General features: G+C 37.1%; 7 protein-coding genes and 2 long non-coding RNA genes across 13 annotated transcripts; 6 read left to right on the top strand and 3 right to left on the bottom strand.

Moving 5' to 3' along the window:
* Nucleotides 1–1,263: 1,263 nt before the first annotated feature.
* Nucleotides 1,264–20,400, top strand: ppp1r1b (protein phosphatase 1, regulatory (inhibitor) subunit 1B). Its single transcript, XM_082186335.1, has 5 exons — nt 1,264–1,399; nt 13,305–13,388; nt 15,315–15,390; nt 16,396–16,515; nt 18,599–20,400. The coding sequence occupies exons 1-5, from the start codon at nt 1,286–1,288 to the stop codon at nt 18,757–18,759; spliced, it is 555 nt and encodes a 184-aa protein (XP_082042461.1). The 5' UTR covers nt 1,264–1,285; the 3' UTR covers nt 18,760–20,400.
* Nucleotides 20,401–21,152: 752 nt separating this feature from the next.
* stard3 (StAR related lipid transfer domain containing 3) lies at nt 21,153–30,114 on the top strand. Of its 2 annotated transcripts, none has more exons than XM_082185665.1 (15): nt 21,153–21,258; nt 22,607–22,854; nt 23,298–23,375; nt 23,952–24,029; nt 24,812–24,865; nt 25,057–25,174; nt 25,645–25,746; nt 25,833–25,888; nt 26,649–26,741; nt 26,822–26,884; nt 26,978–27,073; nt 27,616–27,695; nt 27,865–27,969; nt 28,071–28,164; nt 28,552–30,114. In XM_082185665.1, the coding sequence occupies exons 2-15, from the start codon at nt 22,633–22,635 to the stop codon at nt 28,657–28,659; spliced, it is 1,347 nt and encodes a 448-aa protein (XP_082041791.1). In that variant the 5' UTR covers nt 21,153–21,258; nt 22,607–22,632; the 3' UTR covers nt 28,660–30,114. The 2 variants fall into 2 exon arrangements, with proteins under 2 accessions (XP_082041791.1, XP_082041792.1); XM_082185666.1 differs by having other exon boundaries at nt 21,248–21,357.
* Nucleotides 30,115–37,049: 6,935 nt separating this feature from the next.
* LOC309510584 (melanoregulin) lies at nt 37,050–42,219 on the top strand. Its single transcript, XM_082185423.1, has 7 exons — nt 37,050–37,188; nt 37,439–37,548; nt 37,948–38,110; nt 39,585–39,675; nt 39,760–39,923; nt 41,190–41,774; nt 41,984–42,219. The coding sequence occupies exons 2-6, from the start codon at nt 37,454–37,456 to the stop codon at nt 41,379–41,381; spliced, it is 705 nt and encodes a 234-aa protein (XP_082041549.1). The 5' UTR covers nt 37,050–37,188; nt 37,439–37,453; the 3' UTR covers nt 41,382–41,774; nt 41,984–42,219.
* A 1,597-nt stretch (nt 42,220–43,816) lies between these two features.
* On the bottom strand, nt 43,817–73,195 carry chd4a (chromodomain helicase DNA binding protein 4a). Of its 2 annotated transcripts, none has more exons than XM_082185401.1 (41): nt 72,943–73,195; nt 72,411–72,536; nt 70,652–70,773; nt 68,350–68,574; nt 68,141–68,259; nt 66,450–66,700; nt 65,536–65,660; nt 65,170–65,305; nt 64,598–64,767; nt 64,251–64,484; nt 63,629–63,832; nt 63,053–63,264; nt 62,837–62,968; nt 62,029–62,128; nt 61,725–61,916; nt 60,973–61,173; nt 60,750–60,887; nt 60,482–60,603; nt 59,147–59,320; nt 58,922–59,063; nt 58,664–58,795; nt 56,799–56,916; nt 56,553–56,677; nt 55,480–55,572; nt 55,249–55,387; nt 54,976–55,145; nt 53,958–54,144; nt 53,717–53,803; nt 53,518–53,609; nt 53,300–53,433; nt 52,824–52,968; nt 52,515–52,677; nt 51,839–51,939; nt 51,492–51,720; nt 51,305–51,367; nt 51,030–51,212; nt 50,573–50,681; nt 50,329–50,461; nt 49,241–49,436; nt 48,976–49,139; nt 43,817–44,073 (listed from the first exon to the last, which is right to left on the bottom strand). In XM_082185401.1, exons 2-41 carry the CDS (start codon nt 72,463–72,465, stop codon nt 44,062–44,064), a joined length of 5,829 nt encoding a protein of 1,942 aa, XP_082041527.1. In that variant the 5' UTR covers nt 72,466–72,536; nt 72,943–73,195; the 3' UTR covers nt 43,817–44,061. The 2 variants fall into 2 exon arrangements, with proteins under 2 accessions (XP_082041527.1, XP_082041528.1); XM_082185402.1 differs by having other exon boundaries at nt 53,967–54,144.
* A 5,991-nt stretch (nt 73,196–79,186) lies between these two features.
* On the top strand, nt 79,187–89,538 carry eno2 (enolase 2). 2 transcript variants are annotated; one of them, XM_082186271.1, is made up of 12 exons: nt 79,187–79,332; nt 81,432–81,517; nt 81,867–81,962; nt 83,144–83,202; nt 84,090–84,159; nt 85,168–85,301; nt 85,431–85,653; nt 85,763–85,960; nt 86,589–86,790; nt 86,871–86,979; nt 87,115–87,173; nt 88,588–89,538. In XM_082186271.1, the coding sequence occupies exons 2-12, from the start codon at nt 81,433–81,435 to the stop codon at nt 88,655–88,657; spliced, it is 1,305 nt and encodes a 434-aa protein (XP_082042397.1). In that variant the 5' UTR covers nt 79,187–79,332; nt 81,432; the 3' UTR covers nt 88,658–89,538. The 2 variants fall into 2 exon arrangements, with proteins under 2 accessions (XP_082042397.1, XP_082042396.1); XM_082186270.1 differs by lacking the exons at nt 79,187–79,332; nt 81,432–81,517; nt 81,867–81,962; nt 83,144–83,202 and adding an exon at nt 83,587–83,824.
* Nucleotides 89,539–91,570: 2,032 nt separating this feature from the next.
* tpi1a (triosephosphate isomerase 1a) lies at nt 91,571–97,855 on the bottom strand. The gene is made up of 7 exons (XM_082186321.1): nt 97,626–97,855; nt 96,783–96,906; nt 96,591–96,675; nt 96,302–96,434; nt 96,028–96,113; nt 94,386–94,473; nt 91,571–92,104 (listed from the first exon to the last, which is right to left on the bottom strand). Exons 1-7 carry the CDS (start codon nt 97,735–97,737, stop codon nt 91,986–91,988), a joined length of 747 nt encoding a protein of 248 aa, XP_082042447.1. The 5' UTR covers nt 97,738–97,855; the 3' UTR covers nt 91,571–91,985.
* LOC309511224 lies at nt 97,787–103,824 on the top strand. Its single transcript, XR_014210534.1, has 5 exons — nt 97,787–97,910; nt 98,804–98,984; nt 101,027–101,175; nt 103,328–103,533; nt 103,688–103,824. It is a non-coding gene; the product is annotated as an uncharacterized lncRNA (long non-coding RNA).
* On the bottom strand, nt 101,004–109,618 carry gnb3b (guanine nucleotide binding protein (G protein), beta polypeptide 3b). 2 transcript variants are annotated; one of them, XM_082186276.1, is made up of 9 exons: nt 108,608–108,628; nt 107,639–107,729; nt 107,406–107,551; nt 106,792–106,855; nt 105,589–105,745; nt 105,437–105,503; nt 103,715–103,916; nt 103,309–103,525; nt 101,004–101,141 (listed from the first exon to the last, which is right to left on the bottom strand). In XM_082186276.1, the coding sequence occupies exons 2-9, from the start codon at nt 107,693–107,695 to the stop codon at nt 101,035–101,037; spliced, it is 1,017 nt and encodes a 338-aa protein (XP_082042402.1). In that variant the 5' UTR covers nt 107,696–107,729; nt 108,608–108,628; the 3' UTR covers nt 101,004–101,034. The 2 variants fall into 2 exon arrangements, with proteins under 2 accessions (XP_082042402.1, XP_082042401.1); XM_082186275.1 differs by having other exon boundaries at nt 107,639–109,618.
* On the top strand, nt 106,127–111,085 carry LOC309511233. Its single transcript, XR_014210543.1, has 3 exons — nt 106,127–107,570; nt 109,706–109,850; nt 110,714–111,085. It is a non-coding gene; the product is annotated as an uncharacterized lncRNA (long non-coding RNA).
* The last annotated feature ends 446 nt before the right edge of the window (nt 111,086–111,531 follow it).

Raw genomic sequence — 111,531 nt, 5'->3', positions numbered from 1 at the left:
AAAAAAATCATAAAATGTATAAAAGCTTGATTGGGGATTGAAAAGTTTGGAAAGTTTCAAATGTATTTGATCAGTGTCTGAGCACTAAATAAGGTTAGGTTTATGTTTCATAATTTTTTCCATCTATAGTTGTACTCTAAAGTAAACCGTGTTTTTTTCCCACTAGGTGTCGCTAGTGAGTTTCTGTGCGGTGTACCTGTTTGTCATTGCAGTGTGAGTCTGTGAGAAGATCATCTTCTGCAGGACGGTTTGTAGAACTTTTGGACATACAGTATGACTTGCAAAGGGGTTTTTTAAGCTTAAGATTTATATTTTATTTCAGCAAGCAATAACAATTTTTTTTAGTTGACAATAACACTGAATGTCCCCTGATCTTTGACTTAAAACTGCTAGCAGTGTGCCATTGTATGTTTTACATTTTTACAGCAATATTTGAGAACCATTATTCACTCACAACAGGCCATATTATTTATATTGTGTTTTAGATATATTTTATACATACCGTGGCCCCAAAAAGTAAGACAAAAAAAAAAAATCTGATTGGCATCATATTAGATACAATTATCAAACCAATTTATCTTCTTGAAGAAAGAAAGAAAGTCATACAGGTTTGGAACGACATGAGGGTGAGTAAATAATGACAGGATTTTTATTTCTCTTTAAGTTGGGGTCACTGTAGTTGTGTTTGATGTTTTACTAAGCTTCAAATGAGTGTCACTCCTGATTATGTTCAACATCAACACAGCTATTCAGATGTGGAAAACTGAAGTATGCATTGAAATTGGTAGCTGACATTAATTATTTACCCTCTCTATATATTTCTCTTTCTCTCTAGTAATCTCCTATTCACAAATAGAGGCCAAAAGAGGCTCAGCCAGCTGGATGAGATTATCTTATTTTTTTTCTGATTAGAAATCAACGTCAGCACACCCCCTAAAACACGCAAGTGTACCATCCTCTCTCTGAGCTCCGCCTCTCTCTCTCTCCTTCCCTACGGCTGATATAAGGACGCCCACACCGACTCCAAACACTCTGAGAGGGAGAAAACCAGAGGTCACTGATAAGAGAAGGCAAAAAACAGGCCACCGGCATATCTGAGAGGCTCAGCAGAGAGACAAATCAGAGAAGACTACTATCAGTCAAGGAGAGAGGAGACAACACCACGAGCATTGAAGAAAGCTGTCTGGAGGACGCCACGTGTGTGTGTGTGTGCATATGTATGTTGAGACAGGCATAGGTAGATTCCAGGGATATTTGTGAGACTGACAGAGGACGCAAGCAGATCATGGATCCCTCGAGTCCCTCAGAGGGCCCCGTGGAACCCAAAGAAAGAAGGAAAATTCAGTTCGCCGTCCAAGCAACAGAACCGACCCAGCTGGACCCTCGGCAGGTTGAGATGGTACGACTTTCACACACACACACACACACACACACACACACACACACACACACACACACACACACACACACACACACACACACACACACAGATGCTGACTGGTAGCAAAGACCCTTCTGAGCTACTTTATCCTAATGAAGCTGTTTAAAGTGACTTTAAAGTGTTAGTTTGTGTGATGGAGACTTTTGAAAATTATTATTGAATTATTATTATTATTATCTTGAACCTGTCAACAACATGTCTGGGTCATTTTTCAAGCCAAAATCAGATGAAAAATAAGAAAATAGGTTAAAAAAAAAAAAAAAAAAAAAAAAAGAAGCTTATTTTTGGTCTATTTAAGTTTTTATTGATGCATTGTGACGTTAGTTTTCTTGCTCTCATGACGTTAATGCAAAAATGTTTACTGCTGTGATGTGAAAGAAATGATATATTATTTAATTAAGTGAAAATAGTGATAGATTCTATTTACCCTATGTAAAAATAGCAGTGTTTTCTTTGCAATAAGTGAAAAATGTAGTTATTACTATTTATACTTATAAGTAGTGGCAGATACTATTTGCTCCCCAGTGTTGTTGTACATAATGGTATGCAATAATATTTATATTTATTGAAATCATTAAATGGATGCTGGAAAATAAAGCCCTCTCTACCTAACCCTAACCCTACCTGATAAATACTAAATTATTAAACACTAGTTAGAAACTTTATTTCCACTTTCCAATTATTTTCTTCATTTTTATTGAAAATAAATCCCTTTCCGATCTGATATGTGATGGGGGAAAAGAAGTAGAGCGAGTTCGGCAAAAGACGGATTCGAACTCGGGACGATTTGCATCAAAACTTTCTGCCAAGTGCCTTACCTCTACACTACTTCTACTGTTCACAATCCAGCGTCTTCTGTAATTTTGTCTGGCCCAACCAGACGTCAGTGGGCGGAGTTAGTGTAAACAGCCTCTGCTAACAAGGCTGATCACAAGGCAATTACATTTTAGAAGAGTTTTAAAATTATTTAATTTGAAATATATTTAGTTTTTCAGTGTTTTTTATTTATTTATGCCATTTAAATAAAAAAAAAGCAACAAAAAAATTTGAAAAGTAAAAATTTTAAACATTGTATGATGATAAAATACTTTTTAAAAACAAATTAAAATGAATAAAAAAGTTTTGAAGTAATGAGAATCTTATGAGAATAATGGAAATTACAAAAAATGTACACAAATACAGAAGCCAGAAAGTCAAATTTGTTTGGAATAGTCTGTTACTTATTTTACTTTTAAAGTAAAATGATAAATAGAAAAATCTTATTTTACAGGAATGAGAAGCTGATTATATGGAAATTTGCTTGTCCAGATGTCCAGATGCAAACCAATCATAATGGTCCAAAAAATAGGCTTCATTTTCTTTATGTAAAATTTTAATTTTGCGGTCAAATGTGACCTGGAGACATGTTTGCTCTACACACTTCACTGAAGCACGCTCATTAAATGTGAAGTTTTAAGGCTATAAATTTGTCCTGGAAATGGTAAACAGTGTGTGACCTGGACTGGGGTGAGTGGATGTTCTGGATACCATGACGTGGTTTTATTGCCTCTGCATGCACTGGGTAAATTGCACTGTGGTCATGTGCATGTTTCTAAGTCCGCTATTGATTTTAGCCTTCAGTTGTGTTGCACATACATTTTTGAGATAAAGAGGTGAAACGATGGCTGTGAATTCGTCTTTTTCTGGATCTCTGATAGTGCAGATGCACCGTGTGTGTGTGTGTCGTCCTGGACCAGTTCCCCGTCCTGTTGGTGTTGTAATTTTAGTCTTAACAAAGTGGGTCGAGGAGCTGTTCTGTACTGCGCCGCAGCAGAGATAGGCCAGCGATTCTTCCTCAGGAGACACGAGTTAAAAAAAGTGAGAGTGAGGAAGAGAAAGACTGTGCTTCATAGCTGTTCACAAACATTTATGAACATGTTTAGATGGCAAAGGTATCGATTGTACAAAAATGAAGATTCCTTCATCATTCACTCACCCTCACTGCGATTATTCCAAACAAATTTGACTTTCTGTGAAACACAAGAAGTTTAAAAAAAAATGTCCTGGCCACTTCAATCTTCAATCCACTCCGACTGCTAAAAATGACTGCTGTGCTTTATTCTTTCAGCAAAACAGATGAGAAGTTGTCATTAAAACCATATGAATGTTCTGAGTCTGTTGTTCATCTTCACATAATTGGCCTGAATGATTTGTTTACAAACTGGACTGTTCACATTTTTGCAGACTCGTTCAGTAATTCTTTCTTTAATAGACAATAACTCTTGATACTTTGCAGACCTTTTATATTGGGATATTGGGAAAAGGATAATAGGGGCACTTTAACTGGACTAGCATGTGTTGTGCCTGTTGGTGTTAGATTGAATGGATGGGTTATATTTGGTTCTAGTCCTGGCAGGATATATAGATCCATCTGATCCATTTTGTCTTCTTCATTTTTAATCATATTTTGTAGTGAATGGAAACAGCCCAGCAGCGTCTGTGGAACAGCTTTTTGTTCTGGCTCTCTTCTAACTGAATCTTCTGGCAATGTTTCAAATATATCATTCATAGTTAATCAGATGTTCTCTATATTTTCTGTTTTGATCAAAAGTGATTCCATGTCAAACAATAGTGACAGTTAAGACAAAACAATCACTTTCAAATAAATGCTGTTCTTTTGAACTTTTGAAGAATCTTGAAAAAATACATCATGGTTTCCACAGAAATATGAAGCAGCACAACTGTTTTCAACATTAATAATAATAAATGTTTCTTTAATAGCAAATCAGCATATTAGAATGATTTCTGAAGGATCATGTGACACGGAGTAATGATGCTGAAAATTCAGCTTTGCATCACAGGAATAAATTACAATTAAAAATATATTAAAATAGAATATGGTTATTTTAAATTGTATACAGTTTTTACTGTATTTTGATCAAATGCTGCCTTGGTGAGACTTTTTTCAAAACACACACACTCACACACACACACACACACACACACACACACACACACACACACACACACACACACATATATATATACAGACACACACAGTCTATAAACAGTCTATAAACTTTAAAAACTTAATTCAAGATATATTCTCTGAAAATAAGGTTTCTCATGTTTCACATTTTTGCTTCCAAATTAATTTGATCTTTTTAAAATGTTTTTAATAATGATTAAAAACTAGAAGAATACTTCACGTGATTGTATTTCCATGGCATATGAAACCATATTTCTGAAACTATATTCCATATGGCTGCATTTACACTGCAGGTCTTGATGCCCAATTCCGATTTGTTTGTTTTTTTTGTTTCTGACGACCAGTCATATTCTTTTAAAAGTGACTCATATCCTATATCTGCATTTACACTATACACTTGGCAAAACAACCCAAGGTAGACGTACTGACCCTGAAAAATGTAGGCCAAAAAGGAAGTAAAAACGGCGTGATTTGCAATGGACCCAGACGAAATGATAATAGAAGCTTTAAAGATCAGCAAAACATTGGGCTGAGCCTTCGTCCTCCATTGCGCCATTAAAAAGAGTCATGTGATCGTGGTTGGTGTCCACTGTCGCTTTCTCAATGACGTACGACTCACATTGATGGGAATATCTGATCTGTCCGCTTACATGGCAGATGCAAATGCACTTACACATTAGTGGGTCAAATTGGAGGAAAAAATCTGAATTGGGTCACTTGAACCATGTAATGTAAATGCGGCCTATGAGGACACCACAAAGGACTTGGGCAGGGTTACGTGCCACTTCTTATCTTCGTATATCAACAGAAATCAGGGTTGCTACTTCACCGTCCTAGTTCTAATAATTGCCTTCGAACCGTATGCTACTTTTGTAATGGGACCTCTAAAGAACAGAGATCATTGAAGACATCAAGATGTGAACTAGTGACCCGCTTCAGTACTTTATAAACACCCGCAGATACATCTAACTTTATCTTTACCAAGATACACATTAGATGAAGTAGGCCTGATGCTGATCCAAACTATGTCCTCTTTACACGGGAGCACAGTTTAACTTTAGACGTCCCAAAGGGGATAAAACACCCAGGGATCTTCATCAGCCTAGATCTGAAGTTCATTATGAGGCTGAAATGAACCTCTGTTACTCAAAATGAAAAAAGAAAATGGATAAATGGAAAAATTGATACCTAGTTTAGAGACTAAATACAGGTCTAAAACGTTTTGAGCTTGTCCACTTTCGAACACTTCCAGAGGTAGTTGAAAACCCATTCGCCATCCTTTTCTGTCCATTAGATCAAAAGATCTGAAAAAAGCCCATACATTCATAACCACTGTCCACGTAAACGACCACAGATATATATATATATATATATATATATATATATATATATATATATATATATATATATATATGAAATAAAGGAGGGGCCCACCAACTATTAACTTAACGCTGCTAACTCCTATCTAAGTATATTTCCCAGTGTGTTGTCACAAACAATAAAGACCAGAATGAAATGTTTATATATTTATATAAATTGTTTGTTTTCGGGAGATCAGAAATCATAAACCGAACAAAGCATGAATATGAAAATGAAAATAAACCAGTACAGTAAGTCAAAGTAATATAGCAAATCTGCTAAGTAAATCTTAAGACAAAAAGTAATGAAATGACAAAAAATAAAGAAGCTTATATGATCAGTTCAGTTCAAAAATAAATATAAATGTAAATTATTATTATTATAAGTCCCACTGTGATGAAAATCAAGTTTTTAATGTTGTTTATAATATGTCTATGTGGTGTTTGAAATGCGCTTCAAAACAAACAATATGCAAATTCATAAGACAACACCATTGCTGAGTATTTTCTCCTTAAAAGTCCAGTGAACCAAAGACTCCAAAATGCGAATTTGACGGTGTTTCTTACGTCACAAACTACCTTGTAACCAATCACGTCAACGTGCCGGCGGGCTTTGGCATATCATCTACGCTGTAACAAAGAAGTCTCTTCTGCTCACCAAGGCTGCATTTATTTGATCAAAAACACAGTAAAAACTGTAATATTGTGAAATTTCTATTCATTCTATACATTTCTATTTTAATGTATTCCTGTGATGAAAATCTGAATTTTCAGCATCATTACTCCAGTCTTCAGTGTCACATGATCCTTCAGAAATCATTCTATTATGTTGATGTGGTGCAGAAACATTTCTTATTATCATCAATGATGAGGCAGTCGTGCTGCTTAACTTTTTTTTTTTTTTTTTTTGGAATACCGTAATGTCATATAATAATAATAATAATAATAATAATAATAATATTTTTAAGCCAAGGATTCTGGAAAGAATGACCACAAGATTATTGTTTCTCTTGTGATTAATCTCTCCAAAGGTAAATATCACTATCTCATTGTGTGATAAAGACAGGCTGCTCTCTAATCCTGTGCTTCAAAATAAAGAGATGTAGTGTACAGTAGACACTTGCATCATGGGATGCATCTGTGATGGATTTAGTGTATGATACACTATTGTCATTTCCCTCAGTAGAGGCATTATAGATTGCTGTCAGACATTCATCTGATTGAGAATTGTTTTGCTCACAGGAGAAGGGTATTTATAATGACCTACTTATATGTGAACATTAGGGACATTTTGAGATTTATTGATCACTGGCTCTTTACCTATGACCTGACATCACCAGAGCCACTAGACAAGCTTGTAGATTTGAAAGACACCGAGGTATTGATCGAGGAACGTTCTGGATTCAGTACAACTCAAGCTTAGTTGACAGAATCTGTGGCATGTTGAGTTCCACAAGCAGACATTTCATTTTTAGACGGTTGCACGCATGTGGATGCATTTTAATATTTGTGACAATAAATTTTTGTTAGTTTTGAGTTTGTTGGTTTGATCTCTGTAAGAACAAACCCTTGACCTCAGGTCACTTCAGGGGGATTGTCCCTATAATAAGTGGAATGCAAGTAAGCATCTGCAAATTGAGTAAACGTCTCAGAGAAAACGGCTTGTTCCCGCAAAATACACAAGACTTGTGGATTGTTTGTTGATAAAAAAAATACATAATTCAGTTTTATTTTATAATAAACTGGATGTAGATTTTATTTTATAGGCGGAATTGTATTTTAGATTGTATAATAGATCATAATATATTATTATAGGAATTTATAATACAATGAATGAAGAATTAAATGCAGTTTTGACAATGTATATTTTATATTGTTTTATTTTATGATAGATTAGATGTAGATTTGAGAGAGAATGTAGATTTTTAGATTTTATAATACATTATAATATATCATCTTAATTTATAATAGAACAAAGATTTTAATGTAGTTTTGACTATTTTATTTTCTTAATTTATAGTAGAATTGATGCAGATTTTGTTTAATAATAGACAATGTAGATCATTTTTTTTAGATTGTATTATAAATTATCATATATTTTATATATACAATTATTTATCTTAATTTATAATAGATCAAAGATTTTAAAGTAGTTTTTTATTATTTTAATATTTTATTTTCTTAATTTATAGTAGAATTTGTCGATTTTTTTATATTAGACTGAATGTTGATTTTATTTTAGATTGTATAATAGATTATTTTCTTAATTTATAGTAGAATGGATGTAAATTTTATTATTAATTTTTTTAATAATAGATTGGATGTAGGTTTTATTTTATAATAGAATGAATGTAGATTTTACTGGATATACATTTTTATATATAAGTTTTTAAAGCATAATATCATAACCATAAAATCATAATTTATAATATCAGCATAACAATATGAGTAAAATGTTGACATAAATACAATTTGAATTTGAAAAATATGAATTTGAGATTGTCTTGGTACTTGGCGTGACTCATTTTGCATTAATGACAGCAGCAATGGAGTACAAAAGGATTTGAGAATGATTTGACAAAAAGATCATATTAGTGACCTAGAAATAGTTCAGACATATTATTTATCCATTTTATAACTTACCTCCAGTAACCTTCAGTTACTTCCGGATTTAAATGTTATTTTAAATCTCAGATTTCCAGCATGGTCTCAGACCCTAAATACAGTTTGAAGCTAAAAGCGAAAGGGCACATTATATATTACATAAGAAGACATGGCGAGCGCTTGTATTATAAAGAGGTGATGACAGCGTCAGAGATTGAGATTATGTAATTTGAGCTGCACGAAACAGTCATTGAACTCTCACAATGGTCAAGCTACGCTTCAGAGCCACTGACTGGAAATCTGCTGAAGTATTCCAGAAAAATATGGCCTTCTGGGACACGGGTGTAAAACGCTGCGTAAAAAGTTGCAAGACTCTGGATTTTTACAGTTAATCCGCTATCTACACACAGAGACTCATTGACGTCGCAAGGTGACCTTTGGTGTGGTGTATGTTTGTGGGTAAACAGAAATGGACAAAGACTGTGATTTTTATACTCGCAGTTCATACACACCATCAGATTCACTGCTGAATTCAGGCTGAAGTGCATGTCCAGGTTCATTTAGCAGACCCCTGCAAAAACATACTATGGTGCTATCGTGGTACTTTGCTACAGCTTATATAATTCATGCCATGGTAATCAATTATTAGCATGTTTTGTTTGTGATTTGTGAAGAACTAAAGGGGAACTTTATGAGAGCAATTTAATAAAACCTAGCTGACTTTTTTTTTAGGACTTTTCTAACCTCGATATGATATCTTGAAAAATATTGATATTCAACACCATTTTTGATACCATGGAGGAAACTGCCATATATACCGAACAAATAAACAAATTGCATATACAATAGAATAGAGACAAAATAAATAAACATGGCTTTAAGTTTTACAGGTGGGTCTAACAGTAGTATTCAGGTAAGAAATACTAAAGAAATTAAATAAAGTAATCAAGTAAAAATTGTCAAATTAAAATTTGTCTTTTGTTCTTTGATTAACATGACAAACAGCATCAGGTTTATTAGGCTGCTGTCACTTTAAGAGCTAATGCACTAATCCAATATACTGTTACACAACATGCAATTTATTTTTCAACCATTTACCTTCCAAAACTGACTGTATTTACCCGAATACTCGGCAAGATGGGCATTTTGACAACATTTTGTATGTATTTGACCATTTAAGTGCAATAAGCCACAAATTTTATAAGAGTGGCACCTATATAGATCAGCACGCTTTTGGTGTGAGTGTGAAACCTGCGGGAAGGACAAAAATTTTGGGCAATACAAGCACTATTCAACCAAATGAGATGAGTGAGAGGAAGCGGGTGTGTGTCACTAAGCTGTCGGAGAGAAGAGAGAGCGAGTGTGTAGTTTGGTATCGGCGTATCAATACTGCAGAAAAGAACAAAGGAAAACAGTTTCAGATATTTCAGTATCGATACATATCGAAATATCAATGTTTTTGACAACTACTTTATAGTTGCAGTAAATTGAGCCACAAAATCTATTTTTGTTTAAATAAATGTGTGGCTTAATTTACTGTAATCATAATGTACATCATGAGCAGCTAGGTTGTTGCTTGCTTTTGGTTTCTTAAAATCAGCCTACAAACCATGAGTGTTTCTAGTCTGCAATGCTCAAAATGTTGGAACTGTTTATGTAAAACATAAAACACAAATTTTAACAGAACCTGAGGGAAAGAGAGACTCGTAATATCATAAAAACAAGTACATCTGGGAAACAGGACTTCAGAAAACAGAAAAGTACTTGAGTTCTTTTATGTGTACAAATATGTGATCGATATTGTCCTCTGGGGTATTTTTGGTCTTTTCCTTAGTATAATGATGTCTTGTGACTTTACAAATAATACTTTTTTATTTTTTTTGATTAAATGACTGCATCAACCCCAAAACAACTGTTAAGTTTACAGACAAAACATCAACTGTCAGCCATCAAACTGCCAGACAAAACATCAGGAGTTCAAAGAATGAAATGAACTAGATGTTTGGTGTGAATGGTTGCCTCTGTGTTACTATGCAGTCACTACATTCTGTGTGGTTTTTACTGTTGCTAGGTGTTTGCTAAGGCATTGCTTACTGACCTTATTCTGCTAGTAGTTGCATTTTTCAGAGGACTCATGACAAAAGCTGATGCACATTAGGTTCTTACAAAAAACCCAAACAAAAATCATGAATATCTTTTACTTGCTTGCCTTAAATAAAACTTTGTCAAATACACAGTGATTATTTCCTCCTCCAAAGAGCTTGTTTTATCAACCCAGGACCTTATAAATATGACCTTGTCTCCAGGCAAACTGATACTCTTGGAATTTATGTAAAGTCACCCGGCCTGATTAGAATTTAGTCTGTAATATGCAATAGAGAGTCAATGAACAGACAGACTGTGGACTGTCATCTGAGGCTGAGACTAGGAACTATTGAATAGTGCAGCAGGGACACACGCATGCCAGTTTTGTTATGAGAACATAATACCGACACAGCCAATTAGGTCAAATGCAAATGAACATCCACCAATGAAAAAGGCTGGAGATGGAAAAGTTTACAAATTGCACAACTTATTTTTCAGTGTGAAATGGGAGACAATCTTTTATGTTGGTTGGCAACAGTGTTGGGGAAAGTTACTTTTAAAAGTAATGCGTATACAATAACTCTCTAACTTTCTAAAAAAAAAAAAGTTACTTTTTATGGAAAGTAATGCGTTACATTACTTTGGTGTTGCTTTTTCTTAGAATGCTTGAATTGAATCAATGTAGAACAGCAGCAAAGATATTGGTTAATAAAGTGATATTAAATACATAAAGTATATTTGTGTAATTTTACACATTTATTGCAGGTTTGCGTAATATTCTAAGTCAGCATTTCACTGTTTTTATTCATTTTGAGGAATACTGCAAGTGAGATAAATAAATGCATGCTCACATTTAGTCTAAAACTACAATAACCATCATCTTTATACACAGCGCACACAACGCCTCTGCACTTACTTTGAGTTCTCCCAACATGGGAACAGGAGCGCTGTCAGTCAATAAATGGAAGAACAAAGTAACTTGCGTTACTTATTTGAAAAAGAAACTCAGAAATTTTCTTGTAAATTTAAAAGTAATGCATTACTTCACTAGTGACTTGAAAAAAGTAATCTGATTACGTAACTCACATTACTTGAAATGCATTTCCCCAACACTGGTTGGCAATTATATATGTATATATATATATATATGGGATATGTAATGGGAAAACATGGTGAAAAAAAGTGCTATGATGTAAAATATTCATGTAACTTTACCTAGACTGCATACAGTTCTGAGAAAAACTTTAATAAGACATTATCTGGATTTCTGCATGACTGGAGCCAATATTGTGCTTTCCATCAAAGTTGGTTGTAGCAAACAACACAAAAGACGTTTGATAGTGTTTCTGTTTCACCCCTACAGTGTGCCACACTTCACTGAACAAATGTTCATTTTTGCGAAGGCCGTCAAGCTTCAAGTTGCAGAGGAAGATTTGCCACAGAACACTTTGTTTTCTCCAGAGCACTGTGAACTCCGCTCTAGTACATCCAGGTAGTCTTTTGGAAAGTTCAAATGGACGGCTTTCTTGTCCTTTATTTGGAGAGCTTGTTGGCAACATTCAAAACTTAACTCTTATTCAGAGTTTTTCATTATGTAGTCTCATTAACATATACTGGTATGTAGTGCAAAATAAGCCAGTAGAACTTTAGATGTTTCTACACTCTTAAAAATAAAGGTTCCAATTAGAACTAAGAATAAAGGCCAAATTCTACTGGAGAACCTTTTTTAAGGTCTACAAAGAACATTTTGTTCTTTAGTTCATCAGAAACCATTATGTTATGCAAATTCTTTAAAAAAAATAAAGACATATTGACGTAGGTGGTTCCAAGAAGATCCGTGGAGCCTTTCCATTGAACAAAGAGGTTCTTTATAGTGGAAAAGGTTCACTAGATTTTTTAAGTTTTCTTTACATTAAGAAAAATGGTTCTTCACTGAAAGTTTTTTGGGGAATCCAGAATGGTTCTATTCTGTGGCATCGCTGTGACCCAAGACATTGTCAAGAATTTGTTTTGATCTTCATAGAACCATTTTCATTTAACAAACCACTGAATAATCTCTATTTTTTAGGGTGAAAGTTTGCACTCTCCTGTTCTCTTTTGGTGAACTATTTTATTGGTAGGTTTTAGTCAAGATTTTGCCATAATGTGGGTTGTTTTCCTGGCAGAGTTCCTAGAAGACTGATAGATTAGTCGAGGAAGAGTTCTTTTCTTGAGATCATTATTCAGTCAGTTCTGTGTGTATTTTTGAGCTTTGTTGTACTGTAGACTCACTTTTTCCATTTGTGTCCTGCACTATTTGGCAGATTTGTATGAATGTTCTTCGTTCATGGAGTGTTGAGTAGAGGAAATCGAAAGGGTTTGAGTGGAGGGAGGCAGCAGATGCAGTTCTCCGAATCTCTTTTTTTTTGGCCAAGATGTCACACATGCAATGACACATATTCAAAGTGTCCTCATTAAAACTGAAAACGGGTTCAATCTAGAACAGGGTTTCCCAAATGGGGATATTGCTGGGGGGTTGTAATAGGTTGTGAAATGGAAATGAATTACAAATAAATGCAAATAAAATACAATAAATAGTAATGCAACGTGTATTATCTTAAAAATAAATCAATGCAAAAAGGTTCATTTAATAGTAACAAGATTAGACAAATAGCAAAAAATAATCATCACAAGCTAATATGAATCGATGTTGAGAAATGAATTATAATGTAGCAGGGAGGCTGGCCCTGTTATAATTTTACTGTTAATCACTGTGGATAAAACTGACTACTCACTCATACTTGTACAAAATGTGATTTCGTTTTATTTTCTATTTCTCATTAACATTTCTCTGCTGCTTGTCTTTCAGATTCGCCGAAGAAGACCCACACCCGCCACGTTGTTCAAAGTAGCAGACCAAACATCTCCTGAGGATGACATCTCCAGCCATCAGGTACCACAGTGCCACCTCAGTTCTGGAGGTTAAACTGCATTCATACATTGAATGAAAAATGCTGAATCTAGCTTTGTTGTATGCATAATATTTTCGCCAATAACTTCCCATACAAAATACTGTAAGTGATGATATTATAGTAATACAGTGGTATCTCCAGTTTACATGATAAATAATACCATTGTAAAATATGGAGCCCCTAAAAGCACAGTGATGGAAAAATTATATAGTTCTTGCTGCATTATTCTTGCTGTTGTTTATGCATTTACAATATTTTCAATAAAAATGTAAATGTTCATCTTCAGTTTAATAATAATTAACCATAATTTAATTTAAATGATTAATTATTATAGCAAATATTAATTATAAAACTATTATATACACACAGTATAATCATTTAATAATAAAACAATAATAATTATCTCTTTTTTTTATGATTTTGCATCTTGTTTGACCTACAATTGTAATCTAAATTATTCAACCCCCATTGCAAATCAGGTTTATTGGCAAAATGTAAAGACTTTCAGCTGTTTGCAATAAATCTTTAGTACTTAGTAGACCACCCTTTTGCTGTTATGACCTGCAGCAAACGAGATGTATAACCAGACACCAGCTTCTGGCAGCGTTTCAGAGGAACCTTAGCTCATTCCTCCTGAGCAATGGCCTTCAGTTCAGTAATATTCTTGGGTTTGCGTGCTGCAACCGCCGCCTTCAAATCCCACCAGAGATTTTCTACGATGTTCAAGTCAGGTGACTGTGATGGCCACTGAAGAATCTTCCAGGACTACTTCTGCAACCAAGCCTTGTTGGAATTTGAGGTATGCTTGGGATCATTGTCCTGTTGGAAATTCCAATGACGCCCAAGATTCAGCTTCCTCACTGACGGCATGAAGTTTTCTCCTAGGATTTCCTGATTTTTCAATGAATCCATCTTGCCTTCCACACGCTGCCGGTTTCCAGTGCCAGAGGATGCAAAGCAGCCCCAGAGCCTCACCGAGCCCCACCACGCTTAACTGTTGAGCAGAGTGTTCTTTTCAGAATATGCTTCATTCTTCCTCCAGACATACCGCTGATCCATAGGGCTGAAAAGTTCCAGTTTTGTTTGCTTACTCCACAGAACACAATCCCAAAACTTCTTTGGCTTATTTATATGATTTTGAGCACTTTTCTTGTGCTTTTGGGTCAGTAGTGGGGGGTTCTAGCATGTGTACGCGCCTTACTGTGCAAGCTGAAACCTGTTGAGAAACTGGTGCATGTTGCCACCAAGTCTTGCTACAGTCACTCGAGGGTTTTTCTGCCTTCTAAAAAATCAGGTTGCAGCCGTTGACAGCTTCCTTTTTCTCTCCCGTCCAGGTGGTGTAACCACTGTTCCTTTAACATTGAACTTGTGAACTATGCTTCCAACGGTGTCTCTAGGAACATTTAGTGCCTTCACTATCTTTTTGTATCCTGTTCCTTGTTTGTGAAGGGCGATGATATCTTCTCTTAACCTTTTGGGCAATTCTTTTGACTTAGCCCTATTTCTAACATGCAGCCAAACGTGACACTCAACAAACCTAACCAGTTCAGATATTTCATGTTCTAGCTGAAGCACACCTGGTGCAACTAATGAAGCCCTTGAGTAGTTGCATCAGGGGTGTTCGAGACAACACATGTTTTGCAGATTTGTGCTGTTGTGAGGGATTCTGTTCAGGAGGTTGAATGATTTTGAGACTGCGAAAGTCATTAAAAGTAGCATTTTCAGTTAAATTTGGGTAAACCACTTTTGTTGTTTTGAGACGTTACTTTTGTTTGTGTTCATTGGAAACAGCTGAAAGTCTGTATATTTTGCCAATTAACTTTATTTGCAATAGGAGTTGAATTATTTAGATTACAACTACTGTATGTGTTGATGCAGTAATTTATTGACATTGAAACTATCTTCAGTGGGTTGTAGGAGAGAATGGAGTCCTCAAGCCAAAACGAATCAACCCAAATATCTACCAGCCACCATCATTAAAAGGTAAAAGCCTGTAGTTTTGCTTGTGATCTGTTCCTACTGTATTGTGTATATTCCGTAGATATATATATATATATTGTTCCAAAGACTTTCCTGCACTGTTCCGGATCTGGGTTTAAAAACTCTCCCAAGCTGCAAGTCTGTTTTTCCCATTTTACCGTGTGTGTGTGTGTGTAAGATTAGAGATGGTGACAGCTGTGATGGGTGTGAGTCTGTGCTGCTCTGGATCATCCTGGATTACAGCAGATAGCATACAGCTGCAAACACACACACACACACAGTTTTAGAGGACAGACGTCCATCAGAAACATTTGCCATCAGATCAGTGCACTACAAAGATTGTGACCCACTGAGGACAATCTCGATTACTAGATTATGTCAACATAACGGTGCTGCTGTTTTCGTCTTTGGCTTAGTTTAGAACTATTTTCATTGACGGAGCAAAAATAAAATAACTGCGTATTTTGTCTAAATTGTCAGTTAGTGATATGAACTCACTGTTTATAGCAAAATCCATTTGAAATTCAAGGCAATATTAAGTTTGACAGCACTCCTTGTCTAATATTGCTTAATTGTCTCATTTGATCCAATATTTTTCACTTTTTTTTCACAAAGTTTTAAAATGTAACAAATGTAAACATTCTGCAAAAAAATTAAAAATAAAAATCTCATGATGAAATGAGTTTGTTGTATTGAAAAAAAGGGAAGCAAAGATAGCAATGCATTACTGTAATATTGTCTCTGAATGTGCGTTTTGTCTGTTTTGTGAAACGTCTGTTTGCAGAAAGACAGGCAGGTGGCTTATCCCTGTCCATACATGTCCTGTCATTGCAGCATAAATAAAACCCTTTCCAGTCGGCATGGTGCAGAAGTCTTGTTAAAATAATAGAGACCCTGCCCTTTTTGCCTGTGTGTGTTTTTGCATGTGCCTGCATTTTCCCATTGTGATTTGGTGGTCCCTGATTTGTGTTTCCCCCTGTATGTGTGTTTGTGGTCGTGTGTTTATAGCCGTGCAGCAGATGGCTGAAGCTCAAATGCTGAAATTAGGTGTGTATCCTCATGTAGAGGAGGAAGGGGAGGAGCCTATTCAGAGAGAGAGGGAGGAGCTATCCTCATCCTGCACACCTGGTAATCTTAATATCACATCACAGAGGAACCTTCTACATGTGCATGTGGTCTGTGCTAAGGTCATTATCATCAGGATATATAGGCCATCCTCATGCAACAGTGACATTTATATGATATGATATATATATATATATATATATATATATATATATATATATATATATACACACACACACACAATCATGGTCAGAATTATTGTCACCCTTGTTAAATATGAACAGAGAAGCCTGTAATTATAAATCTGCATTGTTTATCCTTTTGATCTTTAATTTAAAAATATCCAACCTTTCATTGAAGTAAAAAAATGTGGGCAAAATCTTTTTTATGGAATAAATGAAGAGTTCAGATGCAAAAACCTCTAAATGCCATCTGAAATTTTCTTCTAGAATGATCATTTTTATCAAGCTCATTTATTTAAGTTCAGTAATTTCACCTAAATGGCAATTAATAGGTAATTTTCATTGCCATTTAAGTGAAATTACTGAACTTAAATAAATTAGCTTAATAAAAATTATCATTCTAGAAGAAAATTTCAGATGGCATTTAGAGGTTTTTGCATCTGAACTCTTCAAATGTTTTTCTCCAATACATGTTGGCCACAATTAATGGCATCCTTTTATTCAATACTTTTTGCGACGTCCTTTTCCCAAGATAACAGCTTTGAGTTTTCTCCTAAAATGCCTGATGAGTTTGGAGAACACCTGACAAGAGATCAGAGACCATTTCAGTTCCAGTTCACCCCACTCATTTTCAATAGGGTTCAGGTCAGGGAACTGGGATTGTCATGGTTTCGTTTTGTGCTCAGTGACACAATTTTGTTGATTTTGATGTTTGTTTTGGATTATTGTCCTGATGGAAGATCCAACTATGGCCCATTATAAGATTTCCATAAGATTTTCCGGCAGAAAAATAGGCCCACAACATTAAAGATCCAGTTGTATATTTAACAGTGGGCATAGGGTACTTTTTTTTTTATCCTTTTTTAGTTTCATCTGACCACAGAAGCAGGTCCTTTTTGAAGTTCCAGTCGTGTCTGACAACTGAATATGCTGGAGTTTGTTTTTGGATGAGAGCAGAGGATTTTTCTTGACACCTTCCCAAACAACATGTGGTGATGTAGGGGTTGTTTGAATTTTTATTTTTACTAGGCTGAACCCAAGACTCAACTAATCTCTGCAATTCTCCATCTGTGATCCTTGAAGAGTCTTTGGTCACTCTAACTTTCCTCCTCACTGTGCATTAAGACAATAGAGACACACGTCCTCTTCCTGGCAGATTCGTAACATCTTTAGTTGATTGGAACTTCTTAATTATTACCCTGATGGTGGAAATGGGAATTTTCAATTCTTTAGTTATTTTCTTAGCCACTTTCTATTTTGTAAAGCTCAACAATCTTTTGCTGCACATATTTTGTATTTAACTATAACTATATTCTATTAGAATGTATTCTATAACTATATACATATTAACTATATTCTTTGGTTTTACTCATTGTGATGGATGATTAAGGGAATTTGGCCTTTGATTTTCTTCATATTTAAAACATTTATTTCATAATGTGATTTCCCCCCAATTTCAATCGTTTTACTTCAGTGAAAGTTTAGACATTTGTGATGTTTTTTAATGAAAGATCAAAGGGATAAACAATGCATATTTATATTCACAGCAATATTTTATCATATTTACCAAGGGTGGCAATAATTCTGACCATGTATGTATGCATGTGTGTGTGTGTGTATGTATGTATATACACTACAGGTCAAAAGTTTTAGATCAGTAAGATTTTTAATGATTTTAAAAGAAGTATCTTCTGCTCACCAAGGCTGATGTATCTTTTGCAACCAAGGCAAAACATCATTGTTTCCTTATGTTATACTACTCTTGTATCAGTACTAAAATATTTCAGGAAAAAAAATCCAGATTAGAAAGTCAACAAACATGGTCACATTTGCATGTCTCTCTTCTTGCATTCAGAGATGAGATTATCTGTCGACTATATATATATTTTATATATATATATACTATATATAATTTATTTATTTTTTTACTTTTACTTGATTTTAAATAAATACTCCTTTTTAAGATTCACAGGAGCAAAGGGGCGTGGCAGAACACCAGTCTGGCATAAGAAAGTCAGGAGCCACAGCACCTACTGAGGAGGAAGAAGAGGAAGAGGAGGAGGAGGAGGAGGACGTAGAAGCAGCAGACAATATGGCAGTGGAGGAGAGCAGAAATGTGGACTGATAGAGCAAAAGTTTGAGGAACTTTAGAGATTTTTTTTCATAATGCAGAATTTTATTTTGAAATCAGAATTGTTTATTGTCAATGATTCCATCATTTGATAACAGCTGTCTGTTTGTATTTTGAGAGAAAACCAGACTTAAACTCTGAAAGACTGACATTTCGGAGTGGTCAAACAACCTGAAAAGATTCATTCTCCCTGACATTGCAATGAAATAGAGATGCAGTTGTGCTCTAACGTTTACATAGCCCTTGCAGAATCTGGAAAATGTTCATTATTTGAACAAAATAAGAGGTATCATACAAAATGCATGCTAATCAAGGGTACATAAACTTTTGAATGGGGTCATTTTAATAAATTCAGCTATTTTTTGTCTTGTGAACTACATATAAACATCTTTTATGTAAAATATCTTATTCAGGACAGTACTAAATAAAAAAATAACATGCATTCAAAATAAAATGACCCCATTCAAAAGTTTATGTACCCTTGATTAGCATGCATTTTGTATGATCCTTCTTATTTTGTTAAAAATAATTAACATTTTGTGGATTCTGCAAGGGGTATGTAAACTTTTGAGCACGCCTGTATAAGGTAAAATCAATCAGCGGTCACATATTATATCATCCCAGCATATGCATTTCATACATTCAAACAAACAGGTAAAGTACAAATATTTAGATCTATGAGCAGCATGGTATGAATGTAAAGTATCGAGATATGTCAGTGTTCATTTCATGTCATGTTTTATGGTCCGTTCATTATGTGTGTGTTTGAGTTGCAGTGTGTTTTGCGATTGGTGAATTTCTGTGGACATACAATGCCATCTAGTGTACAGACAATTGTTATACTGAATCCCATAACATCATTTGTCAAGAACAATAACCCTGGAGCACATGGAAAGGCTCACTAAGTATTTAGCAGCATTTTTGTTTAGCATTATTTGTTAAACCACTACAATCATCCTGGCGGCCGGGCTGCATATGCAGTAACAAAACAGCCGAATCTGTTAGTTGGCTTTATCTCAGTAACTTCACTGATGTGGGGGAAATTAATCATGGCTGACTGTGAATAATGCATTCCTACAGTGTTGTCTTTGTGATTCATTTGTGGTTTGTCAATGACATTGTGATCAAAGCTGCTATAAACATCATATTTGCGTACTGAATAGAATTAGCATCTCTTGATATGACTATTTGGTCACACATAACAAAAACTCCAAATTCAGTGCCTCGGCTCAGTGCTCATGTGCATCAGAAATATGCAAATCATTTCATTTTATTCGTTTACTGTAGTTAACAATTTGCATTATATTAGCTGGGTAACTTATAACTTTTTTTTTTTTTTTATAGCAAAGTCTTTTAAGGGAAAACTGTTGAACTATTTTTAAAAATTAATAATGATTTAAAATGATGAACCAAAAGCCACTTATTGCTTTTTTTAAGAAATTACACTGCTTTATATTGAATATAATCATATTTGTATGCATATATAATCCTCCAAATCTCATGCAGGTACATGTTGTTGATTTTGATTAACATAGTGAATCTGAGAAAATGTACCAAATAAGTAAATGCATCCATATACGAACTATGGAAATGTTTTAGGTTAAAGTCTGTATCAATAAATATATTTGCACTGAATTAGTGTTATAGAATCTTTTTTTCATATTTTGAGATTGTAACTGGCTAACTATATATTATTTCTTGACATTTGACCTGTGTCAAAGTGCTGTTACTTTACATTTGGAAATAAAGATTTTTATTACTCATAACATAACCAATGAAAATGATAAATAAATAAATTCATCAAACAGGCATATTTTCAGTTTGATGTCACTGAGACCGCTATCTGTGTTTTATGGTAAGTTATGAGAGCATGATGTGGCAGAGGAAATGAAACCCAGTGGTATTATGCTCTGCCACTGCAACTAACTGTGGGAAATTCTAAAACTAGATCAGACCAATAACATATTTCAGAAAGAAACGACACAGTTTACAGACACCGCCTCGTGTTGTTGTGGGAAATGAGGACATCCATTCAGCAGAAATCATAACCGAGAGAAATGAAACTGAAAGTACAAAAGTCCTTCACTTTTTATACAACACAGTTTCTTATTCATGATCATTTATTTAAAAGTATGTATTAAATCTCATATATATATATAGAATAAAAAAATTTGAAAAAGGTAATTGCGACTTTTAGGTAATCCCCCCCTGGCCCCCTCCCCTCTGATTCTGATGTTTATTATCAGGTTGCGAGTTTAAATCTCGCATGACTTTATAACACGCAATTTGGAAGCAATATGTATATAAAATATGATGTATATATAATAAATGTGCATATACAAAATACTGCATCACTCGGGTTTCACTCTTCAAGCACGTACCCTATGGCACGTACCAGAGTGGCAATCAGCTGGCGGATGTGACGTTCTCTCACATCCGGTTGTAATCGCGGAAGAGCAGCAGGCTGATAATGAGAGTGATGCGCTGATTTTGGTGAGTTTCGCCTTCGCTCTGTCGCGGTGTTGGTGCTTATAAATGACTTAGACAAACTTTTTTTCAACTGTTAACTAAACGCCGAGTTGCATTAGAGAGGTCAGTAAGTTAAGTATTTAAGTTTAGAGCTACAAGCTTGTTTATGCTCCGCTATTCGTGCTAGACACTATACGTGTGAATATACTCATGAATATTAATTACGTCTTTTCTGAATATCGAGTATTTGTTTACGAATGGTTGTTTATTATGGACAGATTTTTACAGTGAAATATGTTTTAAAGCTTGTTTATTTACATTGGCACAAACGGGGGTGGACTGCATTCATGTTGGCAGTGCAGAATCAATAACTGTATGATGATATGATGCTTTTGCTTCCCAGATACCCGTTTATGGCTTAATATATTTATTCAATCTTTAGACAAACAGGGAAGATAGTGCTATCTAGTGCTGAAAGTTAACAAGTCTCTGTTTAATCACCTTACCTGCAGTCCTATTGTAAATTATGTAAGTATAAAATAGGTATCAAAAGTATGGCAGAGAGATCAGGTTAGATTGTAATGAGCTATAATTATCTTTAGAGTTTACCACAAATGTAATATTTTTAGTATGTTTAAACCATTTTATATAAAAAATGTAACATAAACATACAATTTGATTAAGGGATACACGATATATCGGTATTCATTTTTAATGTTTTCGTTATCGGCCCAATAAGAAAATGTGGCCGATATATATTAAAGCCGATAAATAATGGATTATTTATATATTTCCTTCAGCTGAGACACTTCAGATACGCACTGTTTGCCATGATGGTTTTGAATTGCTTGAAATATGATCGAAATCCCTTCAAAAAAGAAAATACAGTTCAGTGCAACATGTGCAGCGCCAGTCTGTCAAATACACTACATAAAATTATAATCAGATGATCATTATAATTTTGTGCTTTGGACATGGATTTATTATTTTTGTAAACAGGCTCTCAAAAATTTGGATTTAGATTTATCGGCCAATATATCGGTTATCGGCATTCAAATAGAAAGAGTTTTCGGTATCGGCCAAAATTTCCATATCGGTGCATCCTTAATTTGATTGACACAGAAATACAAAATGTAAGCATGTATGTACGTTTACAGACTTACAAATTGTCCTTTGTGGTATTTTTTGCTAGGCCATGACTTTAGACCAGCTCTAAAAGTGGTCAAAGGCTGCTTGATTAGATCATGTATTCCTGCGTGTTGTTTGATCACTGTTCTTTCAGTTTGAGTATAATGGCAGTATGTTGCATGAAAGCCAGATAAGGCATGTCTCTTTGTTGGACTGTTCGGTTATCTTTTCTTCTCTGGTTCAGGTGATGCGCTCCAACTGCATGTAGGTATGCGGAGCGGCGTAGGCTACAGCGAGTTGGAGGGAAGTCTTCCAGCCATTGCTTCTTTGAACGCCTCGTATTCCCAGGCGTCCCTCTCCCTTCCCTCCCCTTACTACCCCCCGCTGCCCCCGGGAGAGAGGAAAGCCTTCTCAGACGTCCGCCGAACCTTCTGCCTCTTTGTTACGTTTGACCTCCTCTTCATCACTCTGCTCTGGATCATTGAATTAAATGTAAATTTTTATTTTGTGCTTCAAAATTGTCTTCTTGCCCAGTGCTAATCGTTTTTCCCTGTCATGCAGTTTGTACTTCCTTTTTTTACTTTGTCTCTTATAATTTGGGTTCATATTTACGGTTGATTGTACGTGCCTGTTTCACTTCCTCTGATGATAAGAGTCTTGCACAATTTGCATATTATTTTTAACCATATTTAGTTAAGTAAATAGAGATGTGTGTGTATATGTGTATTCATTTATATAACATATATGAAAATATTTATTTCAATATTTTAGGAAATAAAACCTTGTATATATTAAAATGTTTTTTTACTAATTTTAAATGTATCTTTAGCGTGTGATATATAAAATAGTACATCATTTGCAGTTTAAAGTTTTTTTTGTTGTTGTTTTTTTTGAACATGGTAAGTTAGATCTGTTTTTCTGCCTGTGTCTCTCAGATCAGTAAGAGTATATGGACCAGTCTTGAGAATGAGGTCGTTCACTACAACTTCAAGTCATCTTTCTTTGATATATTTGTAAGTATGAGTCCCATTGCTTTGTTACCTAGTGAACCATAATAAAATGTGGTATATTTTTGTATTGGCTTTAAACTGAGTTCTCTTCACTGTTGATCTGATATATCTCTCTTTCATGCTATTCAGTTCAGTCTAACATAAACACACAAACAAGCAGTGAACTGTACAAACTGTGTCAATCATTAAAATGTTCCAGTTTTATTATTATTATTATTTTAAAATGTTAGTCAGTTTACTTAAAGCTTGTAGAGCTGGAGGTGTGAGAAACTGAAATTCCTACAGTTGCTTTCTTGCTACTGTCACTTTCTATAGCATGTGACATCAATAGATTGTACTTTAAAAAGTGCTCGTCCCTTATAGCATGTACAAAGGCCTTTTTATGCATTGAAGCTGTTCTCTTATCTGCAAAAAAAATTATCTGCAAAAAAGTGATGGCTTTCTAGAAAAATGTCAAAACTCTGATATTTACTACCTTTCTAAAGGATCAGCACTGAACAGTCACTGTTAAATCCTTAGTTATATTACTTTATATAGGAATAATCTCTTTCTTTTTCTCCTTTGCTTGGTCCCGCTCAGCTTTTAGCTTTGTTTAGATTTCTGTGTTTGCAGCTTGGATATGCTGCATTTCAGTTGAGACACTGGTGGGTCATTGCGGTAAGAAAGACCAACATCAGCCTATAAACATCTCAGTATTTGCACTTTTTATGTAATATAATGTATTTATTATATATATTTGTAATGTATATAATTACACACATATCTATAAATATTTTCTACATTATAAAATAATTATAAATAAATATAAATGGGTGTGTATATACATTTATTTTGTGTAATTATGACTAAGTCTTAGATATGGTGATTATAATGTTAGCATATGAGTCAAAACTCAACTTGAGAGTGTGTATATACAGTACAGGTCAAAAGTTTGGATACATTACTTTTTTGAATGTTTTTGAAAGAAGTCTCTTCTGCTCATCAAACCTGCAGTTATTTGATCAAAATACAGGAAACACAATAATATTGTGAAATAGTATTACAATTTAAAATAATGATTTTCTATTTTAATAGATTAGAATGATTTCTGAAGGATCATGTGACACTGAAGACTGGAGTAATGGCTGATGAAAATTCAGCTTTGCTTCACAGAAATACATTATATTTTAAAGTATATTCAAATAGAAAACCATTATTTTAAATTGTAATAATATTTCACAATATTACGGTTTTCTTTCTGTATTTTTGTTCAAATATATTATGCAGCCTTGATGAGCAGAAGAGACTTTTTTTCAAAAACATTCAAAATAGTAATGTTTCCAAACTTTGTTATGTATGTATGTATGTATTTGTATATATAAATAACACAAACACAGACATTTTAAACTTTTAAAGGTTTAGATATGGTCATTGTCTTTTTGTTCTTTCTCTGATCTCAGATCACTACTCTGGTGACCAGCGCCTTCCTCATTGCCAAAGTCATCATATCAGATGTAAGATAGTTAATGTTTTATCTTCCTAGCCAATCTATTTCAATGCTTAAATTATAAGAAGTGAAGTCACATGTCTGCTTTGTTCCTCAAATGAACCACTAACAGCTCTCTGAATTCTTTATATGTTTTATTACATTGCTGTAATAATAGAAATGGGTGTAGGAGGTCATAGCTCTCTCTTGTTTTCTCAGTTGTTTAGTCAGACTGCTTTTGGCTATGTTCTTCCCATCACCTCGTTTGTGTTGGCATGGTTGGAAACCTGGTTCCTGGATTTCAAAGTGCTCACACAGGAAGCAGAGGACGAGAGAGGTGAGGTCAATTTTAATACAAATATTCAGGACTGTATTGAATATACACACTTTTATTTTTACATTAAAAATTTATATGATACATTTTAAATTAAATAAATAAAGTCAGAGATACTGAACTTTATTGTTATGTAAATGTGGATAATCATATGTTTGATGGTTTGCACATAGTCGTGATTTGGCTTATTAGTTGTGGGTGGACTGGGGAACTTTGCATTATCAGATTTTGAGGGCCTACATAGTGCAAGGCCTTTCAAAAGAGGAAGAAAGAACCTTTTTCCTGTGATATGTCATTTTAATAGTCATGTGGTCACTTAAACAGTCACATTACTTTAAGATTTGGGAAGGGAAACATGCTTCTACTTTGTTCTTGAGATGCACACTAAGACTGTCGCTGATGTTTGGGAAAGTCCTTGTAGGATAGGTAGAGAACGCTACATTGATGATCTGTCATTTCCTCGTCTCCTGCAGCGTATCTGGCAGCAGTAAATGCGGCGTGTGAGCCGGCCCCTCTGATCGCTCCTAGAGCCGTGTCTGACGGACAGTTTTACTCCCCGCCAGAGTCCCTGGCAGGTATAGAGCCATTCGCTTTCATTCTAGTGTGACTCAGTGTCTGTTTTTGCTTTATTTCCTGCCTAATATTTGTGTTTGTCCTGTAGGTTCTGAGGATGATCTTGATGAAGAAGGTCTCGGCAGAAGAGCAGTAACTGAACAAGTATACACATGATTGATTGTTTTCTTTCTTTTCATTATGTTTGCATGGAAGAAATATCTGAAAATGACCCAATTTCTGTCTTTCTAAAAGTAATAAGAAGCACTTATTTCATAAGCAAAGCTGGGGTGCATTTCCTGAAAGCATCGTTAGTCAACTGTGCTCGCAAGTTCCATCGTTACAAGCATAATTCAACGATTTGCCATTTCACGAAACCATAGTTCCAATGAATATTCGCAAACAGCGTCCCAAACTTGCGTGGTTGGATCTACAGCTCTCGAGCTATTGTTAAAAGCATAGTTTCTTATTTAATTACATGTGGACTTAAACAGATCATGCTCTTGGGCACAATAGGCCTCTATCACACTTTCGTGTTTGAAACAACTAGGAGCGTAAAAATATATTTTTTTTTTATATATTTGCATATTAATCTATATAATTTATCTTGTCAACAATCACCGCCTTTTGAAGCATGTGCGTAAATTCGCAAAACACTGGAGTATGACGTATAAGTGAATGAATCAATGAATCAGATGACATGGAACAAAAGCAGTGAAGTAGTCCACCTGCACATTAACAACATATTGTTGAGCCAATGTGGTTCAAACGACAGTGGTGCGACCATGTTACTAAAGTGTCGGGAAACAGTTGTGACTAGTTGGTTAGTTTTCTCCAACGATGCAGCGTACTATGATAGTTAACCAGTGAATTACATCGTAGTGCGGGAAACACCCCAGTTAATTCTGTATTCACTTGTTTTTAGGACAAAGAGTTTGTACGACAGGGACGGGAGGCCATGGCAGTGGTGGAACAGATACTGACACAAGAGGAAAACTGGAAGTTTGAGAAGACTAATGTATGTACACGTCCATGCTTGCAGTATTTATTTGCTAATTGTTTTGTGATTGGCTTAATATGAAACTTTTTCACTCTTAGGAACAAGGAGATGCAGTATATACACTTGAAATCCCATTCCATGGGAAGACGTTTATTTTAAAGGTACGATGCCGATATATTATGAGCCTTCGTTCTCACTCCATGTTTCTACATATATACAGAATCAGTTACGTACCTGCGTTTGGTGTGTTTTAGGCACTCCTACAGTGTTCTGCAGAGCTGGTGTATCAGGAGGTCATTTTGCAGCCTGAGAAGATGGTGCAGTGGAACAGAACCGTGTCTGTTTGTCAGGTACACGTACACTCACAGACTCCTCCGTTAAAGACAGCTGAAACACATGTTGGTTGTGTGAGGCATGTGTTAATAGTGAAAAGACACATGTACACATCAAAATGTAAAAAAAAAAAAACATTAGGTCACTACCGTTCAAAGGGTTTGGGGTTGCTAAGACTTTTTATTGTTTCTGAAAGCAGTCTCACCAAAGCTGCATTTATTTGATACAGTGTAATGTAACAGAGTAATATTGTGAAATATTACAACTTAAAATAACTTTTTATCATGTGTTGTCTGATCAAATGATGATTTGTTAGTCGCTGGATGTCACTGCATAGTGGAGAACTAAATGGATATGTAAAATTGGTGTTCATGTCAGAGATGTGACCTTGCTTCAACAGGGTGATATTTAAATGAATGACATGGATTTTACTATCATCTGACTATCCCTACTAATTATAAAGACAAAACTCTAAGAAGCTACAAAAAAAATGTTTATGTTGAATGGATTGAGATTACAATCAACGTTCTCTCGGTTCCCTCCTCTGATCTGCCCATAGATTTTACAGAGAGTGGATGACAACACATTGGTGTCATATGATGTATCTGCAGGAGCTGCTGGAGGTGTCGTGTCTCCCAGGTGGCTGTTTTTGCTTCTCAGTGTGTGTCAAATAGAAGCTTAGGCCTGTTTTACATGCCCTCCATATTAACAGGCTGCAGTATTCACACTGCGATGGAGAGTTTCCTTTTAGAACGTATATATGTTCAATACATAGTCATGCGATCATTTATACATTTTTGACATTCAGGGACTTTATAAATGTTCGTCGGGTGGAGCGCAGGCGAGACTGCTACGTTTCTGCAGGAATGGCGACCAATTACATCAGCAAACCTCCTCAGAGTCGCTACGTCAGGTCTGTCGAGTCCTCAGCCTATTAAAATACAGAACATATTTAAGCTGTAAACCAAACTCACTCTCTCTCTCTTTCTCTCTCTTTCTTTCTCTCTCTCTCAGAGGGGAAAACGGTCCTGGTGGATTTGTTGTGTTGAAATCCAACAGTAATCCTTCAATTTGCACCTTCATCTGGGTTCTCAATACAGACCTTAAGGTAAGAGCTTCATGTCCCACCAGTTTGTACATTTAAGCCATTTAAACGTATTCAAATAATGTATCTTTTTAATTAAGTGTTGTGCATATTTGATGTTAAGGGGTTGTTTAGATCTCTGATCCCAAGTATTTAACGTCATTGTGCAACTCATCCGGCACCATTTGTGTTACGGACATGAATTATGCCTCAAATCATGCAACTGAGGAGATGTGCACTATAACATTCTGAAGCATTCAGATTTATCGCAGATGTTAAAATAGATGAAAAAATCCAACAGACTTACAGCAAACCTACTTTTTTGATGCCAGCAACCCCTATTTTGTTTATAAAAAAATATAAATATATTTTATATAAAACATTTATTATCAATGTATTTTCTTCTTACAGGGTCGCCTCCCACGTTACCTCATCCACCAGTCACTGGCCGCCACCATGTTTGAGTTCATGTCTCATCTCAGGCAGCGTATAAATGATGTGCACATCTCCTACCGGTGATCTCCGGCTTTGACTCTTTATCCAGCCACAGTTTACGTTGTGGCAACTTCAAATTACACTGCGCCATATTCATTCTCCTGTAAACTACAGTTGTCATGAGGAGATACAGCATTACATTTGACTGGTGGAAGGTTGTTACGGGCGGTCTGAGTGTTTGGCTGCACTTTATACTGAAGTTAAAGCTGATATAGATGTACTACTACAGCACATGGACACGAGGCCGAACTCATACTGTCAAATCACACACGAGCTAGAAACATGCACAGGAAGTTGTGTGGTGTGTAAGGGGAAATGTATGTGTTATTCAGCTGTGCCTAAAACCACTGTTGTCCCCCTAGTGAACATGACTGAAGGCTAGGATGGTTTCTATACAATATTCTGAGCCAAATCCGCTGCGGTTTCTCATTCTGCTTTTACTTGTGCCTTAATCATTCATCACACACATTCATACTAATATTAATTATTGTTTGAGGTCTTATTATGGTTTTAAATTGGCTCTTGTGGCCAAACATTGCTGTGTTAGATTATTACAAGTAAATGTATTCATCTGTAGCGTAGATCAGCGGTCTGCTATGTATATTATAATTTTCTCTAATTATGCATACAGTTATGTCTTAAATCAATATTAACCGGTTAACTAGTACCAAAACACTTGTAGCATGCATAAATTCTGCTGCTGCTACAACAACAAAAAATATTGAAGCGAACATTTGTGCTTGATTTTATTCTATAAAATCAATCTGAAATTAATGTAATGGTCCTTTTATTGAAATTTGCATTTATGTTGCATGTCAGTTTATTTTCACACAGAGCATAATTGTCAGCTTTTTGTTGGTTATACACTCATGTTTACCACATTTATACAGGGCATAGCATTTTATAAACATTTGAAACAGGAAATGAATCAGTCACCAGTTGTTTGATTAGTATTGCCACTAATATAAATGCCGCTTATAAAATGTGAATGTGACCTCCATGAATAGTTGCCTTGAAGCAAGCAAAATACTTTTTGCTTTTAATGGAGAGAAAAGACACTCTTACAGGGCTTCCTTTTAAGGGATGGCATGTTTAGGTCAGTTTATCAGTGATGTTGTGAATGATGTTGATCTTTTTAAACAGTCTTGTTCTTGTTTTGCAGCCGTATTGGTTTGTACTTGTGTGCCTTTGTTACCGTTTCCCTCACTGAAATCACTTGTCAGGATTGCCTACGTTATTTAGATTTATTTTGTATCTGTACTTTTTTTTTTTGGCATCTACAGACTGTAACCACATTTATTTGTACAGAGCCTTTTGCAGTTCACTTGAATTCATTCAATTCAGGTTCTGTGTGAATGTTATTTTTATACTGATTTACAGTAATATGAAGGAATACAGAATTTTGTCATGTAATTCAAAAATCAGAGTTTCTGCTGAATTCAATAATCAACATTTAATAAAACTAACAAACAGTTTATACATGATGTCTGTTTCAGATTTATGGTTAATTACAACCTAAAATTCCATGAATGTTTAACACTTGCAAAAGTCTGAATGTCATTGAATTAGATAATACAGGGCTTGTTATATATGTTGTTTGTTTTTGGATGCCCCAGTTGGGCAAGTCATTCAAGTTTCCACTGGCACCCCCAAAAGCATTTTTAGCAGCACTGTTACCAAAACTTTGGTAACTATTTATTACATTTAGAGCTGTCAAAAACTTCCATTACAACAGTCAAGGTTGTTGCTGAAACATTGGTTCAATACACTTTTAAGCAAGTGTGCAGTTACATTCTTTTAGAATATAAATAAATAAATATAAATATAAAATTATATATATATACAACTTTTTATAAAATTATATATATATAAAAATTTTTATAAAATTAAATATATATATATATAATTATATATATATATAAAACTTTTTTATAAAATTATATATATATATATATATAACTTTTTTATAAAATTATATTATATATAAAACTTTTATAAAATTATATATATAAACATTTTTATAAAATTATATATATATAAATATTAAAAAAAGGTTTTATAAATATAAGCTACGGCTGTACTTGGAACTCTCTGACAGCTCTAAATAAAATAAAAAGTTATATTGAAAAATGATGGCATACACAACACTTTTTTTTTGTCTTTTGTGAACTATATATCTGATATTTTATCATATAAAACCTAAAAATAAAAATGTTGTGAAATGTTTTGCTTGAACACTGTTCTCGTGCCATCTTTATTTGAAATAAATGCCATTTGTTTGTATATTTTATCTAATGCAATGACATTCAGACCTTTGAAAGTGTAGCTTTAAGTGTCCAAAAGGTTTAGAATTACATCGATTCATTTAATTGACACTTTTATCCAAAGCGACAAAATAAGGAAACGCGGTTAATAATCATAAATATGCTAGAAATAATAGCTATAACTCTGTAGTAATTATATTTGCTCTTCTCTTTTTTTTTAAACACCCTGACATAATCACAATGATGATTATTTGTATTATGTCTTTTCAGTTAACAGCCTCTGGCAGAGTAAGTTGTGCTCCGTCCACCATGTGATAGCACACAGCCTATGAGCCTCTCACATGAGTGTCACACATCAAATACTTCTCTATTTCCCTCTTTTCCCTCTCATAAATTCTGAGGTTTGGAATTTAGTTTATTCATGTGATCCTTGTACACATTTGGAGGATTTTCTCACTTGGAATTTGACAAAAATCCGCATTTGAGAAGAAAACTTGCCACACTGATCAAACCAAAAAGATGCAATAGGGGATGTGAAGTGTTTGTTAGTCCTCAAGGACTGTAAAATTAAATTACACATCTTGAACATCCATAGAAAAACGCTTAACTGTCTGTTTAGTTCTGGATTTTTGTGACTAGGCTAGCAACCTGCAACTGAAATACCCAACATTTTTATGATAAATTACATCTGACAAAACAAACATTTGTACATTTAGTATTTGTCTTGTATTTCTAAAGAGACGTCATGCCAAACCTTGATGCTGACAACAATTTTTGCACTACCTCTGGATTTCACCTGCTTAAATTTATATAAATATATATATGCACAATCCTAAATAAGTTAAAATATGTTAAATGAACGTAAAGAGTGGTGGAAAAAACAGGATGTGTGTGTCAGATCTGCATCATGTGCGTCAGGTCTTAAAGTGATGGCAGCATAAACCTGCTGTCTGTGATTAATGTTAATCAAATAACAAAGAGAAAAATGACACACTGCTCTTGTCTGAATCACTTTTGTAGCTTTAATAATGATTAATCTATATTCAACTTATAATTTACGCAGTGATACTGTGCAGCGTTTGATCATTCCATTTATGTAGCCTATATTTACCTGTTAGACCTACCTGAAAATCTTAAAGCACTGTTTACAAGGTTACATAGGCAAAAAACAACGAAAACAATAACTTTGTTGTGCATTTAAGCAGGGCAGACTAAAAATCTGAACTGGCAGACTGGGCCAGTAGAAAATACTATAGTAAAATATTAGTAAAAATATGCTATTAAATGAATATTTAAAATATACAGTGTTTATGCTGTTTCTACATTATTTTGGAGATTCAATGTTAAAGTATTACAATATTTACCTGAGGAGGAGGTTCAAGGAGGCGAGGGAGGAGGAGAGGGTTCCTCTTGCAGAGCTGCGCGTCATCCTCCGCAAGAAGCTTATGACTCTGAGAAGAGCGGAGTGGCACAGGAGAAGGAGGAAAGAGAGGGCCAGGAAGCAGGCTGCCTTTATAGAGAATCCCTTTGGGTTCACAAAGCAGCTACTTGGGAAGAAGTGGAGTGGCCAGCTCACCTGCTCCAAAGCTGAGATCGACCGCCACCTCAGAGACACCTTCTGTGACAGATCCAGGGAGCAAGATCTGGGCCACTGCCAGCACCTGATTGAACCACCAGTACCAACTCTGGACTTCGACGGGAAGGAGCCAAACTGGAAGGAGATCCAGGAGGTGATCAAAAAGGCCAGAGCAAGCTCAGCCCCAGGACCTAGTGGTGTACCTTACAGGGTTTATAAGAACTGCCCGAAGCTACTCCACAGGATCTGGAAGATCCTGAAGGTTATATGGAGGGGAAAGGTCGCTCAGCAGTAGCGGTTTGCAGAAGGGGTATGGATTCCAAAGGAGGAAGAGTCAAATACAATCGATCAGTTCAGAAACATCTCGCTGCTCAGTGTTGAGGGGAAGATATTCTTCAGCATTGTAGCTAGGCGGCTGACCGACTACCTCCTAAGGAACTTGTACATTGATCCCTCGGTCCAGAAAGGCGGGATCCCGAAGGTGCTGGGGTGTCTGGAGCACACAGGTGTGGTCACATAGCTGATCAGGGAGGCTCGGGAGAACAAGGTGGACCTGGTGGTGCTGTGGTTGGACCTCACAAACGCATATGGGTCCATGCCCCCCAAACTGGTCAAGGAGGCCTGCGCCATCACCACATCCCAAACAAGTTTAGAGACCTCATTCTACTCACACTACTACGACAGTTTCAATCTGAGAGTCTCAGCGGGGTCTACAACATCAGACTGGCACAGGCTTGAAAAGGGTATCATCACTGTATAAATAGTAAAAGATTGGATGACGCGTAATTTTCTTTTATTAAATCCAGACAAGACAGAGGTAATACTTATCGGTTCAAAAAAACGCCCACAAAACCTTGCACAATACAACTTTAACATCATAGGATGTCCTGTTACTTTATCCTCTACAGTAAAAGACCTGGGTGTTATACTCGATTGCAACCTGTCTTTTGAAAATCATATTTCATATGTTACAAAAACAGCCTTTTTCCACCTTAGAAACATTGCTAAGCTACGTAATATGCTATCAGTTTCTGATGCAGAAAAGTTAGTTCATGCATTCATGACCTCGAGACTGGATTACTGTAATGCTTTATTAGCTGGTTGTCCTGCATCCTCAATAAACAAACTACAGTTAGTCCAAAATGCCGCCGCTAGAGTTCTTACGAGATCAAGAAAATATGATCATATAACACCGATTTTATCATCACTGCATTGGTTACCTATAAAGTTCCGTATTAATTACAAGGTATTGCTACTGACTTATAAAGCCCTAAACGGCTTAGCTCCAGTCTATTTAACGGATCTTCTATCGCCCTATAATCCATCGCGCTCTTTAAGATCACTAAATTCAAGGCTTTTGGTCATACCTAGGATATCCAGAACCACCAAAGGAGGGAGAGCATTTTCACATTTGGCTCCAAAACTCTGGAATAGTCTTCCTGATACTGTTCGTTGCTCAGACTCGCTCTCCCAGTTTAAAACTAGATTAAAGTCGCATTTCTTCAGCCAGGCATTCATATAATCCTATAGTTCAAACTACAATCCGGCCTCTAGCTCATAAATGCCAGAGGAGAACTGGCCCCCGACTGAGCCTGGGTTCTCCCAAGGTTTTTTTTTTCTCCATTAGGTCACCTGATGGAGTTTTAGGACACCATTAGGTCACTTGATGGAGTTTTGGGACACCATTAGGTCACTTGATGGAGTTTTTCGGTTCCTTGCCACTGTTGCCTTTGGCTTGCTCAGTTGGGGATATTTTGGGGATATTTAATTTAATTTTATCAATCAATAAATTCCTCTTGAAACAAACTTTGTTGTATTATTTTAATTTAATACTGTGAAGCTGCTTTGATACAATCTGTATTGTGAAAAGCGCTATACAAATAAACTTGACTTGACTTGACTTGACTGTATGTACAATTTCAGTGATAATATTCGCACTCGCCATGAATATGCTGGTGAAGTCTACTGAGGTCCAGTGCAGAGGTCCCCTCACCAAATCCGGTGTCCGCCAGCCACCCATTAGGGCTTTCATGGATGATCTGACAGTGACAACACCACATGTCCCAGGGGGCAGGTGGATCCTGAAGGGCTTGGAGGAGATGACCACCTGGGCTCGCATGTGCTTAAAGCCAGCAAAGTCTAGATCTCTGGTGTTGAAGAAAGGAAAGGTAACCAACAAGTTCCGCTTCACACTTGGCACGACCCAGATACCATCAATCACTGAGAAACCAGTGAAGAGGTTGGGAAAGGTTTTTGACTGCAGCCTGAAAGACACGGCAGCCATCCGGGCAGCCAACCTTGAACTGGAAGACTGGCTAGCTGGAGTGGACAAGTCAGGCCTACCTGGCAAGTTCAATGCTTGGATTTACCAGCACGGCATCCTCCCACGGATTCTCTGGCCCCTCCTGATTTATGAGGTTCCAATCTCCACCATCGAGGGCTTTGAGAGGAGAGTCAGCAGGTTTCTACGGAAGTGGCTGGGTCTACCTCGAAGCCTGAGCAGCATCGCATTGTATGGCCAGAACAACAAGCTGAAGCTCCCTATCAGCAGCCTGAATGAGGAGTTCAAGGTGGGCCATGCCAGGGAGGTGCTGCAATACAGAGAGTCACAGGACCCGAAGGTCTCCCAGGCTGGGATTGAGGTGAGGACAGGGCGGAAGTGGAGGGCAGCAGAGGCGGTGGATGTGGCTGAGTCGCGGCTACGGCACAGGGCACTGGTGGGAGTAGTGACTCATGGAAGAGCTGGCCTGGGTAGCGGCACAACATCTCGCGACAACAAGGCACAGGGGAAGGACAGGAGATCACTGGTGCAGCAAGAGGTGCGGGCAGCAGTAGAGGAGGAGCGGGCCAGCAGGATGGTTGGAATGCGGAAGCAGGAAGCCTGGACAAAATGGGAGCATGCAATGGACCGCAGAGTCTCATGGGCAGAGCTGTGGAAAGCAGACTATAACATCCTGGGCATCATAGGGGCCAGTAAGCGAAGGGCCATCAAGGAGGTCACGGAGTCAGCAGAAGTTGCCTCAAGGTGGCTGTGGATAAGGAGAGGAGAACCATGGTTGGGGTAGGGCTACCTGGACACAAGCTGGGGCCTGATCAACCCCGGCTGGGTCGCCTGGGTGAGAGTGTATGATGCTCGAAAGACCCGAAACACTCGGTGACCCCAGGTAACTGATGATGTGTCCAGGTTGCATCAACTCCATGTATGTTATAAACTTTACGTAAATTATTTATAAAACACAATTGTAAAAAAAAAAAAAAGTGCTGCAAGAGGTGTGGGCAACAGTAGAGGAGGAGCGGGCCAGCAGGATGGTTGGAATGTGGCAGCAGGAAGCCTGGACAAAATGGGAGCATGCAATGGACCGCAGAGTCTCATGGGCAGAGCTGTGGAGCTATATATATATAGAAAAGAAAGTTAATGTCTTTTTGTTTTACTCCTGGGCACAACATATTCCCTACTTTGCCGTAGTAGATACGTAGGTGTTGGAGCCACAGACAAACTGTCCTCGAGTAGGTTAGTAAAAATACGAATAGTGGCCTCGTCGCCCCTCTCACTCATTGATAGGAGAGTAGAAGTTGGAACACCTATTATCCGACAGCAACGTTTTTGGACCCTCTCTAACTCATCAGAGAGACCTTTAGGTAGTCCACCCCATACTGGGCTAGCGTACTTAAGAACTGGCCGTATAAATGTCAAATATATTTTCATTAGAACATCACAAGGGATACCCGCGTTCTTAGCAACACAGAGATAGTGGATTCTAGGACGCACCTTCGAAATCATGTACTTGATGTGGGCGTCCCATGACAGGTCAGAAGTAATTTGAACTCCAAGCAGTTTAAAGGTGGAAACTCTGCTAATTACATGTCCTGAAATTACAGGAGAGGAAGGGCAGGGAATGTTTACGTATTTCCTGGTGCTAATGACCATGTCCATTGTCTTACCTCCATTCATTGCCAATGAAAATTCCTATAAAGTTAACTAAACAAAAATTTTAAACGCTGACTTGGCAGCTAACTGAAATAAGTCCAAGTTAAAGCACTAAAATTACATACTAAAAATAATTAAAAAACTAAAACTGAAAAATAAATTAAACCCGAAATAGTAATCGCATAGAAAAATTAAATATGACAAAAGCATCTCAAATTACTAAATGAAAATGAAAACTTAAATAAAAGCTTCTTTCAAATTAGTAATAAAACTGTAATTAGTTCATAAAATAACACCAACCTGCTGTCATGTGCTTCTCAAGTCTGGTATTTACTGGTTTGATTCTTTTGCCAGTGAGTTTTTTCATGAAATGTGAGCAGGAGGTTTAGGATTATTGTTTTTTTATAATAATATGAAGCAACTGTGCTATGTAGGCTAATCACTATTTTTCCTCCAAACCTGCTTCATTTTTACTGAAACAGTTTTAAAATCTTATGAATTGCTGGTGTATGCAATCCAAAACTGAACTGTTGAAAACGTTCCCAGAGGTAAAAGTACATTTGTGTTTTGGGGCTGTTGGACGAGTGGCTTTATTTAGAGGTCTGTGATGGCCTCAGGTTACACGGCTCAGACTCATGACTAAACTGTGATGCTATTCATTCTAGAGAGTCGCTGAAATCTTTTAGTTGCTCTCTGGGCCCCAAAAGATGCTTCTCTTCTGAATAGGAGAAAACTGCGTTTAGACTTGAATTGATGGATTCAGCATTTTGCCAGCAGTTTCTTGGGTAAGTTACATCAAAACAATACATTACACAATTTTCATCTGAAATTACTCGACAAATGATACTCTGAGGGACGAGGTTCACCTTGAACACCCCGGAGAACTACAAATGACGCTGACAGCTTGAACAAAGGCAAAAACTCTCATGTTTTTATATTAATCTTCAGAAATCTCACCTTTATTCTCTTGGAGGGGTAGACGCTGTTTTACACTCATCTGTTGAACTTTTTCTTTTTCTTTCCCCCATCTTCTAGTTTTGTATTTTGAGGATGGGTGCCGCCTTCAAGAGGTTCTGTGTCCGATTCTGCTGTTGCTGCTGCTGTGAGGATGATGATGATGACGAAGAAAAGAGACCTTTACTTAGGTATTCAGGGGATGTGGGGTCGGTTTGTTTTTAAATCATGCATGTCTGATAGTTTGAGTTCAGACCTGCTTTCTGTCTTAACATTTTTATTTGTATTATTTTAAATAATAGTAATTACTACTACCACTGCTACTGATAATAGTTTTTTTAACAGAAATATCTTTACTTTGGTTCAAACTGTGCTATAAGTTTAAACATACAAGTTTTCTCTTTAAAAGTAGAACAGCTAACGTTAATGGTACTAACTCTTCAACAATATAACACGTTGTGGAAATAGTTTTTCATAAATGTTTAATTCATAACTGTGAATTAAGCAAAAGTATTTGAACATTGTTTGTGTGTGTGTGTGTGTGTGTGTGTGTGTGTGTGTGTGTGTGTGTGTGTGTGTGTGTGTGTTAGTCACGACACATTAGAATATTTTGAACGCGAGGCAAAAAGAAGGCGGGACCAAGAGACCAACCTGTGGAGTGAACCTGGAGACCCTTCCCACTCTGAGAGAGATGACGACCGCATTCTCTACAACCTGCTGCAGACCAGAGCCCAAACCCGACAAGGCTCTCATGTAAGACGTCTCATGTGACTAATGCTGCGTTCAGGCCATTATTACCGTAAATAAAGCTCCTCGAATCGCTCTTGCGGTACTTTGATGTCATACAGCGATCTGTCTGCACAGCGCCGCTTCAAGTCGAACACACCTTGGTCAGGTGGTACAGCGGCAACGTGGAACAAGTCATAGCTCTCAGTTTACACGTTGTAATTACAAGTTCTACGAGCACGTGAAGGCTTTTTTTTTATTTTTTATTTTTTTTTAAATCATTTTTTTAAAACCTTTTTTACGTGAAGGCTTTTTACATTTCAGAATCATTATAGTAATTACAACATGACGTGAACTCACGCTCTTCTGTCATTTCTGACCGGAAAATTTTCTGTTTAGAATTTTTAAAAATCACAGTTTAACCGGAATGGTACGAAACGGTGACATCAATGGTATAAGGAATGTGAACACACAAAAAAAAATTAGGGCATGATTCGAGCAGGCTAAGTGGTCATAAAAAAAAAAAACACCTTTGCTCCTTGGTTAAAAATGACCGAAATGAACGGGAAATCAATCAATGCAAAAACGTGTATACTTCACATCAAAATGTATTTATATTTTTTTATAAACCTTGACAAAAAAGTATTATTTGAGAATTTCAAAAAAAAAAAAAAAATACATTCAAATCCACATCTTAAAAGTAAATAATTTTGTCCAAAAACAGCTAGATAATTCACAAGCCTCTCCATAGAGAGCTATACAGGCATCTAGTGGTAACACCATGGAACAATGTTTTATTTTCTATCAACAGATGGCGCTAATCTGACTTAAAAAAAAATTTTTAAAAGGCCTAGTCTCTATATTAATCTGAAATACTGCATTCATTGAAAAAATATTTAAATTTATATATATTTAATATTAATAAGTACCGTCAAATAAATACCGTTAATAAAAAATATTATTGAACAAAAATAAATTGCACTGGTTTTACTGGGGTGGAGGAAGTTTCATTTGTAGGTGTCCGGTCACTTCTGACCGGGAAAATAACAAGAGCTACAGCCAAATGAGGAGCACCTGAGGGTTAAAAACAGATGTGATAGAATTTTGAAGTGTATCATTGGTAATCATTTTGAATAATTACTTCACAACCGCTAAAAAAATTATGGTAAAACGACATGGCGTGAACTCACTTTAAAAACAGATAATACACAATAAGGTAGACTGTTATCAACACGCTTATTGGTGTAGACATCTGAAATTACCATATAGCCCTATATAATAATAAAAATACAAATATAGCCAGAAAAAAAAGAGATTACAAGATCACAATTATTGAGTGCAGCATCTTTTTTTTTTACATCAAGGTGTTTTTCTCAAACCTTTACAATCTTTTCTTCTATCCCAACTTTGTATGTAGGGACAACTAAAGTAAAATATGTGTAGGTGTCATTTTTGAGTCTTGATGGTTGAGTTCAGTCCTGTCATGTCTTCTGTCCTGTAGGGTTACCGGCGTTTGAGCATCGACATCGAGGCCATGAGAGACATGAGAAGAGAGGTGCAAGATAAATGGAAGATGATCTTAGAGAATCTGGGTAAGAGATTGTGTGAGAAATGATGTTCAAATGATGTGGTAACAGGGACAGTCTGTCACTGAAAGGTTTGGATGATTCTCTCAGGGTTCATGGCCGAAGCAGAGTCTCTGTTGAATGTGTCTGCCAGCGCCTCATACGACCGCATGAGAAACGCAGCGACCGCCCGCACCCTTCTACAGGCCCTCTACACCGAAACATCCTTATTCAACAGGAACGAGCCTCCACCCGAGAGATACCTCTTCATCCTGGTGAGCATGTCACTGAAACTCACCTCAAGTATGAACAATCAATGACAGTCTAAATCAGAAGGAAATAATGCTGCGTAATACTCGTCAATCAATGCAGTATATTTATATTTAAAGGGAGGTGATTCAGGCATAAATTAAGGGGAATATGATTTCTAAAAATATATATAATATAATTCTGAAGAAAAAAAAGAATAATAATAATATAAAAAAAAAAAAATTAATTATGTAATATTTAGAATCTTCTATGCCAATATCAACTGCACAACTTTCAGAAAGCATACAAAAATCTAAAAGATGAAAAAAACATTATTTCACCTTTGCCAGGTAAAAAAGCATAGGTTAGCATCTTTTAATGAACACTGGATTTTAAAATTATATCTGGTAGTTGTCAGAGGGTCTTTGAAAAATCATTACTCTTTTAAAGAGCATTTTATCTTAAAAGGGGGCTTGAATTGTACTAATTTACATGCAATGCAAAAAAATGTTAATATTTTTTTATAATAAATAAATAAATTATCCTTCCACTAAACTTTAGGTTCTGACATTTGCCAACTACTGATTTAATTATAAAAAATAAAAATAAAACGTATTTAAAAGTTTAAGATAAACGGTAACACTTTACAATAAGGTCCCATTAGTTAACGTTAGTTAATGCATTAACTAACAATGAGCAGCACATTAATTGCTGTATTTATTCAAATATGTTAACGTTAGTTAGACACAACTGTTCATTGTTAGTTCATGTTAGCTCAGGTCCATTAAATAATACGAACACATACAACTTTAGATTTTAATAAGGTATTAGTAAATCATATTAACATTAAGATCAATAAATGCATTAGAAGGATTTTTCATTGTTTGTTCATGCTAACTAGTGTAGTTAAGTTAACTAATTGTAATAAAAGGAAGCTTAAAAGGTAAAAAAAATAAAATAAAATTTTTAGTTTATTCGATTTTTTTATTATATTCAAATGTGTGCATGTTTATTATATAATAAACCAATTGCATAATTTAAAATGTCACATAGGAAGGTTATTGATAAATATATATTTTTTAAATGTAAATGTATTTATTTATTTATTTTTTAGAAAATGTTTTGCAAATGTTATGTAAATCTTTAGTACCTCCCCCCAGAATATTCTCATATTGTGAACTGTCCCAAAAAATGCTGTCTGGTTAGGCAGAACATCACTAGGTTTTGAGACAGCCGAGAACATCATTCAAATCTTCTTCCCCACTTTTCATACATATTACCATTTCGCTCAGGACCGGCTCATTTATCTGGATGCTGCTGAGGATTTTGTGGCCAAGGCTCGTCGCTTCTACCCTCCTAGAGATGATGATGATGAAGAAGAGAACCCCCTTGCGATAAATCTGCCTCTGTTGCTGTCCCGTATGAAGCAGAACATCTCTGGAGGAGAGGATGAGGATGGGGGTGAGACAGGACCAGAGGACTGACACTGAGATGATTTCATAATCAGTTAGAAGGATATCTGGAGGTGCATCCCCATTGCCAGAAAAGTTGGGACATTGTGTAAAATGCAATAACATCAAGAATATGGGATTCGTTAATTCTCTTAAACCTTTATTTAAACTGACAAAAGTACAAAGAAAAGATTTCCAGTGTTTTCACTGACCAACTTAATTGTTTTTTTTTCTAATATAAACAAATTTTGATTTTGATGGCTGCAACACACTCCAATAAAGTTGGGTCATGGTTTACCATTGTGCCAAATTTCATGAGATAATCAAACAATTCAAAAATCAATGCAAGATTGCAACGGATTTAGGTCTTTCACCAACTACATAATATTGTGAAAAGATTCAGGGAATCCAGAGAAATCTCTGTCTGTGGAGGGCAAGGCAGGAGACCTCTGGTGAATGTGTGACCTTTGACCCCTTAGATGGCATTGCATGAGAAACTATCATGCTACTGTGTTAAATTTAGCCAGATGGGCTCAGGAGCACTTTGGAAAACCGCTGTCACTGAACACAGTCTGCCGCTAATTCAAACATCGGTCATGGTATGGAGATGCATCAGTGCAAACGGCATGGGTGAGTTGCATATGTGTGAAGGTACCATTGATGTGGAGGCGTATATTGGGATTGTACAGAGACATATACTGCCATCAAGAGGACATCTTTCTTGGGAAGCAAGACAACGCCAGGCCTCATTCTGCATGTGCTAAAACAGTGTTTTCTTAGGCACTCTCCTTCTGCAGTCCAGATCTGTCTCCTGTTGAACATGTTCAGCCCATCATGAAAAGAAGAATCACACAACGACGACCACAGACTGTAGCAAGAAAAATCAGAGATTGGGCAAAAAATCCATAAAAAAAAAAAATGCAGCAGTTAGAATCCTCAATTCCAATTAAAAGGTGATGTGATGAACATGCTTTTTTTCCCAAACTTTTTTTTTTGGAGTGTGTTGCAGCCATCAAATATATTTACTAAGTTGGTCAGTCAAGACATTGGAAATCTTCTCTTTGTACTTTTGTCAGTTAAATAAAGGTTCAAGTGAATTAGGTTAACGAATCACAGATTCTTGATTTTATTGCATTTTACGAAGTGTCCCAAACTTTCTGGAAATGGCATTGAAAATGGATTTGGACTGATTTCGGCGCGGGTCAAGGTGGAAGATTCAATAGCACAGGCTAAATCATTAGACAAATGCTTTTGTGAGAAAGGGGAGACTATTATCAGAATCTTCAGAATAGCTGAAGAACTCACATCTTGTGTAACTGTGAATTGTAAGATCAGTAGGAGATTCAGGATTACTGAGGCATGTTTATATTGTAAGTGTATGATGGTGAAGTGAATTTGAATAAATAGAAAAGAACGTTTTTCTCTTGAAATTTGTGTCTGCGTTCTTTACATTGAATAATTGTTTGATGCATAATGAGGTTCTTCACCTCATTAGTTTCAGAGAAACAACTGTTTATCTTTCCATAAGATAATATAATTCTGCCATAGCAACACAAACTTCATTGCATCGCAACATAATCACTTGTATTTTATGCATCTTATTCCTTTATCACTCATGGTATTTATTTAGCAGTTGTGTTGATTTACTCATTTATTCTTTTGTTAATAAAATGGATGTTTTACACTCGTGTGTTCCTTGCGCTGATAATACAGTAAGAGGCTGTAGAAGTAATCTGATATCTCACAAATCCTTCAGATGACAAAGACCCTTTAATTTACATAAGTTGTATTTGTTCAATAATCTTTGATTGTTCTCTAATGTCATGGTGAATTTCCTGGCTGGAGCCTCGCAGTCAGAGTCATCTAATATTCTCATGCACACCTTTGATGTCATGTGACCAAAACAACATTTGGTGCCACATGTGAAAAAACCAACATAACTGGTGCCTTGTGTGAGGTTAAGATAAACTGCCACACATGCATGCGAGTGGAAAATTATTGAATTAACAACTGATTCAATCATATTGTAAAACTGTTAAGATTATATATCGTTATGAATAGGAAAATGAAAAAGAAACATTTATTCATGGCTTATTGTTTCACCAACAACTGGCTGATAGTGAAACTATATTGTTACTTTGTTTGCAACTTTTCTATAATTAAAACTGTGAACAAGAGAAAACATTTAACAAAAATACATGCGCTCATTATGCTGGAAATAATTTAGGATTATTAAAAAATAATTCAATACATTTTGGACATTCATTGGCGTACTATTCATGTTCTAGCTTTAAAAAAATGGGATGTTTATATCATTTATTTTTGATAGTTTAGTTCTCTAAAATGATCCAGTTAAATGGCCTGTTGATTTAATGACTGCCTAAATTTGATTGGTGAACCGTAACGACACCCTGTTGCTTTAGTGGCTGGCAAAGCAGAAAAATACACAATAATATCTACAAATAAAATGATTTAAAGAAACAGTAACCTTTTTATTGAACATTTTTATTGAGGTCCCAAAAACCATCATCAACAATATTATGTAAACAATATTAATTAGGAAAATAATAAAAAACAACAGCTCAAATTTCCACAGCCCCCAGGGTTGAGCGGACAGTACGAGGGAGTGGATTCAAGCTAAGACGAGATATCATGTGCAATCAGGAATGTAGACATGGTGTGTGGCGCTCTGAGGACTGGAGTCTGCTGAGGGCTACTGCTGGACCTGCCAACATCACAGAAACAACACTTAATAAGAGACACAACTGAACGGGAAATCTGCAGGATGTCTATTTGAATGGACATGCTTTTGATGACTAAAATTCATGAAGTGTCTAAGACAATGTGAAAGTCATTTTGTTCTGGAGCTGGTATAGGTTTTCTGTACTTGATGTCACTGTCTATCATTTATGTATAAGGTTAGACGTGGCACAGAGCTAAATTTAGACATTGCACAATTATGTCAACGGTTTAATGGGGGGAAAAAAGACTGGCTCCTGTGCTTTCACAGTGGATAAGAGGCATGACCTCATGTTTTACTTTGAAAACGCGACCTAATTCACAACATGTCAAGTTTGTTTTTCCATGATCGATTTAGAAAGTGAATGATTTCTGGGAAAACCTTAGTGGTTACTCTTTTGCAGACTTAATATGTAACCGAGTGTAAAGCTAACTGAATAGAGAAATATAGCCTTGTAAGGATTATGGATGAAGTTTTTTTTTTTAACTAACAACTATTTTTTGTATTCAATCTTTTGTAAATTTTCTTTATTTAATTGTATTTTTATTTAGTTGTTTGTATCTTTATTTAATTGTAATAACTATCTTCGAAAATATATATTCAGTGCATGTATTATATATAAAAATATATAACGATATATTGGCAGATAAATCTAAATCAAATTTTATATAATTTTTGAAAGCCTGATTACAAAAACAAAACTCACTAATAAATCCATGTCCTAAGCACACAATAATGATGATCTGATTATAATTTTATGTAGCCTATATGACAGACTTGCGCTGCACATGTTGCACTGAACTGTATTTTCTTTTTTATAGTAATTTCAATCATATTTCAAGCAATTCAAAACCATCATGGTGAACAGTGTGCAATGCATCTGAAGTGTCTCAGCTGAAGGAAATTATTAGCTGTCTACTATTACATGAAATGGCATTACTTATTAAATGCATATATAAATAAATTAAAATACATGTAAAGAGATCTCTCTATCTATCTCTCTCTCTCTCTAATAAATAAATGATTTATATACAGTGGGGGAAATAATTATTTGATCCTCTGCTGATTTTGTAAGTTTGCCCAGTTACAAAGAAATGAAGGGTCTATAATTTTTACGGATAGAGACAGAATATCAACCAAAATCCAGAAAAACATATTATATAAAGGTTATAAATTGATTAGCATTTGATCCCCTACCAACCGGCAGGAATTCTGCCTCCCACAGATTGGTTATGTGGAACACAGATTAGCCACTTTAAGAAAGTACTCCTAATGTCAGCTCGTAATGTGTATAAAAGAAACCTGTCCACAGAATCTGTATTGACCAAACAGCTGTCAAAGGACATCAGGGACAAGTGTGTAGACCTGCACAAGGCTGGAATGGGCTACAAAGACCATCAGCAACAAGCATGCTGAGGAGGAGACCAATAGGAGCCATTATTCGGAAATGGAAGAAATACAAAATAACCATCAAACGCCCTCTCCTCTGTCTGTAGATCCATGCAAGATCTCGCCTCATGAGGTACGGACGATCATGGGAAAAGTGAGGGATCAGCCAAGAACTACATGGCAGGAGCTTGTAAATGATCTCAAGGCAGTTGGGACCACAGTCACCAAGCAAACCATTGGTAACACTACGCCAAAATGGACTGAAATCCTGCAGTGCCGCAAGGTCCCCCTGCTCAAGAAGGCACATGTTCAAGCTAGAGATGTGACGGTGATAATATTCTCCCACCGGTTAATCGACTTGTGACAACACCGGTATTACCGGTTTCATCGTGGGGGTGGGGGGTGTTAGAGTGATGTAATTTTTTTTTTTTACATGGCGTCAATTCATCATTCGTATTGAGTTTGATTGACATGCGATCTGACCAATCAAATTCCACCATTTTTGTGCGACAAAGCAGTCAGAAGAGTTATTGATTAACTTCGGTGGATTTGAACTTGGCTTTAACTGAGGCAATCTGTCACGACACATAGAGCTCTATTTTTCACTGCTTGAGATCATGTTGAGAACAATAACGCCCTATTTGAGGGTATAGGGCGTGATTTCGGATTCAACCACAGTGTTTGAATGGTGGGTTCGTTATTATTCATGAAAAACGCAACAACAAAACAGTACAATGGCAAACGCTTATATTAAACAGAACGCTTATTAAAAAGGATAAGAATACACCATGTAAGGTTATATTTCAGCACTTTGCGAATGGACAGCGACTCTTAAGTAGCACGAACGCGTTCTCGCGCATTTTGGGAAACGCGCGTGGAATTGCGGCGAGCGTAACCTTGCACATAGAAAACGCTCTTAAGAGCTAAGATACATCGTTATCGGGAAACCCGTCCCTGGTCTCCGCACTAGCCTAACTGAAAACTATGAAAGCCGTGTGACCGGCCAACCGGTAAAAAATAAAAGAAAAAAAATACATTAAAGAAACTATTCCCTCTGATTTTGTTTCATTAATAAAGTTTGACTAATCGCAGCATTCTCGCATTCGTTTAGAGCTCGTGTGAATTGCACGTATAAAATGAAGTTAACGAACAACCTCGTTCCATCAGGAAACGCCACATGAATTTCACTGCGCTTTATGAAGAGTTTTTCTTTTGCGTGAAGACGCCGTTCGCTGGAGATGTGTTAAAAGATTCATTCATGCACACCAGAGTGCATTCATGATTATTAGGCTACCGGTTGGCTATACCAATCCTTGTTCAAGGCCGAAAAGAGAACTCGATACTGACGCGCATCTTTTCCGTGTGTGCGTGTGTGTGTAATAGGCAGGACTTTTTACAGCGCGGTCTTGTTTTGTCGCGCTTGAATGGTTGAGCGTGATCATCCAACGCTAGTCAACTGGTGACAGAAAATACGGACACTGCGTAATTGCTTTAAAAAAAATGTTTTGCGGTGCTGCGGTGGGCAAGTGATGAAACCGGTGTTGCGACTGAACACCGTGTAACACCGGTAACACAGACTATCGTGCCAAGCCTAGTTCAAGCCCGTCTGAAGTTTGCCAATGAACGTCTAATGATTCAGAGATGGCTTGGGAGAAAGTGCTGTGGTCAGATGAGACCAAAATTTTGCTCTTTGGCATCAACTCAACTCGGCGTGTTTGGAGGGAGAGAAATGCTGACTATGACCTAGGGATGTCACGATACCAAAATTCCAGTAGTCGGTACCGATACCATTAAAATTTTTCGGTTCTCGGTACCACAGCAAAATCTGTTGGAACTATTTTTCTATTTTATTTAACTATTTGAAAAAAAATATTAAATTAAATTCAATGACTTACTATTTATGACGGTAATCATAGGTAAATTATACATATAAGGACTAAAGGCTACATGCTGTTTAAACGTGAATATTGCTTATACATTTTTTTTTTTTAAATCAAGTGAAAAATAAGCAACCTTCAATCCACACATTATTATTATTAGTAGTATTTTTTAATACATGGAGACATAGCTAAATCTACTGTACAGAAGCCTAATATAATCATTTGTCAATTTCTTCAAGTTAAACCAAACTTTTATTTTGACGGGTTGCCGTGAAGACCTTTTAGTTTCTGTGTGTATGATTTGACGATAGTTTTTCTCAAATGAAACGGTAAAATGCTCATGAAGTGACTCTTCATCATGTCATCATAACGTGAGGCAGCTGAGACTGAAAACAGCGCGAGCGTCTCTCGTGCTTCTGTGTCTGTGTGTCTGTCTGTGTTAAATGAAACCACGCATCTGCGCCAAGCAGAACATGCAGGGTTAATATTTAAATAGTCTTTTTGCGGTTTAATATTCACAGACACACATATACATTTTATATATATATATATATATATATATATATATATATATATATATATATATATATATATATATATATATATTTATTTTGGTATATATCGGCTACAGTTCTCCTAGTAAAAAAGTTAGTCTGCAGCCCCGCGCTTAGATAAACACGGAGCGACTGAAAGCAGCTGCATATTACTGGGTGCTGAATATACTCGGTACGACCGGTACTACAGAAATGCTGGTATCGTCACATTTTAGAAATTTCAGTACCAACTTGGTACCGAAGTACCGTTACTTTTGACAACACTACTATGACCCCAAGAACACCATCCCTACAGTCAAGCACGCAGGAGGAAACATCATGCTCTGGGGATGTTTCTCTGCTAAGGGTACAGGACGACTTCACTGTATTGAGGGGCTGATGGATGGGGCCATGTACCATCAAATCTTAGACAAGAACCTCCTTCCCTCAGCCAGAACACTGAAGATGGGCCGTGGATGGGACTTCCAGCATGACAATGACCCAAAACATACCGCCAAGGCAACAAAGGAGTGACTCAAGAAGCAGCACATTAAGGTCTTGGAGTGGCCTAGCCAGTCTTCAGAGCTTAATCCTACTGAAAATCTGTGGAGGGAGCGGAAACTTCGAGTTGCAAAGCGACAGCCAAGAAACCTTAAGGATTTAGAGAGGATCTGTAAAGAGGAATGGACCAAAATCCCTCCTGAGATGTGTGCAAACCTGCTGACAAACTACAAGAAACGTCTTACCTCTGTGCTTGCCAACAAGGGTTTCTCCACCAAGTACTAAATGATGTTTTGCTTGGGGATCAAATACTTATTTCACTCACTGAAATGCAAATCAATTTATAACCTATATACAATGTGTTTTGGTTGATATTCTGTCCTATCCGTTAAAATAAACCTACCATAAAAATTATAGACCCTTCATTTCTTTGTAAGTGGGTGAACTTACAAAATCAGCAGGGGATCAAATACTTATTTCCCCCACTGTATAAATATGGCTAATAAGTACATTTTTCAAAATACTAATGCAGACTATAAAAACATATAGCATAAATCATAGCACTACAGGTAGGTGTTGCTCACCTGCTGAGACTGTGTGTCTGGTCCTCTGCTGGCCAAACGACTGAGAATGTTTCTTTCAGACATCTGCAGCCTCACGGCAACAGGCGGTATCCTGGCGATGGTCGCCGGGAGACGGGTGACATCTGCTTTCATGTCACTTAGCAACTCCTCCAGCTGTTTTAGTACTGTCAGAAACAAATACAAAGAGGTAGTGAGTGTGTGTCGTCTTCTGTAACGCATCATACTCTGGAATTAAATTAAAATAACATGAGCTCACATGAAGTACCTTTATGTAGGACGGCGTTGGCAGGTTTGTTTCCGGACATGGATTCCTTGCTCAGGTGCTGGTGGGACTCGGCCAGACACTCCACTTCACTGAAGCGTGTGTTGAGAGCCATGGAGGGGTGAGAGGGGTCTTCAGTCATGTTGAGATACGCAGCTCTGCGCAGCTGTTCTTCAATCACCAGAGCCTGCTCAAGCAACTATACGAGACATCGAAAAATTTTTACTAAGGCTACGTTCACAGATTATTTGCGTATCCCATTATGGAGCCTGATCTCTCAGATCCGATTTGTGCGTCCATGTTTCATTTTCCGGACTATCTGCATTGGTTTCTATGGCAATGATGTTGCGTTGGTAGGTATACATCAACAACCACTTCAGCACGGAGGGGTTTGCAACACAGATGTACGTATGAGGCTTGTATACGTGGATTTATTCGTCTCCGCTGGTTTCAAATCATGTCTCCATTTTATTGTCATTTTCTGCTCATCCAGCACTTTGCAACAACACAGCATTGTTTCTGTCAGACGTTTACATTTTACATGGCGTGAGAAAGTCCCAAACCAAGCGAAATCCAATCAGAGCAGTCGGACCGAAACAAATTTCCAGAAAACCGATTTGAATAGGATTTAAAACCATATATGAATGTAGCTCGAAACGGATTTGTAAAAATCGCATTTCATGTGACACTTTGCCGTTCACACTTGCTGAATCTGATCGGATTTCAACCGGATATACACAAAAATCAGATTTGGACTGACAGTCTGAAAGAGGCTTATAGATGCGTTCACGCCATGTCAGAATGGCTGTAGTTACGAGACTCCGACTTGTAAAAAGTGTTCACGTCCTCATTGAACTTGTAATTATAACTTATAAATTCTGAATTTTCGGGGTGCTCCGACTTGTCCCATAGGACCGATGCAGATTAATTTAGGCAGATTCATAGAAATGCATAATGCAAGAGTCCGAAGATGTGAACAGAATATCACAGGTAGTCATCTCGTAATTACAACATGATGTGAACACAGCATATCTCATATATCTTGACTTGTATGCAACGACAACAAAAAAGATTGATTCCTTTCATTATACCTTGAATCTCCTAGCCAAAAACTTGTTCTTGATCTCCAGGAAGTTTCCTCTGTTGATCTCTCCCTTGAAGGGTTCATTGAGAATGGCGAATCTGACGTCATTCTGAATATCTTGCCAACGAGCATAACCGTGTCTGAGACGGTGAGTTAAGGTAGATTTCATATTCAGCGTTTCATTGAACACACGTAAAACACACTGACACGTGTGCACATACACTGAAAGCAGCGGGGGGGGTTAAGGATACTGTATGATGCCAGCAAGTAGCCAGTAGTCATGGCGACGATGCCAGATCTCATTGGTCTTCTTGGTGACAGTAGCGGCTCGCTCCTCATTCTGCCACAGTGAGTGTAATTCTGTGAGAAAGAAAGAGAATTAGTACAAATGCACAGATATGTACAATATAAGAGACAAAGCAACAAAACATAAAATGTACTAAAAATATACTAATTGATCAAAATAAAATTGTAGATACTGAAATTCAGTTCAAACAGTGTTATTTTTGTTACTGATATTGTTCATTACAGATATATTATGCACTTAAAATAATATATACACAAATAAAAATTACCCCAAAGTAAAAGTAAGATAAGTCTTCACAGCTTGTCAAGGTCCCACGTTTTTTGGATCATAATGGCTTATAGCTTAAAAATAGTACAAAACCTGAGAAGAATTTCTGAAACAAACACAACAGGAGATCTTACCGGTAAACCCTCCATCTGCAATGTTGAACATGAACCGTGTTTTGGCTTTCTTCCTCTCTTCAGCACCTGCTGCTGCTGCTGCTGCTGCTGCTGCTGCTGCTGCTGCGCTGTCTTTGGCACTTTCTCCGTTCTGTAGTTTTCCTGCTTCCTCCGTCTTACCAGATTCCTTCTCATCCTTCTGACCTGGAGCGAAACGAACGACACAAGTTAGTAAAGCGGGAGGGGGAAATCCATAAACTACATAATCATGTCAAATCTAATCAGGTGGTACAGACCTTTCTTCTCATCTGTAACAGGGGTAGTGTCCATCTTTTCAGGTTCATCATCCTTCTTTTCTCCTGAAAGGACGCATGAACAGAAATTAGCCACTGTATGTTTGGATTTTAAGATTTTTTATCCGGTTCAACCTTGAGATTCCACATTATTAAAGTTTAATGGCTTGTAAATGCCATTTCTGTTCACCTTTGTTGTCTGGAGTTTCCTTCTCAGCCTCAGATCCTTTGGGCTTGGTGTCTTCGGTCTTCTCATCAGCTTCTCCAGACTTCCCTTTCTCCTCTTCTTTCTCAATTTGATTCCCATCAGCTTTATCTGCCTCTGAAGAAGATTCAGACGTCTTTTCCTTCTCCTCTTTGTCTTTTACCTTCTCTTCAGGAGCAGAGGAAGCTTCATCTTCATCCGGAATGGCAATGACCTTTTGATGAAGAAATAGAACCACCTCATTAATAACCAAAATCAACTAAAGTCACATGGTTAAAACACTGAAATTTAAGCAGAGATCCAGAGAGTTTGTTGCATAAGCTGACACTCACTTCATTGTCTTTATTTTCACTGGCCTCCTTCTCACCGTCTCCATTTTTCACCTTTTCTTTTTCAGGGTCTTTTCCACCATCTTCTGCTTTGGAAACACCATCTGTAGAACAAACACATAAAAAGGTTTAATATTTGGACTGCAATATTTGCAGCAATAGCTCACAAAAATAATTAATTTTAATGCTGTGTCAGCAGCTGAGGCTATTTTCATGGCAAGAGTTGTTGTACATTTCTACCAGTTAACAAGGAGATGTATAAATACAATAAAATAAAACCAAACAATAGAAAAACACAATAAATTAAATTTACACAAGATGTTTTACATATGATAAAAACTCTAAGGACTTGTTCAGTAATATCCTTCCAGAAAAGGTTTAAAGTCAGCATGAAATTTGTTTTAGGGCGGGACTTGATTTTGGGGAAATAATTGGATGGTTAAATGGTTGTGGTTTGCTATTGGTCGATCTCTTCTGAGAAAAATAAAGAACATGCATTAAATTGGACCTTCACCATTCAGTAGAAACGCATGCGTTAGTCTAGTCTAGAATATACTAAGAACCTGGTGGACACCACTTGCCAAAATCTTGTTTTGAAAGGGAATGAATGTCTGCTGGAGATTTTAGGATAGATTTCTCCCAAACGGGAAGTAGATGAGCGAGCTGAGGCATGCAGTACCTGGAGCAGGAGTGTTCGGCTGAGTGTCCGCTGGAGTGCCAGTAGAGGGCGTTTTGCTGGGGGAGTCGGGCTGGCTGCCGGTGGTGGACACGGTTTTATTCTCGTTCAACTCCATCATCCAGGGCATGGACCACTGACCGTTTACATGCTCGAACTCTTGCACCTGAAAACAGACGTTATCCAAATGCCCACAATTAGACAACTGCAAACATTTTATTTTGCTTTCACGCATCTTGGAATTTTTCATTTGAACTGTTTATGTGAACTCATTGGTATTGCATTTTAACTACGATAACATTACTAATTTACCTTCTTTCGGATCAACGACATCACACCAATACGAGTAAGGACGTGTTGCCGTGACAGTCCCTCCCGAGGAACGCCATCGGCAAAGCTTTCAGCACCATCCGCACCAGGCTCACACAAGTGCCGCATAAAGAGAGAGACGTAAGCCCTGAGAGAAAGAGAAACCGGTTTATAGATCCTTATACACCAAAGATACAAATATTTATTAGGCTTTAATGGAGTGTATGGTGAGCCTTTCGCTTACAAGTCTTTCAAAGAAAAAAAACAACAACCTTAATTGGCCCCAATACCGATCCTTGAGATCGGGGGTGCATTTCCCAAACGTATCGCTAGCCAACAATGGTCGCAAGTTCCGCAAAATTGTGTTTATAACGACGGAGCTTGCGACCATAGTTGGCTTTGGGAAACGCACCTCATCTAGGGACATCTATAATGATAAATGGATTGAAACTAAAACCACTAAATGAGCTAAAACTCACTTGAACTCCTTCTCTGATTTGCCACGCAAGTCTCTGACCAGCCACTGGGTTGTGAAGGCGTCCTGAGGCGGCATCCCATAACGCATCACTGCGTTCAGGAAGGCCTTCCTCTGACGAGCGTTGAAACCCAACACCTGTCGAATCAAGATGTTTTAGTAAGTGCAACTCAAAATACATGCGTTTAAGAAAACAAAAATTAGAGATTATTCTTCCTTCACCTCAATGTTGCCGCTCACTCTGGCCAGCAGGGGGGGCAGGGGTTTGTCTTTGTCGTTTCTGAGGCCTTTCCTGTTGGGTCGCCGTGAATTGGCTGCAAGCAGACGACAAAAATTGTGCTCAGAAAAAGGGTGTAAACATTTTTTTATCTTTTATGCATTTCTAAATTCCTATCTTTACTTATTGTCATGCTCGTCTCACCTTCTGATCGTTCGTCAAAGTCCTCATCTCCTTCCTCTGAAGCAACGGAATAATCTGATTGGCCATCAGATTGATCATCCTGCCAGTCTGAAACAGAGCAAGAAAGATGATTAACATTTAAACAATTGTAAGTAATTGAAAACGTTATTTTAAGTTTATATTAACTTGGAACAAAATGCCAAGTATGGTTTATAGTTTAGTTTTGATTACGAAGAGTTGAAAAAGTTTGGTCAATCCTTACGTCTCTTACCTCGGTCCTCCTGGGACCCGTCATTGTAGTTGACTTGTTTGCGGATTCGTTTGCCCTTGCCCAGATTACGAGCCAAATCCTCCTGCTGCTGCTCATAATGGTGTCGGAGCAGCTTCTCCCAGTAATCTGGATCCACACTTTCCTCCTGCTTAATGATCTCCCTCTGAACTTCCTCTTCCTAAGGGAGAAGACAAGAAAGAACAGTGAATATGAGCGAAATATGGCAAAAGTGAGATACATAAAAGTATTAATGAAGTTATATGCCAATCAGTTAGTACGGGACATGAATAAACCACAGCTTGATGTGACATATCACTTGTGTCAACTATGGCTGCACGATTTGGTGAAAAAATTAAATTGCACCTTTTCTGATGAAACTTGTAAATGGCAGATAAAATGTGATAATATTTTTATTGTTTTAATTATTATTATTATTATTATTATTATAATAACAAAGTAAAAATAAACTAAACTATTGTAATACCTTACTAGTGTAACATTACTACTATACTAGTATCATATTACCTTTAAAATAAGGTATTAATATTGTAAATTGAGTATTTAAGAAAAAAATATTACACAGTATACTAAAATTACAAAATTAATATTTAAGGCTGTTTTCAAAAGTTAAACCAAGTTATATCACTATTATAATATTTCACTGTATGATAAAAAGTATTTAAAATAAAATAATTGAGAATTTATTTTTTGTATTTTACAGTACAACTATAAAATTACAATACATATAAAACTGTCTTAATTCATTTCATTGTTAAACTATCTAGTTTTATTTTGGCGTAAAACAGCAGGAGACTGTTAGCTTCTCTTTTGTTGACGGAGGGCTTATAATCTATTTTCATTGCAAGTTTGCGAAGAGGGTCGCCGCATATTGTGCTCCTAAATGCACGTTATAAGCGACACCAAGCCACATCACGATTTTGGTTTTATTTTGATTGATTGTGCAGTCCCACAGGTCCAACAGCCCACATTGCTCTTTATCGGCACTCACCGCTTCCTCCTCGTCCTTGACCACATACTGAGCCACTTTGAAGGAGCTGAGATACTCGTTCATGCTCTGGATCTCCGTGTCATCCGTGGCGTCCTGGTTCCGATCCAGCAGCCGATCGATGGCTTTGTCATCATAGTGAATCACGCTGCTATCCTCTTCTTTGTTCTCTCCTTGACAGACAAACACAACCAGTTTCACACATCTCAGTTGCTTAAGTGAGAAGCTGTACAGGTATAAAGTAAGAAGTAAAGAGGTTTGTAAATCCAGCCACACCTTCTCCCTCGTCCTTGAAGAGCTCCTCTGTACCAAATTTGAGAATGTCATCCAGCTCCTGTTTGGACATTGAACCGGTCTTTGAGCCCAATCCAGGACGCACAACCAAGTGAGTCAACATCATCTTCTTCTTGGCCACCTTGAGATTAAACACAAAAAGACCAATCAGTTTACATTCAAAAGACAGTGTTGTCAAAAAAACATTTCACTTCCCAGAAAGATAGGGTATACCTGAGTAATTCTTTCTTCTACAGAGGCTTTGGTCACAAAGCGGTAGATCATCACCTTCTTGTTTTGACCAATCCTGTGAGCTCTGCTGAAGGCCTACAAAGAGAAAACAACAGCCAGAGTGAAAATGAGGATAACAAACCCAACAACATCTAAATGAAACACACTAAAGTTTCTGAAGATTATCCTGACACCACACACCAGATAAGGGGCTTTCGCACCGGAGGAACCTTTTCATAGTTCCAAGAACTATTGTCGGAAGCACACGCTTTTTGGCGTGTTCGCACCGCAGGAACTGGGAATGATTTTAGTTCTAGGAACGCCTTTTGGGCGAGCCAAATTAGCTAAAATAGTATGGTCTAACCCAGCACAATAGGAACTACCAGTGACGTAAGTGTACACTGATTGGCCGAACGCACGCGAAACACCAGCACTTTTTAAAAAAAGTTGCGCACACAGACACAGACAGTATAACCTCTATATTAACTCCACGTACTAACTCTATGAACATGGAAAACAGTGACAGATGGACCTCTCAACCTAAGGAGAAAATCCAACACAACTCTGAGTGGACCAAGCAAAACATGATGATGTATTTCTGCTCAGCTAGTGACATTGGGCATCAACCACATGAAAAACGCCAATACTTTTTCATATTCTGTCTACTTTGTATAACAGTTCTGTCTAATTAGACAGGTCTGTTAAAGGCACAATATGTAATATTTTTGGATTAAAATATCCAAAAACCACTAGAACAATGTTTACATGCGTACGATTTCTGCTCGATTCCTGTCGGATAATTTTCCACCGGCTGTAGAGGTAAGACAACTCCCATGATTCCGCGAAATCAAGGCATCATCAAGCTACACCTCTGTTTTGAATAAGCGACCTCTAGCAGTAAAAATGACATATTGTGCCTTTAAACAGATCGTATACTAATAAAGACTGAGAAAATGGCCCTAAGGGAACATTTAGTTCTCGGGGAACCGCCCTGGTGGCTAGTTCCAAGAACTAAGTTCCTAGAACTACCCAGTGCAAAAGGGGCTATAGAGTCTTTTGCAGATGAATGATCTTACTTGAATGTCATTGTGAGGGTTCCAGTCTGAGTCGTAGATGATGACGGTGTCTGCGGTCGCCAAGTTGATACCCAAACCACCGGCTCTGGTCGATAGCAGGAAAGCAAACTGAGGAGCACCAGGAGCTATAGCGAAAAAACAACTCATTTTGAAACTTGAACTAATTTCAGAAACTGAGTTTATACAGAGCAACAGAGAACAAATTTATGGACCATATTAGTTACACATGTGTGGTAATGGTCCTACCATTAAAGCGGTCAATGGCTTCCTGTCTCATGCCTCCTGTGATGCTTCCGTCAATACGCTCATATTTGTAGCCCTCATTCTCCAGGAAGTCTTCCAGCAGGTCCAACATTTTGGTCATCTAGAGAAGAGGGACAACACATCTCAAACTCCTGCTGTTCATCATAGGGGTTTTTGTCATTTTACACTTTTATCTATCTTTTTAAACCGTTAAAATGTTTTAAGAGGTCTGTTATGCTCACCAAGGCTGCATTTATTTGATCAAAAATACAGTAAAAACAGCAATATTGTGAAATATTACTAAAATAACTTAATTATCTATTATAATGTATTTTTAAAATGTAATTTATTCCTGTGATGCAAAACTGAATTTTCAGCATCATTACTCGTCACATGATCCTTCAGAAAACGTGAATATACTGACTTGTTGCTCAAAATTCTTTCTTATTATCAGTTGAAAACATTTGTGCTGGTGAATATTTTTGTAGAAACAGTGATACATTTTTTTGTTTTAGGAATATAAAGTTCAAAGGAAAATATAAAGAACCCCAAACTTTAGAACAGTAGTGCAAATAATTAATACTTAATAATAACCAGGGCCTGAATTTCGTTTTGGAAAATGGGGGGGAAATCCCCCCTTAGGTGATTCTTATGGGGGGGAATTTTTAATTTGAGGGGGGAGTTTAGACTTTTTTTATTTTTTTATAACATGTATCACACCTAAATGTATGCTCACTCATTGCATTTTTACAATGGGGTAATTTTGTTCTTAAGAATTTACACAACACAAGGAAGCTTGATTCCTCAATCTTTGAATTAAATTGAAAAAAGTAGCACAAATAAATACAATAGAATAGAGATCCCAATAAAGAGAAAAGTTTTTGCTTAGGTCTAACACTAGTATTCAGAAATACTACAGAGACTGAATAAAGTAATCAAATGAAAAATAACACTGGGTAGTATTTTAGTCCTGACTAAATTAAATACATAGGCTATTAATCCTGATTACTTAAAATGAAAGCTGTTTTGTTGTTTTGACAACCAAATTAATGACAGACACATATGGCTGCTGTCCCTTTAAGAGCTAGTGCACGGATCCTGTTTCATTATACGGTCACGTGCGATTTATGCTTATTTAAGACATAGCCGACTGTGTTTAGAGGATACTCACCAAGACCGAAATTGACATCATTTTCGCATGTTTTTGACTGTTAAAGCGATATAATCCACGAAAAATAACTTTTGTTACCCGCGAGCTGTTTGTGAGGCGGCTTTACTCCATGTATGTGTGCAGAGAGAAAAAAACATCTCTCAGACAAGAGATGGCAAGTAGCCTACCGAATAGTTTAAAATCGCGTGAATGCTTAAACTGGTAAGACTTAAAAAGACGTGCAAATGGTAAACTTTAGTTACTCATGATGCAATGCTGGCCCGATTATGCAAGTGACAATTCCGTCTATCCCGACTCCCGAAACGTGAGAGTGTTATTGCCGCCTGCAGCGCGTTTAACGATTGCCTTGTGCAACCCATTTTGAGAGACGAGAGAGAGAAGACGCGGCACCGCAGAACCACTCGCGCTGTTTGAGAAATTGCGTCTCGCAGACCGTTTTAAAATTTGATTTTATAATCTGTGTGGATTCATTTACTAATACAACCTACATGCTAAAGTGAATCAATGTTTGCGGGAATTTCCCGCATTATAAGTGGGAGACCTGCGGGAATGATTAAAATTATGCGCAATACCGCGCCGAAATTCAAGCCCTGATAACAATATTTATTATTATTATTGATACATTTCTAGCAATAGATTTTTTTTTTTTAAGTTTAAGAAAATGATTTCTAAATAAATAAATAAAATGCTTTTTTACCTGAGAGAAGATGAGCACTCTGTGTCCACCATCCTTGAGTTTCCGCAGCATCTTATGCAGTAGCAGCAGTTTGCCAGCAGATTTAGTCAGGGCACTGCCCTCGTACATCCCATTGGGCAGCTTGGCAGCTTCCTGTTTCACACAGCCAATCAGAGAGCAGGATCTTCAATTTACTTGCTTGTTTCCTCAAATTACATAATAGAACATATGCTATTGTCTATTATTAAAGGTACAGAAAGAGCAAAAAGTGGAGCGTACCATAGCAGCCACAGGGAAGAGATAAGGATGATTACAGCACTTCTTGAGGTCCATGACGACGTTAAGCAGAGAAACCTGGTTTCCTCCGCCACGAGTGTTTAGAGCCTCAAAATTACGGGTCAGGATGAACTTGTAATATTTCCTGGATTAACATATGAGATTTAAAAAACTGTCTCTACCAATCCTGTAACCTAGTTCGCAGTCCAAACCTCATTACATACTCACTTTTGCATGGGGCTGAGCTCGACTCGGACGATGAGCTCGGTTTTGGAAGGCATGTGCTTGAACACGTCTGCTTTGAGTCTCCTGAGCATGTGCGGTCCCAGCATGTCGTGAAGCTTTTTGATCTGGTCCTCCTTGGCAATATCAGCAAACTCCTCCAAGAAACCTTCAAGATTACTGCAGAGTGAGAGATAAAGAGCATCATTTATGTTTGCAGATACCCAGGGGGCCACCAGAGGGTGCTAAAGGGGTTCATTTAATAAAGTACAAGAATTATATATTTTTTATAGTGCTGTCAATCGATTTAAACAACAACAACAAGATTAATGACATTTTTTTCGGTAATTAGATGCAATTAAAAACACTGAAGTTTTTATAATTTTTTTTTCATATTTATGCATGTAATAATTTCACAGTTAATCTGAAAATTAAATGTAGAAACAGTATATTTTAAATACTTTAATGGCATCTTTTTATGAATGAAGGCCAGTATCACTGATACTAATAAAGCTACTGAGGTCTCGATGAAAATGAATTTTCGCCGCAATTTTACACATTTATAGCCATTCAACAACTATTGAAAGCTATAAATATTTTTATTTTTTATAATACAATTTTATTTATTTTTTTACATATATTAGGCTTTAAAAAAAACTTTTAATTTAAATGAACTTAAAACAAACCTCACATGAATCCCATAATAAATATAATTTGCCTGTGCCCTTCCTACCGGTCTTACATGTAGGAAATATACAGAAATTGAATGAAGTTATCATACAGTCTGCACTGCATAATTTATACATTTTAAAGGTATAGCGGAGGATCTTTCCAAATTTTAGATAAGACCCGCCCTCTCCACTTTTTGAAAAGTTTGATTGATTCACCAGAATGATTGACAATTAGGAGGACCAATAGTTTAGACTACCCACCAGGAAGTAAAACATCCTCCGCTATATCTTTAAATAGATAATAATCCTTATTAAAGCTACAAAAGTTATTTAGTCAAGAGCAGGGAGTAATTTTCCCTGTTACTTTTGTTCTTTGATTAACATTAATGACAGACAGCATTAGTGGCTGCTGTCACTTTAAGACCTGACGCTGCTGCACATGATGCGGGTCTCACACGAGTCCCAGTTTGTCACTCTTTACGTTCATTGAAAACTTTAAATCGTTTAAGACTGCTCTTATGAGGATACTCGACAAAACTGACATTTTGGCATAAATGTATGTGTTATTGTTCGTTCAAGGGTGAAGGAGAACTCGATTCTCCTTCGAAAAAGGCTTTAAGATCTTTTGGTTTGAAATTAATCAGAAAAAAAAACATTTTGACAAACATACCTGAATCTCTCTGGTGTGAGGAAGTTGAGCAGATGGAAAAGCTCTTCTAAGTTGTTTTGTAGTGGAGTTCCAGTCAACAACAACTTATGCTGCAGAGGGTAATTGTTCAGCACCCTGAAAAACTGCACAGATACCACCACAGGACAACATTAAAACATCAAACCATCAGAAAAATGTACAGTGTGATAAATTAGTATTTTGAACAAGTTTTAACAACACAACTTGTGTCAAATTAATGCATAAAAGTGAATATCCATGTTGGTCTCACCTTTGACTGGTTATTCTTCAGTCTGTGGGCCTCGTCAACTACCAAACAAGCCCAGTCGATGGAGCCCAGGACGGCCGTGTCAATAGTGATCAACTCATAGGAGGTCAACAGTACATGGAACTTTACAGAGGCTTCTTTCTGCACGATCATAAGGGAAACAATCATTGATTTACAAGTGTCTTAAGAGTCTTTAATGGAAAGCAGAGTTCTCCAACTCACTAACCTTCATCTTAGAGGGTTTCTTGCCACCACGGATGGCGTTGTTCTCAAAAGAGAACTCGTTTTCTCTGATGACAGCCCTGCTGTCCTTGTCACCGACGTATGTGACAACGTACATGTCCGGGGCCCACATCTCAAACTCTCGCTCCCAGTTAATGATGGTGGACAAGGGGGCACTCACCAGGAACGGACCCTTAGAATGACCCTGGAGAACGAGCACACCAGCGTTTTAAAACTGAAGAAAGAGGACACGCTGTACAAAAGGTAGTAACATTCAATGTCTCAGTGCTCCTTATATATTTCTATGCTTACAAAACATCAAATATACTATTTAGCAACAGCATTGTATGAAAATGTATGGTATCGTTCAAAAGTTTGGGGCCAGTAAGATTTTTAAAAAAGAAACAAAAAGTAATACTTGTAATTCAACTTTCTATTTATCAAAGAATCCTGAAAATAATGCATCAAAATTCAGCTTTAAATATAAAATTAAATTTTTACATTTTATTCCACTATACAAGTCATTTTAAATTGTAATCATATTTCACAATATTACTGTTTTACTGTATTTTTGATCAAATAAGTGCAGCGTAAGAGACTCTTTTCATCAAAATAAATTTATGTAGTTCTTCTTGGATTACAAGATTAATAAAGCATAATGCATTTTAATTCTTTGTTCAATTTATCATACAGGCCTAACCCATCATAACTTTTAGACACTCAATGAAAGTAAAAACAAACAAAAAAACAGCGCACCTCTTTATACAGTGAATAGAGGAAAACAGCAGTCTGCACGGTCTTTCCCAGACCCATCTCGTCTGCCAGGATGGTGTCGGTTCCCTGAGCCCAGGAGAAGCGGAGCCAGTTGAGCCCCTCCAGCTGGTACGGATGCAACGTTCCTCCTGTAGAGTCTAGATACTCTGGCTGACGATCAAACTTAATGGTGGGCTACAGGAGAGTAAAAAAATTGGGTTTTAACCATCGGTGAGCAAGGGAATGGTGGAGCTGGGTCTAATAAGTGCTGCCAGTGTGTAGAACCAACAAAATGAAGCTCGCTTACATCCACGACAGGGTTCTCTGGAGGCCGGTCCAGTTTTCGCACCTTCCCTTTGATCTTCAACTTCTTTCCTGGTTTACCTTCATCACCCATCATCAACTCCCTTAAGGACAGAAAAACAGATGAATATGATGGTCGTGTGCATCAGTAGTACATGCGTTTTCTAGCACTTTCAGGCTATGAACCTGAAGATTTTTCCTTAAATATCCTAAAATTCTGAATGCATTTCTTAATAAAAAAAACCAACAACAATGGTTTTTATAGTCTTTTGTATAAATTTCATTGGCTTTAAAACCACTTTTCTTTTATGCTGTTGTAACCAAGACTGTTACTAACCAAAAAAATAACTTTGTTCTTTGAAATATTTGTATTTGAAAGCTGAAATAATTACAAAAACTTATTTCAGTAAGTTACCGTTTCTAATATTCATTTAGTTTTAAGCTGAAGCACTAAAATTAACTGGAAATAATAAAAAAAATTGCTAAAATTGAACTAAAACAAAATGAATAAAACCTGAATCGTAAGATTTAAAATAAATAAATAATAATAATAAATTGCAAAAGCACAAAATTACTAACCAGTTAAAATTTGTTATTAAAACGAAAAATACAAATATATAGGCAAATTCAAGATATTAAAGTTTTTGTTTGTGTATAAATAATACTAAATATAACACTGAAGGGAATTACAAATATTATCAAATAATATCATAAACTTCACGACCTAGATGAAGAAAAGTCTTGCCTATGTTTTTTCACATTATTGTGGAAGTGAAATGCCTTGCAACAGCTGTTTCTGTTCACATGTATACCTGTGGTTCCAGTACTGCAGTTTGAAGGTGTCAAACTCTGGTATATCCATATCCTCTGCCTCCCAGGTAGACTGATCGTACGTTACATCCCTCCACTTGATAAGGTAGTGACAGTTATTCTTCTTATCCACACTAAAAGGAATAAAACAACAGGTACGGCGTGAGCCATGAAACTGACGAAAGCGATTCAATACAAAGTTCTTGAGCTCATCTCACCTATGGTTCAGAACACGGTGAATCACCATCCACTCCATCTTGATGCCGAAGCGGTAGTACTTCTCCTCCATCCGAGCGTAGGCGGGGTCTTTCTTCTTTCTCTTGTCACTCTTGTCCTCATCTCCCTCAACACCGAAGTCTGTGGTCGGTGGCTCGTCCATGTCGTTCTTGCGCTGGTAGTTCCTGAACATCACCTGACAGTGCATCTCCAGCTAGAGAGAGATGTTGCGAGCCAAAGTTAGGATCAAGGAAACTACTTAAGTGTGAATTCAGCCTAAATCTGGATTCAAAATGACATTATAATAAGCCATTGTCTGGATTCACAGTTAGTAGATTAAACCCTGAAAGTCTGTGCATGTATTGCCAAAAAGAAAAAGCAATAATTCAATCAAATAAATTATATATATATAAAATTTGGTCTGAAGTGTGAATTTCCCTCTTAAATTATACATAAAACATACATTTATAATAAATTACCTATAATAAATTACAATATATTGACTACAAATATTAAGATGACACTGTCAAGCCATTTTTATGCAATTTTTTAGATTAAAATAAGAGCCAGTGATGTACCTGTAGCTCGGAAACCCAGGAGCAGTGCCAATAAGACATATTCTGCCATTTAACAAAGAACTCCCTCTCAGGGCGACCAGCCAATGGTGTTGGGTCAGGCGCATCAGCAGCGAGTTCAGTGGGCCGGGGCACAGGGGTCGGGGGAGGAGGTTCAGTCCAACGCCAGGTCAGAATCTTCTGCACCTTACCTTTCATAGTAGGACACTGGAGACAGATAAAAAAAAAAGATAAAAAAAAAGAGGTACTTTCACCAGTAATTATATAAGTAGGCTATTTGTATGTTATCTAAATTATTAAAATTCGGTAACACTTTACAATACGTTTCATTAATTAATTACCTTAGTTAACATGAACTAAAAAAGAACAATACTTCTTCAGCATTTATTAATCTTAGTTAATATTCATTTCAACATTTACTAATACATTATTATGCTCAAAGGTTGTATTTGTTAACATTAGTTGAAGCCTTGTGAACAAACAATGAACAGCTGGATTTTTATTAACTAATATTAACAAAGATTAATAGATACTGTACCAAATGTATTGCTTAATGTTAGTTAATACATTAACTAATGAACCTTATTGTAAAGTGTTACCAAAACTTCTAGCGTGGTTGACTCACAGTGCAGCGAGGGCAGATCCATTCTCCGTTGGGAATCTCGGGCAGGGGAGGGTTAAGGCAGTGAATGTGGTATGATGAGGGGCAGGAGTCACAGCACAGCAGCTCTCCGCCATCCTTACACACTCTGCAGAACTCCATGTGATGGTCGTCCTCTTCCGCCTCGCCTACCACCTCATTATCCTCCTCTCCGTCTGACCCGTCCTCACGAGCCTCCCACTGGATGCCCATCTTCTCCTGAAAGAAGAAGAGATGGTTTCATTTAGCAGAGTACAAGGTCACATGGGCCTATGCTCTTTGGACATCTTTTAGATTGAACTCATGTGGAGATTGAAAGTTGGTTCACTCACACAGTGTGGGCAGCTCCAGGTGCCCTCCGGTGCCTTCTCCATATCAGGGTCCAAGCAGACCATGTGATAGGCTCGTGGACAGGTGTCGCAGAGAATGATCTCTCCTCCCTGCTGACAGACCTCACAGTAATCCTGATGATCCGTCTCATAGCCATCACCATCATCATCTCCTAGCAGAGAAAGAGAGAATAGATGAACGACTGATGGTATAGCCCTATGATTTCCATAATGCGGAAATAAGGAACAGAATCGTGGAATCCAGAAATAAAAATGGAATTTACAGAATAATGTGTAAAGTCAGAGAATTTGGGATTAATAAACCAAAAGTAGGGGAGTTCACTTAATCAAAACGTGATACAAACTAGTGTCTGTGAATAATAAAGTGCATAAAGACTGAGATTTAAATATCAAGTCTGCAGGTTCTGCGTGTTTTAAGATGTACAAGAGACATCGGTTCTCAAAAATGTCTGGTCCCTTAAGTTGTTCTCAAAGGGACAGGAAGAAAGTGTCTTAATAGGCCTGATTAAGCCTAAAAGTTCCACGAGCACCAAGACAGAGAATAAGATCCTCACCCTTTTTCGTCTTCTTTTTGGGCTTCTTTTTCGCACTGCTGCGACTACTGCGGCTATTTGATCCATTCGAAACAGACACACTGTTCATACTGCCGTCATCAAAGTCACTATCCACATCAACATCGTCCTCTTCACTCTAAAAAAAAAAAAGAGGGGGGTTAAAAAAGCAGAGATAAATATATGATTCTGTTCTCCAGTCCATAATGACCAGAAAATTACTTGGATGTCATTAGTGAGACGCTACGACTAAAATTGGAGCCAGGAAGAGAAAAAAAATAGCATCATCGCTCATGCAAAAAGGTTAAAGGATGAGTGCGAAGGCGAGCTGGAGAAATGAGCGAAAAAAAGTAAAACTGAGGGTCTTACTGAAGAGCGTTTCCTCTTGCTGTTGAAGCCTCCTAGTTTGATTTTCAGAGGAGCAACCTTTTTGGTCTTCACCTTCTTCTCCTGAGGTTTGGGAGCAGGTTTGGACTTCTTACGTGCATTGGGACCTGAAATGCGCAGGAATTAGCATAATTTTTCCTTTATGCAAGCAAAACATTAGCGGCTAAGAACTCATACATCACAAATAAACCCTGCTAGCATGTGGAAAAGCATTGTTTTATAAGAAGTGCTATAATACACACTGATATACACTACTATTCAAAAGTTTGGGCTCAGTAAGAAAGTAAGGAAAATTATTAGTTTGAATTGAATTAACTCAATTGAATAAATGTGATAGGAAAGACTTCTACAACGTAACAAAAGATTTCTATTTCAGGTAAATGCACAAAAACATTAAGCAGCACAACTGTTTTCAACATTGATCACTATAAGAAATGTGTCTTGAGCAGCAAATCTGCATATTAGAATGATTTCTGTGAAGAATGGAGACTGCATTTTTGATCAAACAAATGCATTAAGCAGACATTTGCTTCTGTGCCCCCCTTTGCAAGTGAAATGAGCATCAGCGGTTTGCTGTCGGGTCGAATAAGTTTTAACTGCTAATTCTTCAAGCTTCTCAGAAACCATTAAAATGTGATGATCACAATTTAAAAATCTCTACAGTGAAACAAGCTTAATAGCACATTGAACAATGCAAATATCAAGGAAACCATTATTCCTCAACACCGCAAAAAAAACAACTCCTGAATGTTTATGATAATAACTCTGACCAGATGAAAATGCACAAATCAAATAAACATCTCAGCTGAGGAAAACAGCTGTTGTAGTGGGAAGTCACTCACACAGTAGAAGAACAATTACACAAACAAACAAAAATGAAACAACGTTGCACTCACCCTTGCCCTCTTTTGTCTTGGCCTTGCGTAAGGGAGGCGCTGGCGTGGACTCAACACTGACTGGGACTGCAGGTGCAGCGGCCGGAGCTTCGGTTTCAACAGATGCTGCGGCACTAGCGGCCGCCAGGGCCGTGGTGGCAGCAGCCGAGCCCCGCAGAGGATTGTTAGTGCTGAACTCACGCCACTTTGCTCCCAGAACCATCATCATTTTGGAAACAGCAATTTTGGGGTTCTTGGCGGCAATCAGAGGCCTGTGAAATTGCAGGGAGGGCATTGTTGTTGGTGAAATTTGGGGGAAATCTCTTTATATACTGATGATTTTGCTTCCGTTATTACTTTGTTGATGTAAAGCCAACATCTAACAGTAAAGCTATTAACATCATACAGTGCTCATTTACCGATGTTTCAGTCCAAATCCAGTAATTTCAATAGGAAATCATGCAATCTGGAATTCCGAGTGAGGGTGAACAATTTTGACACAGATTTTGCATCGTATTCAAGTTGGTCATGCAAATTCTTCACGTTGACCAACAGAAAGCTGCTTGGTTTGAAAGACTTGTGTGTGATTATGCTTAATTCAATTTAATTTCAATAATGTGACCGTACCTTTAGCCAAGCAACTTTTTTCAGAGTAGATGCCATGTTAATTATGATTATGATGATCATGTGTTGTAAGTCAGGAGATAAAACTTCTAATTTGTCAGCAAATAAAAAAGCAGCAGTTAAAGTCAGCATGAAACAAAAGTTGCGATTGTCTTTTGTCTATTGTTACATATTTCTCCTGATTGAAACGACTTTTCGAACATGATCCATAGGGAATTGATTGGATTGTTTAATCAAGAGTTTTCCATTTTGATTTCACTTTAAAGTCACCATGGAAGCAGATTTGACAAAAAAAATAAAAAATTTGGAATCCAACTATTTTTATTATAAATGATTTATCGGTGCAAATCACCTTTTTTTTCTTCTATTATTCATGTGCCTCGTAATTTTTAATCAAAAGAATTTCCCCTGCCTCTTGCAGTGACATCTCTTCTATGATGACGTGTTAACTGGCGCAATGGCGGGACAACCTGTCACTCACATGTAGCCCACTCCAGCTATAAAACAGTGTCTGGTTGGTCTCGACACATCATCCCTACCCACCATAACCGAGATCCAGATTCCATCGGTTGAACTTCAAATGACTTTGGGAAACTGCGTTGTGATTGCGTCGCGATCAGATCCTGGAAGTCCTATTGCTTTCGCAATGCAGCATGTCATGTCACTCTGTGAGGATTTTCTCTAGATCTACACATCAGGTTATGTTGCGTGTTGACTCGTATGAATCGAGACAAACTGCTTGAAATAAAGTGCGATTTACTGTGGTTTTCTAATGTTTAGCGCAGTTACAAAGCGGAAAATGGCACCAAAGTCTCGTCTGTATACGGTTTACATGTGCGTCGACGGCTGATCAATCAGAGAATCCCTCCTCACATGACTAGCAATAGTAAACCACAACAATCCAAACAGTTCCTTGTGAACTAAATTAAATTTTGCCCTAGATTTTTTTTCTTGTTTGAGAAGCCGTTTCACTCGGATATACGACACAAGAAAAGACTCTCGCAACTTCCATTTCATTCCGACTTAAAGATAAAGATTCACATACAATGATTTTTCTCACATTGTTAATCTGGGTAATGCACTCATACCTGACGAACTGGCTGAAGGCTTTGTAGTTGGTCAGAGTTCTATAGTCTTCCTCAGAGAAGACATGATCGATGTCCTCCATACCCCAGGTATCCAAAAGCTGAGAGGAACTTTTTGGCTCCTTAAAATCAGTTCAGAGCTTATGAGCGATTCGATTTATATGTACTTTATCATAGAGTTAATTTAGCTGTCAAATCTCATATGAACTCACAGAATCGTCATCATCCTCGTCTTCCTCTTCCTCAGGTTCCCTCCGTTTAGAGGCTGCTGAGTTTCTGTCGGCACCAGAGCTGCTTCTTTTCTTCTCCTTTGAGGTGCTGGCTCTTTTCTTCTTTTTCTTGCCTGGTGTGTAGTCACTACCCTCGCTTTCTGAGCGGTCTTCACCATCATCCAGTTCTGGCCCTTCCCCTGGCTCCGGAGAACTGATGCCGATATCCTGGAGGACATATAGGACATATTTTGATCACTTCTGGAGGCTGCTAAAATTATCCATAGTAGTTAATTTTCCAAAACAAGATTTTAGGCAACATTTTATGATTGTACGATAATGTTCAAAGATTTGGGGCCAGTAAAGCATTTAATTGATCAAAAGTGACAATGAAATGTATAATATTACAAAAGTCTCTTTCAAATAAATGCTGTTCTTTTCAAATAATCCTGAAAAAAAATTAAAACATGTATCATGTTTTCTAAAGGATCATGTGACAGTGACACTGAAGACTGGCGTAATGAAGCTAAAAATTCAGCTTTAACATCACAGGAATAACTTACATTTCAAAATATATTTAAATAGAAAACAGTTGTTAAAATTATAATAATATTTCACAATATTGCCATTTTTACTGTATTCCTGATCAAATGCAGCCTATGTGAGAGTAAGAGACTCTTTTTCTTGATAAAAAATCTTATCAAACCCAAACTTTTGAATGGTAGTGAAGGGAGAAATCACCATTTGTAAACACTTTTTGTCTTTTAATAAGGGGTTAACAGTAAATGTCAACAGAGCTTAAATGATCGGGATTGGTATTAGCCAATCATGACGATAAGAAATGTGCATCGGCCGCAAAAATCCTGATTGGAGCATCCCTACTTCCCAGTTCTCAAGCAAACAAAGGTACCATCCAAGTTGTGCATGAGCTCACTTTTACTTATAGTCCTTTTAACAACCACTTATGATGTTGCAAAAATCGATTTGAGATCTTTACATTTAATAACTCAGCTTGTCTTACAAGATAAAGACAATTACTTTATTTTGTGTTCAGTAGGGTGTAACGATATTCAAACCCAAAAACCTCATGGCGTACCGAACGCGCCCCGCCCCCCCTGCTGCCCCACCCAGCCCTAGTCCATTGTTGAGGTTGACCTCACTTTACCTTTTGTCACAAAACTCATTTTTCTTCCTTGACATTTGATTAAATAATAATTAGGAGTGTAACAGTTCACGTATTCTTTCTTCAATTCTACAATTCTTCAATTCTCTTTCATTCTTTCCACAAGACGAATACAGCGTTGTTGTAGCCTAACCACCATTAACTACCAATAAATCGCAATAAGCTCCAAGTTTTGTTACTTCCAATAAGAAAGTGTAAATTTAAAATTATGTCCATTTTATCACAAAATTAAAACAATAAATGCCCTTTAATTTGGCGTGACATCACTATATAGGCGCCTCAGTTTAATCCCATGATTTCTTTCATTTCAATGACTTCGAGATTTTAATTAATTAAGCCGCGCGAGTGAACGCGATCATCTCCTCCTAATAAAAACTAAACAAAACTGCCTTGTGCAGGTTACATGTTTGCATACAATTTGTTATTTGAGTTGATTATTATATCTAAAAATAAATAGCAACTGAATTTAGGTTAATAGTTTAAGCTCTGTTGTTAACCATTAATATTATAGTAATGTGCAAGTAAGGGCTCCCTATATAGTTTACAGCATTAGCAGAGATAATTTTTTCATCCTTAAGAAACTTAATTACAACTGAATTTATTTAAAGACAGAGACCACTTTATTAAACCACTGTTTAATAAAAAAAAATGCAATTTATGTTTAGTTCTCCTCCCCTCCTGTACCAAACCGTACCGTGTCGTCAAAATCGAGGTACTTTCCGAACCGTCAGTTTTGTGTACCTTTACACCCCTAGTGTTCAGTATTTTATACAAATAAACAGACCACTTGACCAGTTAGACTAGAATCAGATTTTGTTAAGACTACATGGCTGTGTTCCTACAAAATCACTAAGTCTTTAAAAAACAACAGTTGTAGTTATCATTAATGAAGCAGTTGTATTGAGATTCGGTAGCTTTAAAAAAAATGTATCATGAACCTTTGATATGAACAGTCATTAGGACATGATATCCTATTTGCGATGGCAGCTAAATTGTTCTGTTTCTCATTAAGACACTGTGGGGGAGGTTTCTAATCCGTAACATAAGGAAAGTGAATACTGCATTCTCCAAGGATATTGCAAACAAACAATATCCACACACACTCACAAAAAAGATCATTACCTCTCTGCGGGAACGATTTCTCTTGCTGCCTTTGCTCTCACGGCTACTTTTTTTGGCTTTCTTCTTCTTTTTCACCTTTGGAGCATCATTCTCTGACAACTCCTCGTCCAGGTCATCCTCGTCTGTGCACAAACACACATCAAATCAATTTGTCATTTTTAATAAATGATTCTTTCTCTTGACTTTTCCAGTCATACGGATAAGTACTATTGGATTAATATTCATTTTAAAAAATCATTAAATAGAGATTTAATTGAGTGCAAGATCTACTCAACTTAATATTTTGGACTGTAGTCTATTTATTCTGTATATTATATTCACTATTAAAATTCAGGCCTGAAAATATCAATAAAAAAAAAAATTCATGAGCTTGTGAACCCAGCTCCTCAAATTAATCCTCAATAGATCAGTCATCTACAAATCTATTTTTGTCATTTGATCTGGGCTGGTTGAAAATCATCTGGGGCACTACATATTGAGACACATTTCAATAACACTGTGATACAGGAAGTATTAAATAACCAATAAATCACTGATATGAGGGAGCTGAACATTTTATCAGATACAATAGGTTATTTTTGGAAACAATTGCAAATACTAGGCTAAATCTGAGGAAATGTAATTTTGTCTTACTGTTACACATGGCACTGATTTTATTCTTTAAGTCCTTGACTAAGTGTTCCCATGGACGACAGCAATATAAGATCTTAATGGACTCCCCTCATATATTTCATTATGAAAGACTATAACGTGTTACTTGCTTTTCTCCAGACACCACAGGAACGTTATATTAATAGAAGTCTATGACTAAGAGCACTAAACATACTAAATTAAGCACACACAACACATTTTCAATGATAATTTCCTTCCTGGAGTGGTAAAATGAATCGTACATTGTGTCTTATATGGTTAGTAAGGCACACAAAAAAATACACCGAGTATTTTGCTCCATTCAAAACACTGAACACCCGGGCAAAGCCCCCCTTCAAGCGTTTCCCTGAAAAACTAGCGTCACATCCGATTCCTGCACACACTGGTGTGCAAAATCAAAATATCAAACTGAAAACCGATTTTTATAGTTGTTTCACAAGCAAAAAAATACATTTTTTTTAGATTAAACACTACAGGCCGACAGCGCGCGAACAGTGAGAGCGCGAGGACACTGAAAATCCTCACGCGTCAAACTCGCACGCGACTGTTACCGGTAGGCCGCGAAACACCGAAGCCGGTACAGCAACAACATAATACATCAAATGTTACTATAAGCCCACCACTACTGCTCAATAAGCGCACCAAGATGTTCAAATCAACGTAATGTGCCATGTTTGACTAATATGAGGGCATATTATTTGAGTGTGAAGGCAAAAATAACAGGCAAGTCGACGGCTAGCCGCGTAAAAACCCGGCAAAACAAAGCACTGACTAAAACAACTGAAAGGGGGAATACAAACTAAAATACAAATGTATCCAAATACATAAGGTTATTTAATCGTTAAAATGACATTTATAGTTTTAATGTTTTATAAGAAATGAAATATCTAGCATCAGCCCCGCTTGTTGTTACGTTAGCCGACTAGCCACTGGTTCATCGAATAAATGAAGTTTCCCAGCAATAAACTCCAACTGAGAACATAAAATACGTCACAAATAATCCGTTAAAACATTTAATGTATCTACTTTTCATCCACATTAGCGATAAGAAAAACCAACACCGACCAAAGTTGACCCGCATCAGTAACGTTAAACGTAAATGTTTTACCTTGCATCATAGCCCGAGGTTCAAAATCGTCTCTATCGTCTTCACTGCCGGACATATTGTTGATCACACCAGATAGAGAGGATTGCGAACCCTTGTATGCCGATTTTCGCCTCCTCTGGTGCCTTCCTGAAGCCGGGGGAGGCAGAAAATAAAAGAACAATACAAACGGAAGTTAATAGTCACGGTAGCATGCTGATCGTAGTGGTCACTACATGCCAAAAAAATTCAGAAAAGCATGCAAATATATGTGATATTGTTGGACAAAAACCCTTTTGGTTTTATGCAAGTGAAAAAAAGCGTCAATAAACTTTTAAAATACGCGGTTAAAACAAGTTATGGACATTTAATAGGCAAATGGGGCATGATGTGAGTGAGGCATTAGCTAAGCAGGCTAGGGATGCTAACCTGCAAAGTCTTCATAACTTTTAAGGTTCCTTTAATTTTACATGCGATAAAAGATGTCATAAATAGAATGATTTATAAAAACCCATTATTAGAATGAATGTAATCCAATTTTAGAAAGTATACTCACACAACTTGACCTATTCCCTTTTTCAAACAAACAGCTAATGCAATTTAAGATGTCACCACGTTGTATTGGCTCCTTTTCATCAACACTTAAATACAATTTGTAATATCCCTAATGATTTAGTATTGAAAGTGTATCCAGATTATATATTTTTTCTCGGCTGTAGGATGCACACAACGTCGCAGTTTCTCCTTCTGCCACTTACACCCTTTGCATAGACACAAAGAGATCAGGGGCCAGACATCCCATAATAATCACCCTCCCCATATTCACACATACACATACATACAGACATTCACCCTTCCCCCCACCGCATAGTTACCTTGCAACATACAGACCATAATAACCCCCCCCCCCCCCCCCCCCCAACCAAAGACAGACCCTCTCTTCCCCATTCCACCATGCCCTTAGCAACAGTTGCCATGGAAACAGCCACCCCTCCCACCCCAGTTAACATCCCATAATAATAAACATAGTCACTGACATCCCACAATAACCATAACTCCGAAAAAAGAATGAACGGGAACTGAACCGGAAGAGAGAGAGAGAGGGAGAAAAAGTCTATTAGAAACTCCTCGCCAGCCTGCTTCCTTATTACAGTTCTGTATATACAGTATATGTACAGTAGACATTTGTGAGCGTATAAAATGCCATTTATAATCAAAACTTAAAGTTAGTGCTCTTCAGTGCAATGGCATTTTAGAGCAACAATTCTCCACCACATGTCACTAACTTTATTTTCGGGTCCAAAAATGAGCTCAGATAGCAGATAATACTTCTGGTTTGGGGTTTTTAGGTTCAAGGCCACATTCAAATATGGTCTACCGTTCAAGTTCAAATATCAGACTGATAAAGAAGCTATATAAGGGCTGAAAATGAAAGTGGCACTATGTGATTAAGGCCTTCAGAAGTGATAGTCTCTGAATGGGACATTGGGATGTTTTGTAGTTTGACCTTCTCTTAGCTTCAGCTTCACCTTTTGCCATTTTCACCCCGTTATGATCCACCTGAATTGTCAAGTAAAATGACAAACATTGACAGCTCTTGACGCACACATCTAGTCCATCACAAAGCAACACATATGTATGTATGTACACATGTACATATGTAGAAACAAATGTAATTTCTAAGAGGGGGGATGGGGAGTGGTAGGCACCATATAGCATAATTACATATCAAAGAAATGTAGAGGTGGTTGTCATGACAACCCACTCAGGCGCACCCCTCCTCCACACTCCAAAGCACCAAATATCCAGTAATAATGTCTCAGCCAAAAGAAAACACAGACCATAATATTCTTCCTGTGCTGGCAGTTGTCATGGCGATCCGCAAGAAAGAGGTGTTTCTGTGTGTGACCGTCTTTTGGGGGGGGGGGGGGGGGGGGGGGGGGTATAAAGGAGGGGTTTCAGATTACCATGCATGCTAAAATGAATGCCATAATACTCTTTTAACGCTCTCTGCTAGTTCCCTCCTCCCCCCACACCCTCACCGTACTGAACATGACTCCATAACTGGGTGAAAGAGCCACATATGGACACCATCAGAGATGTCTACTGATAAACTCTTAAGACATAAGCGATGTTGGATGTGGCCAAAAACAAAAACCAATAGGCCGTGATTTCAAATTGAATCACTAACTTTGCTTGGGCAACTATTAGTCGCCACAGATTTAATGTAGGCTTTGTTGCTCAGTACAATAAATGTCCTTGGAAATAGTAACATTTATATTAGTGCTACATTTGTTTTGAGGATATTTTTAGGGGTTTTAGCACTACACCAAATTAAGAACATTCACTGATATATATATATATATACAAAACATTTTGCAATCTTCTTGTTTCATGAGGTAGAAATGAGAATAGCAGTCTCTCACAGGTGAATCTTCCACCATACAGCCAAATAAAAGCCCCCAAAAATAAAGGGACAAAAATGAACAATCCTGAGTGTGATATTCACTCTCTTTTTCTTCCCCCCTTTAAACACGGCCCCCACCCCTCCCCCTCACTAATGGCCCAGACATCCCATAATATGCCCAACGAATATCCCCCCCGCCCCCACCCACCCACCCACCTTTAATCTCAGTCTGAACCCCATACTAAATCATGCAAAACTGTTCATAAACTGATTTCTGCTCTCTACTGAGCATCCTTGTATTTGTAGGTTCATATTTGTCGCATCTAGACGTTATCCTTCAGTTTGTTGTTTAATTGTTTTTGTACAAATTTCAGACATTTATGCACAATGTACATTGTAAACATTATGAAAAGGGAAGTAATCAGTCCAAAGGCACCCAGTATGGAGATATGAGTATTTGAGACATTCAATATCTCAATCATGATATAATGGCCATTCCCTTTTCCGTGACCTCATATTCCCCACCCCCATCATATTCCGAAGCATTGTGATTGATTAATTTTACCGCATGAACGTATTGTGCTTCATTAAGTTAACAAAGGATGTTGGTTATAATGCATTAGCTTCAGGGTCCCCATTGCAACATATGAAATGCAACACAAACAATACGGTGTGTACATCTTTCATTCTAATAAAAAAAAAAAAAAATGTTGCATGGGGAAATACAAGAGATCATGTGTAATTTTCCACAAAATTAGGTCAAATGCACGCTCTTTAATAATTAATAATGGCCATAGGCGCACTGGGTTTGTATTTTTGGTGGATCGCACAGAACTACATATCTTTAGCAATATAAAGATATATTTTCTTTTATGAAAATGAATTTAAATCGCATATCTGAATGATTAAATAGAAGATCAATATTTTTTTTTTCAGGGAATGTCTTGCTATTGCATACGTGCACTATAGACATCATCTGCCACATAAGTGTGTAGACCTCTCCGTTCTCGAGTGTCTCGAGTACAAATGTTCGACACAATCTATACCCTGAAAATATAAGATCACTTCAATAGCCGTGACTCTCTTCCAGATGAAGAACTATGCGCTATTTTCAACCAACCAATATAAGGCCATCAGTTTTGATTGCAACTTCTAACATACTGTATCAGAGAATGGTTAGGATCTATGCAGGGTGTTTATCCAGATAGAAACTCAATCCATAATTCAACTGCTGTAAATCTGCCTGGAGAACAAAATATCATAAATCCTGTAAATGAACACAAGGAGTTCTAGGAGAAGACTACCAAACCCTTTTGTAAAATTGTTAATAATTAGTAAATGAACTGTCTGCTGTCTGTATTTACTAGTGGTGGTTAACTAGAATAATGATATATAATGAGGAACGTGTTGATGGTGACCTCTAGTGATTGACTGTGGAAATCTTGGATGAGAATATAATATAGCTCCTCCTAGTGACCAGGAGTAATATATCCACAACCTGCAGACCCAAAGACTTGATTATTTTATAGTTACACATCTTCATTTGTTATGTTTGCAATGTCTGGTTTAATTCTCAGTAGAACTTGAAATACACCTTACAAGTTACAAGAAAACAGTGATTTGTGCCATTTGAAATCATTAAAATTATCTTATTTTTTCTATGTTTACACTACAATTCAAAGGGTGTGAGTTAAGATAAATAAATGAATACTTTTATTCAGCGACATTGCATTAAATTGATAAAAAGTGACAGTAAAGACAGGTTTATATTTGAAATAAATGCTGTTCTTTTGAACTTTCTATTCATAAAATAATCCTGAAAAAAATGATCATGGTTTCACAAAAATATTAAGCATGCAGCCTAACTGTTTTAAACATTGATAATAATAAGAGATGTTTCTTGATTTCTGAAGGAACATTTGACACTGAAGACTGGAGTCATGATGCTGAACATTCAGCTTATCAGATATGTATACTTACAAAAGGGAGAATGCAGTTGTGAGTATAAACATACACATTCATTTATCATATAACTGTGGCGATTGCATTAACTATTGATTTAAATGTGATTCCATGGAATATTGATAGAATCAAGCAGTTTTATGGGGTGTAACATCGACACATTAACAGAGTGTCAACATGTCTTAAGATGCACACACTGTATATTCTCTTCTAAAGAAATTATAACAGTCTCTACAGTGACCTGTTTGATATAAAGCGAATTTGACACATGCTGAGAAGCCGTGCATGACTCAACAGAATACATATACCACAGATTTGTTTATTCGGGCTCTAATGTCAACACAATGAAAAGATCTTTCTTTTAAGAGTGGCATTTCAAAAGGGACAGAGAGACACTGTTGATCTTATATATCCTTGAATCCTGTTGGCAGGTTATACACTGTATGTTTATTCAGCACAATAAAGATCAAGTTTCAGGGCAGGGATTTCTCACTTTTGTTCAAGCCTTGAACTCCTGTGCCAAAACAAACACACATTTTGTCAACATTTTATCCACTTGAGTTTTGGATTATTGACCTTTGTTGGTTAATTTGTTTAATGTATTTAAATTATTATCTTAAAAGGAATGTCATGAACAGATTGTATGACACAAAAATAAGGTTCACTCAATATCTAAACCACTTAATTGAACATTATGGATTCAAGAGGCCTAATGATTTAACTTAACAACATTTACTATTGCTTTATTTGTAATGTTTTAATGCAAATTTTAATATCCTGATAGTGTTTCCAAACATGTCAGGTTAGAGCAACCGGCACCTTTAGAGATCAGACTCATTTTAAAGACGTGACACTTTTAGTTTAAAATCTATTTCTGGTTAGTGAAACCATCTCAGCAACAGGCTTTGTATACGGAGGAAGGAACATTATTCTCTAATAACATTAATAAAAAACATGAAACATTAATCACACTCAGAACTTCCAAGCACCAAAAAAATAATGTAATTGTGACTGGCCAAGAGGTTTGTCTAGCCTGTTATTCTCAAAATAATACCCTTTTATTTCAGTATGAATGTATGTGTCAAGATCAGTGTGACCCAATTCCCTGAAACAATAATCTCATTAAAATAAACAGTGTAATCACAGATTATCTTTCACTCAACTTTATGTATACTTTTCACTCGCACACACACAATATATATAATACATTTTCTGCTTTGATACAGTAATATCTGTCAGTCAGCAAACCCTTGACTATATGTTTTGACTATATTCCAAATGCATTCAACGCATAGAGATATTCGTCCAGTTGTCTTCAGAAAGAATTTGTTAAATTAAAAAACAAAAGCAATGCATATTACTTCCGTAATGAGTGACATTTCTGTGTAAAATTCATAAAAGGAAAAAACGTTAGACTGAACTTGATTTTGCGAATTTTGTGTAAAAAAGGGGGTCCCAAATTGATTTTACTAAAACAACTATTAGTTTTTTAGCTTTTTGTTAACAAATATGCAACAGCCAAATTGGCCTTGGTGACATCAGCAGAAAAGGAAAGTGTGTTCAGAGGCAGAGCTACTTGTATTTTAATGAAAGATCATCCAGACAAACATTTCTGTTTTATTATTTGGGAAAATTGTGCACTGATAAGTCATGCAAAATAAAAATAATTATATTTTATATAATCTTATATTTAAAAAAAAGTATTCATATTTTAAGAAGAAACCTATTTGTAATTCACATAAAAATGAGTTAAAATCCACATGAATTCAAAAATAAACATGAATTTCTGAAATATTTCGTATTAATTTAACAATCCTTTTTTTTATGTTTTAAATCGCAAAACACCATTTATTCACAAAAAAATCTAAATAAGAATTCTATAGGCTACAGTAAATTCGGGCTGAGATGAAAGTTGCGATAGCATTTTTCCCCACAATGTGACATATATCCGAGTGTAATGGCTTCTTGAACAAGAAAAACTGTTGGGCGAGACTTGATTTTGCCCATGTGAAATTGATTGGATCATTGTGGTTTGCTATTGGTCGATCTCATGTGAGTGACAGGTTGCCCCGCCCTCGCGCCAGTAAACACGTCATCAGGGAAGAGGATGGGAATATAATCATGCAGTTATAATAAATAATTCAATATTTCATAACATTTTTGAATTTTGATTTCATGGTGACTTTAATAGTCATCATAAGCTTTGCATTCCCTTAACACTGGAAGATTTTAGTCTTGCTTCTTTCTGGTCTACCCAGTTCCTCCATCTATTTTTACCAGCAGTCACAGAGGAACATTGCAGTACCCTGTGTTTGTTGTTTCCCCTCCTCTTCCCGGGTCTCTCGTTCCCGCTTATTAATCAGTCGCCTTGACCTACTCATCCTCCTCTTTCTCTCCTCTCTAATTCTCAGCATCTTCCTCTGACTCATCTTTTCATCCCCTCCCCCGTCTGTTTCTCCTCTCATCTCGCTCTCATTCTGGTTTCCACCCACCCTCGCTCTGTTTTGCCTCTCTCTTCCGCAGTTCAACACTTATTTCCAGGCTTGCCTCTCGCAAGGCTACGCGCACTGACGGCAGGTAATCATTGCATGAAAGAATTGTTTCTTGTTTGCACTTTCCGCTGCTCCTTTGCATCATAAATGCATCATTAATGCATCTGTTGCGGGGTCATTAAGATGGTTTGGCTCGGCCATAAATAATGCAATTTGAATGGGTTAATATATAGGTTTGGGCATGACTTTGTGCATGTTGCATTAATTAACCAGGAATTAATTGTCATATCAAGACATCGCTGATGTTTAGGGCATGTCTCCGCGGACAGTCTCCTGAATGAGGAGTCACTCCTTATCTTGGGATGCTGGATGTGAATTTGGGTGGCAGTGTTTTTTTGGTGTTTTTTTTTTGGTGCCCGCTGCTAAGGGGTCGGACAGATATGTGTCTGCTAAGCTTTACTGTTTGTACATAGGCTACGTGTTATCAATGTGCGTCCAAGCTGTTCTCATTGCTGACGGGATGATCGGGCAATTTTACTGTAGGCTATTGATCTTGAGTAAAATCCAAATTCAAGTTCATTTGAGCACAGCAGTGCTGCCTATATTTTCAAGTGCCAAATTCCCCAAATCACGCTTTTTTATTTTATTTTTATTATTATTAAAACGGAGCAATTCATACAGTTAAGTAGGCTATGAGAAGCATACATAATTAGTTCACCGCGCGAGTTTCGAGTTTTTCGTATATTTGTCACGTGACAAACGCAAAAAAGAACGAATCGCTCGTGAACGTCCCTACGCTGGTTCTTATTTCCGTCCGTCTCCAATACGCGCTTCGATGATTAAGAAAGCTCATCTTTTCGCCAAAGGGATGATACATTATTTATCTTTTTCTTGCCCCATCACGCCACTTTCTGCGGTATCCACCCCACCCCTCCGTTGATCGCCCCCTCCCCCCTGTATATCTGCTGACAGCACGCTTGCTGCAGTACCACACTGGCACGGCGTAAATTAGCAACGTCCGGATTTAGATGCACGATTGGTCGCACCGTGCGGCACCTGCGGGCATATACATGACCGTCTTGTTATTACAAATAAAGCCCCTCCTCCTCCCCCCAGTCTAAATGGTGGTGGTCGGTGTTATGAGACGCGCATTCCATTAGCAAGGTGACACGTGTGCCCATGTCGGTCGTGGCACATTTAGAATGAAATTTGCATGTTCTGGCTTTTTATTGGCTGCCAGCGTGGCATGTCGCTGTCGATGCTTGAGCTATATCTCTCATTGGTAAGAAGGACGGAACTGAATGTTCCAGAAAAACAGTCCTATTTTCAAAGCAATCAGATTGATTGGCACTCCTGATGTATTTGCATATTGAGGCAAAATGGATGCTATTCACTTTATGCAAGTTCCTGGTCTTATTTTGAACGATTAATCAGTGCACATCATTCTAAATGTTTAATTTCTTTATCTTAAATCAAAAATGAATAGCTGCTCAATAAAAGCTTGTAAATAGCCAAATAGGTATTGTTTTAGGAAACTCATATTCTTGTACGGAACCCATTATTCGTGATCCAATCCATTCTTGGCCAACTTTTTTCCTACAAAAAAAACATCCAGATTTTGACCCCTTGGAGGTGAGCAGGCAGTGATCATGTTCATTTAGACAGGCGGCAAATGTAACCTGAGTAATTCTGTGGACTAAAAGAATTACGTAAAAATGCAGTATTTCATGACAAAATGCAGTTTTGTACACAGGAAGACAAGAGCCAGCTGCTTTTCGACAACAGAATTCTAAACCCAAAAATTCCATTTTGTGTACATGAATGTACTTTTCCAAACACCTTTGACGAACAAAATGCATTAAGCATTTCATGAAATGCCTTTTGTTCAAAAATTGCTCATTCTGTTAATCGTTGTCTGGATCACAAAATACTTTGTGTCCATTAAAAACCTTAGTTCATCACTTGCATTTATGTATTTTGCATAAAGGCAAGATTTATAATATGTAAAAGGAGATTTATGACAGATGCAGGTTGACCAAAACAGTGTTTTGACCCACTCACTGTTAGATTTTTATCTTTCTCATGCAAAGTCAATTAATTTGATGCCATGAGTTTCTAAACATCATGACCAGTGATGGCAGAAGTTAAGCTCTCATGCTCTTTTGTTTCCGCTCTGTCTTTAAGGATGTCCATTGTGAGCATCATTGCCAGGGAAATCCTGGACTCTCGGGGAAACCCTACAGTGGAGGTGGACCTGAGAACTGATAAAGGTGAATCAATAGAATGCAGAATGCCATCCTGGATTTTAAAAGCAAAGGAATATGTGGAATGTGTTATCTACAATGTAAATTGAGTTCCTGGATGAATGTCCATTAAAAATAAAGTGTATTTATTGAAAGCATCTTCCAAAATGCATACATGTGAAATACAATTTATAATAAATGTAATAAAAACGAAATCCAAATATGTTATGTCCACATGCAAGTTACTTTTAAGAGACAAATTTAAATGCATAAAAATGTAATTATGTTGACGCAGCTCCATCAGTAAGATGGATGCACTATGTATTAATCACCGGTATAAATGAATGACAGATTTGAAGTGTCAGTGTGTTTTCAGGTCTGTTCAGGGCTGCGGTGCCCAGCGGAGCATCGACAGGCATCTATGAGGCTCTGGAACTCAGAGATGGAGACAAGAGCCGTTACAAGGGCAAAGGTGAGCGATCAGAGATAGTCCATCGCAACATTGACACTATTATAACATTAGATTGTTTAAAGTGCCTCTGTTATGCTTTTTCTAATATTACATTTTATGCATTGTCTATTGCTGTTTGTGAATGTAAAATGTCTGCAAATTTTTAAAGATCAACAATGTAACAAATTTGCATAATGCCAGCCTATGGTCTTCATTGGCTGCCCACGAGTGACGTCAACTTTGAAACGCCCTCAAACACTGTAGTTGTAGCTGAGGCCTGGAAGAGTTTGGTTCGTGTTTGTCGACTTGTCGAGAAGACGCTGTTTTCAGCGCTGCAAATCTACTAAGTATGCACTTTAAACTTATGAAGACTCGGGCTCAAATTGATACAGTAACAAAGCCATTGTTACTGTTCGTATTGCTGGGTATCAAGTGCTGAGGAAGATCCGGAGCTGAAATTCAGATATATGGCCGCACACAGACAGACTGGGCCATCTGACCAATCAGAGCAGAGTAGCTCGCGGAAAGGAGGGGTTTTCGATAGACTGAATGTTCAAGCAAACTGTTTTCAGACTCTTTGAGAAATGAGGTGATGTGCAATATACACTGCTTGACCAAAAAAAATGAAAATAAAATAATAAAAGCCGCTGTTTGAATTTAAATAGGCAAATGCTTAAGGGTCTATAATATGACTGGATCATTATTGCAGGGATAATTATGTTTCTAGCATGTTATATAGACTTTACAGAGTGCTTGACTCTTGCATTGTCAATACACGATCTTGGCCAAAAATGAATGGACCTCTTGATTGAAATAAATGTTGCGATGTTATTTCCATCAAGAGGCGTATACATGTTTGGTCAAGATCTTGTATAGACAATGCAAGAGTCAAGGGTTAGAATAACTGTTGCCACACATATAACCTAATAATCACTGCAATAATGATCCAGTCATAGACTCTTCAGCATTTGCCTGTTTAAATGAAGCAAATTAAATGCTTAATAAAGAAAATTAAAGTGTTTTTTGGACCTTACAGATGCATCTAAACCTGCTGTAGTCTTTAAAACAAAAGTAAGACCTTTAAAATAGAATAATAGGGGCACTTTACAACTAATTAGATAGTTAGTTTTGTAGCCTCCTGCTATAGTTTTGTTTTTTGATCTGTCTTGACCTGTTTTCTTGTGAACGTCTTGTGTTTTAAGGTGTTCTGAAGGCTGTTGGTCACATTAATGACACTCTTGGACCAGCCATCATTGCATCTGTAAGTGAAAGAAAAAAAATGGTCTTGTTTAATAACCTTCTTTTTTATAAAAAATAACCAAACTATTCGTTTTCAACCAGCATGAGAAGGATTATAAACGGCAATCTGTGCATATCTGCTTACTTCTGGAAAAGATTATCTACATTAAGCTGAGACTCATTTCTGCAAGAAACAAATTACAAATCATTTGCAGCTAATATTCAAAATATACTTGGTTTTAATGAGGGCACATCTTGTATTTAAACCTACAATATTCCTTTAAAATGAATGCGACTACATTTTTTCCAACTATGATTTACATTGTTTTACAGCGTCCTATATTTTTTCATTCATACATGTTTTTCTTCAGATGTTTGTCGGCACTTTCCCAATAATCAGATTTTTTTCACAGTTCATTTCTAAGCAATTGTTAATTTAATTATTTGTTATTGTTTATTTGTTTGTTTGTTTGTTTGTTTTACAGATCAGATTCCGATCAGATGGGATCAGAATCAGATCCCACCCCTGCACTTTTTGAATCATTTTTCTTTTCATATTTTATACCCGTTTACTTGTAACAGGAGATTTTTTTGACTGCTTCAAATCTCCCAAAGGCAGAGACACAAAATCTCCTATTATCCAGGTCTTGATTTTCATTCTGAATCTACACATTCCATTCTTTCGTTTTCATGTTTTTTTTTTTACTTCCATGTCTACAATGCGAAAGCTAAAGCAAATACAAAGATACTCAAATGCTGCAAGAGTACTTTTAGACTGATTTGACTTTGATGATGATTTTTAATTTCACAGCAGCAGGGCTAATGATTAGGCAACATTTTCATCAAGCATCAATCAAGCACTGTATTTTATTAATCTGGAGAGTTTTATCTTCATGATGTGAACTTTAGGAGATCAGTGTGGTGGAACAGGAGAAACTAGACAACATGATGATTGAAATGGACGGCACAGAGAACAAATGTGAGTTATTATCTTATATGATAACAATCATATTTTAAAGAAATAGTTCCACCAAAATGGAAATTCAGGCATCATTGACTCACCCTCATGTTGTTCCAAACTTGTATGACTTTCTTTCTTCTGCGAAACACAAAATGAGATATTCAACGCTGTATTTTCTAAACGCTAAAAGTACAATGACCAAGAAGGACAAAAAAGCAGCATAAAAGTTGCTATATTCCATGTCTTCTGAAGCCATGAAACACTTAAAACATACCAAAATGTTACTTCAAAATCATACGTATTCTAAGAAATTGTGATGTGCAAATATGAAGTTTAAAAAACTGTATATGATTTAATAGGATTATAAAGAACTCAAAATAGTTTCTAAAATACATTACTGTTCAAAAGTTTGGGGTTGGTAAGATTTTTTTATGTTTTTTAATGTATTTTATTCTTACTAAGGCTGCAATTATTTGATCACAAATACAGTAAAGGAAGAAATATTGTGAAATATTATTACAATTTAAAAGAACTGTTTCCGAGGGGGTGAATATATTTTCGAATATAATTGATCCCTGTGACGGTAAAGCTGAATTTTCAGTGTCACATGATCCTTCAGAAATCATTCTAATATGCTGATTTGCTGTGTATTATTATCCATGTTAAAAACAGATGTGCTACTCAATTTTTTTTTTTGTGGAAACCACGATTTCTGTTTTCTGTGATGAATAGCATTTATTTAAAATAGAAATCTTACGCAACAATATAAATGCCTTTACTGTCATTTTTGATCCCTTAAATGCGTCATGTAAAAAATTATAATAATCTTATTGACCCCAAATTTTTAAACTGATATAAAAAAAAAATATTTAAATAATTTCGGCACTTGTTCCAAAAATGTTACAATTTTCTCAATGAACAGTATATGGATTTTTTTCTACACAATAAAACTACCATATAAATCACAAAAAAATGATATAATAATAAAAAAGAATGATAATTGCTATCTGTTCATCATGTCTACAGCCCAGTTTGGTGCTAACGCCATCCTGGGAGTGTCTCTGGCCATCTGCAAGGCCGGTGCGGCAGAGAAAGGCGTCCCTCTGTATCGTCATATTGCTGATCTGGCAGGAAACACAGAGCTGGTGCTGCCAGTTCCTGTAAGAAATCTCATTACTCAATTGCACGACTTAGTACGCAACATAATAATTCACATCTGTAGGTATGTTTTTTCTTGATTATCTCGGGAAATAGACTGACGAAGCAAATTCTCTCTGTCCATTTGTCAGGCGTTTAATGTAATCAACGGAGGCTCCCATGCTGGAAACAAGCTCGCCATGCAGGAATTCATGGTACTTCCTGTGGGGGCGGAGTCATTCCGTGACGCGCTGCGTGTCGGAGCCGAGCTCTACCAGACGCTGAAGGGTGTCATCAAGGAGAAGTACGGCCAAGACGCCACCAACGTCGGTGACGAGGGAGGTTTTGCCCCAAACATCCTGGAGAACAGTGAAGGTGTGTTTATGAGTCTGTGCATCGCCTTGTCTGAGCTTGTGATCCAATTTAATCTTAATGAATTTATCTACTGTTCTGCTCTGTTGGCTTCTCTATCACGTCTCCACAGCTCTTGAGTTGATAAAGACTGCCATAGACAAGGCCGGGTTCACAGATAAAGTTGTGATCGGGATGGATGTAGCCGCCTCCGAGTTCTACCGCGACGGGAAGTACGACCTTGACTTCAAGTCCCCTCCAAACCCAGACAGACACATCACCGGCGATGAGCTGTTAGAGATCTACCAGACGTTTGTCAACGATTATCCAGGTAAATTGTGAAGATTAAAAAAAGATGTAAAGGAGATTTCAAAATTCAAATGTTAATAAAGTCACCTTGACGTCCATTTAAATTATATACATCCTAGGTGTGACTTTCTTCTTTCAGACGAACACAATCAGAGTTATATTAAAAAAACAATCAGTCTCTTTCAAGCTTTATAATGGTAACGGCCATTTTGCTCTATCCTCTGTGCTTTCGCATTCGTCAGTATGTCATGTGTCGGGTCAGAGGTCACTCTTTCGCCGGCTAGAGACTCAAGTACGGCCGTTACCAGAAGCCAGTGATTATAGTTTATAAAGTTATAAATATGGATATTTTTCTTACAAAAACGCATAGATTCGCTTCAGAAGGCCTTTATGAACCCCTGGAGCTGTATGGATTACTTTTATGATGCATGGATGCTCTTTTTTGGGCTTCAAAATCTAGGGTACCATTCACTCCCTTTATAAAGCTTGGAAGAGCCAGGATATTGTATAATATAACTCCGACTGTGTTTGGCTGAAAGAAGAATGTCATATACACCAAGGATGGCTTGAGGGTGAGTTAAGAATGGGATCATTTTCACCCATTAACCCAGAAGATTCTATCATGTTTTTGTTCCCATCATCATTGACAGTGGTGTCCATTGAAGACCCGTTTGATCAGGATGACTGGGCCGCTTGGACAAACATGACTGGTTCTGTGGGGATCCAGATTGTGGGCGACGACCTGACCGTGACAAACCCAAAGAGGATAGAGAAGGCAGCGGAAGACCGTGCATGCAACTGTCTGCTCCTGAAGGTCAACCAGATCGGCACCGTCACAGAGGCCATCCAGGCGTGAGTAACTCTAAACTATGTCTAGTAAACCAGCATGTTCTATCTCCTTACCTTCGCATTTTGAACTGTGTATCCCTCAGATGTAAGCTCGCTCAGGCCAACGGATGGGGCGTGATGGTCAGCCATCGCTCAGGAGAGACAGAAGACACTTTTATCGCTGACCTAGTGGTGGGACTCTGCACTGGACAGGTACGCACACTTACACAAATGCAACCAGTACAGAAATGATATGGTTTATATATTTATGATGTGTTTTACAAAACAATTCTAATCAAGTTTGATTAACTTGACAAACTTTCACTCTTTATCTCTCTTATCTTTCAGATAAAGACAGGAGCTCCGTGTAGATCTGAGCGTCTCGCCAAATACAACCAACTTATGAGGCAAGAGAGCGTTCAACACACTATTTTTAGCAATGCAGTAAAAACATCCATTCGAATCCCCAAAACAAAGTCCAAATAATTTTTGCATGCTTTTTGCCTCTATTAACTCTTTCCCGCCATTGACGGAATTTTCCGGCTTTCCATGTTTTCAATATTATACGGTTGGGGGCGCTATTACGCATCTTCTGAAAGAATACTGAATCTTAAGAAAACAGGTGAAGAAGTAGCATATGTAAGAAGATGCATATGTAAAATAACGCGATCATCAACATTAAACAGCATATCAATCAAAACTGCCTATTGTTACCTAAGGAAATGTCGACCCAGGACGAGGTATAGGACTGTGAAGCTTTGGGGGTGTTGATGGACTCGATCAACTCCATCTGTGTTTTGATCATCGTTCTGAATCCGATCCAAAAACGTGTTTTTCTCGGGTTTTTACTCAAAATGTATTGGTTTTTTAAACTTACCCACATTCAAGTGTTGATAAAAATGGAATGGATAAAGCTAGATTAAAGGTTTTTTGGGGAGCCATGAAAATGTTTTGAATATTATCAAAAAGGCTGGCGGTGACTGGTATTTTATTTATTTTTTTAACCCTGTCGAGGAAAGAGTTAAACAGGCCGTTGCTAAAATCTAACATACTATTTTAGCAAAGCATCTCCAAAGAGGTATTTATTTTGCTTGTTGAAACAACTTATTATTGTTCATACATACTTATGTTTATGTATCTAACACTAAGTACTGAACGTCTTGCTTAACTCATCTTTCATTGATTGTTGCTTGTTTCCGTCACAGAATAAAAAAATAAAAAAGGTAATTGTGACTTTTTGTCTCGCAATTATGAGAAAGTCTTAATTGTGAGATTAAAAATGTTCAATTAAATTTTTTATTTTTTATTCTGTGGTGGAAACAGGCTTCCATAGCAAAAACCCCAGAGACTTCCATTGAATGAAAGACTTGAGCCATATTTTGAGATTTTTTGGTGCGTTTTGAAATCTTTTTGCTATTTTTAGCGCATTGCTAGGTTGTTGGCCACTAGCCAGTAATCAAGCACTTAGCAACCACTCAAACCACCATAGCAACACCCTGGCAACAATTCTAACATTGTAGTCCCACTAGTATCGCACAGAAACACAATTCATATTTTCTTCAAAAAATTAAAAAATCATTCATTTCAATTCCATTTGTGCCTCAGCACATGCTCTCATGAAAATGACTCAACTTGCATAATAAGTGACTGTTGTACTTAAAAAGCCCCAGTCTCAAAAATAACAGTGGCCGCAAAAAGAACCAATATAATTACTTTGATTAACATTGCTGATTACAGGCTTTCTAGCTCTTTCTCCGTCACCTCCTGTTCCCATATAATTAATCCACGTCCATCTGTCTCCTTTTTTCCCCTGCCTTACAGGATTGAAGAAGAATTGGGTGATCAGGCTCGTTTCGCCGGGCACAATTTCAGAAACCCTAGCGCTCTGTGAGACTGACGTCACCGCACCGAATTCACACGAAAAACAACAACTGACAAACAGAGTATGTACTGCACTGAACCAACTGACTACCCCTGACATTCCCTAAAATCATTCAAAATGCATCAAAACAGCACTATTTGCACTGAGATACTAAAAACGACTTACTCAGACACTCGAAAGATGTATTTAAAACTGAACTGGACTTCGGACAGGCTTTGATAGACCAAATATTATGCACAGCGGATCCTGGACAGACCAACATTATGCACAAGTGATTCTGAGGTACTTGACGGGCAAAACGTGCACAGGGAGGACATGCATGCGTAAGATCCAGAAAATGGACCTTGAATTTAACAAGGCAAAGACTTTGTTGTCTGAAAAGAAGGATTTAACTCAGATGGAATAAAAGTAGAGATTTATTTGAATCAGGTGTAATCTTTAAATTTAAACTTCAATTTAGATGTGAAATATATGTAAATACATTTAAAACAAAATCTAGATTGACTTGCCACACTAAAGAAATCAAATGTATGTAATTTTATGGTTCATTGCATGAGAACATGTTAGAAATGGTAGAAAAATTTAATATTTACATGAATATTAATGCAGCAGTGGGATTTTAAATGGGAAGATTGACACAGTGAAGTATTCAGATATATAAGGGACCAGCGTTTACTCTAAAAGACAGTTTACTAAGTAGTTTGCCTAGGGCATTAGAGGCTTTTTAATCAAACAATACTCTCTTTCTCAGCTGCAGTTTTTGTGTCTATCTCTGACCCAAAAGAATGCTGAAGAAAAAGCCTTTTAAAACAAACTGTTATTCAATCAAAAGAAAAGACCAAATCAGCAAATAAAATAAAATATGGTGCTTGAACATTGACAAAAAAAAACGTTTCATTCATTTTAGTATATTAAAAATTAAAAATAATGTGTGTAGAATATATTTCTTCTCATAAAGATGCTTCGCTATTTAAACCAACATTGAAAGTTCTTAAGTTTTCGTAAGATTGTCATTGAGTTGGGAGGTCTCAAATATGTCCTTGTGTGATTGTTATTATCACCTTTACCCTACATAGATCAACACAGTCAAACACACACACACACACACACACACACGAGATAATTTAATCTAAAAGTACTGAACAAAGTTCACGTCACTTTAATCACAATAATTATATTCAAAAGTCCCCAAATCTTCATACGTCTGCCTGATTTTCTCATGCAATGACTCTTAAAATGTACTTTCGCATTTTCTTTCACCCTGGATCTTAAAGGGGAAGTGAATTTTCTTTAAAAGGATAGTTTACCCAAAAATGAAAATTTTGTCATCATTTACTCACCCTCAAGTTCTTCCAAACCTGTACGAGTTTCTTTCTTCCGCTGAACACAAAAGAAGATATTTTAAAGAATGCTGGTAACCAAACACTTGACGGTAGCCATTGACTTCCATAGTATGTTACCAACATTCTTCAAAATACCTACTTTTGTGTTCAGCAGAAGAAAGAAACTTGAACAGATTTGGAAGAACTTGAAGGCGAGTAAATGATGACAGAATTTTCATTTTTGGGTGAACTATCCCTTTAAATGGGTAAAACACTTCCTCCTCTCCCATCTTAATGTGGATATTAAGTAAGCCATTCGTAGGTAGTTTCTTAAAGATTGTAAATACTGTTGATCTGTGACACACTGATCTCTGGCTCAACCAATGGCGTGTGTTTGGGGCAGAGCTACCTTCGTCCAAATCATGATTTGACGGGGCAGAGAGAGCAGTAGAAATGACACGCTTCAAGATTAATGATCTTAATCCAGCTGTGAACGAAAGAGAGACATAACTATCACAATGACAGATCTAATTCAAGAACTCGACCGACAGACACGCTTACACGAATAGAGACACACATTCACTCACATTTGTGTAGCAAAGTCTCACTCTCAACACACACGACTCCTTATTCTCTGCCACCTTGGACTTGCAGTCTGTGTTTCTTCCTTTCTCGTTGTTTCATCTGTATCCTCCACCCCTTTCCCTTCTTGTGGTTATGACTTGGCTTGTTCCCCCTTACCTGAAATCTTTTTTCTCCTTGATGACTTGTCTTTTCGTTATTTTGTGGGATTATCGTGGTGAAAGAAGGAAAAGAAAGCAAGATGGAGAGAAAATAAAAAAGAACTGACAAGCCTGTCAAAGAATAATGTTATGGAATATTAAAGCTGTCATTACTTTCGTCACCCTCGAGTCTCTAAGTGTGTTTTCTTCTCTTCTTTAAAAGCAGAGGAGGACGTTTAAATGGCTTTTCGCCATTCAGATACTCAATTATGAAACATTAAAACAAGATGTGAATGCTTTTGTGGGTTTTAAAAATTGCTGCTCTTGTCACCTACATTACAAATGTAAAATGATACAAAAAAATACATATAGTTATATAAAAATTACATGCAGTACTGTTCAAAAGTTTGGGGTCAGTTAGTTTTTTCTTTGAAAGAAATTAATACTTTCCATTAAATTGATCAAAAGTGGAAGTAAAGACATTTCTAATGTTACGAAAGATTTCTGTTTCTTTTGAACTTTATATTCAGTCAAAGAATCCTGAACAATGCTTCACGGTTTGCACAAAAATATGAAGCAGCACAACTGTTTTCAACACTGATAATATTAATGTTTCTTCAGCAGCAAATCAGCATATTAGAATGATATATATATATATATATATATATATATATATATATATATATATATATACACATACATACATACATACTTGTTTCAGGCAGTTCAGAATTGGTTCTTTCTTTTGGGAGAACTCTATGCATACACACACACACACACACACACACACACACACACACACACGATAAAAGCAGAAAAACGATAAAAGCAGAAAAACAATCTTTAGACCAAGTGAAGACACCATGAGAAGGCAGGGGAGTACTTTTTTTATTTTCTACCGAGGTGGTCATTTCTACAGAGGATAAAGTGCTCTTAAAGTCACTACAAACTTCACCGCTGGTCTTGTAAGTTCATCAGTGTGGAGTGTACAGTGTTTTAGACTTCAAGTAATGTGCTCTGCAAGTGCATAGACAATACAGTGGTTTACTCAAGCGCAGCAGCAAATAAAGAACTAATGTGCCCGAGCTCTCTTCTACCTTTACATTACCACATTTTTAGTAGGAAGGGAGATAATATTAGTATTCCAGACCAATAACCCAACTCAACCATTTAACAAGCAGGTGAGTTAAAGCAATACAACCACAAATAAACATTCAGACCTGCTGGAATGATAAGAAGCTGGTATATACTTGTTAGTGCAGCAGTTTGGACCCTCAAAACAGTTGAGCATCTCTATGAGCGGGCATTTATGATGTCAACAAACTCAGGCTTAAGGGAAGCACCTCCAACCAGGAAGCCATCAATGTCAGCCTGGGCCGCAAGCTCTTTACAGTTTCCCCCAGTAACAGAGCCTGTCAAATGAGGGAAGAGCATGAAAGCAATCCAAGACTTACAAATCACAATTTTATTTTTCTATTAAATATATTTAAATACAATACAAATGAATGATCATTAGATTATTCATTATAGGTTCATTTAAAAATTAAAATATATCTGTCATTGTGAAATTATTAAATTAGTGGTTGTCCCAAAAATGCAATTTGTCATTAATTACTCCCCCTCATGTCGTTCCAAACCCGCAAGACCTTCGTCCATCTTCAGAAACACAGATGAAGATATTTTTGATTAAATCTGAGAGCTCTCTATCCCTCCATAGACTGCAACACATTCACCACTTTCAAGGACCAGAAAGGTAGGAAAGACATCGTTAAAATAGTCCACGTGACTCCAGTGGTTCAACCTTAATGTTATGAAGCGACAAGAATACTTTTGTGTGCGCAAAAAAAGAACCTGGAAGCGCTGCACTGTGTTTACAATGTGAACAGCAAAGCAGACTGACATGGAAGAGAAGAGATTGTTGAATAAAGATAGTTTTTTTTTGCGCACAAAAAGTATTCTCGTCACTTCATAACCTCTTGAGTCACATGGACTATTTTAACTATGTCTTTCCTACCTTTCTGGGCCTTGAAAGTGGTCACTATATTGTAGGGCTGTACTGTCCCAGTCGATTAGTCGATTAATTGGTCGATACGTTCTGGTTCGACCAAAATTCTGATTGGTCGATTTTTTGCCGCGTTCATTTCATCAGTTTTGCCGTGTTTATTTCATCAGTTTTGCCGCGCTGAGGCACGCTCATTTCATCAGGTGGAAAGCACTAACTGCTAATGGGGGTGTTTTCAGAGTACCCTTGTTTCACTGTAACAGTCTGTCTTCAGAACACCCCCCTTGTTTTCACCTTTTTTGGATTAGCCCAACCCAAGAGAGAGCGATAACTATAGAAGGTTTGATGCTGAATATTATTTATTTAATTGTGAGAGCGTTTTAGTCAGTCCTCTTCTAACATGTCAACAACAAAGAAATCGACAGTGTGGCAGCATTTTGTTAAAATTGATAACAGGAAAAAGGTCGAATGCAAAGTTTGCAAGCAACAGTTTTCCACAGCTCGACGACAAACATGACATATCATCTAAAAGTGGTAAGCTCACTTGTCTGCGTTAGCTTGCCCTGTCTGTTTTGAGTAGGCTATATGAACATATCAGAATTTGCATATTTCAATGTTTTAGTGTGATAACCTAACTTTTTTATTTTTTATTTGGAGCCTAATGCGCAATGCTGTTGGTTGTGTTAGCTTTGAGCCTAGGATGCTTTATTTTTCAGTTATGCACTTTATTTCGTTTCTGCTCTTAATCTGGTTTGTTTAATAAATATTCTTTTTTTATTAAAGTGGACGAGCCTTTTGTGTTTATTAAGAGTAAAAGCTTTAAGTTAATAGTCTATTCGTGTCTCAGCTGTGAAGCTGAGCTCATGTTCAGCCTCGCTCGGTGCGAGGACATGCACGGTGAAATGATAGTGTCTGACAGTTATAACTTATTATTATAACGTATGACAAAAATAATTGTCTAAATTATGTTGCATATTCCTCAACAGTTCTTGTGATGATATCACTAGTTGACAACATAGTACTATTTTCGGAAATCATAAGCTATGATATTGCGCAGGTGCACGTGATGCAACGCTGTCAGAGCCGACAGACTCGAGTGTCAGACTCATTTCAGTGCAAAATAATTAGGTCAAAAACGATTTAATATACTGCAAATAGCCTACTAGTTTTTTATGTTTATTTATAATTCATTTAGGCGGACAACAAGGCTACCAAGTACTGCGTACAGTGCGCATCTAATTAATTTAACGTTTTTTTTTTCTACCATCATTTTTAGTCGATTTTGGTCGATTTTTAGTCGAAAATTTCAGGACTTCAGTCGACCAAGATTTTCTTTGGTTGAGTACAGCCCTACTATATTGCTAAGGAGGGACAGAAAGCTCTCAGATTTCATCAAAAATTTCTTCATTTGTGTTCCAAGGATGGATGAAGGTCTTACGGGTTTGGAATGACATGAGGGTGAGTCATTACTGGCAGAATGTTCATTTTTGGATGAACTATCCCTTTAAATTGCATCATGCATGGTCAAGCAAGGACATTCTGCACAACTACTTTTGTGTTACACAGAAGAAAGAAGATCATAGTGATGTGGCATGAGCAGAGTAAATGACAGAACATTCAATGTTGGGTGAAATATTTCTTTAAGGCCACTCAGAACTGAACAGACAGGATGTTCTGCACATCAGACTCACCTCCGTAGATGATGCGCACAGATCCGGCTACTGCATCCGACACGTTCTCTCTCAGCCATTCTCTCAGCTTTTCATGCACCTCCTGAGCCTGTAGCACATACAAGACTTCTTATACACCGATTCAAATACATGATCATGAACTGAATGACATAAAGTGCCCCTATTATGCTTGTTTCCATATTATCTTTCATGTAGTGTGTAATATAGTCAGATGTTTGTGAATGTAAAAAGTCTGCAAAAGTTTCATAGACCAAAGTGCACGACAAATAAAGTTATTGTTTCCCAAAAGAATAAAGCGATTCTGAACGGCCTGAAACTAGACGTCAGTAATTCCAGTCTCACTTCCTGCTTAAACCTATGTAGGTCTGTAACACATTTGCATAATGCCAGCCTATGGTCGTTATGGCTTCCCGTGAACTACGTCTATTTTGACCCGCCCTCAAACACTGTAGTTGTAGGTGAGGCTTGGAAGAGTTGGGTTCGTGTTTTCGACATGTCGAGAAGACGCTGTTTTCAGCGCTGCGAGAGAAAATCCACTTCAAAAGGATGAGGACTTGATACAGTAAAACTGACATAATCATTACTGTTCGTATCACTGTTTATCAAGTGCTGAGAAAGATCTGGAACTGAAATTCAGATATGATAATGGGGATTTTAGTTTCCGATACGCACTGTAAGCAGTGGACCAATCACAACAGACTGAGCCGTATGACCAATCAGGTGGGGTTTAACGAGACAGAATCCTTTATTCAACTGCTTCAGACACTCTAAGAAAAGATGTGATGCTTTACCTTGGATGCATGTACACAATTGGAAAAAAAGCATAACCGAAGCACTTTAAAGGAACACTCCACCGTTTTTTTAAATAGGTCTTATTGTGTTGCGTGATATCTCTACGCCCAAGTAGCTGTGCTTCACCCCAATATAGTCCCATGTCAATATCTGCCTAGGAAATTGCCTAGTCTTAATCTGCATTGCTATTTGTACTCGTTTTAAATACGCAGGCCACAAGAAGTAATTAGTTTTTTTTTATTCTGGTTTTTTTATCACTTTTACTCACGACATGCTAGCTGGCAACAAAGGATTCCATTCATTATGCTAAGCTAAGCTAGCGGTGGCGCTGCCAAACTAAAACAATGCATGCATTGAGACAAAAATGCGTTTGCCCACCTATCTAAATGTAGGAAAGACGGTGAATAAGCCCTATTTCAAAAAAACGGTGGAGTGTTCCTTTAACTTCATCCGATTAATGCTCGTGACACACTCACTAGCTTCCATGTTTACATATGTGATGTGCCCTATGTATGTGTTTATATGAGAATAAAAGCCTAAATTCAAACTGTTTATCATATAAAGCAATCTTATCTTTTCACAACACAAAAAATTGCTTGATTCATACAGATTTATCTAGTTTTGGTTAACTAGACTTTAAATGGAGGGAGAGAAACCTCAGGTTTCATTGAAAATAAATGAATCTGTTTCGAACAACATGAGGGTAAATTTTCATTTTTGGGTGAACTATCCCTTTAAGCATATTATTACTCCTGCTTTAGTGCATATGCATTTCATAAATAGAAAATGAAAGCTATAAAACATGGAGTTGAAACATGATATGATCAATAGATTATGTCAATAGAATCACCTGATCAGGAGTGGCAGTTTTTCCAGTTCCAATCGCCCACACTGGTTCATACGCTAAAACCACACGAGCCCAGTCCTTCACATTGTCTATAAAATATATAAATTCATGTTTTATTTATATGTATTCATGTTTCGTGTTTTATAGGTTATATGTATACAATCATGAACAAGGTCGTGAACAAAATAAATATTCCTAATAAGACAGCTCAGCATATTTGCTGACAATCCATGCTATCAATGTTGAAATTACATAAATTTGTTTTTTTATAAATGACCTGCAATGACTTTGGTCTGTTCAAACACCACATCCTCAGTAGTTCCAGCTTCTCTCTCTTCTAGTTTCTCCCCAATGCAGGCGATCACACCCAAATCATTCTCTAGGCAATGGGCCACTTTCTGGCCAATCAGCTGTAAAAGACATCACAGCCAATCAGGGACAGGGCTGAATGCAGAATAGCATGAATAAGCATCAATATGACGTCTGAATTTCATCATACAGAAAAGCAAAGACACAAAAAGAGTTTTGACTCCTAGATCATTTAAAATTCCTTCTCAAATCTTAACCTCATCACTCTCGCCAAACACATGACGCCTCTCAGAATGGCCCAGAATCACCCAGTCGATGCCGCAGTCTTTAATCATCGCTGGACTACAGCCGAGAAGAAAAGGAGAGAGCGAGAAATATGCTTTTAGAGTTTTGACAGTGATAAATGGTTGTTCATAAAAACTATTAAAGATACCTATGAGCATGTATACCTGATCTCCCCGGTGAAGGCTCCTTTGGGTACCTTATAGCAGTTCTGGGCGGCCACACCGATCCTCTGGTCCAGTTTAGACCTCACATAATCGAGATAGATGGACGGTGCTCCACACACCACCTCTAAACCATGAAGACAAAGCCACTGTTATGATGATAGATGATCATGAAAGCCAGCATGACTACTTTTAAAGGGATATTTCACCCAAAAACCAAACATCTGTCAACCTTTACAATTACAACATTTTTTGTGAGAAATATTTCTTTTATTCATATTTTTGCTTACAACTTCTGACTTTATTAGATCATTTCCACAGAGAGAATGGGTACATTTGGCTAACAATGCTTTTTTAATGCATGTGATATGGGACCAAAATGGGATACAGCTAACAATTGTTTATATAATAAACTGTATTTTATGAAATTTGTATGCTTCTGGGACAAATATGTGCTAGGACAGATATAGTCAGTAGAACCAACAATTGTAAATGAATGATGAGGCTTTCTACAGCAGGCCCATGCAAAATTGTCTGCGTTTCTTCGGAAAAATAACACATGACTGTGATGACATGCAATGATAGAAGAATAATCAACTCAATATCAATATTAACTAGTTTATAAACAAGTGTATAAGTTATTTATAATTAAAAACAGTCTGTGCACACGAGCCTCCATCCATTTAAAGTGTCACGTGACGTCATGTATAGCGTCTCTGATCCGTCTAAACATCTCTATCGATTCTATCAAAATACATCAGACTAATTGGCTAAAATGAACACTAAAATACTTTCTGCTTAATATGCTCTCAAGTAAACAACATAACATCAAATAACGCCATGGACCTGCTTCATCGTTGAGACTGGCCGTGTTCAAGGTCAATATGAGCTCGCCCAGAGTCTCTTTATCGCCGTTCATTTTCCAGTTTCCCCCGACGAAGAATTTTCTTGAGGACATTATTGCGGGACAAACCAAACGGACCAAACACACCTACTGCGGTATTATCGCTCCCGTAAGCGAATCTGCGAATCCTACTATGGAAAAGGTTTGGTCGTTAATATTCAGGAGGTGGTCCCTTGTCATTGGAAGGTCGCAAGAAACGTCACAATAACCTAATTAATGTGCATGAGGTGAGGCCTCGCCATGAAAAGCAATCGTGCCCATGGACAGTAAGCATAGATATTTAATAATAATATTTTTTTTTCATAATGTAAACCTTAGGAATACTAATCAGTCAAATTTCCTAAAATCTTTTTAACTATGGGCTGCATAGAAGAGCTCAATGGATTTAAATGTGACCCTGGACCACAAAACAAGTCACATGGGTCAATTTTTTGAAATTGAAATATATGCATCATCTGAAAAATGAATACATAAGCTTTCCATTGATGTATGGTTTGTTAGGTTAGGATAGGACAATATTTGGCCAAGATACAACTATGTGGGAATCTGGAATCCATTGAGAAAATCGCCTTTAATTAAAGTTGTCTATTTATGTTCGCGAATGTGCTGCAATGACTCACAAAAATAAATGTTTTATATATTTATGGTAGGAAATTTACAAAATATCTTCTTGGACCATGATCTTAACTTAATATCCTAATGATTATTGGCATAAAAAATGAAATTGCCTCTATTTTGCATTTTTTTAAAGTCTGTACTTTTTTCTCAATAGAAATTACATTATCTATTTTATCCAGGATGGTTTTGGGATGTTCCGAAGAGCATCTTGTGCTTCATTTGATTTTAAGAAAGTTCACATGGCCAATGCCATTTGCATGGCCTTCATTTATTTATTTTTTGTTTTATTTTTTTATGTCACTTTACATCATTAGATATGAAATTCATTCTGTGTAATTATTTTTTATATTAATTATTTTTAATTATATTTCTTACAATGTAAGGAGTTTTAATGGCCTTCCGAATGCTGTTGCCACCCATGTGTGCATTTTCTTACAATGAGTATTGTTCCAAAACAGTTTTTTATGTCATATTATATTATGTCTTCTTTCTCATTTCGCAGCCAAAGCTTGGTCCTCTCAGCCGTGCACCACTGACTTCAACTTTAGTCAATTAGTCTTCTGTGCTTCAGTGCTTGCTAATGTTTCTCTGGGAAAAGCTCTATTGAAAGTGGATTAGAGTAAGCCTCACGTCCTCCTTCTTGAAGTGAAAGAAAAAACAACTGTCTGATCTACTTTCTCAAGGTGAGATTGCAGTAGGTGATAAAATATACTTAAAGGAATTAGGTTTACTTAGGTTGTGACCTCATTATAGAAGTGAAAGCCTATAATACAAAGTTCTGTAATGAAACTCTAGATAGCACAGGCTCATAAGTCCTTAACCCAATCTGCTTGCAATTACATCATTCTCTATAGGGCACAGCTAATTGGTTCCCACTGTATTGGTAGAATAACACTATCGTTTGCTGTAGCAGAGTGCAGCATGCTTTCAGAAACCCTCCACCTTCCCCAGCTCCACCTGTATAGATCTGCTACGGGGGGATTCATGTATGCTTGTGCAGCAGCAGCATGTCTTACTCACAGAAGTGTGTCGTGAATGTGGCAAGTTCCAGATTTGCTCTGCAGCAAAAGCAGTGTCTAGATCTATTCCACCAAAACCAAACACATTGACATTGTCATACTCATTACCATCCAAAACTTTCCAAGAGTTGTCATGACAGAATTTGCTAATTAACAAATTCTGACCTGGATAACTAATCATTAAATTCTCCTGGGCTGATTTTTATTTTATTTTTTTACAATGTAGCTTCAGATATCTTTCTTTTTTCCTATTATGAACTTTATCCTGCTATTAAAGCAGCACTCAGTAGCTTCGGGACTTCTTCGCTGTATTCTCGCTTTTTGCTCGCAGGTTTCTCTCTAGAGCTCCCCCCACAGCTTCGGAATAGATATTTGACAACACTGTCGTAAAAACTCGTTGGTGATTCTCAGACACCAGAGGCTATAGATCAACGACATCAAAGCAGACGGGACGTTCTTTAAAACGTCTTCTTCATTCGGGTTCGGACAGCGTGAGGGAGCGCAATAATGACAGCATTTTAGCAGATTTCTTTTGGCCATAAAGCAATTGTTTACATCGCGAGACCTGATATCACGCGAGACTTCCTGACGCAGCGGCCGGCGGCCCGCCGGCTCAAAGTTGCAAGTGCGTATTTTCCGCTCACGGGCACCAGGGGGGTGCGAAACGACCACCATTCAACCCGAAATAAGTAATATAACCATTCCAATGACTCCGAAGCTGTTCAGTTAAGGTAAAAAAAGTACTTAGTTCACCTTTAAATGTTTTTTTTTTAAACGTAGTTTTGTGGCCTAATTAGATTTCCTTTCCAATAATATTTCTTTCTGTCACCGATTCTTTAATAAGTGCCCAGTGCAAAGTTTTCACAATAAGGTAGTTTAGATGTATTTTACACAGTAATGATGTCAAGATCAACATTGTTTTTTATCAATTACTTCAAATGCCCTAAAATCATAAAACACGTATTTTATTGGACATAAACACTGCTTGACAGACAAAAATAGCACACACCAAAATATTGTTTAATGCAGAATACTATGTTTATTAGAAAGGAATTCGAGTAATCACTGCAACATTTAAGAGGAACTGTCTTGTATGTAAAAGCCCTACAAAAAGATGAAAGAAGTAAATAGCATAAAATTAGCATAATGTGCCATTTGGACTTCGGGAAGTTTGTTAGAAATTAAAATGCCAGGTTAAAGTTGCCAACAGCATCAAAGAGCCATCAGATCTCAGTCAGTGGATTTGTTGGGAAAAGTCACTGTACATTTTCTTCTGCATTCTATCATCATTTCTAATACATAAAAATAGTCATGCAAACTTTCACCTAATGATGAGGATTTTTAACAGACAAAAACTATATTTTTTATTCTTGAATCATTATTCATTTCCCTCATTTTTAAGATGTCAAACACTATAATTTCAAGTCAAAGTATTGTTGTCATGATGAGATTGTCATTTTAACAATAATGCAAACTGCAGTCCTGTGTTCGTTGTAACTTACATTTTTACAATTAAATATTCCATGTTAATATTCTAATAAAATCCAGTCTTCCAGAAATCCCACACATACAGATGTGACATTCGTGTGTTTGTTTGTTTGTGTGTGTGAGAGAGATTCTTTGTTGCTTAGAATTTCTCAATTCTCATCCTCTCTCTCAACCTTTACTCATCCTTTCTGTCTTATCCTCTTCTCATCTTGTTTCAGGGTCCAGCTCAGTTCCAAATCTTCAAGAAGCTGTCCCATGAGCCAGTGCAAACGCACATGCCATCTGATGGTACTCCGGTGCAGCTCACCCTGTTGTCATGGCCAGACAACACGCCTACAAGAGAGAAAGGAAGAAAGGAAGAAAGGAAGTGAGAATATGAATTTGATAGGACTTTGCTCCTCATGCATGCTTATTTATTCAAAGATGCAATGAAACGGAAGTAGCAAGTTGCAACAAATCTTTTCTTCCGTATTGTGACATAAATCTGAGTGTAACGGATTATCGGAAAAGAAAAAATGTTGGGTGGGCACTTGGTTTAATGCATTGGTTGTTGTGGAGGCAGAAAAAAGACTCAAAAGTGGAAGCAGACGAACATGAGCTTTCTCAGTCTGTAATTTCACCGGAGGATGCAGTTATTACATTTTGATTAAACATTATGAGGTAAAAAATAAAATAAAAATTAACATATGCATGGATGAATTGTTTACAATAAAATCTATAATATAAAGATAGATGGGGTGAATTTTCATTTCATGCCGACTTTATAGAAGACTTCCTCGACTTAAAGCCCCGATATAGCCTACTTCAAGCGAAATTGAAGAACGATCCGGTGTGTCAATACGAACAAAATCAGGACAACATTTTTTGGAGTTCGTTTCAGGTGTATGAAACAGCTTGCCAGAGCGAAATGTCTGGAAAAGTTCACTCCGGCTGGTAAACACCTTTGAACTAATATTGGTTAGTGGCGATTATAGTATCAGATAGCACAGCTACGTCTGTAAGATGTCTGCTAAAGATCTGTTAATCTGGAAAGCATCTGCTGTGTAAAAACATCTGGTTAACGTCTTAGAAAAAGCAGTTTTACACACATTCTTAAACATCTTAAAGATATCTTCTAAATGTCTATATGACATCTGACAGGAAACGTCCTAGAGACGTATTGAAGATGAGCAAACACTCTAAAAAAAAATACATCTTGCAGATGTAAATGCAAACATCAAATAGATGTCTTTGAGATGTACTTGTGCTATCAGGGTGTAATATTAGGCAATTTCCACCTAATTTGATGTGGCTCATTTCGGTTCATTTAATTTCTATTCAGTCTGTGGAGGTCAGATGTGAGTAAAAACATAAAACACACTGGAGATCTGCTTAATAGTATAGTACCACCCCCCTCCATGTTTGATACTGTAAAGCTGCTTGCATTAAAGCAATATATTCTATATAGTGGTATATAAATAAACGTAACGTGACTTTACTGGAGTGCCGAATTGCAGAAGTAGTGCAAACATATATACATCGCTATGATCAGATGCTTTCTTAACTGCTGTTTTCTCACCGCTGTCATTTTGGTTACTGATAGGAAAGTACAGCACATATTTCCATATTCATCTAAATGTCGCTCTCAGCACCGTATGTGGAGTCGCTAAAAGTATACAGCTGCAAAGGTATTTCAAACTTCTTTTTACGCAAGCTAAGAATGAAAAAGAGCTTTGCTGTGAGTTTATTGGAGCCTTATTACACAGCTCTGTGTAATACTTGATTCTGATTGGTCAATAGCGCCATCCAGCGGTGAGTTATTCCCAGATAACAACCGCTCAAAACAGATAACGCAGGCTCATCCGGGTTACTGAAGTCAGCAGTGCTATACGCCTGCTAGGAAAGGTTTTTCTTTGTGGAAGGTTTGCATTTGGTGAGCTAATAGAATATTAAAACTTATTTTTGTGAAAGTTATTTAATTATGCCATCCAGTATCGTGGACTCGCTCTCTCTTGTTTCATACAAACAAACTTGTTTCATACAAACAATCATACAAACGCATCTGCTGCCATTTTGTGACTATTTTTGTACATTGTTGGATTATAAGATACAAACAGGTATGATTTTAAAACTGTTTAATCTGAAATCAATATCTCTTATCTCTATAATTATTTATGTATGACTGCATACCATCTCTTAAATGTCCGTCTAGTTTGAACTTTCCGCACTGCAACGGCTCTCTCTGCGGAAGCTTTGCGTTTAAAGAGCTAATAAAATATTTAAACTCAGATCAATATTTCGTGTCTAATTATTTACTTACTTAAGCGGGATAATGTACATCCAGCCAGTGGTTCTCTCAAAATAACCCCCTTCAGGCTGATCAAGACCCCGCTTCACATCAGGGTCCTCATCACCCTGTCGGGGGTTGTTTTGAGAGAACCACCGGCTGGATGTACATTATCCCTTACTTAACACCAATGCAATTATTCACTCCATCCGCTTCTCCTTTCTTTAAACTTACCCACTTTCTCGCCCTTTAGCGAGTCCCAAATATTGCAGTTGAAGTCATCGTAGCCAGCAAAGATGAGGCGGCCTGACATGGACAGAGCCAGTGATGTAACGCCGCTGTTCAAGGAGGCATCCTGGTAGCAAATCACTTCTTGATCAGCGCGAATATCATACATCTTGCATGTACAGTCATCCGAGCCTGTAACAACTGCGTTGCCACTGGGGAGGAACTGAAGAGGTAGACACAGTTTGGTGAATCCATTTATGTGCTTTTCTCTTATTAATTGGAAAAACTCAAATCTTTGAAACTGGTAGAAGGTAAGCATCATCAACGAAGAAGGAAATTACTGGCAAAAAAATAACTGATGCCCTTTTCTGTATTTTCTTGGTAGTGCATCAAACATTTCCCTTAAACTCACTGAAATGGCATTGATGTCACTCGTGTGACCCTGGAAGGTTTGCTTGCACTGGCCATCCCTGATGTCCCACAGCTTGGCCAGAGAGTCGCAAGCACCAGAAATGAAGCTGTTGTTGTCCGGGGACAGAGCCAGACACATGCAGTCACCAATATGGTTCAGGAAAACTGTCGTCTGCTTTCCAGTCTCCAAATCCCACATTGCACTGAAAAAAAAAAAAAAACGGGATAAAATTAATAATAATAATAATAATAATAGAAACAAACAAAAGCTTATTACATTTTCACACCATTTAACTGTTTATCAATTGTTTGGCTAAATTTGGCAGTTTAGCCAGATAATGTGTTATAGAACAGAAGAGAGGTTCTCGGGGGAGAGCGTGAACAACACATCCTTTTGATTTTCCCGGCAAAAACGTCCCAAGTCCTTCACATGAAAATCAGTCTACAGGCTTTCATAAGCAACCTAGGAAGTCGGGGAAGGCCTCGTTTTTTAAAGGGAAAAATGTACTCACCCTCAATCCATCCTAGGTGTATATGACATTCTTCTTTCAGATGAATACAATCGGAGTTATATTAAAAAATGTCCTGGCTCTTCCAAGCTTTATAATGGCAATGAATGGCCGTTCCTGTCTTGAAGTGCATCTATCCATGATAAAAAAGGCCTTCTGAAGTGAAGCAATGTGAAAAATATCCATATTTAAAACTTTATCGACTAAAATAACTCGCTTCCGGCAGACGGCCGTACGTATCGATTTTACGGCGGAAGAGTAACACTTGACATGACGCACAACGGAATGACGAACGCAGAAGCTCAGAGGATAGAGCAAAACAAATCACCAGTCACGAATTAGAAGTCTAAAACGAGAATTTGTAAAGATAAATGTCGGAAGAGCTTGAGTTTGTTGCCTAGCGCTGTTTGTTTGAACCGCGAGAGGCGTCTAAGCTTTTGCTAAGTCAAGTGTTACTCTTTTGGCGCAAGTCGATTTGGGTAGACCGTCTGCCGGAAGCTAGTTATTTTAGTTGATAAAGTTTTAAATATGGATATTTTTCTTACACAAACTTTCACTTCACTTCAGAAGGCTTTTATTAACCCCCCCCCCGTAGCCGTGTTGAGCACTTTTATCATGGATGGATGCACTTTAATGGACTTTTAATGGACTGCCATTATATAGCTTGGAAGAGCCAGGACATTTTTTAATACAACTCCGATTGTATTCGTCTGAAAGAATAAAGTCATATACACCTAGGATGGCTTGAGGGTGAGTAAATCATGGGCTAATTTTCATTTTTGGGTGAACTATCCCTTTAAGTTTTGTTACAAGCTGTTCACACATTGTCAATAAAAAAGCGATTAATACATGAAAATTCATACATACAGCCTCTTTAAATAAATGGAAGCCAGACGACAACAGCATGGACGGCGTCTGGATGTTCCTTTATATCAGTATATCACTCACTATAAAGGTATTTCCAACTTCTTTTTACTTCAAAGCTAAGAAGGAAAAAGAACTTTGCCGTGAGTATATCAGGTCGTTGAATCACGTTCAGCCTCTTATTTGTTACGTGTGCACGAGTGTGAGCGCGCTGCCTGCAATTCACTTAACGGCCACTGGTGTCGCTAATAACAAGGGTTTCTGAATTCTACATATGGCCCCTTTAAAAAAACAAAATCAAGTCACTCAATACTCATACAAAAATCTAATAAAATGAATTTTTATGATACCATGTGGTATCACCAGAGGCGGTGAGAATCTGACTGTCACTGAGGAAGCGGCAACAGGACAAGTAACCTATAAAAAATAGAGAGAGACACAATTACATAACAGACACATGAAAGAATAAAGTAAAGATTCTCGAATGACTTATATACTTTACCTTGGTGAGCATCCAATTCTTTCACGGTCTTGATTACGGGTGTCTTCAAGTTGTAGACAGTACACATGTTGTCGAGACCACCGCTGGCCACAAGGTTTCCAGAAGGAGCATATGCACAGGTCATCACCCATGAGGATTTGAGGGGAACAGCATTCATCTAAAGAAAGAGGCAAATATTAAATCTTTTCCTTGAATTGTATTCAGAATTGCACCATCAAATGTAATTTCAAAATAATCACTGTTCTCAAATATTTTTTTCAGGTTTTGTTGCTTAAACAGATCCTGTCCAGCCAGAAACTGTTAAAAACGAATTAATATTCTTAAAGTGCCACATTCACGATTCATTCATGACAAATGTCATGATTCGTCAATAACTTTTGTACTTAAATGTAAAAAAAAATGTGTACAACCGAAACCACACTATACGCAAAATCACATGCTCTGTTTTTGCACATAAGCTTTAATAGGAGAAAGTATTTTCACTACAAAAATTGCAAACTTCACCTTTAAATAAAATATCTTTGTTCAACTGGACATTTTTATTTATGTGTAAAGTTGACTAGGGTACGTTTACAAGACAACAATGTACTAAAAATGGAATAAGCTTTTCCTTTGCGTTTTTGAAAAGTTTTGTGTGCAGACAACAATGTTGTCAAAAAGATCCTCGTTCACACAGATCTGCGAAAACGACTAAAAGCGCTGTATTATTCATGCCAGGCGATGCCTCTTTGTAAAGAAACACTATTTGCCTATAGACTGAACACATAATGTGCATGCGCAGGACGTCACCGTTTTCACAAATTCACATTTTTATAGTTTACACAGAGAAGATAACGGTACCATTTTCAAAGGTTTGCATTTTAAGGCCGCAAAAACGCCATTGTTGTGTAAATGAACTGCCAAAATGCATGACATTTTTTGAAACTTGTATGAAAACTGTCTTGGTTACATTACCTGTGTATTATTAGAAGTTAGAGAGATATTTAAAAAAATATATATCAAAAGGCCCATTCAGGAAGCTTAAAATATGCATCATTCATTCATTAAGCTAAACTAAACTAAACTAAACTAAGCTGAGAACAAAATGGCAACATTATGATGTATAGCCCAAAATATTTAGATTGCTTGCTGGTATATACAGCTTAGATATATTTATGATTCCCCATCTTCTCTTGAAAGTGTATTTGAGTAAGTCAGACTCACCTTATTTCCAGTGTGAGAATCCCAGATAAGGAGTTTGCCATCCTGTGATGCACTGACCATTAGCCTAAAGACACCAATGAAAGAAAGAGCAAAGAAAGGCTGGTAAGACAACAGGATGAAAGGATATTGTTCATATATCCAGTTAATATACTCCAACCCTCATTGTATTGTTTTTTTTTGTTTTTTTTTGAAATCTCACAAATTTCAGAAATCTTCAGAAATCTCACTATTTTAAGGATAGAATATGATTTTGCTGTCACTGCAGTTTAACCCTAGACATGGTTAAGTCCCTTCTTTAAAACACTGAGGCTTAAGTCTGTTTCAGGTCACTGACCCTGATAATTGATCTAACTAAGAATTAGCTAATTCAAGGTGACCACAAGGTGCAGTTGAATTCCATGTGAGAGCTATTAACCTGGTTGAGCATATCATGTGACAAGCAAGGGCAACAACCAAAACTAATATATTTCACATTCTGTCACATAATTTTTTTTAAATCCTGTAATGTACGTTTGGAGGCCAAATTGATAAAAATGAATGAATACATCTACTGTGTAGTATAGTCCATCATATCTCATTTCGTACTTTGATTTGACCCATAATAATGTTCTCACTTGTTGTCTGTACACCAATGCATGGCGTAGATTTTGGCCAGGTGGCCTTTGAGGGTCCTCCTGGTCTTGAGTTGGACCCGAGGGGCCGGGGCCACCCCAGCAGCGGCCGCGGCCATGTCTGTGTCATGGACTGCTTTGCGAGCCGCCTAGAAGGGGAACAAACATGTAATTTTAGAATTTCATTATTCATTGTTTAAACATCTAGTCATTGCATTAGTGTCATATAGTCTCACCTCGATCTGTGTCTTCAGGCCTTCGGCCTCCTTCTTCATCTGTTCCATTTCACCCATAGCTGCTGTTGATCGGGGTGCTTACCAACACAAGCTAGAAGCAATCACAAAATACAAATTCTACTTAAAATGGTCTTATATGTAATCAAGTAGAAGTAAATAAATAAATAAAATGACTGGATTAATCTGAGCTATAGGCCCTGTATGTGACTATTACATCATCAGGCATGTGGAAGACATTTTAATAATATTGAAGATGTATGATTTGCCCTATACTGACGAATATTGATTTCATACAAAACCTTTCAGCCAATATCTCACTGGAGACCAATTAAGACTGAACTTTTCATGTAACATCTCAAAAAGCAAGTTCTTCCTGCTTAGTAGACAGTATTGAATACAGATTTGCTAAAGTTGTGGAACAACAATGGTCTGTCATTTAGAATCTCTAGGAAGTTAGATAAGCCAAATCCAATTGAATGTTCAGTAATGTTAGCTAAATGCTAAGCGTTACATAAATAATAGTGCTTTTGGGTATTTCAACTTTTACTGTCATAGATACTGAGAATCTGTTATTGAAAATTCCAATTTCAAATACTGATATTCAAAAAAAAGTATTAAAAAAATAAGCACCAAAGTGAAAGCAAACTCAAGTAAACTTCCAAATCAATCCTTTCGTTTTTATTATAAAATATTATGCAATTTATGAAACAGAGCAACAACAACAAAAATTATTGTAAAGTAAGCCACATCTAGTATTACCCATAAACAAAACTTGAGGCTTGTCATTGACTTAGTAAGTCTGCACCTGACCAATGAGAATGTCTAGATTTTAAATGTCTAAGTCTAATCAAGATCTGTAATGCTGCCTAAAATAAAATATTGCAAATGTTTCATGCAGATGTACATCAACCTAAGTTGCAACTTACTATACAAATATTTGGTTGCTAGTCTACCACCATATGAATTTACCTCGCGGTGGGAGGCCAGAAGAGATGACGAGGAATTATCAGCCTTGTTGTACTACGGAGATCCTAATGAACTTAATTCACGGTTAAGAAGTAGAGCCTAATGCTCTGTAGAAACTGATCTGCAGAATTGTCTTGCCAATGATCAAATTATGATATGTTATAATAGTTACAAGATTACTATGTGATGTCTGTTCAGCTCTTGCTGAGAGCTGTTGTTTTATTGATGTCAAGGCTAGAAGAAAGGTTTAAGCCTTTGCAGGAGCTGTTGGGGGTGGCTTATCAAATCTCCTGTCATCCGATTACCGACTGCTCTTTACTACGGGATCAGGTGGGACCCGAGGTAGGGAGATCAAAGACAAAACACAAGGAAAAGGGCAAGAAAAGACTTGGGGATTTGTATGTGTACACGTAAGAAAGTTCATCAAGATGAAATGAGACCTGACGAATCTCAAGATTTCTAAGGTGTATTTGATTACTCGCTCAAGAGCAGCTTTAGCATTAGGTTAATCCTACAAAGAGACAAATGTGCAAACTTTGCCAGTTGCGACGACATTATAATCCGTTTAGAAATGAAAAACCACAGGAATGCATTAGCTAACAAACTTTGCTACAACCTCCTGAAAGTGCTGGATGCATTTGTGATGGTTGAAAACATCCCAATGTAATTTTATGTGTTATTAAAGTTCCAGATTAACCTTTCGTGATAGTGTGTTCTGGGAACTACTTCCAGGAAATCAGTAGAAAAAATCATTTTCTTACAATGCAAGGTTTTTAATCTGTAGTATGTGTGCGAAATGCATGAACGTGCACAGATAAAGCAAAGCATTTCCGTGCATTCATGCCAAATTAAAAAACAGCATTTTAGGCATATGACTTCAAGTTTAACGCAATGCACAAGGTTTGTATTTGTTCGCTATATACAATTTTCTTACACACGCTAATGAACGACCAAACTAAAAACAAACTCACCTGTCTACCCAAAAAAAGCTTCTTCCCTTTCTCCTCAATAACTCCAAAGCCTCTCTCTCTGTATCAGTCTCTATTTTGCTTAGTCCACAAGACAGCTCTTCAATTGTCTTTCTCTCTCTGCCTCCCACAGGTTACTCCAACAGACTGGATGCAACTTACCTGTGGAAAAACTCTCTCTTTCTCTTCCCCTTCTGCGAGAGAGGAACAGATGAGGATTGGAGGGGATGAAGGAGATCAGGGATGAAAGGATAAGCCCAAAGATGAGCAGAGAAAGGGTAAGAGAGAGAGAAAGAGAGATGGAAAGGGGAGGGCAAGGAACAGGTAAACCGATTGGAATGGAAAATCAGGTTATGGGGTCGAAAGACGAGGCAAGAGTGAGTGCAGAAAGCAGAGGACAGAGGAAGGGATGGATAGTGTGTGGCATGAACAAAAATATGGTTGATTCCTGAAGAACATCTTACAACTATCATAAAGTTCTCGGTGTTGTTTCTACCACCTATCATTTTTTAGCAATATGGGCTTTAACATTATATTCAAAGCATTTCACACTAGTTTGATCACATTTGAGCAAGTTTAACACTTGATGTGTCATTTATAAAAGGGTCAATGGTTTGGTGAACTCTTAATGGAAGGGGGTCTGTGCTTTGGCTTTGGGGTTGAGGGGTTTGAATTGGTTTGTCAGAGCTAATGAGTTGAGCTCGCCTAATCAGGTTCTAAGTGGATATCCGGGGAATCGGCAATCCCGTTAAGGAATTAGAGCAGGTGAATCCGTGGAGCAGACGTCATAGGTGACACAAAGAGCAACAGAGGAAGGAAAGTGAGGAAACTAATGAAAGTTTTGATGATATGATGGTGATGTTCTCATGACAATGTTGATTTTACATTTGATCTTATAGGATGTCTTGCATTTCCCAACTCTGGGGAGAGTCAGATGCAATAGAAAACAATAATGACAGCGTTTTTGCCTTTGGCTCCTAAACTCTGGAATAGCCTTCCTGATAATGTCCGGGGCTCAGACTCACTCTCCCAGTTTAAATCTAGATTAAAGACGCATCTCTTTAGCCATGCATTTGCATACATGTAACAACATTTACATTTCTATTTGCTTTTCTGTCTCTACCTCGTGATGCCCATCCAGCTCCAGTTTGGAATCCAGCCTCTTATGAAGTTTCAGATGACCTAACACCTGTGTGGACTTTAGATGATGCCAACCCCTGCGAGGACTTTAGATGACGCCAACTCTGAATCAACATGCACCACTGCCAAATTTTCTATATATTGTAATCATTATGATCACAACTTGTAATAATTGATTTAAGGAGATCATTGTTTCAAGGGCTCTAAAAAACCTACAACCTTAATTGAGGACACATTTTATTCGATAATGCACATAAACTATGATGGAAACACATTTACAGTAGAAATCTCTCGATGTGCAACAAAAAACACATGAATTTGCCTTAACAGAGGGTGTGATTGCATAACTGGACTAATGCCTGCTACAGACGATTTCTGCAATCCTATAAGATCATTACAAATTACACATGTACGACATGGATCTAATAAACTTGGGTACGACATGTATGTAGACTACGATGACACCTACTGAATCGTAGGCTTCGACGCAAGTTAGTATAGAAGAATAAAACCCCATCAGCATGCGCTAGTGGTTAAGAAATACAGCAAGATGAATCGCACTTTGGCAATTGTGTTTTTATGTGCACTGAAAAAAAAGAGGAGGAAGCGAAAGGCTAGAATATGGACGCGGTCGTGGCTAGGGAAAAGAGGCCAATTTTGCATATGGAGCTTGAGGCAAGTAGTCTTGAGTTGTCGCGTTGATCATCATGTTGCATTTTTATTGGCTAGTCAGTAGACATAGGTCGTAGCAGCAAACACACTGTGAGATAATCAGGCTAAATTTATGACACTATCAGAAAATTATTGCAGGCTATCTTT

This window comes from Leuciscus leuciscus (genome assembly GCF_965113295.1).
Source record: "Leuciscus leuciscus genome assembly, chromosome: 12".
Taxonomy (NCBI): Eukaryota; Metazoa; Chordata; class Actinopteri; order Cypriniformes; family Leuciscidae; genus Leuciscus; species Leuciscus leuciscus.
The sequence above is the reverse complement of the archived record's forward strand: the minus strand, read 5'-3'. Positions and strand labels throughout refer to the sequence as shown.

Coding starts and splice junctions, on each gene's coding strand:
- ppp1r1b (XM_082186335.1), top strand. CDS start 1,286: ATGGATCCCTCGAGTCCCTCAGAGGGCCCCGTGGAACCCAAAGAAAGA. Junction 15,391..16,395: donor CCAGCCACCATCATTAAAAG/GTAAAAGCCTGT, acceptor GTGTGTTTATAG/CCGTGCAGCAGATGGCTGAA. Junction 16,516..18,598: donor ATCCTCATCCTGCACACCTG/GTAATCTTAATA, acceptor CTCCTTTTTAAG/ATTCACAGGAGCAAAGGGGC.
- stard3 (XM_082185665.1), top strand. CDS start 22,633: ATGCGGAGCGGCGTAGGCTACAGCGAGTTGGAGGGAAGTCTTCCAGCC. Junction 26,742..26,821: donor GGAAGTTTGAGAAGACTAAT/GTATGTACACGT, acceptor TTTCACTCTTAG/GAACAAGGAGATGCAGTATA. Junction 27,970..28,070: donor CCTCAGAGTCGCTACGTCAG/GTCTGTCGAGTC, acceptor TCTCTCTCTCAG/AGGGGAAAACGGTCCTGGTG.
- LOC309510584 (XM_082185423.1), top strand. CDS start 37,454: ATGGGTGCCGCCTTCAAGAGGTTCTGTGTCCGATTCTGCTGTTGCTGC. Junction 37,549..37,947: donor GAAAAGAGACCTTTACTTAG/GTATTCAGGGGA, acceptor TGTGTGTGTTAG/TCACGACACATTAGAATATT. Junction 39,924..41,189: donor AGAGATACCTCTTCATCCTG/GTGAGCATGTCA, acceptor CATTTCGCTCAG/GACCGGCTCATTTATCTGGA.
- chd4a (XM_082185401.1), bottom strand. CDS start 72,465: ATGTCCGGCAGTGAAGACGATAGAGACGATTTTGAACCTCGGGCTATG. Junction 56,917..58,663: donor GAGTGCTCATCTTCTCTCAG/GTAAAAAAGCAT, acceptor CCTCTTCTCTAG/ATGACCAAAATGTTGGACCT. Junction 51,213..51,304: donor TGTTACAGATGAGAAGAAAG/GTCTGTACCACC, acceptor GTTTCGCTCCAG/GTCAGAAGGATGAGAAGGAA.
- eno2 (XM_082186271.1), top strand. CDS start 81,433: ATGTCCATTGTGAGCATCATTGCCAGGGAAATCCTGGACTCTCGGGGA. Junction 84,160..85,167: donor GGACGGCACAGAGAACAAAT/GTGAGTTATTAT, acceptor TCATGTCTACAG/CCCAGTTTGGTGCTAACGCC. Junction 85,302..85,430: donor AGCTGGTGCTGCCAGTTCCT/GTAAGAAATCTC, acceptor TCCATTTGTCAG/GCGTTTAATGTAATCAACGG.
- tpi1a (XM_082186321.1), bottom strand. CDS start 97,737: ATGTCCTCAAGAAAATTCTTCGTCGGGGGAAACTGGAAAATGAACGGC. Junction 96,907..97,625: donor CAGTCTCAACGATGAAGCAG/GTCCATGGCGTT, acceptor TTCATGGTTTAG/AGGTGGTGTGTGGAGCACCG. Junction 92,105..94,385: donor TGTGCGCATCATCTACGGAG/GTGAGTCTGATG, acceptor CTCATTTGACAG/GCTCTGTTACTGGGGGAAAC.
- gnb3b (XM_082186275.1), bottom strand. CDS start 107,695: ATGGGTGAAATGGAACAGATGAAGAAGGAGGCCGAAGGCCTGAAGACA. Junction 105,746..106,791: donor ATTCTCACACTGGAAATAAG/GTGAGTCTGACT, acceptor CTCTTTCTTTAG/ATGAATGCTGTTCCCCTCAA. Junction 103,917..105,436: donor GCCTCTGGTGATACCACATG/GTATCATAAAAA, acceptor TTTTTTTTTCAG/TGCAATGTGGGATTTGGAGA.